A 144179-nucleotide genomic window follows, 5' to 3' on the forward strand; every position below is an offset into this window, starting at 1 on the left:
CTGAAAGTCTCATTCTGCCACTAATTTCTGGAAATAGATCAACTCAGAGGAGTAAGTGTAATCATCTCCAAGCTGTTTATGAGTCAGAGATTGAAGTGGGCTGATAGGGTGTGAAGAAGTACGGAGGTGTGAGGAAAAGAAAGTGCTCCTCTGCGACTGCTGTCAGATATAGCATCTAACTGCCCATAGGTTGATTGCGTTACAGAGGGAATGTAATAGTGTTTGCAATCATCATAGGATTTGGTTTTCAGTATTCTTTAGGTTTGTGTTTTAATGCAGTTGGCTAGGCCTTCCAGGAGCACCTTGACCTACGATGGTCATAATTCCCACCCCAAAAAAAAACCCATTAAAATGTCCTCCATTCTTCTAACGAACCTGGAAACAAAAATCAGAAGTAACCTTTCTCGTGTCCAAAACACTGCAAAGTAGCAGCAGGTAGCTTGGACAGATAGACATCCATGGCAGCTGTCTTGGACTAACAGCTGCTCAGAACAAGGAAAGACTTTATATGGCTTTATATGGCCTTTCCCTTTTCAGCACTTTCAGCCCTGAGGATATTATCAGTAAACCCAAGGAAAATATTTAGGAGTACAGTGACAATAAATAAAGAATTTGTTTCCCTAATTCCCCCACCCCGCCAAACCCAACTACCATACCCAAGAGCTATAGCCCTCTCTGGGCTGCAAGGTGAGGCATGCATGCATCTCTACAACACAGTTTTCCATCTGGTGGTTAGTGTTCCTTTCCAATTCATATCCCAAAAACGTGCATTTACTCTACAAATAAATTTTGTTAACCAAGCCAGGAACGTGACTGAGGAAATTGAGGAGAGAAGGAGAAGAAGGAAAACCAAAATGTCAAAATTCTTGGTGACTATTGAAAGTACTCCTTGTCTTAGTCCAAAACAGATAGAGAGAGAAGATGGATGCATTAGACTGCCATTGGCAATTTTACATTTGACCTCTTTATTGCTTTCCTGATACAGTCAGTTCACAAGGGATCTGATTCTCTGTTTTGCTATCCAGTTTTAAATCAGGTCATCATGGAAAGTAATGCCTGTATCTTTCACTGGGCTAAATGAAGCAGGCCAGCTTATGTGGCAAGGGAGCAGATGATCTAACAGACCTATTTACTTGAACATTTTAGGTTAGTCCCGTTTAATTTCTTAGTTCCTCACAAAAAGTATTTCCTCACGTTCCTAGCCAAAAGAAATGTTCACAGCAGCCAACAATCGCAGCCCCGAAGGAGCACACAAGCTTTGCTGCTGGTCAGCCCTTCCAAGTCCCATGTGTGAGATGACTTAAGGAACAGCTGCTGATGTCACAGCATGACTGATGTGAACCGGGAGTAAGTCACAGAAGCACACAGATCCTGTGCACAGCATCAGCAAGGACGTGGTGCGGACACTGATCACTTTACTGTCCAGTATCTTGCAATGCCTCCAGAATATCTGACCCTACCCCGAATAAGCACAGCATCTCCAGGCCAGGCCAGTGAATCTTCGTGTGTTTGGTGCACACAACTCTAAAATCACTCACGTACACGCGCACAGGAAGAAAAAAAATAATTCCAGAAAGGCTTTGTTGGTAAAAGCATTGCAGGAGGAGCTCACAGCCTTGCAGAAACTGTAAAAGCAAAAAATGTGAAATTAATAGAAGCCTCTTTTCACCACGCTTTAATAGTCTCCAGTATTTAGCTGGTTTTCCACCTTGTCCCAAAGCATATTTCCATGTTTGGTTATTTCTCTCCCTCCAGGATTTGCTGTGATGCTGTCAGCAATTACGTGCATTAAGGGGGCCAGACCCCATTTACCCATTCTCAGCATCCCAGCCCTTTTCAGCTTCCCCAAGTGGGGGCTGTCCCCTTCCCCCAGGAACCACTGTGGACTCTCTCCTGGGCCGGCAGGGCCACCGGCTTCCATCCTCTTGGCTGAGCTCAGGTTTCCTACTCCATCCCCTCACCTCCAAACACAACTCCCTCTTTTAATTTTTATTCTCTGCTTTCCCTGCTGGCTGAAGTTGCTTTAAGCTACTGACCCTCATCGCTTATTTTTTAAACGAACAAACAAAAAAAAAGAAGGTAAGTACTTTAAATGGAACGCCCCCAAATTCGACCCTCAAGCGAATTCTGCAAAGGTTAGCCCGCATGACTGTTGTAAAGGCAGCTGCAGTCGCAGGAGCCTGGCAAGGCCAGCCCCCTGACCCATTTTAAACACACAATCATTGATTCATGGCAGAAATCTCATTAGAGACATTCATTTTTTTGAAGAACTGCTGAGCAGTGGATAACAGCATATCTTCAAATTAAATCCAGCTCAATAAATAGCGCAAAATTAAATCATTCAATGTCTGGTCTGCCTTAAGCTATACTTAAGCCCTGTGCATGATTAACGGATTAGAATGCAAAAAAAAGCAGCTTAATCTGTCCACTGCAGAGATACTTTTATTCTCCTGTACCGCAAATTGTTTTATCTCTAGATACTACACCAGTCAAGCTCTGCCTGTAGGTCTCAGCAGATGGTGTGGCTGGTGGAGCACGGAATTTCCAATTTATCCTGAAACCTGGATATTTATGTTGTGTCCTTCTAATGATAATACTGTTTTCAATTCTTGCAAAGAGCTACATATTTGTTCTTATTTTATTTATTATAGTACTCCCAGTCACGATCAGCACAGACAAACAAACACTGAGAGGCTCAGACTGGTCCCAAGCCACGCAGTAATGCAGTATAAAAGAAAAAGCGATGGCATCCAGATAGCCTGAATCCTACTCTAATGCCTTATCTGTAACAACACACTGTCTGCTGTGCGGCTGTCACTTATCCTTTGAATTAGCACTTTATATTAGGACATTTAAATCCTAAATGTTCCTCATGTTGAACTTCAATTAATAATGAAGCTGGCGTTCCCAACCTTCGTTTTCTTAAACAAAGCCTGGTTTTTATTTTTTTTTCTAAGGCTGCATAGCTGTATGACTACACCACTGCACCTAAAATAAAAGTAACCATAGTAGATAAGGCTCAATCCAACAGAATATAAACTGTTTTTTTCCAGGTGGCAGGAGCAGAAACAGAGAGGTGAGAGTGCTCAGCATTTTGCAGGAGGAAGCCATTGTGTACTTGCAATATTACATGCACTGTGTATAGCACTGATGGCAAAGAATATCAGGCACACATTGAGACAACGCTGAGGTGCCTGGAATATCACCGCTCAGGCTTTGGCACCTAAATAACCAGAACGTCGCTAGCATCATTTGCATTTCAGAACTGAAACTCACTTAAATATAGGGGCATATCAGAATAACAATGAGACTCGCTGGCATATTCATATATTTTTAAACATGAAAAAAAAAAAATAAAAATCACCCCGCTGTACCAGGTGATGTTTTGCAGCCTGCTCTGATACCCGCCTTCATTTGTGCCAGCTACTTCCACCAGCTGTTTTGTGCCAAAGTGCCTGAGTGAATAAGCAAGCTGCTAGCACAGGGGAGTTTTCAAATTGAGCAGGGGCGTTTTAATTTGGTCATTCTTTCAAACGACCAGCCTAACACCTTCAGGCCCCTACGTGGGCTTACAAGCTACCCAGCCAAGTCAGATTTGTCTGGGGTACAAAATCCCAATGACAATCAGCCTGCACCAGCTCTAAAAGCAGTGTGGGCTGATGAGTACCACAGAGGGTGATGGCACGTCACCTGCAGCTGCTGAGGCACAGGCCAGAAGAGAAAAGCTGGCCTAGGAATAGGGTTGTATGTCAAATGGTTTCCTTTTGGTAAGCTTTCATGCAATTTTACTGCACCAAGATTTCAGAAGTGAGTCAGGTGATCCATGGCTCGGTTTTCAACAGGAAAGTCACCTTACCTGCTATGTTACCAAGAGCAAGGATAGTCATCTGGTTTTAGGTAGTATGAAGGAAAAGCAGAGGCGATTAAAGTTCTTTGTTGTAATTTTTCCAATTAATCGATGTTTGAGCAGCTGGCTTGGGTGTGTTAGAGGTTTTTTTTTTCTAACAGTAATGTCTGTAGTGACTTCTACTAAAACAATGGCAACGTGTTTTTAAGACCATTCAGTGTGGTCAGGCTGTGTTGAGAATTAAAAAACCTGTTTGTATGCGTCACCATTCTTCTGGAGAAAGAGATCAGAACAGTAGTCTGTGGAAAATGGTGAGCAATTTTTCAGTTGCTTGCTTAAAAATAACTGCATTTTTAGTGACTTCAAATTCAAGTGGCCGTGAGTCTCATACCTGATTGATCTGTAAATCTTGGAGGTTGGAGTGTGTAAAATTCCTAAAAAAGTAATCAAGTGAGTCCGAGATGTCTAATATTTGAGGAAAAACTGACTTTCCAGACTCTCCAAAACAGAAAACCATGGGAAAACATCCCAATGTCAACACTTAAACCTCCCAGATTCTCTCCAGTTCCCCTTGAAGTACCGAGAAAACATCGTCTTGTGTGATGAGCTCCTTGCCTGTAGTGCCAGACTCTGTCCTTCCAGTCCCAAGGGCTGAGGAAACAGAGAAGGTGAGCCCCTGGCTTTTCCCCACCTTCTGTTTTCACTCATTTATTATTATTGCCGAAGGGACATCTACCCCCATGCTCTTTTTTTTTAATGTTGTGACAAGGGAAGCGACAGCTTTGCACATGCCACGTTTAAACAGCACACATCTATATGTCGCCCAGCCAACATCAGCAGCCAAAAGACACAGACAAAGAGACTAACAGTAAGGCCATGAAGTCTCAGCATCTTGTTAGACATGTCAAATTTGCTGTGGATATGCAGATCAGCTGGGCTCCTGCAATCGGTCTGCTTATGTCCAGCAAATGTTTGTCCAACTAACCTTTTTAAGTTGATCCAAGATGCATGGACAGGCAACGGTGTGGGCCAGCAGGAGTTCAAAAGGGTGCAGAAAGTTAGAGCACACCAGCAGAGCACATCCAGCCAGAGCTGCCGGGAGGTCCCCAACTGCAGAGAGGGATTTTTAGAGTCAAATGGTGTAGGGCTGGGGGAGGAGAAAAAAAGCTGTCAGTATGATAGGATGAGTGTAGGTGAGAAAAATTTCCCCAGATGTAACATCATCCTAAATATTTTCAAAAAGAGTCTCTGAACTCTTCTATGCATCTAAAATAACCTAGAGATTTGAGACTGCCGTGTGCTCTTGTTTAATTAAGGGTTGTTGAGAGTCTTACTGAAACTATTTTGCTAATGTTTGTATCATAAAGGCTCTGTGACAGTAACGTGAGAATAACAGGTATCATCCCATCATCATAACAAAACCTAAAAGGAGCTCTGTAATTGGTTCTGAGTTTGTGATTAAAAAAAGAATAGTTCTGCTTTTCTGTTCAGCTATATTTTTTATCTACTCAGTAAAATTCCCCAGTTCTAGTCTAGAATTCTTGATCAAACTCAAAGAAATTTTTTAGAGTTTATATAAGGAAAGGTAATCTTGGTATTAACAGAATTACTTTGAAATTGAATTTACTGTACTGAGCATAGCATAGTAAAGAAAAAAAAAAATCAAGACCTGACTTTAATTTCATTTACACTTTAACTGGCTTTTTTGCAACTTAGTGTTACATTATGTAGTGTAGCTTTGGTGATGCCTTTTCTTGATTTAATTTTACTGTATTTCAACCTTTAAATACAGTTTTCTACATCAGAAATACATAACAAATTGCATTTCTGTCAATAGGTGACACAGGTAACACGAATACACCACTGTACCAAACTGAAACTACAGCTGTTTAGTGTTGATAAGCTTATGATTCTTGCAGACACATCCAGAGTCGCCTTCCAAGGATGTTGCTTCTGGACTGATGCAGGCTGACACAGAAAGGGATAACGTGAAGAGCAGAGCTAATACAAGCAGGAGAACGGCGAGGTGCAGACAGGAAATACCCTTTCTGCTTTCGTTACAAGTAATTTGGTTTAGTCTGTTATAAAAGCTATGTTATTCAAAGAGAGACTGAGAAAAGAAATTCTTTTTTATTCCTCAACTGCAAAATTATGCATCTTAAAATGATAACAGAGAGACAGCAGTCCATTGGCAAATTAGTTGGGATTGAAATATTAGCCATGTGCTGTTTCATTTGGTCGGGGTTTTTCCCAAACTGAAATAGATAAACCTATTTTGAATTTTAAAATCCTTTCACACATTTAATTTCCTGTAAATACTGTTGAAGATGTTTTGGATTACAGTGGAAACCTGTGTGTTTTTTTCAGCTGAGATGCTACCTACTTACCTACTGATCGTTGATGAGGGTACTGATGACTGACGAACATCCATCATTTGAAAACTTGAGACATGTCACTATAATCTTCTACACCTATCAAATTGTTTTAATCTTCTTGACTATCTTCTCGTTCCATGGCAGCAGAAATTGAGACAGACAGCGTTCAGCAAAGCCACACAGTTTGGTGTTGACGCCAGTTTTACTTTCATCATGAGTCAATTGGAGACATTGCTAATTAAATCAGGAAAGACGTTAAATGCTTTCTATCTGAGCACATTATTGGGCAGAAGGAATTGTGGTCACGGCAGTAAAACTCCATCCTGCAACATGTAGGGCTGGAACTCAGATCACAGGGAGCTCTTATTTGGGCCACATAGGGAAGGAAAACAGGTCCCCTAACAGAAACACAGATAATTTTAATTACTTTAATTGTTTTTACAGGAGCCCTTTAAAGAGAATTTTTTTTAGGACTCCCACAGGATAAAGATAAATTAACCAACTAAATAGACACAGGGCATCTTAGATCCCAGACGAAACATTTAAGCAAACTGATCTATTTGACTTCCCTGCATAAATACATCAGGCTTCTTAGAGGATGGCACTGAGCAATCCCTGAGCAATCCCTAGGCATCATCTGAACCCTTGAAGTCAGTAAAGCCAAACTACTATGAAAAGTGGTGATTCAGATTTCCATACAAAACCTTTTTGTCAGTACTGTAAGGTGTGGTACATCTAAGCCCAAGGTATCTTGGGTGGAGACAGTTCATGCTGTAAATAGGAAAAAAAAAATTTGCAAGAAGAGCAACAGAATGGATGAAGAATGAGGGAACTGAGATTAGAGAGTTTCCCAAAGTACTGGGCATGGCTGGATTGACTGATATCCTTGATGACTGTCAGTAAGTCAGGACGTCAGGGCCCAGGACAGCTGGAAGAGGGCCATGTACTCCTGACCTGGTCTGTATATTTAGGAGGCGTCCCTCAGGAGATGACTCAAACCAGAGCTGCAAAGGAGGTCCTCAGTGTTCATCAGGTGAAAGTCTGCTACGGCTGAGTTACTCAAGAGGCAAGGTGACACCGCTGCTAAGAAATGCCTTTATTTCAAGTCACATCATAGACTGTGAGCTTGGGTGAAAACCATTGGGAAGTCCTTTCACCAAGACTAAATAGATAAAACCCCAAAACAGTTCAAATGTAAAGGGGCTGTTTAGCTACCTGGTTTCGCTTGCTTCAGAAGCAGGCATGACTCCTCATGGCAGAGAAGCGACTTGAATCCGTCCCGACTATAAAGAGGACATCCCACTCCCTTTGCAAAACACCAAGGAGACTCAGAGAAGGTACACCCTTGCCATGTTTGTGCTATGCTTAATCTGGGGGTACAAGGGGTGTGGACTAAGCTTTACAAGGAAATAACCCACTAGTATGTTTCCATTCTTTTAGCAATTACTGGTAAGTACAGGTGGGAAAGCCTGGCCCTTACAGTAGTGAGTCAGTTCAGATGTAGGTGGGTGTCCACCACATCCCCCAAAGTGATTCTTGGGAGAAATGAAAAGCAAGAGTGCTGAAAATTGTCAATTACCAAGAGCCGGGCCCCTGAGGGCACCTACAAACACCACTGTCCCTGCCCAACCCAGCCCACCCCGGGGCCGCCCCACCCTGCCCACAGCGCAGGACCCCGTTTCAGCCCAGCTCAGGGCCATCAGTCAGGAAAGGTCCAGATCAAAGTTACCTTGCTTGAGGTAACTTAACTTCATCAAAACTCTGATGGAGGCAGCTGTAGCAACAATTTCAAATGCTTAGAAAATTTAGTAAAATTTTCTGCCTGTTTTACCAGCAGTCTTGCAGCGTTTACAGCGTTTCCCAACAGCAGGTTGAAGGGGAAATCATGAAAAAAAATCACCAAACAGTAAAACCACAAAGTATGGCAATTTGTCAAAACAAGATGTGAAACAGGGGCTTCCTTCCATTTCACCCCAGTATCAAAACAAATGCAAACAGCTCTCTGTAGCTCCTGCCTGGGCACCTGCTTCAGGCTCAGGTGCATCAATGCTCTTCCCCTGCAGGTTGGGTGACCACACCGTCCAGCAAGAGGATAAACAAAAAAAAAGCCTGTAGGTAGAGGAATGAAGACAGTGAAGGAAGGACAAAGGAAAAACCAACAAGCAAACATAAACAACATGGCGAAGGAGACTACAATGAAGTTTCCTGTAAGCAGACCAGAGGTATAGGGAGTTCGAATACATACTCCAGCCTTGGCTGATGACCCTTACGGCCAGCAAGCTGGAGCGGCCTGATTTGACCAGTTGAGTCCTACCACCAGTAATGCCTACATGCCCTTCTCCATACAACCAAGTCCAGCAGCCTGTAAATGATGCGGGAAGCCTGCCTGGACAGAGGATAATTCCAGGAGAGGCTGAGATCAGGTTTTCCCGGAACACTTCTGTAGTCAGCCGGAAGGTGACAGGCGGAATGGGCAGAAATTTCTTCTGGGAGGAGAATGTGAGGAGTGTTGCAGAAAGTGTGCTGAGATCAGCTTGAAGGTCTCAGGCTGCATTTAAACTCTGTTTGAGTGGCACAGTTCAAATTAATTTGCACAGCAACTCTGCAATTGCATGTAACCTTTGTTGTTGTTGTTCAGCTAGAACATTAGTTATATCTCATTTGTTAATTAGTCGCTATATCCTGTACTGACCTTTTACTGTGTGGTTTTCTTCTGTTCACTCACTTGTTTAACAAGTTGGGTTTGTGGGTTTCTCTTTATTCTTCTAATAGGTATTATAAGAGTGAAGATACTGTGAGGGCAGAAGAGCAGATGATTTCTGTGCTAAGGCTTTACTAAATTTTTGAGACAGTTTTCACAGTCACGTAAAACCTAAAATTGCATTAAATTGTGTATATAGCTAAAGCAGCGAAGAGCCTGACAGTTAATGTTTACGTACCAAAAACTGCCCAGACTAAATTTAAGCAGTCCCCCCTTCACAGAAAACTTGTGTAAGCATTTTGTCCTAGTCACTTTTTTTTCTGCCGGGGCGCTGATACGTAATGTCTCCCGTCTTACTCCTGTCTAAGCTCAGTCCTGATAGGGAGAAGTGCAGGTAGGAGACACCCACCCACGGGACTGCAAGACAGCAGTGTCCTGTCCCTGTTCTGCAGCTTTGAGAAGCAAGTCTCTCTTACCTCTGACAACCACAAACTTGATAGAGCGGGTAGGAGTAAAATATCCGTGGTGGCTGATGTGCACGTCAATGCAGTGGTCTCTGTTACAGGGATTCTCAGACATGCATGAGTCTGCACACGTGGGGGTCCTACCAGGAAATCTTCTGTGGTCCTCACAGACAAATAATACAGCCTATTGCTTCCAGTTTTTAGTATCATAAATTGTACATAGTCCAAGTTTATTTTAAACCTTAACCATGAAGATTTACTTTTAAAAATATTGATATCTAGCAGCTTATGATCAGCTCAGTTGGGCTCAGCTTCAGCTGGACACACCTGTATTCACAAAGGCCTCTCTTTAGGAGCCACGAAATGAAACGGTTGCACTGGAAACTTAAGCAGGGCTGTCCTGCAGAGCCTGGAGAAACGTGGTTAGCCGGTGCACAAGGTCTTTGTTGATACAGGTTACAGTCAAACAAAAAAATGGTTTTCATGTAGTGTTTTAAGCATATGGATGCATCACTAAATAGACGGTGTATTTATACCTATTAGCAGCCGCATAGGTACGCTACAATCACTTTGGCTACGTTTCATAAAGGTTGTAGTGAAGGCCCGAAGCAAGAGACGACAACCAACTTTTAAATCTGTTGCACTCATTAGACAGCTGGAAAAAAAATAAATTATGGCCTGCTGACTACCATTCAAGTTGGGAAACCCCAATTAACAGCGTAACAAACCCAGGGAAGACTTCCTCATTAATAACCAGTAGTGACAACCAGGGAGCTAAACCAGTTCCCAGAGGTTCCAGGTACCCAGGAGTTTCCCCGAATCGCTACCTTTTTGCCCGCTAACTTCTCCCTCACAAAAGTTAGATCATCTGGCACAAGCATATACAAGAATAAATTTCAAGTGAATTATACATTCTGGCATTTGTCGTTCTCCCATATAGGCACAGTAATGTCTGCTGGAAATCATTTGCATCAGAAACTCTGAATTTACAAAATGATCTTTAGAAAACTTGATGGGACAAATTTATAGAGTAGGTGCAGTGGTTGAGCCCTCAGCATTCTTGTTTGCACATGCCAGTACGGATTTGCGCATAAGACTGAAACGAATAAAAAGGCAGATAGATTCTTGGTCCAAAAACCATATTCTGTGCATGAAAGTGCTGCCTTATGAAGGCACAGGAGAGCTGTAAATATTTTGTTACAATGGCTGTCAGAGGGGTTTTTTTTGGGGAAAAAAATAATCCCTGGTTAAAAATAGCTCTCAAATTTTCTAGTTAATTTCTTCGCTTGACTGAACTGTAAAAGATTTAGTTCCCTAATTATACCGACACAATGGCTTCACTTGTTGAGTTGCAAAAGCTTGCTGTTATTCTTAATCAGCATCTCTAATTCAGCAATAGTGAGTCTGTGACAATGAGAGAAAACAGAGAGAGAGTCACGGTTTCTGCCATTACAAATAATTATTTCCCACGCATTTTAGCGTTGAGGCACTTCTTGTATTTGAAGCTGTGAGACCCCGAACACATTACCATCAGAGTAATTTTTCTTCGGCAGCTACTGTAAATTGCCAGGCAGCTGAAGCTCGATGGAGGTGCTGGCTGTACCTGTAGCCTCAGCCCATTTCTGGGTTGTGCGAGGACTGGCTGACTGCTAATGGGATAACAGAGCACACGCTGCGGGGGAAAGGCTTAAAGACTTTAAGGTAGAGTCATCCTTGGCGTAAGTTAGAAAGACTCCGGTTACATTAGCATTGAGTTGGATCGCGAAATAAATGTTTTCTTCTTTCATTGTTACTGATTTATCTGAATTTCCACTGTTATAACAGATTTTTCCTTGTGAACTTCCTCCTGAGCCTCAAAAAATACATAAACTTGCTTTGCTCTGCCCTCCACCTCCTGCATTTTCTTGTTCCATTTCCTAGTAGTATTTTCTATCACCTTCAAAGGGGGCATTATCTTCCTTTCTTAGAGGAAGTTAGAGGAGCTCACAAGATCACTGATGACATAAACCGGACCGTGTTTTAAATTTCTTAAAAAAAAAAAGCTTTCAAATTTATCTCTTTTTTTTTTTTTTTCCATTTCGATACCCAGATATCACATTCTTGGAAAAGCCACGTCTTGGAAAACCACAGACAATCCCCACTCTGACACTTAGAGCGTAGTGTATCAGTAATAGCTTCATTTTTACAAAATCAAAAGTGGAAATGAAGTGTGTCTGTTTCTTTCGGGCACAGAAGAGCTCCCCTAGCTGGGTACCCATCAGGATGCTGCAGCCGGTTCAGTGATGCTGGACAGTATCAAGCACCCCTTAGCCCAAAGGCAGGCTGCAGCGCTGGATTTGGCTGCGCCTGAACACTGGCTCACACTCTGTGCCCGGCTCTTATGTCGGGCAGCGGAGAGCTGCAACATGCCTAACTTTACAACTTTACCAGTTCTTGGTTAGGAATAACTGGAGAAATTTGGGAGAGAGAAGGGAGCAATGCAGCCCCTCCCTTCGGACTCCACATGTGCCGTTGGTCCCCAAACTCAGCGACCAGCTCCCCTCAGTCTGGAGGGGCACTGAGGGGTCTCATGCCTTCCCGCTGCCCCCGCTCTTTTGCAGAGTGCTGCTGGGTGGTATGATTTGCACGGGGACTACTCAATTGTATGAACCAAAACCTGAAGCCGTACACCCAGCTTCTCTCAGATCAGCCCACAGAGAAACCCAGAGGTCTGGACTTGTGCCAGTGTAACTAGCAGAAGGAATACCCAGACCAACACAGTTGTGAACTCCACGGTTTTCCTGCATCATTTCTTTGTCTTTCTTGCAGGTACTGAAGAGTGACATCAGATGTACGTGCAGAGAGTGGAATCACCACCTTCCGCATGTGGCTTTGCAGCTGAAGCCCCTTCCACGCGGCTGCTCGCCACCTCCTGCGTTAGAAGTCTCCTCTCCTTTTGGTTGACTTTCCACTTTCTTCAGATCCTCTAAATTTCCACCGAATCTCTCAAAACTTCTGAGCTATTTTTGACCTTTTGCAGGCCCTCAGTCTCTGTTCCGCTTTAGGGGGAAACTCCACTGCAAAAAATCCCTTCTGCGCCAGCCGCCTTGCCTGGCCCGGCTCCTCCATCCCGCTATTCTCAATATGTCCCCTCTGAAGTGCGAGCTCCTAAGGCTGGTCTCATATGTGAAACACGTGGTATTGCACATGTTGAAACATCTCATGACAAAGCAACTTCAAAACTAAAATCTTGTCCTAGTTTGTCGGCTTCTTGAAGCTTTTCAAGCTGCGATTAACCACGGACTTCCTTTTGGCTGAAGCCTGTGAGTGACAATATGTGCAAGCAGAGTGCTCATTAACAGCCAGGATGCTCGAGGGTGGTGCTCCCTGTGCAAAGCATATTTAATTTTATCAGCTAATCACGCTATTTTTAATCACAAAGCGCTCTTTGGAAATGACAAGAGTGTGCGAGAGCCGAAAGATGGCTAGATATAGAGGCAACGATTTCTATTTCGAAACCTCTGCTGAGGAGATAAAAATGATTCTGAGGCTGAAATGCAGTGTTCCAGCATTTACTGTCTCTCTTGTCAGCAGAAGTACTGTGGGAGACGGAAGAGCAAAAATGAAGTTAGAGAGATAATACACAGGAAGCCAATGTTATGTTAGATTAAAAACAGCCAGTACTTTCAGTGACAAGCTTGGAAACTAGAAAGGAAATACTGCTCTACCAAACTATGCAGAACATGTTATGCTTATATTCTTTTTTTTTCCCCTTTATAAAATAACATAAAGCACAGAATTATCACCAAGAAATGGCAGGAGCTAGATGACAAATGGTCAGGCTGCTTCACTCGAAGAAGAGCCTGCCTGTCTCTCGGGTAGTGAACTGTCCTGCTCTCGGAAGGAGCTGCAGAAGATCATCTGTGTGTGTAAATGGTGTCTTCATGGCTCATAGAAAAAGCCTAAATGGGGGGAAATCATCCTCCTTATCTGTGCTGAAGAGAGAACAAATTAATACAGAACTGAAAAGCGAAAGAAGTGAAAGGTGATCTCTTCCCAGCCGTATTCGGACCAGCAATCCACTCCCCAGCGCTCAAATGGGGTACTTCTCCTGCCTCCTCAGGAAGGCTGGAGCTCAGCGATTTCAAGCCTGGCTCAGGCCCCTGCTGGGTGGCAAAATGAATGCTGGCTTTGCTGGGATCTCCCCACAGCAAAAGAGCCCTAACCGAAAACAACCGAAGTAAACACTTAGAGGCTAATCCTCTTTCAGCGGAGGAACCGATGGGAAGGTGCAGGACAAAACATTTACTGCAATTCTTTTTTGGTTTGATAATCTTTTAACAACTGACCCTGTTTTTATCTTAGTAAAGATGTAGCCTGTGGTAAAGTGATTTGAATCTTTCACTTTTTCCAGAACAGTTGCCACGTAAGTTTGTAGTTCTGTTGTCTGAAAAAAAAATTGGCATAACATGTAGTTTTATTTCCATGGTTTCTCATTTGCCTCGCAGGCTGCCCTATTCTGTGAGAAGTTTAATTCTTTCCAAGACAGCTTTACTTTAGTTAGGCAGTTTTAAGACCTTGATTTTATTTTATAGACAACGATGTGTCATAGAAAGCAATACAAAATTAGTTTAAGGTAACACGTATTGCACTGTGGCTCCTTTGTCAGCGATGATGCTGAGGTACTGTCAGCTTGGTATTCTGTCTTACAAAGGGGAAACCCCAGCAGCTCAGTTATCTGTTCTCATCCGCGCTCCTCAGGACCCCATCTTGGTAAATCTTCCAAATTACTACTTTGCATGATGCCACAGAAGTCAACTACACTGGAGATAGCTCTCAAAATACTAGATACGCATGTTCTTTGGACAGGGGAAGGTTTTTTGGCCAAAAAACCACTTTGTGACCTGGTTTTGGCAAATGTAGGTTTACTCTGTTCTTTAGCTGCTTGAGGGTCTGGATGAAATCCTGGCCTTTACAGAGTCAGAGCTGAAACTCGCACTGCTGTATTAAAAAGCCCAAAGCTATGATGAATATATGCAGTGAAATGTATGTTGGGGCAGAATTTCCTTTCCAATACCATCATTTCTACACTCTTCTGCTCAGGAGCCTACAAGTCTTGTTTGGCACCAGCTACTCACTCAGCACGCCATAAACTGCAGGAAGCCCAGTCTTTAACACTTACTTAACAGAGGTCAAGTGAAGTGTTAGCAGTCAGACTGCTGGCTGGCCACCTGGACAGAAGAGAAGCACGCGTTTTCCCTCGCATCGCTTTGTGCTCCTCGTATTTTGCCTGATAAATTTGAAATAAGATTATTCTTTAGTAGCTAGACATTCAGCCTATGTGCAGGAGCTGCAGACCCTGTACCTATGTATCTAGAAGGAGCATTTTTACCACCTTTGTAACTAGTGGGTCATTTCTGCGCCCCGTTGTATGAAATCTCGTCGGCTAAGGTTGTGTCACGTGCCTTACCACGGGTGCATACATATCGCACAGGGTATTCTGGGACTCAAAGCATCAGACACTGAAGGTGAGAACTGTGTTATGCTCGCTGAATTTCACTCTGCACGCCACACTTAAACATTGGCCATGTTTCACAGAGGATGCCATCCATTGCCTAGAGGTTAGGATGGTCAGCAGCCCCTGCAGCACAGTCAGCAGGATGGAGACATCGCTCTCCTGCCAGGTGGATGCCTTAACCAGGAACACAGGATCTTGGTCCATCTCTTTCTGTGAGCACCTTTCAAGGTGAGGCAGGGGCTGGGCTGGAGATTTTGAGATTGAATTTGAACACCTGAAGTCAACCTCTTGTTCACTCTCCATCCCACAAGAGACTTATTTAAGCTAATCTTAGACATCTAAAAAAACCAGAAGTCCAAGTCTGAGCCGGTAACGTTATGCTCCCACTGTAGTCAATAAAGAGAAGGGTTATCAGAAGGCTATCAGACACCCAAGACAGGCTGAGTGTCCCTCTGTGGGTGCCCATGTCTTCCTACCAACTGCACAGGGTGGCCAGCTCAGACAGCCACGAAACTTTTAGATGCATAAACTGGAGCAATGAGTCATGATCGAGAGGTCCGCTTCCCATCGGCAGGCACACATAAGACAAAAGAGAGGCTGAGAAATCCCGCAGCTCTCTACAGCGCCAAACTGCAGTATTGCTGAAACCCACTGCAGATTTTAATAGCTGTCATCCATCCTAAAAATACATTTGCACCTCTTTTCATTACCGTAGCGGGTTCTTTCTCTGGAGACCTGGTGGATAACAGGACCAAACGCTCCACCTCAGGACACCCTCAACTGCTCGGCACCTGCCCTGGCTCACACAACCTCCTCCACGGTCCGCGCTTTGCCGGGCGGGGGTGACTCCCGAGGTGCCGAGCCCGCCCCTCCGGCCCTGCCCGGGGGGAGGGAGGGAAGCCGGGCGGCGGGAGCCGGAGGAGCGGCGGCAGCAGCAGCAGAAGCAGCCGCCCGTTCCCCGCCGGCGGTGGCAGCGGGCGCAGGTGCGGGCGCTTCCGCGTCGCGCTCCGAGGAGGAGGAGGAGGAGGAGGAGGCGGTGGCGGCGGCGAGGGCGGGCGGGCGGCAGGACCAGCGGCCCCGAGCCAGGCCGGCGTGCCCGTGGGCGTGCTCCCCGGCGGGGAGGGCCGCCCGCAGCCCACACCCCCCGCCGCCGCCGCTAACTTTGCCTCTTCGGGAAGAGCCGCCCTCCGGCAGGCAGAGGGTCGGCGGAGCCCCGGCGGTCCGGAGCAGCAGCTCGTTCGCCCCCCCCGCCCCGCGATGAAGGGCCGCCGGCGGTGGCGGGGGGAGCACCGGCGCTTCGCCGCGGTGCTGGTGCTGTACACGCTGCTGCTGCTCCTGCTGGTGCCCTACGCGCTGGACTACGGGGCCAGGCGGGGGCGGGCGGACGAGGAGCCGCTGCTGCGGCGCTGCCCCAGCCTGGAGGAGGCGCTGAGCGAGTGGGGCTGGGAGCAGCGGCAGCCGCTGCTGGACGAGGAGGAGGAGGAAGAGGAAGGCGACGGCGGCACGGCCGGGGCGGCGGGTAACGGCAGCGCGGCGGCGGGGAAGCGGCACATCTACCTGCACGCTACCTGGCGCACGGGGTCCTCCTTCCTGGGGGAGCTCTTCAACCAGCACCCCGACGTCTTCTACCTCTACGAGCCCATGTGGCACCTGTGGCAGGCCCTCTACCCGGGGGACGCGCTGAGCCTACAGGGCGCCCTCCGCGACATGCTGCGCTCCCTCTTCCGATGCGACTTCTCCGTCCTCCGCCTCTACGCCGCCCCGCCCGGCCCCCGCGACCCGCTGGCCGCCGCCCCGCCCGCCGCCGCCAACCTCACCACGGCCGGCATCTTCGGCTGGCGGACCAACAAGGTGATCTGCTCGCCGCCGCTCTGCCCCGCCGCCCCGCGGCCCCGCCGGGAGATCGGCCTCGTCGACGGCGCCGCCTGCGAGGAGACGTGCCCGCCGCGGGCGCTGCGGGAGCTGGAGGCCGAGTGCCGCAAGTACCCGGTGGTGGTCATCAAGGACGTGCGGCTGCTGGAGCTGGGCGCCCTGCTGCCGCTGCTGCGGGAGCCCGGGCTCAACCTGCGGGTGGTGCAGCTCTTCCGCGACCCCCGCGCCGTCCACAACTCCCGCCTGAAGGCGCGGCAGGCGCTGCTGCGGGAGAGCATCCAGGTGCTGCGGAGCCGCCACCGCGCCGAGCCGCGGGGGCCCGGCCGCCACCACCAGCAGCAGCAGCAGCTCCTGCTGCCGCCCGGCCTGCTGGGGGGCGGGCGGGCGCCGCAGCCGCAGCACCGCGCCGAGTTCTTCCTCGGCGGCGCCCTGGAGGTGATCTGCCAGGCCTGGCTCCGCGACCTCCTCCTGGCCCGCCGCGCCCCGGCCTGGCTCCGCCGCCGCTACACGCAGCTGCGCTACGAGGACCTGGTGCGGGAGCCCCGCGCCCAGCTGCGCCGCCTGCTGCGCTTCGCCGGGCTGCCGGTGCCGCCCGCCCTGGAGACCTTCGTGCTCAACATGACCCGCGGCGCCGCCTACTCCTCCGACCGGCCCTTCCTCATCTCCGCCCGCGACGCGCGGGAGGCCATCCACGCCTGGCGGGAGCGCCTCAGCCGCCAGCAGGTGCGGCAGGTGGAGGCCGCCTGCGGCGAGGCCATGAGCCTCCTCGCCTACCCCCTCAGCGGCGGCGACGCCCGGTAGCGCCCCCGCCCCGCGGCCGGCGGGGAGAGCCCGCCGCCGGGTGAGGGCCGAGGCGGCGCGGGGACGGGCGGCGGGGTCCCGGCTGTGCCGGGGCGGGAGGGCGGCGCTGGCATGGCGGCGGCCTGCGCTCGCCTGGCGGGCCGGGAGCTGCCGTCCAGGGCGGCCCTGGCAGAAGCCAGCCCGCCTCGCCTCGGGTACGGGCAGCGCTGCAGGGTCCGGACCCCCCTTCCCGCCGCTGGCTTCCATGGGGCTGCGCTTCCTCTGGGGGCGGCGGCCACCCCTGGCTGGGGTGCGCGGAGAGGGCACGGGGGTGTTTTATTGAGGAGAAGGGCTCAGTAAGAGGTGTCCTCTGGGCGCAGCAGCAATCTCGGAAACCGCCACCATGTGCAAAGCACGGGTGTCCTTCAAAAAGGCCGCATCGAGACTTAAGGATCCCCCAAACGAAGACCCCCAGCGAGCAACTGGAGGGCTTGAAAGGCGTTGCTGTGAGAGCGTCGCCGTTCCCAGGCGCTGAAGCACGCTGGGCTCTGTCCTGCCGCTGCCGAAGCGCCAACGAGGGGTGTCCGTGAAGTTCTCCTTGGAGGCCTGGGCGGGCAGGTGGGTGCCCGCCGCGGGGAGGGCCCCGCTGTCCTGCCCCCGGCTGGGGGCTCTGCGGGGCCGGGCCCTGCCCCAGCAGGTTGCTGATGCTCTGGGGAGGGGGGCACTGGCCAAAGAAAGGGGAACCACGTCCAGCTCCATCCATCATTTGGAGCAGTGTGGTGAGCGGTTGTGCGGAGAGGGTAAGCGTTCGCCTGCTTACGTGTTTCAAAGATGTTTGTGGCAGAGATCTTTGCTTTTGTAAAGAAATCTGTAATTCTCTTTAAAGTAGGATTTTTTTTTTTTTTTTTTAACATATTGATACAGTTGGGTGATAGGTGAAATACAGGTGACTAACACATTTCTTGGGGACACGGGTGGGGGCGGCTGTAGCTGGAAGGCGAACACTCGATGTTTCCATTTTGTTTTCTCAGCCGGAGGAGAGAATCACTTTTCTTCCCTGGCTTCCGTGCTGACAGATTGTGCCGTGCACAGGGTCCTCCTAGTCACATCCCTTCCGAACAATAACATCCTCTCAGCTGCCAACTCCTGGACAAAAGCAAATGTTTCTTAAGAGTCTCAGACAATCGTGAAGTTCCCAAATAAAAGCTTGTATTTAAAAAAAGAAAAAGAAAAAAGAAAGAAAACCTTATGTTTCACTTTGGATTTTAAAATGACGTTTTCCTGTAGATATCCTGCAACTTGAATGAGAAGGGTGTGCACGTGTGTGTGTATCTGCCAGTACCTTTTTTTCATGATTTCTTAATTTGGGGATAGAAGGTGCAATTGTAATTTAGGGGTGTAGTATTGTAACTTCTTAGAGACTGCTTTTGGAGTCCATTACAGTCTGGCAGCGTTCAGACGGCCCCACAAGAGTATACAGGGTTATAGGGGTGTTTTACATGCGGACCTCAAACACAGACTGAGAACATGAGCTTCAAATTGAGGATAATCTGGGATCGGGAAGAAAGCAATATTTATACGACGTGCTGGAAATAAAGGCAGTTCAAAGACGTCATCTTGGAGGATGCGTTTGAATTGAGTTGTAGGTTTTCGGGCTCTGAACACTGTGGTGTAAAACGTGGCAGTGAGTTAGGATGAACCTTCCTTTGTTCTAGCTCTTTTTCTTCTTCCATCACCCTCCCGCCTGAGAGCACGAGAAGCAGGTTTCTTTCATTAGCTGGCAGGAAAATGTCATCACAAAAATGGTTTTGAGCAAATGTATCTATTTCACAGCAGCATGCCTCATATGATTCTGCATCCTTTGGTTTCTGCTTGAAGTAGAAATCACAGGGGCTGGTTTTGTGCTGGAACAGCCTTTCGTATTACCTAAGGGATGTTCCTGTATTCTCTCACAGGCACTGTGAGAGCAAAATCTGTCTCTGGGTGTTCTAGTGGTGTTTAATAATGGTATTTGTGTAGATGTGCAATACCTGTATCGATGCCTTGATAACCTGTGTGGGGTAACCTATTTTGGAAAGCTTTTCTGGGATTACACCCAGCCTGGCTTGTGCTGACAGCTTTGGGAAGAAAATAGGATTTTCTTGCATGCCAAAAGACGATACGGTACTTACTTTCTTATGTCGGATGGGAGATTAAAAATCCAGTATATTTTGTTGATTTGTTTTTTAGCAAGTTGCAGTCAGATTTGCAGCTGATAAGCGTTCGCTTCATCTCCGCGGGGAATCTCATCTTGCTTGTTTCAGGTGGTAAATGTCTTTCGTAAGAAGTTTTTAGAAATCCACGCTTAGTTTCACTTACAGCGGTTCATCACGGTGAAGAAACAAGTGTTGCCATCTAGCTTAACTTGATGCTTATAGCTGGGAAGAAATCCACTAACTGCTAGTTACATAGTATTTTCTGAAGCAGTTTCTGTGGTTGACATAGATGCGTTTTCCTATATCGAGACTTATTTCTCTCAGCCAAATCTGTTCGCTAACACAATTGCTCTTTTATTAGTGATTAATTCATTTTTTTTTTTCTCACCCCAAGCTGTTCTTGTAGGGTTTTTGTATGCTGTGAAAAGGGCTCTGTTGGGCAAAGTGCGCACAGTACAGCGAGTGCAATTCGTGGTTTGCATTCAGGGCGCCTGAGTTCACTAGAAGGCGCTTCAAAACAATCCACGGGGAATAGCCAAAGCTGAAAGAGGGGTAAGCAGCCCAGCGTGGGATCTTAGAGCAGGATGTGCAAGAGCACCTGAGACTGGGTGACGGGTGCGTAATGACTGGTGTTGCGACGCGTGCGCTCCAGTCACTAGAAGGCTTTCTAAAACTCCTCCGCCTACGGCTTACCAGCGAATGCAGCCCGTTTTTCTCTTCGAGGTGTTTTGATGGTGTTGGAAAGCATCGTTCAGGATGCTCACAGCATATACTTGTTGGCCTTGAAACTCACACCTTGAAGACAAAAAACCCCGTGCTGTCAAATGTCACTGGTGGTACTTAGCTGAAAAGACAGAAGTGGGTCTGATTAGCACGACCAGCATGGAGTGTCACTGGGAGCGGCCTTTGGGAGCAAGCAGCACTCGCCGAAAGCCCGACACCCGTGGTTAAAACTGCGTTTTGAGAGCAGCTGGACATTTATGGCTCGGTCACCGGCCCTTTGGCTGTTATTGGGCTCAACTCAGATTTTGAAGTAAAGCCCCAGGTCTACCAAGCCATGTAGAAAACGGAGCCGTAGCTGCACGTTTCAGAGCAAGAGGATGACACGACAGGCAAGGGAGCAGTAACCACGTTTTATAGCCAAGCTGAACTTGGCAGGCATTGCATCGGAGAGCAGGACTGAGCCACAGAGTTGTAGTAGTTCAGACTGAGATTTGGGAAAAATACCTCCTTGTGCTACATTACATATAATGAACTAATAACCACTTTAATAATACATTAAAAAGTCACAGCGAGAAATGGGATCAAAACTGACAAATGCTCCCAAGGCTCATTTCTACCATCTGCTTTTACTTAACGTCTGGTCATCGCGCGGCTGCCTTAAGGGAGGTAGAAACTTGAGTACTGTGATTGTAGGTAAAAGGCTGCGGTATTTCCACGCCGGAATTGTTGATTGCTCTCTTACAACATTATAGCTGTATTTTAAACTGTTGCTTTTGGGGAGGCAACAATAGTGACATGCTTGTGAGAAACACTGACAGTCCGGGGCCAGGAAATATTTAGCCCCTGCCTTACTTTTACTCCCTAGAACGCTACTGACGGAGCCCTTGTAGATGCCTGCGGTATGTACTTGCATACTTCAGATACAAGAGAAATAGTTCAGCTACAAAAGAAATTGAAGTGTTAGAATGGTTGTGGCATCACTTATTTACCAATTTCGGTATTGCCCGGGTCATTTTAACCTCCCCCCATCACTCTGTGCATCAAGAAAAGTTCTGAGTTTCTGCATTAAGTTCTCAATATCACCACTGTCAGTGAGCCTGACGATAAAAAACCAGTGCAGAATTTCTAGGTTTAGTATGGTAATGTGATTAAACGACATTTCAGTGAGTAACTGAGCTCCTGAAACACTAAGAGCCAAGAAGCCTGACAGCATGTTCTGTTCCTTCCTTGGACACGGAGCGCTCCTGCTGAGACTCTCTGATGGCATCTGGGATGCGGGGACAGCGAGAGCGGCGCCTGTCGTTTCTCAGAATCTCCCTGCGATCCGTGCAGCACTGGGGTTCCCTCAGGCGTTATTTTGCCGTTCCTATTTCACTTGATGTGACACCTGCCACCGTGGAGAAGGACGTGGGAAAACCACGCCTGTCAAAGCCCGCCTTGCGCTAGCAGAAGTGTTCAACACCTCCCCGGCCATGTGAGCGAGGGGCTGGGTCCCAGTTGTCCTTCCCTTGGCCGTGGTTTGAAGAGATGGATGTTGAATCCAGACTCGTTGAGGTGGTGGGTTTCAGTGGGAGCTCGTTGCTGAGCCGTACCTCTGGCAGTCTCGGCGCCGGGCAAGCCTCGCCTGGGAGCTGGTTAACATTTTAGTACTCGCGGTCCGTCTGGGTACAGAGTACCAGGGCATTCTCCCTTCCAGCGCCGAGGCGTCAGCTCTGCTGCCCACCTACGGCGCCTGCAGTGCCATTTCTTGGTGTTGGTAGATGGGAATCGAGTCTTTCCCCAGCGCTTCCAAATTTGTTGCCCTGTTTCCGATTGTCCAACTTTGCCAAACTTCAGCTGTACATAGGCTGAAACTTTTCATCTTGGGCTTAGGTTTTAAGTCGCTTTGGGGAACTTCAGTCAAAACAGTGCGTGTTCTTTCGAACCTAGGGTTAGGATGTGGTGGTCTTTTGCCTATGTTCAAATACTCTTGAAGATGTGTCTTTGAAGTCATTTGTCACTTCAGTGCTTTGGGACAGGAACTCCAGTTCGGGTAAGGGAAATGACCTCTGTGTGTAGAGAATGTCCCCCGTGTTTTGTTTTTACCTCTGCCTTCTATTCTGATTTGGCCAAATACATTAATGTTTGTGAAAAAAAACGGATAGCATGTGCTCAGCAAAAGTGGTTTTGGTATGTGTGTGTATCTTTATTTTATACCAAATAAAATCTGCATTGGTTTTGTCCTCAGTGAGCGTGCTCAAACCTCTTTCTTGCCCATAGAAAAGCTCAGTGTGGTCCAAGACATACGGCAGCGGGATTCAAAGCCATGTAACTACGGCTGGGGCTGCGGCACCGGGGCTGAGCAGGGAGGGGTCTGCTATTCCTGTGCTCCCACTGATGCCTTCTCCTCTATCCCCTTCCTTCTAGTCCTAAGGAAGACTCCCGGATCCAGCATTCAGCTTTCTTTTCAGAAGGGACTATAGGTGAGAGGGAGAAGATGGTGGCGGATGGGGTGAACACGAGGGGGCAGTGGAAAGGAATTGCCTTCGAGTTGTAGAGAGTGGGATTTGTTGGGCAAAGGGCTTGGGTGTGAGAGGGGTGGGGGACTGGGATTTGATGAGGAGGGGCAGCTGGAAGCTGTGACTGGTTTAACTGGAAAAGGCAGCTAGGAGCATGTGGGAGGGAAGGAAGGGACATAGAGAGAGCAAGCTGGGAGGAGAAGTGGGGACCAAGAGCTGGGCTGCAGGGAGGCGCTGGGAATTGCCCTGAGGGCGTTGTTCGGAGGAGATGGAGGGGGAGAGCTCAGGGGATGGAGAGGAGGGTGAGCCTGAATCCGAACTGTAGAGGGAAAGCTGGTGGTGGTTCTTCAAAGTCAGGTCTTCCCGCTCCTCTGTTCCAACGGCTATGGAGCAGTCCCTCCGGTGGAGTGCTGGTCCACAGGGCAAAGGCGACTTGCCTTCCGCTATGCCTTTCTCAGCCCATACAAACACATTTCTCCTGCAAACCAGACTCCTCTCTGCTCCTCTCCATAAGGAATTTATTAACTGTCCCGCAGCAGCGTCGGGGTGGGAGTCACAGGAAGAAGTGCTGTCCTGCGAAACTGAAGTTGTAAAGCTTAAACTTGTAAAACCCGAGTCTTGCCCCGCCTCCTGATACCATCAGGCTTGGGTTGTGAGTGCAAGGGATGGAGCGAGAGCTGTCTCCTCCAGCTGCCTTTGCCTGCGGTGCATTTGGAAGTGCCTTTGCGGCCCCTTCTGCAGCGGGACTTACCACCGGCTGCCGGAACAAAGGGGCCTGGAGGAGGTCCTTGTCCGTGTCCTTGGTTCAAGTGACAGATGTTTGCACACTGGATTTAAAAGCCCCGGCTCTAGCAGCGACTCACGTGTGTACCCCTGACATCTATTGTTTCCAGCATGAGCTTTTTTAAAAAACGCCAGGAAACCTCTTGCGTGTGCACGCTGTGACAGAGACGTTCAACGTCTCTGCTGCGAAGTCAAGCGCTGAAGGAAATCTGCTGCCTCCCCTTTTGTGCTCCGTGACAGTCACATCTCGCAGGTGGTTGGTTTTTCTCCTCTACAGCGCTTGGCCAGCGCACACGGTGGGACCCATCCGGGGCAGGAACTGATCGTGCGACGCATCTGGCACCCTGAGCATTGCCTGGTCCGCTGCAGAAGTTAGAAAGCGTGCAGGAATCCGGTAGGAGACTGAAGGAGAAGAGAGGAAGGGGGCAGTGTCTCATGGTTGAGGTATTCAAAAGCTCTCGGAGGAACTGGCCTCTGTCCCTGGCGCCAGACTATCTGTGAGATGTTAGACAAATAAGTTAGCTTTTCTGAAGAGGCCAAGTCCGTATCGGGCTGCCAGAAGCTGAGTGACACATTTGGTATGCTGGAGTTGGCTTTGCAGAACCGCTGTAGCAGCAGTCAGCGCACGGGTGTGCCTGGTTGGGGAGCACCGGGGGCTCACGGGGGGGACTCCGGACCCCTCAGCGAGCTAGGTGTGAAACGGGCAAACGTACGGTGGCATTAACGTGTTCTCTCTCCCAGCCACCCGAACCCCAAGGGGATGAATTCAGACTTTTAATAGATACAGAGAAATGTCAAGTGAAATAACAGCCCTCTGTCTTGGAGAAGACAAAGCTGTGTGGTTTATTTAGCCTCAAAGGCAAGGTTGAAAGAGGACAGCGGAGCGCAGCAGTGTGGGAGAGAGGTAATCAAGCTATGGACAATACTGGCATAAGAACAGATATTTGTACATAAGCAATGAATCACTTCAGCCTGGAAGTTGGAAGAAGGTTTGTTTTTTTTTTTTTAACCATGAGAACAGCGTGGCAGGAAGGGAGGGAAAAAAGACAACTCATTTTAAAAGGCAGCTCCGTTAATTTAGAAATAGAAAGGAACTGGTATGGTAGAAAACCGTGTCATGGCAAGTTAGAAGCTGGGTGGTCCAGGAGTCCTGTGATCCATGGAAAGTTCCGTGCAGAGTGCTGAAATCTCCTGAAAAATCAGCTTCAATGCACAAAAAGACCCGAGCCCTGGTTTAAAGATGCTTTGTACATTTTTGTTTGTGCTCTGTGAAAAGGAGGCAATGCTGACCTTCACGGAAACGTAAAATGGTTTGTTCTGGAGTAGTCTGCAGTAGGTTATGTCTCATAACATTTCCTAGGTGGAAATCTGGTAATCTGGTCTTTGCCAGGATTTGAATTAAATATATTAGAGCTGTACAATAAATGGAGAGGAGAACAAACCCCACACCATTAACTTGGTCATTTGTGCCCCAGTTTTTTGAGAAGACAGGAGCTGAGGGGAAAGGAACGGCGGCACGTGTTTGTGTGAGCAAAAGCTGCGTGGTTGTTCACTTGCAAGGGGTGGAAATCCCAGCGCTGTGGGCGAGTGTGGGGCCGTACAGCCCCAGCGCTGCCCTAGCCGTGGATGAGCCGTCTTTAGCGTTTTGCCACAGAGCTGTGACGCGATTAGCCCCTTGTTTATTTACACACATGCACGAAACAGCACTAGTGTCAGGTGTGCCTCTGGTGTGCCACCATTTAAAGTGCAGCAAAGATGTAAGCACGCTTGTTAAAATAACGGGAAAGGGCTGTAGGAGACCAGCTGCAGTACAGCAGAGGCCTCGCTGACGGAAGATTTGGAAACCTTTCCTTGGCTTTTCGCAATCGTTTCAGCTGCTGCTTGAGCAGGGATGACTTGGGTGAATTGTTGTGTTCCTCCCCCTCCCTTTTTTTTTTTTTTTTTCCCCAAAACCAGTTTAAGAACAATCAGTGATACCTAGCTTTACCTCAAATGGGTTTAAAGGCGAGGGGATGGGATATTTGTCACCTGTCCCAAGCTGTTCTTAAAATCATTAAGGATGAAGCCTTCATATCCTCCAGCAGTCATTTACTCCACTATGTCGGTACGTCCACTGTTAAAAACTGCTCACAATCATCTATTTGAGTCGCTCTTGATTCAGTTTAAGCCTGTTACTTCTCTTATTGGCTGCAGAAAACAGCCTGCTACCATTTCTCTGTGCTAATTTGGTCTTATCGCAAGCATATAATTATGGGATTCTTTTTTTACACAGCGACAACAACAAAAAAAACCCAAACCACTCCAGCTACTCAGCTTTCAAGCCTACTGGTTTCCAATTCGGGTCTCAATTTTACAGTTCTGGTTTCGATGAAGCTCTTTGGGTCGTTCATCCGTTCATATTGAGTGACTTTCATACTCCACCTGAATCAAGCCCCGGTTCTGCCTTAATGCCGCCAGACCAGATAACCAGATCAATATTTCAGTCATTTACGTAACCTCTGTTTCTTGCACGAAGGGAGGTGCTTTTGCTCACCTGAAAATTCATCTTGGCTGTTCACACAGATTTTTATGTCTGAGATGTGGAAGCTGATAGAAAGCGGGACCCAGCCTCGAGCTGCTTCTTTCTGATCAGGTGGGAGACTGCTGGTTATACTCTGCAGCAAACGAGGAGTCACTCTAGCCTGAATTTCATTTTGCACCTTAAATTGTAAATTGGAAACCGTATCTTCAGATTGATTCTCCTTTAAAGTAAGTTATTTGTGTTAGTTGGCTCTTCTAAGAACTCACAATTAAAGCAGTTTTACATTCAGATCGGAGGTAACTAGCTCATATTTCTTAAACTCTGTTCCTCAATGGGAATGGAGTTAAAATCTTGACAAATAGTATGGGTTATGCGTAGCTGCCTTGATAGTTCTGCACTGGAAAAGGGCCATGCTGCTGCTTTTAGCTCTCCGCTGTAGGGTAATGTGTTGTTTGTAAACTGCTAATGCTAACCTTGAAGGAAACAGCTAGTCAGCAGTTTTGACCGAATAAACTCAGCTTATTTCTAAAACCGAGTTTCAGGTTGCTTGGAGCTGTCGAAGCCTGTCTGCTCATGCCTGTACCTACAGCTCCACGGATTCCTGCCGGGAGGAATTCCAGCTCCGAGACACTGAGCTCCCCAGGGCTGTCCCTGGAGCACTCCTCAGCGGGGGGAGGCAGAACGAAACGCCTTTACTGGCTACAGAGCAGGCGGGTGATGCCCCATCTTCACAGCAAAACCCCCACCCTTCTGAAGAGGCAGGCTGTGCCTTCAATGACATTTATTTTAAAAATCTTTACTATTGCATGGCAGCGGAAGGCCTGGGAATAAGCGGGAGAGAAGTCTCTTGTCATCTGTTACAGAACAGCTAGAATAATTTTGAGGTAGATGTTTATTAATTAAGCTTTTTCATCTTCTAATGAGGCTTTGATGTGGGGAATGCAGAAGCAGTATAGGGCCCTACAGAATAATTCCCAAGTTATTGCTGAATGTCTGCAGGGCTTCATCACTGCCCTACCCATGAAACGTTCATTCCAATACTGAGTGGTTTTAAACCAGTAAAGGTAAAAACTATCTAGGGAAGGTGATAGTCACTCCTTCAACTAAACCAGCTGCAGTACTACAAGCTTCTAACTGTGAGCAGTAATTTGAATACCTGTAATATCATAAGTGCAATTAATACAGAGCAAAGTTTACATCCTTTGGACAGTCAAGTTTTGGAATAACTGCCAAAAGGTAAAATTAGGTTGATTATTGTAACCAAGTGCTTCCATACGTGCTTAGTATTATTCTGCAAATAAAGTGTGAACTACACAGCAAAAATACACATCCATCTCTGCAATTTTTTCTTGGATAAAGGCCCAGGACGGACCACCTTCCTTTGTAGCTTTTTTTTTTTTTCCCCTACTGCTGCCTCTGCTCCCCGCAGCTATAGCAGCTTTACTGAAGCATGCACCTACTGACAGCTTTTAGTAACCTGAGGGCAGATTTGTTTACATGTGCCCATAACAGCGTAACAGTTAATTCCTTCCCAGTGAAGGGAGAACTACAGGAGAAGTTTGATGGTATCCCCTTCTCCTCCCTTTCTAAGTACCAATAGCCAGGGTAAATCATGTCTTGTCCTGTTTATGGTTCCAGTAGGGGTTTACCAATGTGCGCCTGAGGGGACTTTCTCCCATGATCCATTAGACTAAACTGCACCGATGCACCCTAAGGCTCCCCTCCCTTGCCCTGCCTTACACCGCTCATCACTGCTGCTGCTCTGGGGTCTAAACCAAACTCCTACTGTTGGCTGAAAAGCCCAACCCACAGATACTTACAGCAGGAATCCCGCTCTTCAGATAACCCAGCCGCCGCTTGGTTTAGCACAGAATCACAGAATGGTTGGGGTTGGAAGGGACCTCTGGAGATCATCTAGTCCAATCCCCTGCTAAAGCAGGTTTCCCTAGAGTAGGTCACACAGGATCACATCCAGGCGGGTTTTGAATATCTCCAGAGAAGGAGACTCCACAACCTCCCTGGGCAGCCTGTTCCAGTGCTCTGTCACCCTCACAGTGAAGAAGTTTTTCCTCATGTTCAGGCAGAACTTCCTGTGCTCCAGTTTGTGCCTGTTGCCCCTTGTCCTGTCGCTTCTCCCAGCCTGGCTAGCGAAGGACCCAGGTGGGAGCAGGCGGCTGGAGCTCCATGGCCGCATCCAACCCTGCAGTGGGCGGCCAGTCTGGCGGCTGGGAGAAGGCTGCCCCCGGCACAGCGGAGCGCACCAGGAAAGCTCTGCCTCCCACAGGAGGTCCTGTTGGACCTTTTGGAACCCACTGCGGCCACACCAGACAAACTCACCAGTGTAACAGGATAGACACCCTTTTCTGTACAGGGTGCCTAGCCAGCAGCAAGACGGGGAGGATGGCTAAGCATGGAGCAGAGCCCTCTCCTCTTTTTAGCACAAAGACAAAAAGCACTGCTGGAAAGATGAGGTCAGAGTTTCTAGACAAAGAGGCACACTTCAGTACTGCGGCTGGTATTGAAAATTTCACACCCTAAACCAGGTTTCTGTCTATAGCTGGGGCATGTGTTTAATTACTCATCCTTTCTAGAATAAAGAGTGTTTTCAAGATAGCTGTAGTCTTACCTCAGGTTATGATGCACTTTTTCAGAATGGGCATAATCATTTAGTATTGAAATACTACTTCTTGTCCCAAAACAAGAGAGCAGACTTGGTTTTGTTTAAGATTTTTAATAGAGATGGATTTGATAATTTTATTTCATTGATCAGATGGCTCAGAACACGTAGTGTATGCAGAAGAAGTCACATTTTCAAGTGTTACACTACACAAGTAAGGTGTCAATTTTTTTCTTCTTTAAAAAAAAAAAGAAAAGAAAACACCTCCTAACTTCAAAACCACACATGGCTTGTATTACTTCAAGTGCTTTGCAGAAAACACTTTGTCTTGGAGCATTGGATTAGTTTAGCAGGAATAGTTTTTACTTTGTGAACCCACTCTTGGTTAGGGAAAATAGGAGGTAAGTGGACGAACAAAATTCGGTTTCTTTGAGAATATTGAACTCAGTCATATTGTAGGTGTGTTAATCTTGGAACAGAAGCTATGTTAAGACTGATAAACACTTAAACATAGAATCACAGAACAGTTGCAGTTGGGAGAGACCTTCAAGATCATCAAGTCCAACCTTTGTCCTAGCTCTACCAACACCACTAAACCATGTCCCTAAGTACAACATCTAACCATCTCTTAAACACCTCCAGGGATGGTGACTCCACCACCTCCCTGGGCAGGCTGTTCCCATGCCTGACAACCCTTTCAGTAAAGAGATTCTTCCTAATATCCAGCCTGAACCTTCCCTGGTGCAGCTTAAGGCCATTTCCCCTTGTTCTATCGCTTGTTACTTGGGAGAAAAGACTGACCCCCGCCTCGCTACAACCTCCTTTCAGGCAGTTGTAGAGAGCGATAAGGTCTCCCCTCAGCCTCCTCTTCTCCAGACTAAACAACTCCAGTTCCCTCAGCTGCTCCTCATAAGACCTGTTCTCCAGACCCTTCACCAGCTTCATTAGCCTTCTCTGGACACGCTCCAGCACCTCAATGTCCTTCTTGTAGTGAGGGGCCCAAAACTGCACACGGTATTCGAGGTGTGGCCTCACCCGTGCCCAGTACAGGGGCACAATCCCCTCCCTACTCCTGCTGGCCACACTATGTCTGATACAGGCCAGGATGCTGTTGGCCTTCTTGGCCACCTGGGCACACTGCTGGCTCATGTTCAGCCGGCTGTCGACCAGCCCCCCCAGGTCCTTTTCTGCTGGGCAGCTTTCCAGCCACTCATCCCCAAGCCTGTAGCGCTGCTGGGGGTTGTTGTGACCCAAGTGCAGGACCCAGCACTTGGCCTTTCTGAAACTCATGGAATTGGCCTTGGCCGAGCAATCCAGCCTGTCCAGATCCCTCTGTAGAGTTTCCCTACCCTCAAGCAGATCGACACTTCTACCCGGCTTGGCGTCATCTGTAAACTCACTGAGGGTGCACTCCATCCCCTTGTCCAGATCATTGATAAAGATGTTAAACAGGAGTGGCCCCAGTACTGAGCCCTGCGGGACACAGCTTGTGACCAGCTGCCAATCGGATTTAACTCCATTGACCACAACTCTCTGGATTCGGCCATCCAACCCATTTTTCACCCAGCAAAGCGTATGCCCATCCAAGCCAAGAGCGGTCGATTTCTCTATGAGAACGCTGTGGGAAACAGTGTCAACTGCCTTACTAAAGTCGAGGTAGATAATAACATCCACAGCCTTTCCCTCATCCAACAGGTGGGTCACTCTGTCACAGAAGGAGATCAGGTTTGTTAAACAGGACCTGCCCTTCACAAACCCATGCTGACTGGGCCCAATCACCTGGTTGTCCTGCATGCGCTGCATGATGGAACTCAGGATGATCTGCTCCATCAGCTTCCCTGGCACTGAAGTCAAACGGACAGGCCTGTAATTTCCTGGATCCTCATTCCGTCCCTTCTTATATATGGGCGTTACATTGGCTGACTTCCACTCTGCTGGAACCTCCCCAGTCCTTTATTCATTAGATTTTAAGAAGACAGAGAATGACTGGGGAAAGAAAAACAGTGTGCAGAACATGTGTAGCTCTTCAAGCAGTTTAATTCCGATCACCATCTCCTATCATTATTTCCACTTCTCACTTGTTTGATCCAGTTTGAATATTCAGCTGATGTCAGCATACTGAAAATTTACTGAGTCCCTTTGAAAAGCTTATTTTTGGAAGGAAGTTCCCACATATTTGAGGAAAACATACTGCAAAAGCAAAAAGGAGAACGGTTTATTTGGACTGAAAAAGAAGAAAAAAAGTTGAAAACAAATAGTGTTAAAAGCATCAGTTCTTGGGCCTCCCAAACAAAGGGGCTCTGTAGTTGTAGGCAGGAAAGAGCTGTAATTTTCTTGGATCTCAGTTTTCCAAGATAACATTCGGTCATGTTGAAGAAGAGTCCCTTTCTCATTAAATAACAGTTCTGAAGTTCGTAACGTACCTGATTACAAACTTCCATGTCTTCCCACAGATGCTAAAACCTACTTATTGCTGTAAAACCCGATACGCTTCTCGCTTTCAGACTCACTGCAGAGCTCCCCTTCTTGACTGCAGAATGAACTTCAGCGCAGGAGGCAGTTATTGCTCCCACTGAAAGCAGACAGAGGTACCTGCACTGCCTTGCCAGCAAGCACACGCTTTGTGTATGTGGTACGAGAGTGAACTAGTGAAGTCACGCTCCCAGATGTGGGGCAGCCATGCACTTCAGCCAAACTTTCTGTCTGGAAAGGATCAAGAACTACTTCTTCCTAAAACAAGTTCCAGTCTCTTTAAAAACCTCATTGTTGACCAGAGTGGACAAGTACAGTCGAAATGCAGCAACTCTTAACTACTGGAGGCACTGCTTCCAGCTTATCCTAAGGAAACCAGATGACGAGCACAACATAAGGTGGGTTTCATCGCCTTCGACTGGAACTGTAATATTTCATGCTCAGATTTGCTGACTCTATGGATCATACTGCCATCAAAACATAAAGAAGCGATTCACAGCTTGCAAAGTACAGCAAAGCCCTCAGATTGCATCACTGGGAAGAGGACGACCGTCCCTGCTCAAAGAAAGTCACGTGGTGAGCATAAGCCCTGCCAGTGATTTCATAAGGTACCAAGAAGCACTCATTTCTTCAGTGTTCTTATGGAAAAAGCCCAAGGTGTGAGGGAAATATTTATCCTGACATCTAAGTTCCTGTTTTCACTAAGCTGCAGAATAATCCCAGAGCTAACGGGTCACTACTGTAACAAATTCCTCAATTTGCATGCAGGTAGTGTGGTTTTGGTGTAAAACACGGAAGATAATGCAAGATAAATAAGACTGTCCAGTGGTATCTTACGGGGGACTGGCATTCTGCCCCAGCTCCACCTCACGCCCTCGCAGAGGACAGGCAGAGCCACCCGCGCATCGCTGCTCCGGACAGTACTAACGGGCAGCTTCTGCACCAGACCCCCAGCTCCCCAGCCCGGGGTCTGTGCAGGTACAGCAGAGAGCACAAGGCGCCCGTTCCCAGGATTTATCTCTCTTATGCCAAAACTCAGGCTAGCTCACTGCGTGAGGTTTTCCCCCTCGTACACAGGCAGCAGCGGGACCTGACTCGGGCTGGCAGGCCACGCTTAGGGAAGGCAACGCAACGGAGTAGGTCCTTAGTCCCCCCCTGCCTCCTCAGCTGCGCGGGGAGCGCCTAAGGCAGAGCCAGGTTTGGATTGTGTCGAGCGGCTATCGCTGCAACTGGTCCGGTCGGAAACGCTGACTTTTGAACCTGTCGATACGCTCTTGAACAGAGAGCTTCACTATTTGTTTAGGGTAACAACATTGCCTTTGGTATTGATTTGCTGCTTCGTGACAGCCGGTACTCTCTCATTTGTTTTAGTTACAGGGGAATCACCATTCCCTGTTCCCCTTTGCCGTAACGTTTCTAATTTTACAAAGCTGTATCAGATCTTCCTTTGCCATCTCTTCTACCCAGCTGAAACAACCCAGGTGTTTACTCATCACACGAAATTTGAAAATTGCACTGTACTTCTGCTTACCTTTTTGCCCTGCTCTGCGCCTTTTCAGATTTTATTTTATGTCCTTTCACAGATGACCAAAGCTACATGGGACGCTGAAGCAGGAACATGTCGGGGATCTACAGAGCAATAGAAGGTTTGTGATTTTGACTTTGGTTCCCAACATTGTTTGTGTTTTTAATTGTTCCTCCTGTTTTCTGAACACTAACCAGAACGATTCCAAGCTCTTTCTTACAAGGAAACAGCTATTTCGTAGGCTGTTGCATCTGTATAGCTGGAGGTGATTTTTACTAAGTGCTACCCCACGTTTTACAGTCAACCTTGGGTGCCATAATCACAGAATCACAGAACGTTAGGGGTTGGAAGGGACCTCAAAAGATCATCTAGTCCAACCCAGTTTTCAACTTTCCTACTCACTCCCTTCCCCAGATCCAGCAGCACAAACCCCTGGATGACATTGCTAGCAGCTACTCTCCACTGTGAAAACTGGTGAAAAGATGAGAAACAGAACCAAGAATAAATGGTCAGTTATTAATCCTGATAGATTCCTCTTCCTACACCAACTAAGAGAGCATGGGCTAAGACTTCTTGTGAAAGGACTTTCCAAATACCACCTTATAAAATGAAGTATATCATCCAGACCTCCTTTGGCTGCGTGATCATTCACTTTCTAAGAACAGATGTAGAAGTCGTAACTCCTCTCTATCACAGCCATACTGACGTAAATCTTTATTTTATTTCTCCATACAATAATGTTTACTTTTAGTTGTAGCTTGCAGCCCTTCCTAAAATAAAAGGATATTGGAGTAACTTGGATGCTGCCAGGTGGGAATCATTAATTACATTCTAAGGAAGGAATCTCCAAATCAATCCCGTACTGTGAGCAGAGGGCTGAGTTGCTAGCTTTGCCTTGAGGAAGGCCTGCCAGTATCAGCCCTTGTCACTTCTAAGCTGAAATAAGGAGTTTATATGTATATAACCAAGCCACAGTAAGTTTTGCCCTACTATTAATCAACTAAGAAGAGATGACATATTTCTGACTTGACAAATATGATTATTTGTTCTAGTGCAGCTGATGGGGTAACTCTGTGTGAAAAACCCCAAACTCCACAAAAGCTAACACCACCTTCTACCTGCTACATCCCAGTGACTCCAAGGTCTACGCGAAGTAAGGGAGTACTAAGAAGCAATGGAACGATGAAGTGCTCTGCTGAGCTAGAATGGTAACACCGTCTTCATGCCTAACCTGAAACTTGGTGACAGGGCAGGGGCTCCAAGCAGCAGAAGCATTTCTTCTCCTGAGAAAGGCATGGGTGGATGAAGCCTTAGTCAACGCGCTCAAAGCAAGCCGAAATTACCGCAGTGTCTTGTCCACACGACTGAGCGTTTAGCTCCGTACGTACACACATCAGCCAGTGGCAGAAAGCCCAGCGGGTGTTTATTCCCCCTCCTCCACTACTGCTTTTCTCACAACATGGAGAGCTTTCACAATATTTTGCTTTTTCTCCCTTTTCCCACCCACTGTTGTAGTTAAACGATAACCCCTTCCCATTTAACCTCAGTAGGATACTGAGCTCCCAAACTAGGGCTCAGGGCACCTGCACGCCATTGTTGCACCAAGGGCTGAAGACCAAAAAAACAAACCCTGACGCTGTGGGGAGCTGCTGTCCTCCTTAGATCCTCACAGCTTAAACTGCAGATACAGGAAAGACGGTTGTTGCTGCAGCTATCGACGCTAGGAAGAAGATGCATCAGGGGACGCAGTATTACACCCCAGTTCTGCCAACCTCTGCTCACAGTAGTTACTTCAGCACGGTCAAGGACATTCGGTGCAGCAGCACCCAATTTCCTGCACACAAGAGATAAGCACCTTCGCTAAGAAGGACGGGACTTAATGTACATGACAGCCCACCCCAACACAGCGCTTGGCCCACCCCAAGCTTGAACCTCTCCTACCACGCAGGCTTTAGGTGCTTTGACAACAAGGGGACAGGAGTTACCAAAAGTTTTGGACAGACCATCTACCATAGCAGTCTTAGTCAGGACAGCATGATATGCTTTGGACACCTACTGCGTTGTCATGTTTGAAGTAACCTTAAGACACCTCCTGCAGCCTTACCAATGTGTTCGTGTCTTACATAACAAGAAGGTAAGAGTTATGTGAACGGTAGACTGATGGAAATCAGGTTAAATGCTGCTTCTGATTTTGTGAACAAATCAGGACTCATACACAGAAAACCCGTAGCAGGCATCCTGTAACCTCAAAGGAAAGGCACAGCAGCCAGTCTCCCTTAAAGGAAGGAAGCAAATTTGGGACATCCTTTGATGGCTTACGCTCTCCCTGCTCCACCGAAACCAGCTATGAGTTGTATCCCATTTCTTTACCTCTGATATCCCAAACTAAAATCAGACAAACTTACCTCAGGTGACCCTGTGTGCTGGAAGCTGTTATTTCACCACGACTGTTACTAATCGCCTGATACAATCCAGAAGAATATCTTCTGGTTTTCTGCTGTTAATCTGTGTCAACACCAAGACATTCAGCCAGGCAATTTAGGACTGGAATTCAGAATCAGACAGTGGATGAGAACCTCCTTGATTAATAAAATTCATGAATATGTTAGAACATGGAACTACATGACCTACTTCTCCCTGCCTCTGTAATAACAACTTCAGAGACTTTACTAGTTAAAAAAAAAAAAAAAATCCAATCTATTTCTCATAGCCTGAAGTTAAGTATTTTAACATTGCAGCAAAACCCTTTTAAGTTGATCTCTGAAGGAATGCAAATCTGGTTGGTTTTTTTTCCAAATAAAAGTGGAGAAGTGATGTTTAAATGCAGTATTTCTGATTGTTTCCATCTAATCAACCAGATTTTTTTATAAGCTAGCAATGTAGCATAGATTTGACACTGTGCTCAGGCATAAAAGTGAAGTCTGACTATTCTGCACCCCTCCCCTTTTTAAAATATATATCCAATATGTTTGTATGGGATGCTTGCAAGCTCCAAAAGGTTAAAAAAATACAGAGACTAGGGCCATCAGAAAATTAAATGAAAAAGTGTTACATTAACAAAAGCTAGAACAAACACAAATGTCTTTAATTTCCTCAGGACAAAGACTGCTGCTCCTCTGCATGCACCAAAATAAATCCTTTCCGGCTCCCTACTACTGTACATGAGCCTGGGAGAGGCACTGGCTTTATCCACACTGGTATAACCAGGTATTCAAAAAGCCAGGGCTTCTCTGCCCCCCTGCAGACAACTTTCTGCACCACCAAGTTCCCCGATGGGGACAGTGCAGGCAACCAATGAAGTTCTTTATTCCAGTATAAATTATTATAAGCTGTCTCTCCCAGTTAGGCTTCAGTCCCGAGGCAAAGCTTAAAACCCAATGGCATTTTAGAAGTCCGCAAGTCCACGTGGGGTGGTGCAAAACAGATTATAATCAAGAAAGTAGCACAGGATAAAGGCATATAGTGGATAAAGCATCCAAAGCAGACAGATCGTTTTATTATCTGAAAATCTGACCCGATCCTAGTATCTAATCGCTTTGTCACAACTGTTTAATGTCCATAGCAAAGGCTTGCATAAACTGCAAGTATCAAGTGAAGACACGAAATTTCATTTGAGATTTGATTCACTTGAGTATCAAGATTCAGACACAATTGGCCAAGCTTTTACACCCTGTCTGCACGCACGCACGTTTGGTACGGCACCTCCGCGTTTGTCAGACTAATGTTACCCCTAGAACCGCTTTCAAAATTACTAAAGGCTTTTTAGAGTCAAGACAAGACAGTAGCGATGCAAGATTACTTTTAAAGAAAGTTACTTTCCTTGCTCTGGAGTAGAAGCAAGCCAGTGCTCCCCTGTGAAAGCCTTTGATTTTGCCATCAACTAGGATGGGGTAGCTTAACTACTTCTGCATTATCCCAGCGCCCTTGTTTTAGGATAAGTCACACAGAAGCCTACCAAACTTCTCCATGTTTAGGACTGCAAGATTAAGAATAGCAACTGTTTACAATGCTGTTCCCACCATAAAGTTGCCTGGTTAAGCCATTTCCTGGCTTTGTAATTCACTATTTCCTCCACACTTTCCTTCTCTTTCACTTTGCAGGCTTATTCCTACCGGAAGTGATTTTTCAGAAGGGCACTCCCAAAAATCCCAGGCCAAGAAGCATCTGTGGTTTCTCACTGCGCAGTATTAAACTGCCCTCCCCAAACGTGGGAAGCGAGACCGTCCTTCTGCGCTGCAAATAAGGTTTGCATGGGCTGCTTCTTACAAAGACGGGTTTTCAATACAGGGACTTCTGAAACTGTTATTCTACGGGTGTTTCTCTTAGGAAGATGTTCAAGCTACTCAGCAGCTCTGTCCTACTTTCTGTGACTCTGATTATGACCGAGATTGTACGAAGCCAGTTTGGGGTATTTAGTGCCTGCTTTCCTGCTGGAGGGTCTGTGCCTCCTGGTCACGGTTTATCTTCCCTTGCTTCTACGTTTCAGCAGGTCATGAGTTTGTTATTTTGGAGAGGAACACTCCCTGCTGATGCATCTGTAAGTTCTCTGGTTTCCCCCCAAAAAAGGTCATTTCCCCCACCCATCTTAAAGAAAAGCATGTGAAGTTGAGGCTTCTGAGTACTCAAATTCCATTCCCACACTCGTGCAGAAGCAGAGACCACGTCTGCCAAGGCTGAGGTCAAGCATGTTATTCCTGTGAGCTACTTCAAACAGAGTTAAAAGCTACACTGAATCCTTCTCTGAAAGGCATGTGAAGAAGCACAGTAGCTTCCAGGGTTTTGCTGTTACAAATCAGACACAAGGAAGCTCCTCTGACCAACACTGTCTGAAGAGAGACTGCAATTCAAGTTAAACTGAACTGCTAGAAGAAGGACCATGCTGTCCCTGCCAATCTACAAATTGTATCCCCGACTTTAAAGATGAAAGTCACAGGATCTGGCCCCCTAGTTACAGAAGCTGCTCATGCTATCTATTAAGGTTGCTAGACTTTCTACTGTGAAGTCTTTCCTTCCCCTCAGAGCAAAATGGGGTAGCTATCATATTAGTAGTAGATATCATTTTAACCTTTGCTATGTACTTGCTTCAGATCACCTCTTTAGGAGTTCAGCCAAAAAAGCTTAGAATTTTTCTCCCTCCAGTTAAAATTTCTGCAGTCCTTTCCGAAAACTGAATTCCTTCAGTGTTAAAACAACAAATAATAATTTTGCTCCATTCGTAGGCCAAAATCCTTGCATCCTTGGAATAGGGCTAGACTTGGTCAGGTACCAAGTATGTGACACTTGTTCAGTTTTTATCAGCAAAGGTACCTTACGCTGTTCCCCTCCTCTGCATAGCAGACATGTAAGGTACAGCATAAACACACTTGCCACAGCATTCCTCCTTTCTGATAACTCGAGCTCAGGTTATCAGAGCTACTGCTGGAGCCAGTGTGAGCAGCGCTGGGAGCACCTCTCACAAAATGCACCCTGAAAAATCCGGCGTTCTGCCCATGCTTGTAGCGAGGCTGCTATGGTACTGCCCTTAGCAGCCACAGGATCTGCTCGTAGCTACTCAGCTTTAACTGATAAACTGCCTGTAGTCCCACAGAAATTAGGAAAATTGGCTCTTTTGCACAAAACATGCACGGTGTTGTACAGGTGACTCAAAACACGATCATTTCTCACACACACACTGAATTAACCAGCAAACAAAGCACAAACCCGCTAGTTTTCTAGGTATTTTTTGCGCTCTTCCAAATTCTGTAAATGAAAGTCCTTCTAACCTACCCCCTCCCAGACATTACAGATGAACACACAGAAGCGTTTAGATAACTTTTAGTCTCTTTAAATACAACGTTAGCGCACTGCTTGCGGACTGCTGTGGCCGTTAACACACGCAAATCGCTAAGATTTGTTTGTGCGGACATTCAAGCAACTGCAGAACAGCCTTGCCTTGCTATCAGCCTTAGCTTCTACAAAGGCTGAAATAAGATTAGGGACTTCATTTTGCCTGTCTCCAGGGACTGAAGTTACCAGATTCCTTGGCAACTTCAATTGAATATTTTCAGCAACAAGCTGACGATGCAGCAAGCAAAACACTACAGGGAGAAATCACTTCGTCCCAAGTACAAGGGCAGCCACTGCAACACCCTATGCTAGTACAGCAATATTGTTTTCAGCGAAGACCATCATCTTACAGGTTTTCTTCTTCAATCTGAAGAGGATACTAATATCTATCGATTGCTGTTCATTAAAATCTTAAGCTGTGTTTTCTATTCAAAACTTCACACCAAGTTCATAAGAAAATACGCATCTGCTGGTATGGCTTGGTCCGGTTCTTGCCAGCTCAGGATCTTACTGGAAAGGAATGGGAAGTATTAAACTATTCTTTCAAAAGGATATACACAAGAGAAAAGGATCTGTTAGAGAGTTGGTGAAATATGTTGGGTTTTTTTCCCCAATGTTTTGGGATAAGGAGGGTTTTCTTCTTGTTTTTCCCCTTTTTTCAGTAAAGGAGTCCCTTGGGAGTTCAGTACAAGTATTGGTGTCAGCAACAAAAAGAGGCTAGATGTTTAAGCTTACCTTTTGTTGGCAATGAAGTCCACTTTTGGAAGAAGACTTAAAATGAAAAAAGATCAAAATCAACGAAAAAAATCATTGTTGTAATATATGAATAAAAATTAAGCTTGTTTATATGGGCCTTTCCTCACCATGTTGGAAAAGCGTTTTAAGTATTTTTGAATGTGAAGTTAGACTATTATATTTCTCACCCCTCATCAATGATCTGTCTATTTTGGCTGCTCTTTCACAACCACATTTTGGGCTTACTGGTGAACTTCATTCAATTGTGTATTTTTGGTATGGGAATTAAAAACACAGACAGAGAAGCATCTGCACTGGGATGGTTTATTGATGCTTTCAAAAGAGTCAGTCTTCCTGAGGAAGGTAATGAAACGGAATTTCTACTTCCAGAATCTGTACGTGATCTTTCTTCCAAAGAACAGATCTCTCTCTGCATAAGGCTCTGTTTTTCAGCCAAAGTGATTAGGTAAGCTTCAGCTTCAAGCTGCACATGAAGAACTGCCTCACTGTATTAAGCCCATTTATTTTGGGTAAGTTTCACTGTTTCAACCCAAGGTTTGGTTCATATGACTCAGCCGATAACTCTTAATTGTTGCAGAGGTCTCAAGTCCTCAGTCAGCACTGACAGCATGAGTCCCCAAGACTTGTCCAAAATGAATGCAACTGTGTTTGTAATTTCAGAGGAGACTTCTTTTTCTACTGCCAGACCACTTAAAAAAGAAAAGAAAAACCAAACCATGTAGACAGGGTAAGTAGCACAGATCATTGCTATCTGCTTTGTCTTCCTTGAAAGCACATGAGAACTGAAAAGGAGTTGTTCTGCCCAGAGATCTTCATCAGGGTTTGTTGCTCTTCACCACTGAAGAACAGAGCTCAGGCTGTATTGCTCTTCCAGCATTTCCACAAAAAAGCGTCTGGTTTCCTCGTGTCTCTTTTCCTGATAATGTCAGACAGTCATTACAGACCAATGCCCTTTACAAACTTTCCTTGGAGGGACAGACCTCCAGGTAAGGAGGTAGATCGCTCATTAAAGAACACATTTGAAAGAAAGCAGACTAGACAACATGACTGCAATGTTTCTCTGCAGCAGTAAGTTCTCATACTGAAGTAAGCCCATTAAATTTAATAGTTAAGGAAAAACAGAGCGGGTATTTACTCACACATAATTATGAGAGGAACAACTGAAATGGCAGCAATAAAAACACACCTTTTTAGACAAACTGGTACTACATCACATTAGTGGGCCACAGAACTCTAAAAAAATAAACCTTTTGAGACATGAGAATGAAATCACATTTCAGCATGCTTTAAATAGCTGAACTGCTCTTCAAAGCATAAGTTTTCAGCTATTGGCAAAGCCAATGGTATCTCCTCATTCGGAAATTAAAAAGCATTTAGCAGTAAGTTAAAGCTAGCCTACGTGTAAGTGGGCTAAATACTAGGCAAGGATTTTTCCCTTTTCACATTTAAGATGATACTACAGTTCATCACTTCTGTAGCTTACATGTTGTTGTGCAATGCCCCACTGAAGTTTCACATCTACTCTGCGAAAGAGAACAAAAGTAAACACCTTTCTTTTAGGATAGTCACAAATGGTAAAGCCAGTAGTGTTTGTCTGTCCATTTAATTAGATGTTTGCTGTTATTATCACACACGAGAACTGTAAGCAGAGTCCATGGATTCTTCTGAGCAATATGAAACCTCATGGTTCCATGCAAGTTCAAGACTGCCTCTCTCTCTCTCCCCCCCAGCCCACCTTATCTGCTGTTTTCCCCAGCCCAAGATATATTTCCAGTGATCTTCATCAGATTTTAAGAACCTCAAGGGAGAGAAAGTTTTACCTCATAACTTCTACCCGGGAGAGCCTGGCTCTGGGCTTGTGTCGGGTCAGGTATGCCTTAGACCACAGGAAGCTGGATGTTTTTCTTTTGAGGCACTAGAAGTTAGGCTAATGGTAATAGTCAAGTTGCCCAAAGCTAAAGGGACAAGTAGCTTGCATTGCCTTCCTATTTAAACACATGGCCAGTCAATAAATCTTTTCCCTTTTTTCCCTGAAATACGTTAAGTACAGCTGGCAGTAACAGATTCCCCACGGAGCCTTGCATTCATGCACCTGGTGTCCTAGCATATACTGTTGCATCTTACTTTACAGGTTCCTCAAGCACACGAGAGAAGTTAACAACGGATCTCTCCACATTCAGATACACACACCCCCTTTTTTATCTCATAATCATCATCATGTTTATATTTCTTCTTCCACATTCCCAAGCTAAGCCAAGACAAGCTCAGTTCTATCACAAATTTTTCTCTCTCTTCAGAGAGAGCTGCTGCAGCTGAACAAGACAATTGCAGCATGCTAGGTATACTTGGACTCAATATGCAGTTGAAAAGAGGAGAAGGACCAGTTTTCTCATTCGTCTGTTTTCAGACATTTAGAAAACCCCACTGTCAGCATCTTGAGTAAAAAATAGGTGACATCTTCAGACCTTAGTAAAACCACATACATGTTAACTTGTTTAAATAAACATCCCCACCTCCAGTGACACAGTGGCCTGCAGCCTTCCTTGATCCATCCACAGAGCAAGAGTTATTTTTACTGAGTCAGTGATCATGCATTGTCTTCCAGAGGAAATACTAGCCGGGTGCCCCTGCTTGTAACTTCATGATCCGCTGCTCCCAAATCACGTTCCAGTGCTTCCTCTGAACTACTTTTTGTTCTCCTGCCATCAAGGCTAGTGGTAGCTGTATGGGGGCCAGAAGAACCATTTGCAGTTATTGTTGTATCGCCGTATGTCACAGTAAGGTCACCATCATTCAGAATAAAATCAGAATCCTCTTCTCTAAGCTGCTCTTGATTCTAGAAAATAAAAAATAAAAAAAAAAATCTTTAAAATCTTTGTACAGTGCACAACATCTGGTCTTTGCCAAGAAGGTAACTGAACAGAAGAGTTTACCGACGTGTCAATACAGAAGCAGTAAGTGGTACAGCTCCACCTTAAGAAATGTTAAAAATAACCTTAAACCCTGTGTTTGCAAATCGGCTTACTGCTCCCTGTGTAACTACTGCTATGGCGGAGAAATGAGGGGGAGCTGAATCCAAGAACTAGATTATGAAACCGGTAACTATGGATTTAATAGCACTGGAAGTTGACCAGAAGTACAGGAGAGATGAGCAGTATACACTGGTTTTCGTATGACAATTTACAAGGCAGTACAGGAAAGAGGCTGAAGACCAAGCCCAATTAAGTCACTCCAAATACAAAGTCAGAGTTGCATCTGTTGCTAAATAGTCAAATTCACTAGTAAAAGTCTCATCCAAACTGGTAAGGACTCATTAGGCCCAGATTCTTTATATTCCAGTTTCCTCAACAAATTTTTGTTATGGATTGAAAACTAACCACAATCTTTTAAACCATCTGCTTACTCTTACCTGGTACTAAACAGAGAATTACTTGACCTAGTTCTTAGGAACAGTCCTGAGCCGTAGAAGAACAAGAGACTGATACAAGAAAATGCTTGCTTCACAGTTTTGTAACTAGTTCTGATATGTTTTCTTTTCAAAATCGTTTAAGAATGGCTCACGAAACCCTGTGAATTTAGTTTGGCAGAGATGGGGTGAAATACACGGTCGGAGACTAGAAATTGCTGAAGTGCAACAAAGCAATTCCTCTACACAGCATAATCCAACAGCAAGCAATTGTACCGTGTTTCACTCCCATTTAACATGGCCTCGGCAAAAGGAAAAACAGCTGAATCGGTCAGAAAACGGGGCTTCTTCATATTTGAGGAAAATTTGATCAGTACTACTTGCTCTCTCGCAACTGCAAGCAATTATTTCCCCCCCCGTGAATAGCTCCATACTGCTTAGCAAGAGCTGAAATATAGATGTGTGTATTGCTGTTCTCCTCAGTCAGCTGGACACTGATCAGGCCACATTCTCAAAATACATCATTTTCTTCCACCTCGGTAAAGGAAGGAAGGTACAGGCTATGTGAGATAGGATGCCTGCGATCAGCCTGACCAGAAAGCCCTACCAGTACTGCAGAACAGAAGTTCAGGGTACTTGAGATTCAAAATGCTGATTAACCTGTCCACGATGAAAAATGCAGTGCCTGGCTAAATAAAACTTCCTGGGAAAGCTTCCTGTCATTATTTCAGAATGGTAATCAGCCAAAATAAAGCAGCAGAAGCCTCTAGATGATACAGAATATTTAACTAATGAGTACTGGAAGAGGTGTCAGGAGTTTATCAAAACCAATGAAAGAAATGGTGCTGTTCAGTGTCGGGTGCAAGACAAGCCCTACTCACAATGAATGCTAACTTCTCAGAACCTTCGTGGCATCCAAATTTATCATCGCTTATTAGAGACAGGGTTACTGTGATAGGGAACGCTGTTCACAAAGAGCAAATACAGTTTAGGACACTTGCTTTCTCTGATTACAAAGAGCACACTGAACTACTGTCACTATCTTAAAAAGAAAAAAAGGCAGAAATTAAAAGGGTTCAGCTATAGTTGGCAGAAACAGCCTTTATAAACTTCCCATTGCAGAAAAGGTAAAAGTCTGAGGGACAAGACCAAGATGATTACAAAAGACGCACAAAATGATCGGCTGTTTAAGAAAATCTGATATCCCTATAGATTCTGTTTTTGAAGAAAAGACATTCAAATAAAGATGAAGAGCAGGAAAATGAGTAAGCAGCAGGCAGTTTGTGACTGTTGACTGGTTATGTTTTAAGAAGTCAAAGAAGCGAGAATCTTTATCACAAGTTGCCTTTCATGGTGTTTGCCCTTGGAGAAGCACCAAGTTGGGGAAGGCAGGGCTAACAGCGCACCAGGAGGTACTGTGGTACCAGGGCCACGCGTGAAGTGGCTGCAGCAAGCTCCCAAAGCATCTCCTGTCTCCATAATGCTATTTAACAGCAAATCCTTGCAGCCACCTATCAGATAAGAAACTGGTAAGAACACACACACACTACACTTCAGCTTCCCCAAAAGGCTGAAAAGCTCTTGGAAGCACGATACCGAAAAGATAGGGCCACCGGCTTTGTACTATACGGCAAGTTCTAACTCAGTCTTTGCTGGTTTGTCCCGGGCTATGCTTACATGTACGTAAACATGATCAGTTCCAGAGAAAACACGGAGCTTTCTCTCAACACAGTGAGCAAACATTGCCTGTACAAGCCAAGTTCCACTTATTTATTTCACTTCTGAATAGCAGTGCAAGCAGCAGGCAATTTATTTCATGTATTTCCCCAGAGAACATCCATGAACAATCCCATGTAGTATACGGATTTGCTACATTTGCAAGCAAAGAGGATGGGTGAATAAACCTACTGTGCTTCATGCAGCATCAACAATTCTTTCAAGACAGACAGGAAATGTATCCAAGTAGATCCCTAGAGACTTGAAATTCTTCCAAGAATAACCCTAAACTGGCCTCTGCAATCCCCCACAGTTCTGTAGGAATAGCTTCAATTCACTCAAACATAGATCTGAACTTCACTACTTACACTCGCATACTAGAATGGTTAAGTACCTAAATCCAAACCCCACAAAAGACTGAATTTTGCTTTGGTGTGCTGACCATAACCCTGAGGGACCTCAGAGCATTCCATCCCATTTGTGGTAAAATCTGCTGATGTTCCTAAGAATGCGTGTTGGAGATGTTAAAACAGCTAAAGCTTAGAGTTACTGCTTCCAGAGCCAGTCTTTATTGCCTCCTAAGGCGATGCAAAAAGAAGCACATGCAAAGTGCACCCCACATGCAAAGTGCTGGTAGTCACCACATCTGCTGCTGGTGCAGAATACAACACCGGCATCACAGATGACAGAACTTGCGTCAGAGGTTACTCACCTTGCGGCTCCAAAGCAAAAGCGTCAAATAGTATTAATGCAAAATATATTACAAATTAAACCTGACGTGCCGCTTAGCGTTTCTCTCTCAGATTTCAAATTCACCAAGGAAACTAAACAATTTTTCCTACGAAGCTAGAATCACTAAGAAATGGGAGGGGTGAGGCGCAGCTCAACAGTTTTTCTTACCAATTTTGAGAGGTACGTCCTCCAAGACTTACATAGACTGCAAATGAAGTTTCTTTACCAAGTTTGCATATTTAGAAAAATAATTCCATTCCCTTTACTTTCGTACCAAGTTGTCACACTGTGTATGGTGCAAGAACTAAACTTTCAAAAAAAAAAAAAACCACAAAAAAAAACCCACCACCACAACAAGTGGGAGAGTGTGTAAGACACAAAACACACCCCTGAACAAATAAGCCCAAAATGAAAAATCCCCAGGAGTGCTTCATCACAAAGAGCTGGTGATAACACAGATGCTTCTATGAAATGGGATAAAAGGTTGATGAAACAGAATTATTAAAACTTTCAAAGGACGTGTCAAAAGGAAAGAAGAAGTGACCTACAGTAGTTTGGGATAAAATGGAAAGCCCTGCCAAATAGGCATGCACTGAAGATAACACCAGGAGAAAAAAATAGGAGTGAATTTTTGAAAATTATGCTGTTAAACACTAACTACAGCAAACTTTCATGCTTTAAAGTTCCAACTTGGATTCGGTTTGGGTGGGAAACACTTAATGGTGAGCCTAGTGGGACAGTCTTAAAGCAGTGGGAGAACATCAGCAAGGAATAGTAACAGCAGCTCTGGAAAAAATCCACTGCACCTCACCCCCAAGTGCTGATTCAGAACCTTACATGCACATCATGCAGATTCAAGCTTAGAGGACATGAACTCATACTTAGGAATAGGTTGTAGGTGGACTACGTAATAAGATTATTTGACTTTCAGACTTTAAAACCCCCTTTTGTCATCTAATTAAAAAGATGCATTCCCACCCACAGAAGTGAAAATGAGTTATAAATAAGGTTGTAATAAAGCCAGAGAAGAAAAAAACCCAACAACTGAAGCCAAAAACAATACACAAATATACAGTCAGTATAGCCACATACTTGCATGCTTTCTTCTCTAAGAAGATGTCCTAAGTGCTCAGACATGCACCTGAATGAGATCTAGGATTTACTACTACTTTTTGAAACACATTTTCCAGCTATGGAACATTCCGTTGAGTATTTACAGACTTTTTTGCTTGTTTAATTCAAAGTTTTCAGTCTGTCTACGTTTAGCCTGTACCTGGGGCTAAGTTGTAAGGGTTCCTCTATCACCAGATGACCCCTCACCAGCCAGGAAGGGGAATTGAGAAAAGGAGAGCAGACCCATGGGCAGAAGTGAGAACAGATTTTAACGAGATAACACTAATACTAACAGATATACAGAGTTATACCCAGCCAAACAAATATCCACACATAAAATCAACCAGAGAGCAGTCCTCAGGAGCAGGGAAAAGCCAGAGGAGGAGCAGGAGGAACCCCACAGGAGCTCCCCTTCCTCATCAAACCTCCCCCCTTTATAATGAACATGACCTTACGGTACGGGCTACACCTGTAGCTGACTCAGGTCAGCTGCCCTGGCTGACTCAAACCTGCTAATGGGCTGCCTGGCATGGCTGGGCTGTGATTCTGTCCCAGCCAAACCAGGACACAGCCTTTAATTCTCTCAGATGTACCATTCAATTTTTGTGGAAATACCTCACAAAAGCGACACTATGCCAAGCAGTTTCTGTCCCCCCAAAGACATGGCGCTCTCAGTTGCTTCACCTGCACTTAATAGGAAGACAAAAAGATTCCATAGCTTTTTAGCCAGTAACAAAATGGTATAGTCAAGTGCTGTAGCAAAGGCAGCCATGCAAAGAAACAAAAAGCACTAAAGCACCTGCAGAGTTCGGAAATCTTGAAAAGAAACTAGAAATTAAATCTCAAAATTATGTTCTTTCCCAAGGCTAATGCAGCAATGCACCAAAATAGGAACAAGAAGAGAGAATACAATGTGAAAGTTGCAGTTCCACATTACATACCCCAACAAAGTATACAGCCTTATAAACATTTTCAATGATGAAGTTAACATCCTGTGTGTGTGTCTCAAAAGCAATTCAATTAAAGAAAAAGTTTCCACATGTGGTAGTAGCTAAGAATGAGGAGTAAAGAGAAAAAAAGAACCCAACTGACAGCCAAAGCTTGCATGTCCACTCTGGTTAGATCCTCAGTTACCGGAAAACTAATCTTATAAGATCATACATGGGCAATACACAGATAGGGCAACTGGTCTGATGGATGCCTTCCAGCCTAGATTTGTTTTAAGATCTCCAGTGGTACTGCAAAGATGGGAACCGGGCCAATTCCTTGCATTACTAATAACTCCAAATTAACAGCAGACATTTCAAATTGCTTTGAAATTTTACTATCAGGTAAAAGTAATCTGCTAATGATACCAGAAAGTATTTCAAAGATGCAAGTGGAATTCACAACTTTCTAGGAAAAGACTAATAGAAATCTGGTTCAAGACCACTTGAACATAGCAGAGATGTTACCGTTCCAGAGAACTTGCAAATTTGAGTGATCCCACGCAGTACTATGGTTCTATTTACAAGTGGCTCATAAACGCTGTAGATTTCAGAAGAACTATACAGACACGAATGACATGTAATCAGGATCCAGCAAGAATAACAGGAGAATGAAGCATTAATTATTGCAAGACATGGCTGTAAAGACAGCATAGTGACCTGCTAGACTGAGATAAGTAAATGATTAACGGTTTCTGAAATGTGGCCTCAAATTTCACAGTGGAAACAATGAAGGGAAGCTCTACCAGATTTCTTTCCGGCATGGGTAAACGTGTCAGTGTCTTCACTGAAGGAGACCTCAACGCAACCTTAGCAGTAACAGGAAAAGAATCTTGTCCAAAAGTGTTGAGAAGGGACTGAATATTTTTAAGTGATTCACTGGACTGGTTTATTGACTAGGCCTGTAATTTTCCAATATCCTTAAATGTTGTTTTTTTAATGTAGTGTTTAAACAACAAGATCATCTCTGATTTCCACTAACAGAAGCTGTTGTCTCACAGAAGACCATCTTAAATCTTTTCTGTCTGGGACAAACCAGCACTTTTGCCTAAAAATAAAAAAAGCTGCTTTGCTGAAGTTAAATAAATAAAAAACAAAACCCATACTGAGTCTTTCTACTTACATCATAAACCTGGGGACTTGTCAGACAGCGGGCTATCAGGCCACACCAGCTGGGTAGAGTTGTGGTTAACGGAGGGCCACTGTGGGTGAGAATTGGCTTTAAATAACTGAAGTAGTTAAGGAAAACACATCAGTGCTTGAAAACCACTATTGAAAACAGAGTTGTACATAAATGTGGTTTTGCCTTTGATTAATGTGCTGCTTAATAATTGTACATGAAACTTCCATTAAAAAAAAATCTGCACATGTAAACAAATAAATGAAAAATGTCTTCCCCCCAATATTTTCCCCTTGATCCTTTCAAGGGCAGTTTCTTTACTCAAGACATTTTCTTTCTGCAAGGACAACTAGCTAACTCTCTTAAAAGTTTCAAACAGTTGCAATGTTTCCAGCTTTTGTGCTCTCTGGAGCCGAAAGGAGCCAGCAGAGGTACAAGTGCTTTAGTGTTAATAGGTCCAAGGGTATTTCTGCTCCGAAAATGGGAGCGTGGTGTTGAGGTTGCAAGCTAGAGGTACCAAGGTGACATACCTATGTGGCTCAACACAGGGCAATAAAGAAATGCTGTCCGTCCAACATCCTCAAAGCAACGCAGCCACTTGAACTGCTAGCTGGTCAGTAAGCCACACAGATGCAACCAGAGATCTTATTCCAGTGAGGCTCAAAGACTTTGCTGCAATGCACATATACATGCTGCCCAGAGAGCCCCAGAAAGGCAGAGGGAAAACTGTATGGCAAGAACCACATAACACGGCGTGAAAGGAAAGCACTGCTACCTGGATTACATTGAGGGGGCATGGCTGCGGAAAAGCAAGGTGTCTTTACACTTCTTTTCATAGGTCTGCCCCCAGGCAAATCCACACTTGTTCACGTTAGCACTCCTGACTGATGCTATGCATGAGGAAATGCTCAGGGGTCAAAAAAAAGGCGTCCCTGTTACAGAGCAGCATGCTGATCTTGACTGGCACAAGAATAGAGATCAGGAGGGGAGTGCTAAGACTTCCAAACATTGTCTGAAATCAGGTTTTGGGTTGTTGTTTTTTTTTCTAAGTCAGTGTGATTATTTTAAATATAAACATATATTGCAGGTATTCTAGTTACTTTCTCAGGCCTCTAAGCACAGAGAGGCTCAAGTCCATTTGTGAATATAACAGTTTCCCTGATCCTCTCAACAGATCAAGGTGCTTAGGGGTAAGAGGGGGTTAAAAAAAAAAGGGGGCTGTTCCAGCAGAGATGCATCCCTCCCCTTTAGCAGAGCCTGGCATAGCATGTTTACTTGAGCATTTAACGGCACGATTATGCCACTGCAGAGTTATGTTTCCTCCTTCCCTCCTCCAGTAACAGTGCGGCTACACCCAGTCCTGGCAAGGAAAACTCTTCGCCCATACACTAACCTACCAGCCCCCACGTTGCCCTGTGGTACACAGCCACACAGTGACTTGGTGCTGTCAGTACCAAGTAAAAGACATCTGGTACTTCAAAGCTGCAGCTTGCTTCGTGTTTAACAATTGTGGGTGATCCCAGGGAGCAGCCCGTGACATTAAATGAACTGTGCGTTCCACAGGAATGAAGTTCCCGGTTATCCATCCAACACAGAGCTCTGCAGGCAATAGCCAGCGTTGGAGCACGCTGCCAAGCGCATCTTACTCGCTTCTTTTTCAAGTTAAGTTCCCTTGCAAAGAGTGAGTTTTGAGACAATCTGCCCTTCTACCCACAAACCAAGTGAGTGCATCGGCAAAAAGTATTTTGACATTTAGCCATGGGTAAAGAGGTGGCAATTCTAAAGGGCATCCCTTCCACGCAATTTAAGCCCACCCAGCTGATGTTGATCTGAATGCCTCTGGATGTCAGCTTCCTTGACACAAACGCCACAGAAACCTTCTCTAAAGATTGCTGGTCACCACTGAAAAAGCAAATGCGCTATCAGCATCCTTTAAATTTCGATGAAACAGCTAATTAAGCTGTAATTTTCACCTAGCACTCCCCCCCCCTTCTCACCCTTGCGGCAGCTGCTGGGGACTGCACTTGTGCTAGTGTCAGCCAAGGGGAAGTCAGCATTGCCAACTACTCCTTTTTTCATTGGGCACATCCCTCTTGTAAAGGCAGGGGAAGAGGATAGCTCCGCTTCCTTCTTAAAAAGACAAAAAAGAAGCAGTCAGCCACAGCCAGATCCTTCTGCGCTCTTACCACAGAAGTCTTTCTTAAGTAAGAAAAATTGACCTCAGTATACTTTGACATCAGCTATTACAACTCAAAGGGTTAAACTGAAATTACTAACGTTTATGAATATTTAAACTAGCACATACACTCCCTTCTGGGCTTTGGCTCAATGCTACTGCATCTGAAAGCATCAGTCACAAACAGATTTTAACCTGAAGAGGCAAGTGCTATTAGATCTGAATGCTTTCAATGCCATACCTGGGTTTCCCTGAGTGGGAAACACTGATGCACAAGGCATGGAAGGAAACAACTGTTCTCCAACCAGACCAGCAGTCTCTCGTCAACCAATGGCTGAGACCCCAGTGAAAAGACTCACTTCTCAGACGCAAGCTGCAACACGACTAAGGCGCTGTGTCACAGATATTTATATATAGTTAACTGTCCCAGAAATCAAGAACTGAAACTTCTTTGAATTTCTGGGTATAGTGATTTACCATGGCCACAGGATTATCTTTGTAATTTTCCACTAAGTGAGTGTAATCCATTAAGGAGGGGCACCTGTATGATATACTGATTAAGTATATGCTAAGTAGATTAAAACACCACAATCACAGAAGACAGGACAGCTACACAAAAATTGCTCAGAAGCTTAAACAAGGCTATCTAAATAGTATAATAGCAGCCTCAGAAAGGTTGTACAGTACTACATATACACAAGGGCACTCTCTGCTTTAACATCCATAGGAAGTTCTGGATGTACTGAAGGAAATCAGGTGGATCACATGTAGATTTTTAGTTCCAGAACTTCCCATATCAGCAATGAGTTTCCAAAGAGGATTTCATCACAAAGGCAGATGGCTTTTCAGAGCAATGAGTTGGGGCTTAGACATGTACAATGAACGGGAAAACTAGTTTGTGCTATGAGCATCAGTGGAGGTAACAGATTAATGAAACAAGTGAGAGGATCTGAAATAGTTAATTGGCTGTCTTACTGTTTAGGAAGGAACTTCATCTAGAACTGACTGGTTTCTGTCCTCCAGCAAGTGTGACATACCATGGATTAGAGAAAGGAAAGGTCCATCTTCCAAGTCAGCGAGTTCAAGCTTCAGTTCTGTGCCTTGAACCTGTCAAATACTTGATCTTTCTCCTGTCTGACTCTCTCAAGTGCTTAAGGCTACATATGGGTACATGGAAACGAAAAAAGTGAACATTTCATGCCTTGCAGCTAAGCTGTGTTTTCAAAAGGATACTTATGGTCAAAGCTATACCATAGCCTGAAAAGCCAAGCACTTTCCTGCTTTGTCCTGTTCCGTCTTTCAGAATCTGGGCCATCCTAAAAATAAGATAAAAACATATTCAATTATTTCAAGAAAAAAAAAACAAAAACAAAAACCCCAACAAGTCATACATTCCAGTCATTCACACTATAACATCCTGTTCAAAAAAGCCAAATTACTTCAGTACTGTACTTTGGACTGCAGAAGAAAGCTTTTTAGAGACATGCTTATACTGAGCTTTCTTTCCCTAGAAAGACCAGAAGCGACTGCCGAGAAGTAGGCACTCTTCATTGCCCTCCAGTTACCTTAATGAGCCCTCTACCACCAAGCTTCCTTGAGTCTAAAAGCTTATCACACAGTTAATAAAGTAATGGATAGAGAAATAAGTCCAAAACTGACAAATAAGCCTCATTGATGTCTCATCCCCATCACCCTCCCCAAATAAATGAACAGGAATAATCCAGGACTGATCCCTATTCATTGCTTGGTTGGCTTCCTTAATTCTAGATCTATTTGGTATTCTTTCCTTAAACCTATTGCTTCCTTGGAAGAACAAGGGAATTTATCATTACTCAATAAACTCTCACAAACCTGATGAAATATATCCCACTTAAAAGAAACATGCTTAACAAGGAATCCATATCAAATCACAATTGAGGAATGTCATGCAAATTTCATTAAGCACTAGATCAACCTCAGAAGTGCTAACAGTGTTAAACATAATCCCTTTACTAGCTGTGCTGCAAGTCATCACACCAGCTGGCCTGCAGCTGCATTTGTTTTTACTTTTGATACTGTTCTGGGGTTTTGTGTGATTTTTCATTGCTTGGTTGGTTGGAGTTTGTTTTTATTTGGCCAGAAGCCACAGTTAAATACAGGAAAACAGATGAAGTGAGAATGCCTTGTATGAACAATCTTTCAAACTACTGGAAAATAACAAGACAGGATTGCCCTGTGTACTTCTGATTAAAAAAAAAAATAAATAAAATCAATGATCCACCAAGAGTTAAAGCTTAGTATATTTTCACTCCCTCCCCATCCTAAATGATATATTTTCTTTAACTCTGACACATTGCTAATCTTGGCTTGGTGAAAGAAAGAGGAATCCAAAGGGAACTGACTAATGGACTCCATTAGGAATGCAATACACAGCTAAAGAGCAAAACAAATGGGTAAGTGCTTTATGTTTACATGGGAAAAAAGCAAACAAGATATTTCCATCCAGACACTGAATGAGAACAGGATACCCATGCTCTGTTTCCTGTTAAAGCAATTCCTCAAACACCGACAAGCTCAGCCTGAACTGGCCAAAACCATCTTACCATCATACCACTTCCTAACCTTGGGTTTATGCAATAAATGCAATGAAGTGGCCTTCATTGTAAAAAAGTGTTTTGAGGCCTGGCCCTCTGGTTGCTCCCAAGTAGATTAAAAAAAAAAAAAACCACACAACAAGTTCACCGTTTTTTGGTACCCAAACCCACCATTTCAGAATCTTATTTTCTGTGTTGGACACAAACTTCTACAAAGAACATAGAGATGCCTTAATGCAGTTTCTGCAATGAAAGGGATGCTTCCTGAGCAAGTAACTCTTATCTATACAACTTGTGACAAAAAATAAAATTAAAAAAAAAAAAAAGCAAGGCAGGAGAAACCACTAATAACAAAGCTGATCCCAAATACAGCAAGTACCCCACGCATGTATCTGTGACCAGGCTGAACACCAGCATCATACAGCCTGACGTTTACAAAGCACAGTTCACACACTTGCACCCTAAGCATCCTCTGGGTGCAAAGACATCTGTCTTTCCTTTCATTCAACTTCCTCTAGCAGGTTCCTACATAAGCAACCAGTTGTGCTACTGAACAATTACTGTCAAACAGTACTCTGGGAGAGTGTAAACTAAGGTCTGGACAGAGGAAGCTCTCAGTTAAGCCTCAGAAAATGTTGGGTTGTTGTTGGGCTTTTTTCCAGACCTTTCACTCCTCCTGTGAATTCACTCAATTTATACATGAGGAAAACTGAAATTTCTGCTATGAACGACATTCTCTCAATAGTCTTGTTTGCCAATAACATATTGCAGGGGAAAAAAGTCAACTCTTGGGTTGTCACTGATGCATAGAAAGCTGCGCTAAAGAGTCACAGCAACAGTTTGCTGAATATAAATGACAGTTTTCCAGTGGTGCTTTTGCCTCATACAGGTGGATAGGTAGTACAGGCAAGATCCAGCTGCCTTGTGGCATAGTACACAGGAGCTGAGGTCAGATTAGCGAACGTAATCTTTGATTCTTAAGCAAGTCCAAGGGCCAAAATTTGGTATCAATTATTGAACAGAAGCCAAGAGATTTATCTCTGGGTTGGTCTTGGGAAGGACTGTTTATGCTGCAGCATGTTAAAAGCAAGCATGTTGGGTGGGTGGGAGAAGAGGAAAGCACATTGTTAAATAAAAGTGCATTAGCAGATTTGGGAAGGTTTTTGATGCCTTGTATACATACATATACACAAAAATTTGAACGCTGCAGCACTACACCCAACACCACAGAATGTTTTTTGGTGGGCATTTCTTGAGTATCATAAAATAAAATGCATTACTGACTTGCCAGCTAGGAGAGAAAGGTTTTATCCATGCACACAGCTTCTGCAGTTCTTTATCGCCTTAGTTATAAAATAAGATCAGCCTAATAGAGAAGTTATGTAATTACTTACTCCTTGTAAGACTTGAAAGCTGTCATTAGTAGGTGGAGGATCCTGATCTGGGTCAACCCCAACCCTACAGAAACATTAGGAAAACAAAGCAAGTGGTGTTACCAGGGGTTGCAAACGCTGTAAGTTTGGCAGAATGTGTTTTAGAAGCACTTTAAGCACCCAGCAAAGCTACATTCAGAGAGGTTATAAGAATAGTTTGAGGAAGAGCTGTCCATTATTCCCCTGCAGTTACATAGCTATAAACAAGATAGTTTTTCACTCAAGCAGCAACTACCTGTAGATAAAGTTGATACCGAGATGGAGTTAAAGCTGTTAACTGCTTACCTTTGTTGCCAATTCTTTTAGGACACTGGCAAATACTATTTTTGGCTTAAATGTGAACTGTGGGTGACATCTTCTTCAGTGAAGAACATCCTTCATGTCCAGAAGCAAGAAACCAGAGACTAAGGATAAGCCCAGCCTAAATATTTGACATGGCAGATAACTTAGCTGCCAGAAAGGCCTGAGAATGGTTCAAATATATGATTAAAAAAAGACAAACACACACCAAGTTTTAATGCACTGTGTGAAGCAACAAAAACAGTCTTTATAAAGACTCATACTATTAATTTGCTGCAAGTTTCATTCACCTAACACAACGCAGCCACAGTGGATTAACAAGAGGTCTGTCTAGTCCAGCCTCCTGCCTGAGTGAGGGAGGGTCTGTATGATAAGATGGTGGGTGATTACAGAATAATATGTTAATTAGAAACTGTCTACTCGCTTTTGCATAGTTAGTGAGCACCTTGTTACCGAACCATCCTTTCACATAGTGCTCCAATCCAAGATGGGTATTTAATCCTTGTAATTACGTTCAGGTTTTTCTGGTCTGTTTTGGGGGTAGCTATTTGTTAAATCCTATTCATGCCTTAATCTTTGTTCTCTTATAGAAGCTAGACCTCCAGCCTCAAATGTTAGGTAAGATTGTCAGTCTCAAATGGGTTGTGTTTCAGTCTTACCATGTTGCATAATATGTCTAGCGAAATGCATGCAACTACAAAAACATATTGTCTGAAATGGCTAACTTCTTCATTTCCCCCCTCTTAAAAGGGACTGAGCTGGTTTATTGCAATTTCTTTGTTACTTTGACTTTGTGTCAACTATTTCTAGCCACAGTGTTTATGCAACATCCCTAAGAATTACCAGAAACCAACAGAACCTTGCTGGTAAGACCATATCCTTTGTGTGTCCCAGGAATACATGCTTGCAGAAGGCAAGCGGTGATCCAGACATGATTTACCTTTAGGTACAGAAGACTGCAAGGATTAAACTAAAAGGGAACACCTCCAAGCGCAGGGCAGCACTTTCTAATGGAACAACAGAAGAAGAAAAGTAGGCATTGAACTGAAGTTTTAAGTCATCCTTGTGGACTCACGGCCAATCCAAGGCCTTGCATGACAATGTAGTTCAGGGAAAATCCAGGAGGCCACTCTAAGACAGCCTGCAGCCATCTCATATGGAACTAGTGCTGACCCTGTCCTCTGCTTGGATTTTTTTTTTTCCCCCTCAGTCTCTCTTCTTTCCTCTTCACTTCCTTTTTCCACAGAGTCATCTTAACGCTTAGGCGCATTTGGCCTGGGAATTCATTGGCACTGACCAGCCTCAAGACTAAAAAAGCTTCACCAGTTTAAGGGAATACTGGACAGACAAGATTGGGTATCGGATTGTAACACACGCTAAAACAGAACGCCACACGCAAGAGCTCTGAAGGGTTACAAGGGCTTAGACGTCACTGCTTAGGCTATCACTACGCGGTGAAGACAAGGTAAGAAGGGTTTTCTGCAGACAAACTAGTTACTTAGTGAAGCCTCATGCAGAAAGCTGACAAGCAGCGTCAGGAAACCCAGTCAGTATGGCAATATATGTATATAATATTGCGCATTCCTTCATAAATACACATAAAAATAAAAGAAAATGATTTGTGGCTTTCCGAACTCCAGCTGCACTTTTGGGAGGTTCAATGTACTATGCACAGCAGCCACACCCATGTTAGCTGCGCAGCTGGCAACGTGATCGGGGAGTTCAAGATGCCTTGTTCCAGAAGATGAACATAGCTGGCATTCCCTAAATGGTTTTAACTCACTGGGCTACCCATTCACTTCACAGTACATAAGAAAACCAAACAATTCAGAACGTCTCAGCTTTCACTTGACTTACAAGGTTGTGCTTTTGTTTCAGGGATTTTAATTGCTCTTCGGCAGGGGAAGGGCACTTAGTGGAGGACCAAAGCAGGATGACTGTACTGTTCAGTGAAAAGTCATAGTACATCACAGACCAGGTGGCTGGGCTCACTGTTGTGCTAAAGAGGAAGAGAGCTTTTCTATACTAAAATGGTTCAACTTTTAGAAAAAAATTCTTACTATAGATGTTTCTTTCAATGTTGAAAGTACATCGACACAGACTTGTCCATTTTAAACTTTTTTCAAAGTTATTCAGATGAATTTATATTTTGAGTATTTCTAATTAATTCTTTTCCATAAATCACTTTTTTTTAAGTTCATGTTTCACAGTGTGTTCCTCAGTTCACAGATTAACACAAAATACATTACCATTTTGAATTCCCACAACTACTTTTTGTATCTTTCAATCAGCATACCATGTCTCTTATCCTCTACTCTAGCATGAATGTTACAGGAAGCTTTAATTTTTTGTAGCAAGTCTGCCTGTTTAAGATTCAAGGTATATACACCTTGGTCTCATGGGAAGCATCACATTTTTGCAGGCCTTGCTACCAAATTTCTAAGAAAGTGTCATCTTTATCACCTGAAACAAAGCAATACTAAAAACCAGCCAAGTCTCTCCCAACCTCCTTTATAGTGAAAAGGAGGACAGAAAATATTTAGTTACTTCATCCTTTCTTAACTATTTCCATAATTAAAAGCACAAGTAAAGCTGATGCATGTATGTCTTCAACATAATCTTCTTCTGGTGGTTAAAAAAAAAAAAATTCCATCTCGCATCCTTAAGTACATTTAAAAAGCTTCCTGTAATTTAAATGTGCTGTAAAGGTCAGTATCAGTTCTCATTTATTTAACCAGCTTTTAAATTAAGAAAAATCGTTACCAGATTCATTTACACAGATCCCTTCTCAGAGATCGGGGCAGAGAGAGAGTAGCCATGCTAATGACCGGTGTTTTGCTCAGACTCCCCAGCAGAAAGGCAGGTGAGCAAGCTCTGTTTGAAATCGGTGTTTTGTTGAAGAGGCACAGTCCATGTGATGGGGACTGAGGGGCACGTCAGCTGCAGGACAGCGAAGGCCAGGGCAGTGCAGATGCCATCAAGCATCTTCATTTTCCTCACCACCCTTTCTGAAAGCCCATTGCAGCAGTTGTGTGTGGATTCCCTGAGGGTGTACAGTAGCAATTCAAATAAGTCACTTTTAAAAAGCAGATGTCAGATGAAGAATATGAGCAGTCTTTCAGCTGTAACAATGCATATATATCCCAAAACTGGTGAAAAATTCATCTATTTTCCCCATCAGCATCAACGTGGTATTTGGTAGAGACCTTAAAACTCCAGTATAGACAATTACTAGTACATAAACCTCAGTGACATTTATTTCTGCCTTGGGAAGTTTACTGGAACCTGTAGACAAGGGTGTGCTACAGTAAAAATTAATCCAATTTAAGTATATGTCTTCACTCCTCCATAATTAAAGTACATTTTTGGTTTTAAGGCATAAAAGGCTTTTCACGTTTTAACAGCTCTGTAATAGCAAAGCGACTACCACTGAGCTCCTAATGCCCAATACCAAAGCACTGCGTTTCTGCTTTTAACTGACTCCTGACCTTCTTGATCCTTATTCTACAGCTACAATTTCAGTACCACATGTAGGAGAGCAGTTACTCAGATTTGATCCCTCAAACACTAAACCTATGTATAATTCAGTAACTTAAACAGTGCCGTAGAAAATGGTTGACATGCAAAACGTGGAACTCAAAGTGGAAAATAAATGTAAGTGAAAGGAAAGGTAAAAAAAAAAAAGCAGATGGAACTTCAAGTTCCTCAGTATGTAATTTTAAAACGGGTGGAACCATTTCTTCTGATACTGCAAAAACTTTTCCAAGGCCCTACAACACATACATGACAAGTTAACAAAATACCAGGCTTTATAACATTCTAGCATATGTAATTACTGCGGCAACAGCCAAGAATGTCTGTAATAGATAATAGTTCTCAGATTCTCTGTGCAAGCTAACGTACAGCGTCTCTGGCAAATTTAGTAGTTTGCTGGGAACCTTCAAGTGTGACAGGATGTATGAAAAAAACTTACCATTGCCCTGTCCCAAAGACTTTTCTTTACATAAATATTCTGTATATATTTTTATATATATACACATACACACACACATACATACAAATACACATTTGCCTATAGATAACAGTTAGAGATTTATTTTTTCTTCTCTCTCTATCCATGTAACAGTTCAAGAAACCATCAACCAGAGAAGACTAGGGTTCTGGCATATCTCTACTCTTATTAGCATCTTCCTATAAAGCAATGTGATAACTCAGTTTTTAAAATACACGTCCAAAGAGGCCGGGTTAAATGACGTATTAAGTCCCTTCCAACCAAACAGTTGTACAAAATAACCCCAAGGAATGCTTAAGAGTACCTGTGTGACTAAGGATCATAGGACAGCATCCATGATTTCTCAGCTTTCAAGTCTTCCCAGGCTAGAGATGCTAGTTGTGCTTCATTAATTACCCATACACAGAGTTAAAGCATGTGGTGTTTTGTGGGTTTTTTCCTAAGCTAAAGACATGATGTGTGATCCATACTCTCCCAGCTCAGAAGAAAAGAACAGACTCAGAATTGAGGAACATCTACGGCACTCTGCAGAAAAGGAGAAGCAGCAGCAGCATGCCATAGTATAGAAAAAGAGCACACACTTAGTGTTATAAAGTTGAAGAAACCCAAGCACCAGGTTAATTTGGTATCAAGGAAAGCACAATGTCACCTGAAATACAGCCAGCGGCTTTCACTCATCTCTTCCACCGATGGAACATGGTCACCAACTCTGGTACAGTACAAGAATGCAATGTGAGTAACAAAATGCTCATGAGATGGTAGCTTTACAGAGCTCCCTAGCAAAACAAAGCAAACCAACAAAATAAAAAACCCCTACCCAATCAAAAAGAGACAAAGCATACAAGAATAAGAATGGCAGAACAATGGCAAAGTGACAAAAAACCCATAAAAATTAACAATGTCAGCACTTTATGAATGAGATGTCCAGTAATATTCTTCGTTTGTTCAGATTCAGGCTGGTAAAACACCTGTATTCATGACAGTCTACCTCCCCCCAAGAATTAGATTCAATAGCTCTCAAGAGAGCTGCTGCAGAGACAGAGCCAATCTGAGACAATTCCTAACCACTTTGGACCCACATATGGTCTAAAAAAGAAAAAGCCATTAGAGAAAGCAATCACAGGAAGCTATGCATATATGAAAGAAGCCACCAACACTGCCTAGTTTTCAGAGCAGTCTGAAACAACCGGTAATACATATAAATTACTCTGTTGGTTTCACTAACAATTGACTAACAACCTGTAACGTGATTAATCTCCAGTCAAAGCAGAGTGTGTTTTTACTCCTTGTTTTGCCTTTTTCAATTGTACTTAAAAAAAAAAAAAACAAACAATGAACCACAAATGAAAACATGTTGGTTTCTAATATTTTCCATACAAATTCCTTAGCAGCTTGTGGGTTCTCCCCCTGCTCCGTTTTTCCATGAAAGCATGCCACGTGAACTATATATTGCTTATGTGAAATAAAAGCCCAGATGATCAGAAATCCACAGAGACCTCACTTTACAAAGAGCAGGTATACACACCCTGACTGCAGGCTGACATCTTGACAAACCAAATATTTAAGGCCATAACTTCTGCTACGAAGAGCACGCACTCATCTAATCCTCGAAGGCCGAGGCAAATACCAGGCTTTGGATACATTTGTTTTGGATTCCTGGTTCAATAGCTTTTCTCCCATACCAACATACACTCCAGGTCAGAGCACTCTGCTCTGGAAGGCCAACACCGAGACAGCTCTGCATATTCAGCAAAAACTAAAATTAAAAACTGCCCAATAACTTCCCTTCTACAACTTCTTTCTCTTTGCTGTATCTTTGCCAAGTTAATATACTGAAGTTTTCCCAGATGTCTATAATGAGTACAGCATTTTTGGAAAATTTTAGCCATTTTGTAAGAGTTCAAGTGTTTCTCAGAAGATGACTGAGGAAGAAGAGAATTCCCACCACCACGTTTTAAATTTAAAAAAAAAAAAAAAAAAAAAGCCAACCACTAAAACCCCCCTGGAATTAGAAAAAGTTGTTTCAGGTTGGTTTTAGGGTGCCTTTGAGTATTTCTTTACTTGACCTAACCAAGATAATAACTCTTGAAACTGCCTGCAGAGGCTTGCCAAAGATTGGCAGTTAAACCCACATCACCTGTGTGCTCTAGATATAGCTCAATCCAGTTCCTCCAGGGTCTGGGCCTTCCCCACACTTTTTCTCTCTGGTGTGAATTGCTATGTTTCAGAGCACAAGAACAGCGATAAGGAAGCATCTCCCATGCTTACTTCCAGACACCCAAAAGAGGAGACAATCAGACAATCTCTTACTGAGGGAAAGACCCAGTGGGGTGAGGCTGGAGGTTTGGAGGCTGCACTGCACCTCCATTAAGAGAGATTCAAGATCAACAATGAGAAAGTACAGACTGGGAAAGAAGGAGGAAGATGGGAGAAACTAGATAGGGAAAGACAACTGGAGAAACTGGTGCAGAGAGAGAGTGAAAGGAAAAAGCCCACAACTGAGGGCAAGGGACAGCACCTGTGTCTGTGCATCTGCCCTTTAAGGGCAGCAAAGACCAGCTAGAAGGCAGTGAAGTCAAGGATCTGAGTTCTAGAATAATGGAAACAGGCTACCTCCTATCAGACATCCCCCACTCAAGTCCAGAACATAAATCAAGGCTGATCACAGCATCGACACTCGCCTCCTGCGATCAGAGCACACTGAGGCATGGTATTTGAAAATGCACATTTTATTGTTGGACCACCCTGGGTAAGATAACAGAGTATAACCTGAGACTGCTACCAAGCTGTCAAGTTTTACCACCATCCCAGACAGTCAGGGAGGTCACAGAGCAGCTATGTGAGAGTTAGGGTTTCCAGGTTTCTTGTCCAGTTTGCTCATTTAAAGAGACAAAGAAAAAAGAAAAAAAAGAAATCACTAAATAGAAAGCTCTTACAAAGATTGTGTTTGCAAAGTCAGACATAAGGCAGTAAATATCTAAATTGACATTGACTGTGCAACCTTTAACTTTTATGGTAGAAAGATACCTAAAGTATTTCAAATCAAAAGATATAATGCTTTAAGATTTAGAAAAAGGTTGCTAAGTATAACTGAAATGACTTGATTAAAATAAACATGAACTTCCTCATTTGAGGCAGATTATGAAGGTGAGGAAGGCATTAATCTACATGTTGCTTCATTTGACATGAAAAGAACCAGGTCAATAACCTCAAATGAAAAAAAACATTATTTTGCAATACAAATGCTAGGAGTTCCCTCTTTTCCTGTGACAGATAAGTGAAACGATAAGTCAGCTACTTTTCTGAAAAGAGGAACTTTGCCAGTGGTTTTGATTTACAAGGCTCTTGCGTTTGCTGAAATTGTTAAAAATGCAGGCAGGAAATTGTTTTTTTTTTGTTGTTGTTTTAGTCTCAAAGGATGAGACTGTATTTTTAATATCCAAGTCATGCTTTAGTTTCTCAGAAAAAAATAATTTACTGCTAGAAAAGTGTAACTGTTTACCACTCACATGCTTGGAAACGTCTCACTGATAGACAGCCAAGAAATTCAGACACATGACATCATGGCTTTAACTCCAGTTTCTGATGTTAATTTTTAACTTGCTCAGCATCAAGTGGCAGAAACCAATAGCATCTAAAGATCCCATTATTTTTCACTCAGGTTTTGCTGTCATGACCTCACTTTCCCAACCAGTTAAGCAGTAAAATAAAGCCTCTGCTACAAACTATAGGTCTTTATAGGTGCTTAGCTGTACATTTAAGTCTGGTCAGTGGACCCTGGTAACATAACCCATCTGGAAAGATATCTGCTCTTCTGATCACTGGAGACATTCAGAACACAGCAAGGGGAAGCAGAGGGCATTTTTGCCTATTTTCCTCCTTATATTGCTTTTTACTTTACCAAAACTTAATTTTCATGTTAGCCTCCCCGACCTTCACCTACTTTTCATGTGTTTCACATCATGCAAGAGAAAGGACCACCAGAAATAGAGAACAAAGTATGCATCCCAAGTGCTATGCAATTAATGGTGCTGGCAGAAGCACATGCCTCTGCCTCTAAGCCACAGCAAAGCAATTCTGGATCCTTGCATAGGCATTGCCCCATGCTTGCATGCAATGGGTGCATTAAGAAGAGTGTGGCCAGCAGGTCAAGGGCGCTTCTCCTCCCCCTCTACTCTGCCCTGGTGAGGCCACATCTGGAGTACTGTGTCCAGTTCTGGGACTCCCAGTTCAAGAGAGACAGGGAACTACTGGGGAGAGTCCAGCAGAGGGCTACAGAGGTGATGAGGAGACTGGAGCATCTCTTCTATAAGGAAAGGCTGAATGAGACCTGGGGCTCTTTAGCCTGGAGAAGACAGAGGGGACCTTATAAATGCTTATAAATATCTAAAGGGTGGGGGTGTCAAGAGGATGGTCCAGGCTCTTTTCAGTGGTGCCCAGCGACAGGACAAGGGGCAATGGGCACAAACTGGAGCACAGGAAGTTCCACCTCAACATGAGGAAAAACTTCTTTACATTAAGGGTGACAGAGCACCGGAACAGGCTGCCCAGGGAGGTTGTGGGGTCTCCTTCCCTGGAGATATTCAAAACCTGCCTGGATGCAGTCCTGTGCAACCTGCTGTAGGTGAACCTGCTTTAGCAGGGGGGTTGGACCGGATGATCTCCAGAGGTCCCTTCCAACCCCAACCACTCTGTGATTCTGTGAAGTGCCTCCCCACGAACATAGCGGTGTCAAGCTAGGCTGAAAGTCTTGGCTGGAGTCAGCTCTCTGGTACTGCTCTACTTAAGTCACGCAAGCACAACCTTAAATAAAGTCTTTTGGTGTTGACCTCTGCCTTAGCTTCTCTGACTTGCCCAGTGCAACAGACACGCGCCTGCAGTTCCTATGGAAGTAGCTCAGCCCATCGCAGCCCATAGGAACTACTGAACGGGCCACCCAGAAACCCCACTGATGGGCAGGCCAGTACTCACAGGATTACAGTAACACCACTCTGCCACATAATGACCAGGCAAGCTAAACCAGCCTAAAGAGTCAGTCAGCTTGGTCGGCTCTTCATTAAAGCAGGCCCTCATCTTCTTCTCACCTCCACACTGCAGCAAGGACAACTACTTCATGAAGACTTTGTAATGACTGACTGGCTTTCCATCTTTCCTTCCACAAAGGCCAAAGTCAACAAGGATACAACCAGTGTGAACTTCACACCAGAGCTGGACTTTTAGGTGTCCACACACATCTCAAGACACAAATGGCATTAGTTTCTCGTGCCCCTTCACTTAATATAGGAAGCAAACCACCTTTTATCTTTTAACGTCTTTTCTCCAAAATAATCCTGTATGGGAGAACTACTTATTTCCAGCCTCTTGCAATCTAACCTTTTGCTAAGTACCAAGGCTCAGAAAGCACCCCAAGCCACCCCAGGAACAAGTTACCTACTGCATGGCCTCAGGACTGCATCAGCACTATACACTGTGCTGCTGAGCGAGGCACTGGGACAGCGTCTCATCTTCATCTCCTCCTGCCTATCTCTTCCACTGGGTAGAAAGGGATGGAAAAGAGAAAAGCAGCATATTTCTAAAATTCAGCTGGAAACTAATTTGTCCCTTTCTTAAATCTGTAGGGTCAGACAGGACTTCACAGAGAGTACTTTAGCAGCACCAAGTTTCCAGTTCTCGATCAGCTGCACAGGGCTGCCACCTCCTGGCCCAAACCTGATTTCATGTGGTCGCAGAAAGTGTGGTCTCCATCATTAATAGAGCAGCGCCCATCAAGGCAGCTGTAGGCAGACCCATGCAGTCCTCAAATACTTCCTACTTAGAATCCCCTTGTTTACATCATATCCTCCCCTTAATAAGGAAATTAGCCATTTATTTTCTGTCAACCATGCCAAACAAATGACAGTTTAAATTACTGCTTACTAGCAAGGGTGGGTAAATTTCCTAAAAAAAAAAAAAAAAAAAAAAAAAAACACTCAAAACTATGGTTAGGCCAACTGCATTGGCAGCTCCTCCTCTAGGAATGGTATCACATCTTTTCCAGCTGTTCTGCCTTGCTGGCCGCATTAATGAGTTTTGCAAATACAGCCTACCCGAAGGGCAAGCCTGGAATGGATCCAGCGTTAGCCCTTCCTCCCTTCAGGAGAAACTCATCATCCAGGCTCACAGAGTTGCATTACTGAACCAGATTAGTCCGGCTAAAGGAGTAAGTGCATATTCTTGGATCCTTCCACAACCTCCTTCCTAGGCTCAATGGGGGAAGGCAAAAAAAAAAAAAAAAAAAAAGCTGTTACATCAGAACTATTGTCCAGTTGGCCAGGAGCTGGGCCACTTGCTACAATTCAGTCCTGTCCTGCTGCTGACAACTAAAGGAGCCCTCTTCACTTCGGTGGTCAGCAGCACATCCTGTCCCTTGCTGGATGACAAGGTTTGAAGGAAATACCCAGCTATGCTCCCTTAACAAAAGAAGTGCAGGCAGCAGGGCAGAAGGCTCACGATGCCAGCACCTATGACGAGAGCTGTTAGAGTCAGTTTTGTTGACCTGGTTGTAGCCACACTTCAGAAAATGCTTTAGAATCCAATCAAGTGGAGATCAGACAAGGGATATCCTCACATCAGCCATCGCAGAGGCTGCAGGCAGATCATGGCAGACTTCGCTTGGCTATTGCGAGCAGACTGCAAGCAGCGTTCTTACCTGTATGCTGCTGGCCAGAACTCATCTTCCGCTCCCTCTTGCCCTGCACTTCGGACAGTGTATGCACACTCCTGGTTATGCAGACAGTGTGCTTGTCCTGCTTGTGGAAGTCTATTAGTACAGTTGTTCCTTACATACCACCATCGGACAGAAATCTCCTTCTGTTGTCAGGGGGGCCAAATGGAAAGCTGCACGTGGCACCTATTCCAGGTACCTTTTTAAAGTTGTTACACAGATCTTATGTGGAAACAGAAACCAGTCAGGCTGGGCTGAGAAATATCATTAGGATGTGGTATCTCACAAACATTAATGACACAACTGCACGGGAACTGGTTTTGTTGTTGACTTCACACCAGGTGTCGCATTACCTGTTGTCAGTGACATGACCTCCAGAGAGCCTGACTAAATGGAAGTGGTGCTTCTTTCTGGTGTGCTAGCCAAACATCTGGAACTTGCATTTAAAGACAGTTTTAAAAGGACACAAATGGATTCATTTGGTACCGAAAAAACCGAAACCGTGATTTCCCGACGTTTGCTGTTAGTCAGAGCTGAGATAGTGTAAATCACTGATGAAATGCCTGTCTCCAGCTAGAGGCATGCTGCCTTCAACGAGAGGAGTTCACAAGCATTTCTGGGATTCCTAGCCATTTTTTTTGCCAACCTAGAAAGCACCTGCTACCTATTGCCACAAGCAGTTCACTTAAGTTTTCCAAAAGCTGCACCTAAGAATGATCAGTTCTTCCAAAGACTGAAACTGGTTTTACCCAAGACTGTTTTTTTCCGATCTTATGGCAAGACAATGGGATACAAATTCTGGTTAGCAGAATTAGAAAGCAAGACAAAGTAAGCTTTCAAGTGCCAAAGAGCACAAATAATTTACATACGAAACACACACTGAAGGGTTTGTACAGCATGTATTGTTTTAATTCCACTGCATTTACCTTTCACAGAACGATAACATATGCGGTCTTTAACAACAATCGAGTCACAATTCTCTAGCACCTCTGTTCATAAATATCCTCAAACATGAAGATACTTGCAGCCCAAAAATACTAAGTATTGGCCAGAATTTACAGACAAACATCTATAATCATGTCACTTACCATTTTCACAGGTCTTCTCAAAACAGGAGAAAACACACCCAGAAGACTAGCAGGATCCCACTTACCCCAGTTGTTTAGATCACATCAGATTTATCCAGATAGATGTTTAAAGTGCACTAAGTTTAGCACCACCCACTAAAGACTCCATTTAACTTAAAAAACATAACAAGGCCATTACCAAGAGCCAAAAGACAAGGAAATGTCTTAGTATAATAGGAAGGGAAGCTTACATGGGACTAGATAGATTAATTCTTTCTTTTCAATACACGAGCTGCTTTAACAGGCAACACTATTCCACATCTTACTGGGCTGACAAAGACCTAGATACCTACTTGCAGGGCATCAGAGAGCTTTAGTAGTATATTTTCTCCACCAGCCTGCACTAGCACCTTCCTCTGTAAAACAAAGTGTTCTAAATACCTACAACACCTCTAGCAAGCATCAAACAAGTTCTGTAGGACTATGCCCGATTAGCACACTTGCCACTTGAAAAGTGAAGTCTCCCCAGCACACAGTCGCATACTGACCTGATGTTCAGCCATGACAGCATAGGAGTTGTACCTCCGCCGACAATCCACACAGTGAAAAAGACGATGAGGAGAGTTGTTGAGAACATCATTTGATGTGAGTAGGTAGCAGTATCTCGTATAGCCAAAGCAAATGCCATTGCTCCCCTGAGACCTACGCAAAAGCATGAAATAGCAGAGCTTCAGAAGTGCAACCACACCTATTTATAGAATAGCATCATTTCTTGCTCCCTCTCTGCCACATAGGCACAAAGTGACAAGCAGAAAGCACTGGGCTCCAGCAAGTTTTAATTCCCTCAGTTTCCCTGGCAAATTATGCCCGAAGACGATTTAGAACGTTATTTGCCCTGGCAGTTTTCTGTAATTTACAGATTCCACAAGTGCTAAGAAAAGGTGTATTTCCAAAAACTGACAGGAAAGAAATGCAGAAACAAATAAGTTGTGGACAACAGCAAAACATACTACAGAAATCAATCAGCTCCCTTAATCCAAATGAAAACGCACACTTCAGTTGATTCCATAACTGAAGTGTGAGTTCTTGCTACTAAATTGTTATCAGCTGGAAAAATATTCTAGTTAACAACATGTTCACAGGCAGACTATATTCCCCACCTATCCCCTCCCCTGCCCCCTGTCACGAAGCTCCACTGGCAAGGACAAGCCATGGTATTTGGCCATCTGCAGACTTCTTAAGTAGGGGAATCACAGAATCACAGGATGGTTAAGGTTGGAAGGGACCTGTAGAGGTCATCTGGTCCAACGCCCCTGCTGAAGCAGGGTCACTTGGAGTAGGACCTTAGACTGTGTCCAGACGGCTTCTGAATATCTCCCAGGATGGAGATGCCACCACCTTTCTGGGCAACTTGTGCCAGTGCTTGGACACAGTAAAAAGAGTTTCCTGATGTTCGGAGGGAACCTCCTGTGTGTCAGTTTGTGTCCATTGCTTCTGGTCCTGTCACCGCGCTCCCTCTTCTTTACACCCTCTCGCGTACAGAGGCATCCCTGGCACTTCTTGAGGATGCACATGTTTAGACACACACTCCATGATTCGCTTTAAATGACACACAAACAGCTATGTGTGTCACAGAAATCATAAAGGAGTTTGAAGTCAAATCATTGCTTTCTCCAACTAAGTGGGAGAACACACCCATAAATACACTTCTATTTTCTCAGTGGCTATCTGTTTCTGCACAATGTGTACATCATCTTAGCTAGATGTAACTGTCTGGATGAGATACATCCCAATTCCCCCATCCCCTTCAGACACACTTCAAATGAAAATACTCTTGTTCTCAACACAAGATGACTGCTTGCTGCCAGCAGCTGGCATTTCAAGATGTCACTCTTCCCAGACGTGACACACTTTCTGTAAAGGTTGAAAGACACATGATGGCATGCTGCAACAACCATTAAGTCTTCTATTCAGGATGCATGGATGTGGATTATAAAAGCAGAAGGTAGTACTATAAATTGCTTATGAGTTAAAAATAAGATTTTTTTGCTTTACCAAACATTTTTGCTTTTACCTGAAAACATCATCATGTGCTGAAAGTTCCAGCTGATCTTATGCCTTCTGCCCAGATTCAACAAGAAGGAGAGAGGGTAGATGTGTGCAGCTCTGCCCAGAAAGATCGCAATCTGTTCACAGCTGAGGGTTAAGGATTTCACTTTCCTGAGGTATGTACTCTTGGGTACCTGGCTGCAACATGAAGCTTCTGTTTTAGTGAGAGGTTTACATCATGATATCAAGTGTTCTTGTTATCTCTGTCTTTATAAAACAGACTTTCACCAGTTCTGTGCATACAGAACTCACCGCACAGAATGCAAATTTTAACTAATATACCCAGGTTTTTTAATGCACTGGGAAATTAAACCTAGTATTACAACTACCAGTTGTACAGGCGAAGACTTTACTTAAGGAATTCACACTTTAAACAACTATCACCACCACCATTCAATTACGTGTTTCAGATCAACAGAAATGCAGTCCTATGTCCAGAAAGAAAATCAACATAAGACCAGCAAGTGGCCAGTCCATTACAGCTCCTGAAGAGGCAAAATCTCCTACTGGTTGGCAAGCACTTAAGAGTACAGAGTTACTAAGATGACAAATCCAAAAACCACTTGTTAGCACTAGAATGAAGTTCAAAAAGAGCAGGAAAAGAGTATTGCAGAAATTCATGACAGTAGGTGGTAAGCTCCTTCCCTCCCTTAATGTGGCATAAAACATCCAGTGGTTCCCATGAAGAAGCAGAAAGTTAAATACACCCTCCACTGTCTCAGGAACACTTTGGGACAAACTAGAGTGATGTGTTGAAGTCCTATAAAACACCACCACAAACAGAACCCCACCAAACACTGATCATTTGCTGCTGGGACAACAACATCAGAAGAATGAAACAGCTCTCCTATGGAAAAAAACTAAAACCATGCAAGAGCTCTAGACGCCACCGGGTTGCTGCCATAGCTGAAGTAAAGTGATACTGCTTTATTATGTCTCTAGGAAAGTAAGATTTTGGTTATTACTTTATACAAAAAGCTTCACATAATTATTCCAAACAGCTTTTATAGTAGTCCTTTTGAGAATGTAGAAGTCAAACATCAGAAGCCATCATGACCAATATACATAGGAATAACAGCTAGGATTTTGTCAACGGACACCGAGGCTTTAGCTCTGCCTTTGCAGTCCAACCTTTCTCTTTCAAGAGCTAATGACGCCTCCACAATTCACGCCCACAAGGTGTTAACTCAACAAGGACAGTAGCTGTTGAGGCAAAATGTGGGTGCTAGCACTAGCTGCCCTCCTCTCAAAGGTAGAAAAACACTCAAGAGGCAACAGAGGCTAAGTGCAGTTGTAGAAAAAGATGTGGAAAATGTAATGAAAGGTAGGAGGGTAGACAGAGAATGGAACAAAATAGATACTGAAAACAAACCCAAGGCAGAGAGCATAACCTGAGAGAGGAGAGAAGGCCACAGCAAAGATGAAAAATTACAGTGCTTAGTATACCAGATGCAACCACTCTGTTCATGTCTTTATCCAATGGCTTCAGGGTTCTGCAGCATTTTTTAGGCCAGAAGAAGAGACGTGAGGAGACACAGGAGAAAATATATTAAGTTTCAGAAAAAAGTAAATGGCCAAAGGAAAATAAAGACAAATGCAATAAATCCTTAAGAGCAGTTACAGAGATGAGAGAAAACGGTAGAAAGAAGACGAGGAAAGAAGTACGTTCTGGATTAGGCCATCTTTTACATGTCCCTTTATGCGGGGTTTACCTCCATTGCCAATAGCCCTACTCCTGCAGCAGGCAGGGAGAAATCGGGACTAGACCAGTTCCCATTGCTTCATGCACACTTTTAATCGCTGAGTTTTCAAGCAGCCAAGCATACAGTGAAGAAATAGTTACATAAGCCGTTTCAACAGGGGCAGGATGCAGAGAGGAATCTAGTGATTCCTAGCTTACGTGAGCGTGAGTAATACAAAAGGGTTCAGTTCTGGGATGGGGCCCCAGCTGCAGCACAGCACAGGAGACGGGAGCTGCAGTGCCTCATGCGAATTCAAGTGTGTTGTGGTTTAACCCCAGCCAGCAACTAAACACCACACAGCTGCTCACTCACTCTTCCCCTGCTCCCAGCGGGATGGGGAGGAGAATTGGAAAAAAAAAAAAAAAGAAAAAAAGTAAAACTCATGAGTTGACATAAGAACAGTTTAATAAGTAAAATGAAATAAAATATAAAAATATCAATAATAATAATAAAATATAGTAATTATAATGAAGGAATGTAACAAAAAGAGGGAGAGAGAAAGCCAAAGACCAGTAGTGCACAATGCAATTGCTCACCACCAGCTGACTGATGACCAAGCAGCGATCCACACCCCCCCCGCCCAACTCCCCCCAGTTCATATACTGAGTACAACATTCTATGGTATGGGATATCCTTTTGGCTAGTTCGGGTCAGCTGTCCTGGCCGTGCTCCCTCCCAGATTCTCATGCACCTGCATGCTGGCAGAATATGGGAAACTGAAAAATCCTTAGCTTAGGATAAGCACTATGCAACACACTGATGTTTTAGTTGTTGCTATCAATGTTATTCTCACACTTAATCCAAAATACAGCACTGTACCAGCTTCTAGGAAGAAAATTAACATTCCAGCCAAAACCAGGACAAATGTACCATGTCAGCCAGGGACAATGAGGAACAGATACCCAACTCCAACACCAGCACCTATCAGCAGCGTGTACCTTTCATGTCACGGTCTGCACCACAGCCCAGTTCCTCCCTCCTCCCCTCACATGAGATCCTGACCTCTACCTTTGGGGTATTGCTCAAAGATAATCTATTCACCCACAATCCTCCTTATTTACTTGAAGTTTGTTTGTTTTCTTCAAGGGACCATTGGAAGTGAAGAGAAAAATGAATCGTTTTCCAGGCCTCCAAACTTCAAACACAAGAGCCACACAAGCGCTGCTGGCTGTCAATAGCCAAGTCACACAATAAAGCATATTAATTTATTTATCTATTGAAATTATGTGTCTTCTAGCACTTGCTCAGGTACAGAGCCAACAACTGTGTGGCACAGAGGCCTTAGGGCTTTGATGTAAGGGGTAACCAAAGATTGTTCTCAAAATTATTGTGCCTGCAAGACATTAGGGAAACTCAGGTCAGCCCCCATCCTCTATTCAGTAAAGCCAACAGACATCCCAAGTTTTCAGGCACATAAGACAGAGAAACCTCACACAAAGCAAAAAAGGATACAAAAGCTCCAATGATGAAAACTGGGCTGAATATATGTTTCTGGAATGTAAACAGTGCCAAACCCATATAAGAAAATATGAAGTTCTCAGCCAGGAAGTGCAATACCTCAAAGAGCTAGGGAGAAAACAGTCACATGTTAAAGGCCAAGCAATAAAGACACTTTACAAAAACAATAGTACATGGACTACTACAGCAACACACTGTGTAAAAGGTGAAAGACAGTCTTGCCTGTTTAGTGCGACTTCTTGATTCAACTGACAAGTTATTGTACGTATAATGCGCCTGGGTTATTCCACAGAAGAGGACAGCCACCACACCTGTGAGCAGAACCACATGCAAAAATCAGCCTGTGTACTGTGTGAGCTCAACACATTTTCCCTTCCCAAGTTCTATTAAATTTATACATCATCCCTAACCTTGAGATTTTATGAACCTTATTTTCAAGTGAGTTAGATGCCAGTTTGGGGAGGTGGTGTTTGAACCAAACCATTGCTCTTAAAAGCCTTTGTTACACAGCGAGCTGCACCTTCAATGACATTGCACAGAATGTAAAAAAGCTTTAAGTACCAACACCACGTTTCTCATAGGTAAGTTTCAATGAGAAAGTGGAAAAAAGGCTGCTAAGACGGACAGGAGTTCTGACTCCGTGTGCTTGAATCCCAACTACTCACCAGTAAATCCACAAGCTTCTGCAAGCAAGAAAGTGCTCCAGGACATCAAGAAGAAGAGAGCCGTTTCCAGCAGGGGGAAGCAGTGCAATTTGGTAAACTTTGTCACGTTAAGTCATTTGTTAAGGGATCAAAAAAATAAATCCTTTGGTTTCGCTGTACTCAGTATTTATGATAAACTTCTATGTGCTAACAACCAATGCTAGTTGGAAAACAAAACACTTCTAGTGCTGAAAAACATCAATTCCATGACATCAAGACATACTTGAGAATCAAGCTCTCTACTTGCAAGTCAGTTTTAGATATTTTTTGCTGCATACTATGGCTCCTCCTCTTTGAGATGATATCTTACTCTATGTCATGTTTCCCTGCCAAGTGTCGGCAGGGAAGAAATATATACCTGGCATTCCTTTTACGTTGGGCGTCTGGGGGTTTGGCGCTTTTTTTTTTGGGAGGGGGGTGGGGGGTGTGAGTGAGTGTTGGTTTGGGTTTGGTGTTCACCTCCTAAAGACACCCCCCCACCCCGAGTCTAAATAAAGCATAAAATACATTCAGAAGCATTTAATTCACAGGGCTGCTGTTCCTGACTACAGCAACACTAAGATGAAGTAGATTTATCAGAATTTTTCTGCTCAGATTTGTTGACAAGCCCTTTTCAGAAAGTGTGGCCACTTCTGTACTTTTGAGCCAAAACAGAAATCCTGCCTACAACAAAATATATTTTCTCTCCTAGCGTTGATGTGTTTTAGAGCAAAAGCCAACTCAAATCAGAGCAGCTCAGTCTTTTAATGGGAGGCAAAACCAAGTTCATCTTCCAGAGGACAGCAAAACTTGAGGAACATCAAACACACACTGAACTAACAGTTCATACAGCTACTGAAGAAGGGGAACAGATTTCAGTAGAGTTAAATATAGCTCTTCACATACCACAAAAAAGTTGTTCACATATTTATAGAATTTTGGGTGGTTTTTTTTTTCCTCATCACTATTCTGTCAGCAGGTAAACACTGAACAGCTCACTGTACCTGAGGTGCAGACAGCTATTTGCAACTCTACTAGAAGACACAGAAAGAAACCATGTGCTAACAGGGGTGGTACAGAGATCCCTGGTCTTTCTGAAAGCTGACAGCTAGCACAATCTTCTCTGAAATCCAAGTGGGAGGACAGCAAAAACACTCGAAACGGTACGGTGGTAGCACTCTCCCCCCTGCTCATATGAAGCAGGTACCTGAATGGATGCATCAAGGCTGCACCACCATCCACCGTTGCTGTCCATGCGAAACACAGCTGCATCCTGGGCTCTCTGGGGCGCTACACAATCTAAAGCTAATGGCAGCACTGCTGCGTGGGGAGCCATGGCTCAGCATGGGATAGGGATGGTAAGAGCAATGAGCAGCACTGCTTTCCGCAAGAAATTCACAGGTCCTCGGAGGTCTGGGGCTCACAGCACTCTTGACTGCCTCCTGCAAGCAGCAGTCAGGTAGCCCAGAAGACTCAGTGAAAACAGTCTCCTGTGGGCTTTATCACAGAACACTGCATTCACAACAAACAACGTGATTAAAACCAGAGGCAAAGAGCTGGCAGAATTTCGATGGGAGCCTGGTTAGGATGAGACAATCCTGAGGTCAGCCACCTGCTGCTCACCCACGCCTACTTCTTGCTGGCATTCTCTGCTAACTCGGAAGAGGGCAAGGGCTCTAAAATACATACTCCAGCCACGCCTTCAGTTGAGATCCTACTTTGTCAAAAGGTTGCCCTCAAAACAAAAGCCCAAACTGTCATAAAAAATATATATTAATATTCTCCATGACAGTTGGCATTACACCAAATATAAAACTCAGCATTTTTTTAAACAGCTGTTAATTCCTCACACAGTCACTTCTCCCCATAAACCATCTCTCTGAAACTTTAGAGGATGTTCTGTTACACTCAGCTGAATCCCTCCCCTCCTAAATGAACCTGTTTTCTAAGATCACACTTCTGAAGCAGCAACATCCATCTAATTGTAGCAACAATTAGAACCCATCTTCACACAGAGCGCTCAGATATCCCACTACAAGTTTATCTCAGTGCCTGGCTCAAAAGGCATTCACAGATGCTTAGGAAACTGGATAGCCACAGTCACTCCACAGGAGAGGAAGAGGTTGAACCTTGTTCCCCTGAAGTTAGGCAAGGGTCCTTGTCAGAACCAATTCCTCATTTCCAGTCTTTTCTGGCAGCTTTGTGAATCAAATTCCTTATTCGCCCCTTACCAAAACATTTCATTAAATCTGAAACGAAAACCTGTGCTCATCAGTTTGGAGGAAGACAAAGGTGAAAGAAAGGTAAGGGGAAAAAAAAATTTACTATTTCATATAATTGACCAGATTCAAGTGTCAATTAAAATTAAATTACTATTTTTCTTTTCATAACTTTCTTTATTCCTTAGAGATGGCCTTCTGGTTCACTTAATTTCAACCAGGCAGGTTCTGCAATTCAGAAAGAAAATACAAAGTGGTACAATACCTTAACTGTTATAAAAATAACCACAGATAGTGAGGTCAAGACAGCTTGCTGAAAGCCAGAACAAGTCCCTGTATATTATTTGCATCATATTTGGAAACTAAGTATTCTGTCTCTTTTCAAAGGACAGTGCATGACTGCATGGAACCCCTCAGTCATAGAGAGTTAGTCATACATACTTCACAGCTATGGGAATAACAGTCTATTAACTTCATCCATGACTTAAGTTAGGAGTTCTAATCAGCTACGATAAGTAAAATGCAAATTTACAGTTTGCTCCTACAGTAGTGCATGACACTAAGTAACTGTTTTCTTTTGGAAAATTAACAGTTGTATAATTGAGCAATCCAACCAATCAACAACAAGAAAACCCCACAACATACACAAAAAGCACCACAGAGGCTGACTTCTGAACAGCCTCCCCCCTCCCAGACTCATATCACCATCCTGAGCACAAATATTAGAAGCAGTAAGAAGCAATCGCTGTTTCAGAAGCATGATTTTACAAAATGAATCTGAATGCATTTCAGCTGTAATTAGTAGCCAACCAGCAAGCCAAAAACCACAGCAACAGCATTTGAGCAGCCAGAGCTATAGGTGGCCGGTAGCCTAAAAAACAGATGAAAAAAAATCATGGTTCTGAACCACATCAACTTCAAATCAGTGGAACTGGAAGACCGAACATCAAAGTATCAACAGCACATTTTCCCCTTATACCTGAAGGGTTTCCATTACGCAGACATATCAGCCAAATCAGGGGGCCTCCAGGAAAGGTGGGAAGGGACTCTTTACTAGCAAGTGTAGTAACAGGAAAAGGGGTAACAGTTTCAAACTGAAAGAGGGAATATTTAGATTAGATATTAGGAAGAAATTCTTCACCGTGAGGGTGGTGAGACACTGGCACAGGCTGCCCAGAGCAGCTGTGGCTGCCCCCTCCCTGTCAGTGTTCAAGGCCAGGCTGGATGGGGCTTTGAGCAACCTGGTCTGGTGGAAGGTGTCCCTGCCCATGGCAGGGGAGTTGGAACTAGGTGGTCTGTAAGGTCCCTTCCAACCCAAAACATGCTATGACTCTATGAAATCTGCACAGTGTGTATATAACAACATATGGTTGAGACATCATTGCTGAAGATGAAGAGTCACAGGTTCATGATTATTGTACAAAATACCACATTTTACCACTTTTTAGGTCAGTGTTCAGAAGTCCAGGCAGATTAAAGCAATCTGGGCTATGCATAAGTATGGTTATACTAGCCAGTCTAAAACCAAAGTAGTTTAATTTTTTCCTGAAAAAGCATCATGATTCCTGGAGCAGGTCAGGCTTAAGGTCTACTGCCTGAGCCTAAAACAAAACCCACATAGATTGCTTGCTGAGCACGTCAGAGCTCTAATCAAATAGCAACAGCAAACTTCAAGAGAACAGAACAGATTATGCAAAGCACATTGCATTACAATGTTAACTCTGGTAGAGATACAATCTTATCCAAGATGGATGACATCAGATTTCTGGCAGAAAGTTTAAATGCAGGACTCAAAGAATCCTGTGGGGTCAGAACCAGCTATTAATGATTTTGCTGAAGACAGAATCAAACACCAGTTACCATAAGAAATGTCTTTCAAGTGTGATAATAAAAACTATTTTTAAATTTCATAAAAAGAAACTGGACATTAGGACATGCCCATTTAGGGCCTCCCCTTGGCTTCCAGCAACATCACTAAAACTTCTAGTATGGCCACAATTACATTGGAAAAAGCTGATTTCTGTGGGTACCGATAATGCCTTTCTACAAAGGTCACATGAATACTGATCACATCTTCACACTCAGATTAAAACAAGCTAGAGTTGGATGTGGGACAGCCCTGTTAATACCTGAGTATGACATCTAGTCTGAAAGAGCTGAACATCAAAAAAGGATATCAGAGCTGTCACAACCCCCGTCACTGCTCCCATCATGAAAGAACCACTGAATATTCCCAGGAAAACACCAACGGACTTGAAAAACGCTGCTGCATCAAAAGCATGGGTATTTTCACCTGTTGGCTGGTAGGCAACTATAGATCTAGAAAGCGAGTAACACAAGGAGAAGTTAGAAGTGGCATCAGAAAAGTTTTATTCCATAACAGCAACACCTGAGCAACAGAAGTGACAATCCCATACTGAAAGCAAATTTGTCACTCTGGTGTATGTATGCATGAGGGATCTTGGCAAGTGTTTGCAGTGTTTATTAGTTCAGTTCAAGACAATTCATTTAAATTTAAAATAACTTTTTTTAGAAAAAGCATTTATTTTAGACAAATACCAAAAGCAATTAAGGAATTTCAGAGCAGAAATTCAGGTAGTTACTTACGAAGATAATACAATGGCAACAGCGTCATTCAACACGCTCTCCCCAAACAGAAGGGCATAGAGATCGACATCAGCATGCAGCTCATTAAATATTGCTAGCACGGTAACTACAGAAAGAAAAGAGAAGAAACGCTCTGGCTGGCTTCAGGAACGACTGCATGAGCTGACAGAGCAGACTTTCCAGTTTGCCTAAAGCAACAAAACCCAGGAACTGATGTACAGGTTCAAAATTAAACTAGGAAACAAAATAGCCATGTTTACCTGCAGGTAAGCAATTCCACTACGAAGTCTTACAGCAGCTCCGTTAGGAGGTGGCTCTGTTGTCCTCCCATCTGCACAGTGTTCATAGGAAAGCTCCCAGGATCAAGGGACACGGGGCCAAAAAAGCACTTCTACCAAAGCCCTGATATTTTTTGTAGAACATGTTCCATACAAGATAATCAACAAAACGTTGTGCAGCTCTTGCTACTTTTAACAGCTGCATGGATCATTGACATAGCTTTATTATTTCAGCCATTGTAAAACAGTGCTAATAATTCTAAGCGTTGCCACTATGACAGAGGAGTGTGTGTTCGTGCAGAATTTGAAAAGGTCCAGACTGCTAAATATTTATAACCATCCTTTCAGGAAACTTCAGTCTGAGATGAAAGACCACGATCTTGAAGATGTTCCCACATATGAGCTTCAAAAATCACATGGCGACTTTTTGCATCAATTGTGTACCACCACCAGCTGTTCAGAGCTCAGCTCAACCACAGTAGCTACTTCCCATTTTCACACAAATCGCCACCGAGAACCTCAAATAAGCTGCTTTAAATGTCAAGCTTCATACTTCACCACTCCCTACCCTGGCCCCTTACATATACCAGTTCTGCAGACTGACCGGTCAAGCAGAGACACCTATGTAAGCCTGCTGGACTTTGAAGGATGACTAGATTATTTTGGCAGAAGCTCAAATTACTTTGCCAGAAGAGCATTCTTCTACATAAACTCATAAAACATGAAGTTCATCTGAAGGAAGGAAAAAAACCCTCCCCACATTTAAAGAGCCTAAAAGCCTCAAATATTGCTCTTAAATTATTCAATGTCTCAAGCAATGTAGCTAAAGTAGGAAGTCCTGCTATGTAGACAATGTAATAATTTCATCTATTTGCAGTCTTCTACCTGATGCACACTAAACAACAAAAAAAACACCCCTACTGGGTAAAAAAAAAAATATATTTGAAGTATTCAAAGAGAAAAGTTACATTTTTTCCCCAAACATACCAGTCCAGCACCAAACTGACAGAGAACAGCTTTCACAACACTCAGAATTTCATGCATTTCAGAGAAAAGGATCAGAGATACTAGCATAACATAACTGAAAATGAAGTGCTGTTAATATCTTTGTGCTATGCAGCCAAAAATCCTAACAATAGGATTATTTTGGAAGGTTATTAAAAAATGTTCAGCAAGCTACCTGGATCAGTGGCAGATATTATCGCTCCAAAGAGGAGGCAGTCTGTATAATAGAATTTATCAGAGAGCTGACCCACCAACTTCATTAGTTTCACAACCCCATACATGAGATTCCTGAAGAGAAAGAGCATAAAACAGTCCACATCAAACAAGTCGGTGCATTTCAGACAGGCAAAGGAAAAGCACAAGCAACAACATTTCAGGTGGGCTTGGTTATGCTACAGGTCTGTGGGACACTGCCACAGTTGAACACTAAACTCTCAAAAGTAATTTTCCTTTTTTCCCTATGAACCGAGTCAAGTGATATATGACCCAGAAGATATTATTTTAAACCAGTAAGCAAAGCATGAAATCTGTTTGCACAACTAGTACTCAGAACCTACAGGTTGTTTACCTTTTTCCACCAAAGGGAACATTTCCCTGCACAAAATTCCCCTCAGTGTTGCTCCTCCCAACACAGCACATAGGCCAAAAGCTTTGAGCTAAGAAAAGCCTTCAAAGCGTTTCTCTAGTGAAATTCTTTGACAGACAAACCAAGGTCACCTATGCAATTCAGGATTTCTGTATTTCAGAATATCCATACACCAGACACAGTAATATTAGTAGCATAAAGAGACTGTGCACAAGTAAACCAATGCGAGCAGCTACCTTACACTAAATATGTGTGTACATATGCGCATAAAATTATATATATACATATATGCAGAGAGAGAAGGAGAGAGGGTGTACACACATGTGGGCACTGAAAGGAACATCTCTAAAAATTTGACAGCTAAAAGCCTATTACAAGTAGTGTCCTCCAGAATTCAAGTCAAAGTCAATTCCAGTAAAAGTCTGGACCGGACTTTACATGAAACACTCAACGCCACTCTAGTACTGTGGACTTGTCAAGGGATTCAAACTTGACAATAACTTTTCAAGGGACAGTATTGTTTAGAAGCAGGATAAATCTCAGCAAGGTACATTTGCCTTTTGTCTGGAGGATACACAAATGAAATCCTCAAACAAACATATAACGCAATTGAGGCAATCTGGAAGACTCAACATGCACTTTATCAACTAAACTTTAGTATAGAAAGGAACTGATACCACAGAGTTCACTTACCCAATGATAAAACAAGAGACGGCTGTTCCTAAAAAGGCATAAGCCAAAATGGACCCCAAATTCCTGAAAAAATGTCTCTGCAGAGAAAAAAAGAGGTTATGCACTTTTTAAAAACAAGTTTTATCACCTCTTCAAAACCACACTACTACGCTTTCATTAATACACAGAAACACTCCTCCATTTCAGAGAAACGCTTCATTACTGCAATGTAAATTCTACCCAACTTCAACAAATTGAATAAACCAAATCTGAACTATGTATTAAATCCTACATGTAGCTTATTAACAGGAAGCTTTCCACACAGATGTTTTCATAAGAGATGTAAGAGTTAGCTGCAAAACTGAAAACCAGCACCAATTCAGGGTATCTGCAGCAAGAGCAGAATCTGGGCCTTTCTGCCATTCAGGGTCTGGCACATCCCCACTGGGATTCAGGTTTGGGTCCACTTCTCAGCATTTATTGCATTTTGGATATGTGAGAAGGACCGAAACAATTCATAGCAGGATATCTTCTACTTTAAGTGAAACTGACATTGACCTCTGGCAAAGTTCAAAGGAAAAGAAATCATCAAGATTAAATGGAGTTTAATGTGTTTATAGTAAAACGTACATGTCTTTTCTCTTAAAACAATACAACCTAACCATCTGTGGAGGAAATGAGATTTTTCTTACTGCCATAAAAAAAATAAATGTTTGAAATGGAGTCTGCACTCCTGAACAAATCAGCAATTTCACATTAAAAAAAAAAAAAAAAAAAAAAAAAAAAAGAGGCTATTCTCCTCGGAAATGATTACACTTACTTTCTTCAGGCTATAGCCAGCGTGAAAAATAATAGGAGGCAACAGAATGTTGAAAAAAACTTCTGGGTCAAACGTTACCTAAAAAATAAAATATGACATTTCAATTAGAAACAGACATACATGAATTGTCTTCTTCCTCTTTTGTTTTCTGACAACTACTATTTTTCGTTGTTGAAATAGCTAAGTTGACCCTTCAAAACACTGGCCAGCTCTATACATACGCAGCAGCGAAAAGCTGCAGCTCTTCCTGGTAAGCAGCATCTAGAGAAAACAGGCATTACATCCATCAACAATAATAATCTTGCAGCAGTCCCAAACACAGTTCCCTTTTAAATTAAAAAATTCTAATAGAAATGACACTGGAGAAGATCTCTCTTATTGTGGTACATGATATTCATATACCTGCAGATGAAATGCTATTTTAGCTTACATTTTTTTGCAAGTCTAGCCACTGCACAGTTATTGGATGCCAATCAAGTCAGATACAAGACTGGTTTTCAGGAATTGAGATCATACATCACTTCCATGTATTTCAGTAGGAGATCCAGATACCCACGAAGGACTACACTACACTAAGGCATGAAAAACAACATTTAAAAGCCAAACAGAAGATCTGCACACATGTGAGACTAACAAGGCTCTACTGATCCCCGTCTAAGCACAAGTTAGAAGACAAACAGAAGTCTGCACTCCCAGAATAGGATTCATCTCAGCTAACTTCGGGTATCTATAGCAGACAGGTAGATACAGGCACGTAGCTCTGTTCACGGTCAGCAGAAAGAAGTATTTTTGAGTTACAAACCTTCAAGTCTCAATCCTATATTTCAAAGTCTAGCTTTGATACACACAAAAGGTGGTTAATTGCTGACACTGAACAGAATAAGAAGCCAAATGGCAGATCTGAGCAACAGTTGCTAGATTAATTTCACTTGCAATATCAGGCTGTTTCATTTAGTGGATTATAGGGATGTAAGCAGTAACTATTCCCTGACAATAAACAGATTAAAGAACCCTAGGAAAACAACTCCTGGGTTTCTACAACCACTTTTCACTAAGAAATTATCGTTTTCCTTATGTTGTATTATACGAGACAGTATCCAGCTTTTTTTGTTCAGCTGGTCTTCATGAATTCTACAGGCATTAGAAACGTAGACTAAGTTTTCAAACAGCAGTGGAGGGCTTTGGGAAAGCACTACATGCATGCAACAGAGCACCAGCAGTGATACAATACAGGGGGCACTTTTGAATTAAGCATTGAAATACTATCAGGAATACAGACACCTGATACTACCCAACATTCAAATGGGATGGAGTGAGGAGGAGGGAGGGAAGCACAAGTAAACACTCAGCCAAGCATAAGAAATGATCCACCCTCACCTTGCGTAGCATGTCATTCTGCTCCACGTTGTGGATCTTCCCAGGGCTGATTTCCCCTTTCAGCGTGTACTCAAAGAACTTCCCGCTGACGTTGACCAGCAGGGTTGTAAACGGCCTGTCCTCCTGCGAGCAACTGAACGGCTTGTCATGGCCGCTGGTAGAAGGAGTCCCATATCTCAAGATCACCCCAACTATGAGTCCTGGAAGAGAGTTAAAGATCCATTAGGCTGATTTGCTACTCCTGTACTGAACTTTCTAGTTTCAAATAACACCCAGGGTATAACGCAGAAACCTTACAAGCGTACGTGCATCATGAACGTTTTGCAGTGAATCATTACTAGCGGTTTCCTGAAGAGGAAGGGAGGCCCTGAGCACATCAAAACTACCAATGAATTTACCTGGTATCTGCCTGAAGTGACGAACAAGACTGTCCATTTCATGTTTTGCCTTCCTTGCACTCATTCACACCTCTAAGATGTAAATCCTAAGTTGCTCAAGAGGCTAAAGACTAGGTCATATCAAATACATTTCACCTGCCTAAGGAGACAACTGAGTAGATACACCATCACTGGCAAATAACAACTGCTGAAAACATGTGACCATAACTGAGCTGAAACACTGATGTTTGCCACAATATTTTACGGCTGCAGCAAGGAAGCAAGGTTTTTTTGCCTGGCAATTTTAAGCAAGCAAACAACATTTGTTGCACAATCTCCTGCATACTCTAAAAACTTTGCAACTAAACTTCAGATGACATGCACAAAGAAGCCAGCTACGTGTCTTTTGCAAGCATTTTCCACATTTCACAAAACCAAAAATAAAGTAAGGTAAAAAATGAGCAATAAGAGACCTAAGATTCAGGAATATAAGAAGAATTACTCAGCCAGCCTAGATAAAATCCAACGAGAAACACTATCAATAAGGGATGCATCAAATACAATGACAAAAAATAGTTTAATCTAACAGGAGGGCCACGCCAGGAGCAAAAGGTTTTAACTGAGCACTATTCCTTTTAGAATGTACTAAGTAAAGAACAAGACTCCAGTTCTGCAGTCAGAACATGTAAGAACAGTCAAAGTGGTTTTGGTCTGGTAAGTAAACAAATTGATACCCACTTAGTAAAGGCTCCCCTGTTGCCTTAGGATGATCTGCAATTTAATCCTTGTTCCAGACAACTGCAAGATAAAGATGGATGTTTGATCCTTTTGTTGACAAGTCAGTAGTCATTGCTGGTTTTGCTCCCTGTGACACTCACTCTGCACCCATAAATCTGTTTCCCCGGATGGTAAATGAAGTTGACAGGTAATAACAAGAGAATAAATGAGCTATAACAAACAAAAAAAATTCTACCACACACCACAAAAAACCCCAAACAGATTTATACTCATAGTGTAAAGAGTAACCAAACTGTATCCCAAAAAAGCCAACAAAAAGAACACACCTCATTCTCTTCAAGTTCAGAGTGGCAAATAGTTTTACTGCAAGAGAAGGTGCAGCAGGTAGTAGCTGTGACACTAGCAGGCAGCTTGCCCGCAGCTCTCCTTCTCTAGGATCAAGAGAATACAGTGGCAACAAGATGATTAAAAAGTAACTGGAAGATTAGAATGTACTATATTTAGAAAGGAGTAGTACATACTCAAAGAGAACACAGGGGAAGAAACCCCCTCAGCACGACAAATCTACTTACTGAAATTTCAAATATTGACAATTTAAATATGGAGCATTCACGTAAGCATGCTCCTAACGACCCCAGAGCATTTTACAGCTATGCATGACGGATGTGTCGCGGTCGCAGCTCTGCACGAAGTGACAGGTTACGGCCAGTCACTTCCAAGCCACGTGCACTACTAGTTATAGCTACAAACATGTCCACCCACCCAGCCAGGCACGCAGCCAAAGCTTTCTGTTGCTCTCACCTTCCTCGCACCTAGGAAGAGCCAGGCTCACAGGACACATCAGGAAGACTGTTAGTGTTAAAAACTGATCTAACCAGCAATCCCATAGTAAATCAGAAGCCAGATGTAGAGATGAGTGTATACATAGTAGTGGCACAAAGCCAGATCTATACTACTGCTAAGCTGAGAACAGAGAGGGGGATACCAACAGACATAATAGCTTCTTAGGCTCAGAGACTGTCCTTAGTGAATTCAGTGCAAACGCAGATGGGAAACCCCCATTGCTATTGCATTAGTAAGAGGCATCGGAGAGCAGGGTGTGATTGCATTACACAACTGGATATAACCCACTCATACATTTTCTCCCCTCTAATAATATATACACCAGTTATTTTAAAACAAGTTTTGAAGATAGGCCAATTATATCCACAACTGATACGCAGTGTTTGAAGTGAAACATCCTTTAACCCTCAGTCTCCCACGACCCAGCTAACACAGCTACAGGGAAATACCCTGTTTTCACACACCTTCTGCTGATAAAGTACCAAACTGGACAGCCTTTGCAGTGAGCACTGTAGTTTAGGAGCATCTGATCCCTGCTGCCAGGCTGCTGTCTTGCAGCAGGATGCAGCTGGGACCTGGGTGGCCAATGTCGGGGCAAGAGGCCAGCAGAAGTGGCTAAAGCTACCCATGGCTCAGTCATTAAAAGGAAATAAGTATGAAAACAAAATGGGGCCAAGGAGCCCACACAAATTCTATGACTGGCTTCATTAGCAAAAAAATACTAGGCACCTAGTAGTTCAAAGGATGAGTTAGAAGAAGGGAAAGTTCCCTGACCTTAGAGAGGTGCAGGCATACTGCTGTATTTATCATACAGTCCCAAAAGGTCAGGTTTCGAACACTACAGTGAAATGCGTCAGCTGGACACATTTGACAAACGTGAGCTGCAGAAATCCTGAAGTCAATGCTTTTCCAAAAAAGAATGTACAGTCTTCGTAGAAAACCATATGGAAGTATTTTCAGTTTCCCAATGAAGATCAAGTCTTTTACACACTAACGAGTTACTGGACTTCTTAGATGGTTTCTCCCTTCCAAGTAACATTAACAAAGCTTATATATTTAGTCAGTCCTCAAGGGCCCAAAAAAACTAAAAGCCCAAGCACTTTTCAGGCAGACCAGAGCTGAAAGGATGCCCTTCTAAGCTGGCTGCCATTAGGTGTTATACAGATGGCCAGGGCATCCTCTATAAATTTTCTCTGGATACTTGATTTCAACCATTTCTGGAATGTCAGAGTTGCAGCAGCAGAACGAAAACAGGAAAGAGAGACCTGGAATTGCTCAATGGACAAACCTAGAGGGTTTGTTAACTTCTTAGCTGTTAATACAAGCATAAATTCAGTACAGCTCTGTTGCTTATTTGGAAGCAATGGGATGGATAGATGCTGGAGGCTAGGAATGGATACAGAAGAATCAGTACACAAACTCTGTGTTACTTCTGCACCACAAGGTCTCCCGGTTGAAGAGTTTAGGGAGAACCTGGACCAACAGAGCAAATATGTACCCAATTGCTTAAGAACATTTTACCTCTTCAAAAAAGAAACCTCTAGGGCCACTAATCCAGCACTTTCTTACTGCATGACTGTCACAATACGAAAAAAGCAAGCTAGAAATGGGCTACAAATACTTCAAAATGTGTGAAGACCCTTACTTTCAAAGTTTCGGTTTGTGGTAACTGTTGCAAGGGCAAGTTTGTATCACTGCTGAAAGACTCTCAGGAAGGATAATCTCAAAAATTAATACTTAATGCCCTGTATGCATGACTTGCATTCTCACTTTTAACAGAGAAAGCATTTATGCCAGTATCTTGCCTGTACAATGCTGGTCACGCAGCTGGTACACAAAGAACATCTTACTGGAAATGAAGCATCAAAAAGCTGGGAATATTTTTTTCCCTTTTAAAATAAATCACTACTGATAATAAAATAGACTTCAGACATAGTCAACACCAATCTGGCAATACACCATTTAAAATAGCATATTTACTTTTGGTTTTGTTGGAGCACAGAAGTCACTGAAGTGAGAATATGAATTCAGACAGGCATGTGTAACTGCGAGTGCCTGTCCCTGGTCAGAGCCACGCTCTGCATGGTTTCCAGCCCAGTTCTCTGCTGAAGAAGTAGCCTTGATGTTTCAGGGAGCTTCAGTAGGCAGCAGTCTGAAGGAAGCGGAGGTATGCACCCTCCACGACCCAGTTCAACCAGAGAATTCAAACTGAATCAGTGGACTGGATCAATCTGTGAACTCAAACCTGTTTAGATACAGTTTGTTTCACACGCTCCTGGTAAAGAGTCGGGCACCGAATAGCCAGGGTCCCTCCCTATGCAGTGCAGTTTGCATTAACTACGTTTCCGCCTCAAGGAGACTCAGCAGAGACCTTATTGCTGTTTGCAGCTATCTACTGGGAAGACAGAAAAGAGAGGGACAGACTCCTCTGAAAAGTGCATGGTCAGATCATTAAAGTCAAATTGATCTGGCAGACCAAGAAGGGGATGTTTTACTTCCTCAATCCACCCAACTTGCCCCCTGCCCTGGGCCACAGCTCACCCTCTGGAAAGCAGGTAGAGGGAGTGACCAGGAGACGTTCAACCACTGTTAATGCCACATAAATACAGAAAAGCAGATACTGTGACATAGCAGAGAAGACACTTGCTAGTAGTCTTTTTAGTTGTTGTGGGGTTTTTTTTGTTTTTTTTAAAGTATTAAGTTTTGAAAGCGACACGACAGCAAATCATTTTGACTGGTTTGTCAAGCTGGGCAGCGGCAGTCTCACCTCGGCGCACAGCCTGTCTCCTCTTCACGCAGCCCACAGAGAGGCAGAGTAGCACATTTTGGGTATCTGGACACCAGATGCAAGGTAATGGTGAGTAAAATAGCTCTTTGCTTTTGAAAAACCACAAAGAATATGTCAAAAGGATTTCTGATGTTTGAAAGTCTAGATTTTTCCTCCCTACTCCCAAACTGAACTTTTTCCCAGCTTGAAGACAAAGAAACAAAGATGAAGACAAACTTGGCAAGAAGGATGAAAGAAAGCCCTATAAGTATCATCAAGGCAAAAGACTAATAATAACACACAGCATTTATAACACAGCTTGTCTTCCTATAGGATGTTTGTGTGCATCAAGATATCACCTTTGGAAAGTTTTACTTTAAATAGCATGAAACGCCACCAGAGTAAGTATTTTTCCTAATACAGGGTCAACCTTTGAACCTCACAGTCCACACCTTCAAATTTGACAGCAATTTATGGGGGAGTTTCAACACTTCTTACAAAGTCGTTCAGACACTGTTTCTGATCCAGAACTGCCCTGGTAATGTTGCACATCTGAAAAATCAGATCAAACACCACGTACCATGTCCAGAAGTGCTGGCAACCCACTCTCTATACCATTTGCTTGCCATTCACTGTACTATCCCGTACAGAAGTGCAGAGGAACACAGCTATACGACCCCTTGAAGAAAGGTTAAGCAAGTGACTGCAGAGCTCCAGACTTCCATTAGCATCTCCCACTCAGCATCATTCATCTATCAGCTACTTTCTTAATGGTGCAACACCGCCAGCACGGCATTCATCAGCCTGTCACATCGCTGCAGAAGATGAGAGACTTGAAAAATGGGAAGCCTGTTTTGAAATTAATCCTTGTCTTTGGCAGTTTACGTTCAGCAGCGTAAACACGAGACAAGTTCTCATCACATTTCAGCTAAAAAAAAAAAAAAAAAAAGAAAGGAGAAAAAAAAAAGGGCATTTTTCGACATGGAATGGAGGCAGGAATGCAATGCCAGTTATTGAAGTCTGAAGGAAGTTTTGGGGATACCCAAAACCCTGAAAAGCTGAATAACAGATTCAAGGTCACGTTTTGTCACTGCCTTTGGTCTATTTTAGATAAGGAAGTTAAATGACAGTGAACAAGCTGGTAATTCTTCCTTGTAGGCAAACATAGCAGTATGCTATCAAGGGCATCTTTGTAATAAGCATTTTATTAACTTTTTAAATAAGCCAAACTGAGCATAGTTTTGAATTTAAAGAAACAGGTTATTCAAACAAAAAAGTTATTGGGACACTGTGCAGAACCCAGTGTCAAATTAACTTGCTGGCTCTGTGCTGCCAGATAAGTGTGCACTGTGTGCACCCTCACCTTCTCGCAAGCCTTGGGTTCCAAAAAAACCCACAACAGTGTCTGTGACAGTCAAAAATGCCTTCTGAGTAACTGTTGCTCTGTTTTTCCCTAGGGGAATTAATTACGTTTCAAGCCATGTCACGTTAGTGTGATCCACATACTCATATGTATAGTGAAATGGTCAAAATAATTTATGAACTACAGAAGCAGGCAGATATGCTTTATTCTGCAATGTACATTCTTACTGACGACATGGTTAAAGAACAGACTTAAGGCAGAAAAAAGTAAGTTAAAAATACAACTAGCAGGTGATTTAAACAAAACTACTTTGGAATTTCAATAGTTAATTTCTGAAGAATTATTAAGTTTCGTATATAGCTTTCCATTTACACAGAAGAGTTATAACTCCAGAAAAATTAGTTCCAAATAGTTTGGAGGGACAAATAGACCCTATTAGCAAGAGGGCAACTACAGAAATATGATCATACAGATGTGGCAAAACAATAACCAGTAAGCAAAAATCACTCCCTGTATCCTCCTCTAGCATCTAAAATCCAGAAAAGAAAAGAGTTAAAACAAAAAACCCAATCAACGGAACAAAAAAACCTCCCACAATAAGCCACAACCCTGCAGCATACATTGAACAGCATAAACTGAAGGCTCAGCCCTGGAAGAAACTGCTGTCCTGTGGTGAGAACATGTGGCCTCTGGTCCAAGCACAGGACTGTGAGTCAAGGCTCCTGAGCTAATTCCCAGCTTCAGCAGTGACTCAGTGGAAGAGCTCAGACAAACCACAGACAACAATTTAAAGAGACACTCTCAACTTAAAAATAAGATACCACCGTTATAAAAAGGCACAGGTATTTGTAAAAGATTACAAAGAAGGTCAGAGTCTGCAATCAGTCTCAACTCACATACTTTCAAGTTCATTTACCGCATAACCATTATTTCACGCAACACAGATTTAACAAAGCATTTGCTGTTAAATATTTTATAAATAGCATCTAAAAAGATTCTTTATACTGTCAAAAATAAAAGTATTCCTCCTTAGCTATAAAACCCAAAGCACCACACACGTTCCTAGAGGCATGAGCAGCAGCAGGCAACCATGATGACACCAACCTCTGCCCCACTGTGTCTCCCTTTCCCTGCCTCATACAGAAGTGACTCCCTAGCAGGGCATCAACTGCAACTGGTCCCAGTCCCCTGCAGCAGGAGCAGAGCTGAAGCATTTCTTTCACTACAGACAGATGAGGAAAACCCCCAAACACTGAGATTCTTTCCCCCAGGCACATTGGTGACCACACTGGCAGGCACCTGAGAAGAACAAACAGCAGGAACAGCAGCAGCCCTATGGCACATAACAGAAAACTTCCTGTTTAATCCTTGTGTTTTGTTATCGCTTTTCTCTCAGTTTGCACATGCATGCTAGATATGCCCAGCATATATCAAACAAGAGGCCACAATCTCCTCAGAGTCCAAAAAAGAGTAACATTGAGCTATTTGTTACAAAAAAGGTTTACAGTAACATCACCTGGCTCAGACACTAGCAAGAAATTAAGCTTCCCAGTTTAAAAGAAAAAAAGCCCAGACAATAATTATCCCCCCCCAAACGTGCTGCAAAGCTTCAGCAGAAGGAGTTATTAATCTGTCACTGCAAGGAGTCAGGCTTCAATCTGCAACTCAATTGAAACTCATTAAGCAGCAGCAATCTCTTTGCTGACACTGTCATTTAATTTTGAAGGTTTGACATAAGGAGAGGATGAAGGGGGAAGGGGCAGGAAATACATCCATCTTGGCATGGCTTTGGCTTCAAAGACCCCACAATAGCTACAAGGAGAGCTGTTAACTATAGATAAGCCTGTTTGCTTGCTATGAGGAGTTCTGCATCCCAGCCTCAGGCCTCTGCTCATTTGTAAGATATTTAAAGTGATGGATGTGCGCAGAGGCCTTCATCCTGAAAAAACATTTCTGGGAGCTTCTGATTAGGACAGGGGCCCAAGCAAAGTCTTAGGAAGGGAAAGAACGGGAAGAACGTTGAGCAAGGTGAATGAACTAAAACCTGCATCAGAAAGATTTTCAGTTGTCTTAAGGAGAACTTGCTCAGTACTTGTCTCTTCCCAAAGGTCTTTTTGCACCAAGCCCCATCTATTTACTAACAACCCAACCTCCTACTTGTAGAACAGACAAAGATTTTGAGCTGAATTTTCAAGGAAATCTATTTTGCTGAGGCAAGTCCCACGCTCTGTAGCTATGAGCAGAAGACCAACCAGCACTTCTGAACAAGATGGTTTGTGGCTTACAGGGAAATGCACAGACACAAGAGACAAAAATAGTAGCAAGAAGACAACTCCGGCTTTCTGTGATCATTATGTTTGACCACAGAAGTCTTGTTATTGCAACATCCAAAACACACACAGTCTCAACAGAAGAGCTATGTCATCTCGTAGGGGCAACCTGCCACTTACAGATGTCTCCCAAAGCAGAGCTCAGAAGCCACATGTTCCCTCTGTTTTGTCTTTCTGGGTGACTGCTCTGAGCACAGGCACTTTGGTGGCCATGGACTTCCCACAAACACACCACAATTCTCAATCCCACTCTACAGCTGTTTAACCCACTGATCCAGCTACTCTGACATCCATCCCACTTTACATACTAGGAACCAAAAAAAGCCAGGAAATACTCTTCTAGTGTTGCAGAAATCACCAGATTTGCAACACTAGGACCTTACGGACAGCTGAACAGAGGATCAAAGAAATTGACTATTACTTGCCCAAGTCTGCCTTTTCTGCTTTCATATATAGTGTAAAATTTAAGCTGTTGTTTTAGTACTCACTGCAGAAGCTAGGCAAGTGACTGCTGTTGCAGCCTGCAGTGCATGAACAGTTTTGTGGCACTTCTGTCTTCCTGACCGATTCCCACGAACTAGAGAGGAAGAAGAAAGATTGCACTTCAAACTGTAACAAGAAGAGACAGACAAAATCTCAGCCTGCTTACAAGCAGCACATTGTCCAGAGGCCTCACAGCTGCAATTCCCAACCTCTTCGGCAGCCTGTTACCACCCTTCTCCTCCTTCCCTCCTAAACTGGTACAAGCTTTACCTTACTCCAGCAAAACTCACCCTACAGTTCCCAGTCAGGACCTGCTTGCTCTGCCCTTGCTACAGACTGATGCCTCCTTACCTGCTCCTGACAGATGTCAGGTGCTGCTCTGGCCTGATATTTTTGCCACCCCTTCCAGCCTTTTTAGCATCAGTGATGCCCGCATGGTCCCTGATCAATCACAGCTGCTTCAGCTCTCCTCTGCATCCTACCTCAACTCTAACCCCAGCATTCCTCACTAGTGGCACAGACATGGTGATTTTGTGTCCCATTCTAGTCCAATGGTGCTAGCTGAGCACTAGTAAGATCAGATTTATTAGAGATAAAGAGTAGCTGATTCCCTTTATGTTCCATTATCTGACCCACTGACATCCAGGGCAGCTACTGACACCACAAGGGCGTGGTGCAAGACCCCTTGGCAGGACAGAAAAAAGTAAGGAGTAAAACATCCTTCCAAAGCTGTTTCTCATGATGTGATTTTTATCAATACAAGGGGTTAACTATGTCTAACTAGTTCAGTTAGAAAATGCTTAAGTCAACTTGCTTTTAGAAGAATTAACTGCACACGGTACGTAAAAAACCTGGGAACTTAGACATTTGCCATCAGATGCATGAACAGCTCCCACTTCCCATAGAACTAGAGGACAGAGGACGGACTCACACCCACACACGTCAGGGAGCACAGAGAGTAAGCAGGACATGAAACCAAGTACTGCTGCTCACCATGCATGTCCTTTACCATTTTTGAGTACACAAGTTTAAGTGATCAGCCACATTACTGCTCAGATGTAACCTTCATGGCCTTTTCTTTTTACTTCTCCATCTAGATTTTTCAAGTAAAATACAGCATCAGCTAATTCTGGCTTCACTTCACTTTCACTTCTCCAAAGCTATTCTTTTCTTAGGCTAAGAAAATGCTTGACAGAATAATACAAGCGTCAGTGACAACAACACGCAATATGATATAAAGCATTTTGTCTCGCTTACAACTGCCATCCCAAACCACAAAAAAAGTACCTCGTTCAATAGCGATGTGGCTGTTAGGGCTCTGGTATCAGATAAATAGTTTAAACTAACAACAAATACCCCAAAACATTGGTCTGTGTAGATAGCAGGTTACACCACCCTGCACTTAAGTGCTAAGGCAATCTACATCTGTCAACACTGCTCGCCAAGAGAGCGCTACTCTCAGAGAACATGCCAAATCTTTACAACAAGCTTTAGATTTTTAAAAATTACATACTAGTACCATGGCTTTTGGACAATGTGGTAAGAGACGGATTATTATCTAGACACTTGGAAAAGCACCTCTTGAAACTTTAAGAAGTACTTACTCCAAGATTTGTTACCATATGGATTTGCAGGTTCAATGGCAGTGTATATGCACTTATTAATAACCTCACAGCACAAAAGCTGGATCAGTAGCTAATACATAAAGAGTGCAGATTTATTTCAGCGGAGGTAAAGTATCTAGGGCAACTTACTGCAAGCTTCTATTTCGCCTCTATCAAGTTCAGTTTTGTTACCACCACTCTGTATACCTTGACATTAGGGAAGCCACTAGGATAAGTGAATGGCTCTTGCCCAGAACCAGCAGAAAACACAGATGTCATCTCGTCCGCTTCCAAGCAGCTAAGCTGACAAGCTAAGAAATCAGTTAGAGCCTAAGCTTGCCTGTTCCTCCCATTACTGCTCCAAGCTCCAAGTCACAAGATAAATAACTTTTCCTTTTTATCCCACTGCTTGAGGCTTCCAGCCCAACAGAGCATTTTCAGCCCCAATGATACTTCCTACATCCCAGAAGCTACATTTTAATACTCAAAGTATTAGAGTTCATTTACTGCCCCAAAAGCAGACATTGGATCTCCTTTATGCAATTAATGTTAAAAAAGCCACAGAAGTGCTATAAATGAAATTCATTTTTTGCAGACACTGAAAGTTCCTGGTGCACTTGAAGAAGAGAGTTCTGATTTAACCATCTGGCCTTTTAAAAGCCATTAGCAATTTGCAAGAGCTCCCACACATTTATCTTTCAGGTTGTTCATCAAGATGGGTGGGGAAAAAAGAGCAGTAATCAACTGAAAAAAACACCCAAATTACGGTGTTGAAGTATAAGCACCAACTTAAGACAAACAAACCTAATACTAAAGTTCAAGCTCAAGTTCAAAATCTAAAGACCTATTAGAACAAAATCAGATATGCTTACAAATCAATTGCAACTTGCATACATAACTGAATAGAAAAAGAAACGATCAAAGTTTGACTCCAGCCGCCAGAGGAAGAAGAAAAAAAGAAAAAAAAAACCTGTTTTTTTCCTGTAGATGTCAGCTGAAAGTTACTTGCTGAAACCACTTTTGAGACCTAAAAAAAGCCACTTCCGTGGGTTTAAAAACTGAGAAGTTTTTGGAAGAGTTCTAGAAAACTCTCAAACCACATAACTTAGAGAAGTGCTTTTCAATTTCAGCTATGCAGCTTCTTACACAAAAATAATTCAAAGTGTTCATCATGTTTAGCACTGATTTCCTTGGTGAAATATGCCAATGTAATGACAAATACTTTCAATAATTTGTGCATGACTTTCTACCGGCTAAAGGTTTGCAGAAAGGAGAAAGTCAGATTCTTTACTTAGGCTACCCAAAAACCAGAAGAGGCAGCTGTTTCAACAGCACCCTCCAACTCAAGTTAGCAAATTTGGGATACAAGGCGCAGAGGATGAACGCTTTCCACTACTACAAACAAGTTCAACTGGTGGGAACCTGCAAACAGCTAGCAATCCTGAAAACTGGCTCTTGGGTATCCAAAGAGGAAAACAGCTCAAATCAGAAGTCTGGAAATGACAGAGCCCTTATGTTCACAGATGCTGCCTAAACTAGCTTACTCAGGCTGTATTTCCCCAAGATTCCCCATGGCTTATGGTAGGAGACAAAAAAAAAAAAGTTTGTCTTCACAGAGCAGTCCCAGCTTCTCTAGCACATCGGCAGACCTTTACCTGCAGCTTCGATCATTGCCGTTTCACCAATGGATGTGGGTTGCACCTCTTCACGCATCTCCTGTGCATCCAATGACCAGCTCCCTCTCGAAAAGTCTAGGTCCCAGTGAGCCACTCTGCATCAAGCAGGCAACCAGAACACGCAGGCTGTAGTGCTGCCTGGACAAGCAGCCTCTGCCAAGTCACTTGCCTATCAATACTCACCCTCCTGGAAAGGCAACCTGAGACTTGCTGTAGTTCCCACTAATCAGGAGCAAAACCAAGGTCCTGTTGTGCTATATAAAGTATTCTTTCTACAAACTGCTTAAAAGTTTAATACAACAAGAGTATGGAGCCATGAAATGGATGATTATTGCTTTACCCTCCAGACACGGTGTTGCAAGCACACCTCTGAATTTAAAGAGCCTGGCGAAAACTCCAGCAAAGGCACAAGGTGGTTTTTAAAATATCTACTCTGCAATCTCTGGAGTGAGAGCATGAGGCTTATTAAATATTAAGGCCAGACAAATTGCAGAGATGTCAACAAGACTCAAGACTTTGCAATCCAACACTGCCAGACTGAGTGGTCTCTGTGGTATCCTCACCTAATGTTGCTGCGGATTTTGCAAAAGGCATGCTTGCATGAAAGTAATTTGATTTTTGCAGGCAAGGAGTAGAAAATATTTGTCAGAACAACAACAACATTTTACAGTTCCAGCTCCTAAGGTACTGTTTCATAAAAAGCAAGGCAAGTTCTGTCAAATAAATCTGCATGAGCTATTTTGCTCGGCTTAAGTCCTATCCTTATTAATGCCTATATTTTAAAATAAATTTGCCGTAAAACATTAACTAAAGACCTCCATACAAGTTTTTTAAAAGGGGATTTAGAAAATAAAGTCAAGACTTCTGGGAAAAAAAAAAAAGTGACAATAGTGACCAAAGACTCTATTGCAGCTGTTAAGACAATCACTTACTACACTAGGAAGAAAAATCCAAATTAACTCCGGAGTATCTCCAAAGAGGCTTCCATCACAGTTCCGCCACTGGTTATGAAAGATTAGAAACAGTTCTGGGTACCTACCCACGCTTCCAAACTACAGCACAAACTCACGGGAGACCACAAAACCCACAGATGCTGGAGCAGGGAAGACATCATGACATAGCTCAGAGAGGGAGGAAGAAGGCTGGATGATGACAGGCTCAGACGCAAAGACAAAAACGCGCATCAAGAAGCTGTAAAGAAGCTGTAACCAAAACTGCATGGAGCTGCCTCCCCTGACTTGTCTCTTCCCTTTGTTACTGCTACCATTACTTTGTCTTAACTCCAATAGCACATTTTTGTGCAGAACACAATTTTCTAAAGCAAACTGAATTGTCCCACTCCGCACACATGGCACAATAAACTTCATTTCAATTTGCTTTAGAAAATTGCTCTCCACTCCCGGAAATCAGCAGGCAGAACATGAGAATATCGTACAGAGAGAGAGCTCAAACACAAAATCCAGCCTCATTCCAAAACATGCCTTGGATGTACTCTAAGACTGGACTTCTTACAACTCATAGGAGACTACCATGCACTAGGACCATGTCTGGTTTGTTAAAATTTGGAAAGAACATCCATAAGGTGGGTCTCTTCCAACAGTGACGAAGCCTTAAGCGAAGCCATGCTGTCAGGAGAGCTGGATTCCAGGCTTGACTCTACAAGAGCTTCGGGTGATGCAAACAACCACAAGCCACTTTTCACAAGAGGGCATGACTTGACATTCATGAACTTAGAGGCTTGGTTTGCAAGAGTAATGGGCTTTCCAAGTTTCACTGATACACAACAGCATATCTGGAGGTATAAAGAGAAAAAAATCCCAATTGCAGGCATGAAAATGGACAACTAAAAGGACAAATGCTTTTCAGCTTGTTCCTTGCCACAACTCCTTACCTGCAAGATGCAGTAATAGCATTCCTCTGCCAACAGATCACAGGATTTAGCAGCTGTGTGAACGCCCAGAGAGTAGCAATCATATTCCCAAAGCATAGGAAAAGGAAGGAAGAAAACTTCACAGAGATGTGGATTTATGAAAGGCAGGTCCTGTTTGACTAACCTGATCCCCCGTCCATGACGGGGTGACCCACTTGGTGGATGAGGGGAAGGCTGTGGATGTTGTTCACCTGGACTTTTGTAAAGCCTTTGACACTGTTTCCCACAGCATTCTGCTGGAGAAACTGGCTGCTCATGGCTTGGACAGGTGCACTCTTTGCTGGGTAAAAAATGTGCTGGATGGCTGAGCCAAAAGAGTTGTGGTGAAGGAGTTCAATCCAGCTGGTGGCCGGTCACAAGAGGTGTTCCCCAGGGCTCAGTACTGGGGCCAGTTCTGTTTAATATCTTTATCAATGATCTGGATGAGGGGATCAAGTGCTCCCTCAGTACGTTTGCAGATGACACTGCAAAGGGAGTGTTGATCTGCTCGAGGGCGGGAAGGCTCTGCAGAGGGATCTGGACAGGCTGGATCGATGGGCTGAGGCCAATGCTATGAGGTTTACAAGGCCAAGTGCCGGGTCCCGCACTTGGGTCACCACAACCCCATGCAGCGCTACAGGCTTGGGGATGAGTGGCTGGAAAGCTGCCTGGCGGAAAAGGACCTGGGGGTGCTGGTCGACAGCCGGCTGAACATGAGCCAGCAGTGTGCCCAGGTGGCCAAGAAGGCCAAGAGCATCCTGGCCTGTATCAGACATAGTCTGGCCAGCAGCACTACGGAGGGGATCGTGCCCCTGTACTTGGCACTGGTGAGGCAGCACCTCGAATACCACATGCAGTTTTGGGCCTCTCACTGCAAGAAGGACATTGAGGTGCTGGAGTGTGTCCAGAGAAGGGCAACGAAGCTGGTGAAGGGTCTGGAGAACAGGTCTTATGAGGAGCAGCTGAGGGAACTGGGGTTGTTTAGTCTGGAGAAGAGGAGGCTGAGGGGAGACCTTACCGCTCTGTACAGCTACCTGAAAGGAGGTTGTAGTGAGATGGGTGTCAGTCTCTTCTAAGTAACAAGTGACAGGACAAGAAGAAATGGCCTCAAATTGCACCAGGGGAGGTTTAGATTGGACATTAGGAATTTTTTTTTCACCAAAAGGGTTTTTAAGCACTGGAACAGGCTGCCCAGGGAAGTGGTTGAGTCACCATCCCTGGAGATATTTAAGACATGTAGACGTAGTTCTTAGGGGCACGGTTTAGTGGTGGACCTGGTAGTGCTAAGTTAACACTTGGACTCGATCTATTCCAACCTAAACAATTCCATGATTCTATCAGCAATAATCACGGATGTCCTGATGTCAGAAAATGCAGTCACACCATTTCCCATCAAACCAGGGAACCCACATACATTAGCAGAGATGTGCAAAAAAGCATGTCACTGTGTGCTCAAGTCTACTACTAGCAAAGATGTTAAAGATGGCAACTGCTTCTGTAATTCTGTGAACTGCGTGCTAAATAGTTTCACTGAAAATGTGAAGAAAACAATATTCAAAATATGCATCTAGATGGCTTATATAGCACTATGTCTTCATCAAGGGAAAAATTTCATCTCCCTTGCTTCCCTCCCTCTAAAAAAAAAAAAAAAAATCTATTTATATCAAATAGCTACTATTTTCAAGCTCTTAGTTTGCTATTCAAAGGCTCTTTATGCAAGACTTGTCATTATTGTCACCATTATTTCTCCACCCCTTACTCCATACCATTTACGTCACTCTCAGGTCCCAACATTATCCAATACATCCTCATTAATCACCACCACCCTCCTTCCTAGCCTTTGATATAATACACAGGCATCATTCCCTTAGTTGGGGCCACCCCTGTAAAACGTCTGTAAAACGTCCACAAAATGTCTACTGGCTTAATTTAGCCCATGACTTTGGGCTTCATCTGTTACGGTGGTCACTCAGGACAGGAGAGGTGGTGTGTTTTGTGTAGTTATTGGGCACCAAAGCCAGCTCAGGGTAGGTCATTGCTGCACTTGCACTGCTTCTTGTAAGGCTTGTTCTCCATTGGTTCAGAACATTCCTGCTATAGTTAACTCCTATAACATGCAACTCAAATCATGGGTTACAACAATTTAAAGGTATTTCCATTACAATCTCCACCCCTGGATCCTTCAGACCAGACCATAGGGTTTAACATTGCAATGAACTTTTCCCCTTTTCCTTTCCGGCTTGGACTTATCCACAGACTGCAGTCCCTTAGTGCTGTACCTGCTCCGAGTGGAGCCTTATCTATGAGCCACAGCCTCATTAGGGGTGTACCTGCTATGGCATGAACTTACCCACAGCCACAGTCCCTTCAGAAGTAAACCTGCTCCGACATGGCCTTACCCACGGCTGCAGTCCCTCCAGGGGTGTACCTGCTCTGTCGTGGGCTTATCCACAGCCACACCCTTTGAGGTGCTCCAGCATGACCTCACGCACAGCCACTGATGCTTCAAGGTATACCTTCTCTCCAGTGTGGACTTCTCCTTGGGCCACAATCCCTTCAGAGCTGTAACTGCTGTGGCACGGACATAACCATGGCCACAGACACTTCGAGATGTACCTGCTCTGGCATGGGCTCATCCACAGCCACAGATGCTTCAGGGCTTCCTGCCCCTACATGGACTCATCCACAGGTGACAGTCCCTTTGACTCAAGTTCACACTGGAGTTCCAGCCTGTCCAGTACAGCAGCACCGAAACTAGAGCAATGCCCTGGCCATCTGCCAGCCCAGGCGCATGGCTATTGCCATTATCAAAACGTTCCCAGGCACAGCAGAGTAAGATGGTAAGCAGTACAGCAAGCAAAAGCAAAACACAGCCACTAACAAGCACTAGACTCTAACATACAGCGAGACAAGCAAACCCTGTGGCAAGCACAGAAGCCTGTCAATTAACAGCTAAACAGCAATAACAGCTGTAAATTCAATCTAGCACATTCCAATCAAATCTGTCGTTATCTCAAACCCTTTCAGCCCCACACTGGGGGCCAAACAGGACTATCGTGGTTTAATCCCAGCTGGCAGCTCAGCCTCATGCAACCGCTCACTCACTCCCCCCCCAATGGGATGGGGGAGAGAATCAGAAGGGTAAAAGTGAGAAAACACGTGGGTTGAGATAAAGACACTTTAATGGGTAAAGCAACAGCCGCACATGCCAGCAAAGCACAATGAGGAATCCATTCACCACTCCCCATCAGCAGGCAGGGGTTCAGCCATCTCCAGGACAGCAGGAGTCACGCGTGTAATAGTGACTTGGGAAGACAAACACCATCACTTCAAACATCCCCCCTTCCTCCTCCTTCCCCCAGCTTTGTACGCTGAGCATGATTTCATACGGTATGGGACATCCCTCCGGTCAGTTGGGGTCAGCTGTCCCAGCTGTGTCCCCTCCCAACTCCTTGTGCACCCCCAAGTCTCCTTCCTGGTGGGGTGGGGTGAGAAGCAGAAAAGGCCTTGACTCTGTGCAAGCCCTGCTCAGCAGTGGCTAAAACATCCCAGTGTTATCAGTGCTGTTTCCACCACAAATCCAAAACACAGCCCCATACCAGCTACTGCAAAAAAAAAAAAAAATTTAACTCTATCCCAGTCAAAACCAGCACAGTAAAAAACTGACACTAGCAAAATACTGTTCAGGAAAGGTTCTCTCTAACTATAGATGTCTTCAAAAAGCACCACTAACATTTGCTACTTCAGTAGCTCTACGAAAGTCCATGGGTTTGCTTCCATAGTGAAACAGATTCCATAGTGAAAAGTCAAAAGGTGAGCAAACCTTCTTCAGACCAGAATATTAATACTGTCTGCAATAAGTAACACTGACATTAGTGTTAAATTTTTTTATACAATATTAACAGGTGTTTGGTTAGTGTGGTTGCTAAACCAGCTAGTACCAATGGAATCAGAAGCCCTGGTCAGTCACAAGATACATGTCTGTTCTGATCAGCAGTCAGTGCCAGGCACGCTAGGCACCCATACCCTGCAAAACACTTTACCAAACAATTTCATTGTATTTCTTTATTTTAAAAGACACTGTACTAGCCTTCTAATGTTTTGTCTATTTAAAGTGTTGGTCATAGTTGAACCAGATTGTTCTGTCAAGAGCAAACTGGTAACACGAGATGTTATTTAGCTGCTCTGGTACCGGAGCACTGCAAAGTGCTGCATGCTACGTAAGAGTACAGCAACTGCCCAGTCACCATTTACTCCTCATTAACACTGTATTTAGAAGAGACTAGTATCACCGAGGACAGAACCGCTACAGTGCTTTACCAGAACACCGTGGAAAAAACTTGCATTTACTACCATCCACCACAACAGGAGCAAAACGGAAGGCACACAACTCTTTGGTCACAGCACTATTTATATTCACGAACAGAGGGAACATTTTTCAGACTCCAGAATCAACTCTGATCTTCAGCCAGTACAGCAAGGTCTTCATTCTTCAGTGCTCCTGGCAAAACACACTGCAGCATCCTACTTGGAATTGCAAGTCCCTTTTTAATAAGACTTGTCTGATAAGACGAGCATAGCTAGCGATGGAAAGTAGAATTAAAATCTAAAGTTACAAGCTTTTAGTGAGAAATAAATAAATCAATCATACTTCAGAAGAGAGGTACACTAGTACATCACATGCTGCCTTGGAAGATACTCTCTTAGAGTACTCTACTGTGCTTTTAATAAAACAAGTATGTTACCCAAAGCTAACATTTTTTGCCAGCGCAAATACTTCACAATATACTGACAACTTAACAAATGCCCAGGACAATCTGTCCATTCACGACCACTGGAGTTCATCATTCCTACTTATTCTTCATCCTTCGCAGATGCAGTAGTCCTTATGAATGCAGCCTTTCTTTAGATTGTAGAGAAAGGCAATAGGGCCATAACGAAAACCCATCCAAAGAAAATCCAAGCTTTCAGAGCATGCACTGAAGATTTGCTGATCTGTACAATGGTCAGCTAGGAAACAGACACACTCTTTGAAACAAAACAGGAAAATGGTGGAAAAGGAGTCAAAAAGGGTTTATAAGGCACTACATCATTCAGATGCTGTATTTCAAAAGCTGCAAAGTGCTTCTGTATAAATGAAGTTGTTTCGCAGCACCCTCTCTCCCAAATACATGGAAAGACTACCTTTCCCCACTGCTTTGTGCCTAGGGATCAATAACTCACTGAAAGAAGGAATGACAAAGATAAAATGAGGTTATGGATACACTGAAATGCTGTTGCAGGCACTGCGGAGCATTCTGCTGCTTCTGTACAAAAAGTACGTTCATGTCAGCTCCTGACAATGATATATTCTGAAGCTGTAGCAATTAAAGTAGTTCTTGGGGAGAAAAAAAAAAAAAAAAAAAATTATTGCTGTGATGCCTATTCACGCCAGGGACCTAGAATGAATTACTACTTCAGCGAGCCTTCCCTCAGTAGCAGGCAAACCAGCTGCACAGTTCTTTTGCTATAATCCAATGTGAATTAAAAAATTGCCTCCCAAATTCTAAAAATAGATTACACAATAGATAATGCAACCCAGTAAATACACGTTCATTGCATTTTTTTTGTCAGAGCTTTTAACAAGCTGTACCAAATTAAACAAGAGGACTTGTTATGAAATATGAGCAGGTTAAGCAACAATAAATGGAAGATCGAATTGGATAATTGCTCTTTACAGTAAAGGGTTACCTAGCTATTAGACCCACAGGTATATGGGATCAGTTTTGGGATTGGTGCTAATTACCATAAGGAAGCAAGTGGACTATTTAGCCCACCATTTTCTTCTGGCATAAATAACTGTATTATTTCAGAAGGAACAGCAGAACTTTGAGGATCAGTACAGCACTATCATTGTTACCATAACATTTCAGGTTGTGAGTTCCAGATGGGTGCAGGGGGTACTGTCACCTCCTGGACTGTTATATTAGCAAAGCATAGACAAAAGGTATGCCCAGTTACTCATGCTAAATGCTGACAGACTGAACTGCCAGATCATTGGGCAAACACTGCAGTCAGCCAAGTTTTAGGCCACAAATGTAACAACAAAAAATTTTGGCAGATACCATCATTAAATGTATAAAATCTACATAGTCAGAAACCAGAATAGTGACTGGGCCCTACTAAAAGATTTGCTTTGAGCACTGAGTTCAGCTTTTTTCTCGTAAGAAAAAGATCACCTTTTTCTAGCAGTCCAAGTGGAAGATTTATCATTAAATTCAACCGAAAGTTAATAAGGTGTGTCACAATTCTCCTGTCACAACAGTAACTAAAAATCTTGCACTGAATCAAACAGCAACAAAGGACTGAGTGGATCTTACAAGATGAGTAATGCACACAGTGCCAAATATTGACACTCATAGCCAACACCAAAAACCCCACAAAGCACCCAGGAAACCCCCCTGTTAACTATTTTACCAATACTCAGACACCCATTTAAAAAAAAAAAAAAAAGTCAGTTCTCCTTTTAACTGTTGGCCAGGAAAAAAAATACACAAGAAGCCACTCACATGCCTCCGTGCCAGGTTAAAACTCATCAATAAGGAAGGGGCACTCCAGCACGACACCCCACTCTTTTGCACTTCCACTTCTCCCATAAGGGACATGGCAGCCTGCCTGCTTTGCACGGCTGCTATAAAGCAAAAATCATGGACATGTTACAGGCACAGTTAAGGCAGGCAAAGTCAGATCGTGTTTAACTGGGGCCCTGTATGATCAGCACAGAAGTAAAGTGCATGTACAGCACCGACTGCATCAGAGTGGACAGTTCTGCTTTTGCCTGAACAGAAGAGACAAAGCTGGTGGAAATCACCGAATGAGGACAGAATCATGATCGAAATTCAGGAGTGAGTTTCCCGAGCAGTCTGAAGCAAACCTTTCTTGTTGCGTACTTCAGACCCAGCACTATTTTCCATCTTTAAGAGGCAAAAATTATTAAGACTTTACAATACTTGGATGCTAAGATGGTATTTACAGATCCATGAAATAAATACACAACCTTTTTTTTTTTTAATCCCACATAAATAGGTATAAAGCCTTGTGAGGAGAATTGGATCCTAACTTCAGGGTGATGAGCAGCAGTGGCACCACCACTTCCCTGCTCCCCGCTATTACACCATCCCTTCAGGTGTGCTAGGCGTGTCAAGCTAGCAGGAGTATGAGGGGAAAAAAGCAGCGGCATAACAGGTGACTAAAACCATTTTTCTGGGCTGAGCAATATAGTTGTGGTGGTTCAGAGAGATGGTGCAACTTGCATTGACTTCTGAGAACATATACCACATAGCTCAACAGCCTAACCCCAGCCGTGGCCAGAAGCTCCTTCCCCAGTTAAGCTCCTGAGGGAAGATGTTCCTTCTCAGGATTTCCTATTTATCACCTCAAAGACTTGAGGTTAATGGACTGTGACCAACAGACTACATGGAAAGGTCTGCCAAATAGCACAGGAATATAGCAATGAAAAGCCTAGACCAGTAATCAGAATATTTTTTTCTCCTTGCAGATGAGCTTCTACTTTTTCCAGCCATTTTTTTGTCACTCCTAAAAAAAAATTCCCCCAAAATACTTCTGTCTTCCCATAGTCAGTCTCTCAGCCCATATCAATAAGCCTAACTGAATCCAATGCCTTCTCCTTGGTTAAATCTCCCTCTGCAGATAAAGTTCAGCCAAGCATTTCTCCTTGGGGTATCTGTTGCCCTGGCAATTTGTTCTACAACTTGTTCTAGACAGGGTAGGTGACTTCTTGGATACTGGCTGATCTCCTGCTCACTGAAGCCTACAACAAAACTGCTCGATCCTCAAGCACATCAAACAATAAGTCATAGATAAATTTTCCTGGTCAATACAGACACTCGCCTAGGAGAATGTGGCTTGCAAATGTGACATCACAGTAGTAACCCCAAGTCCATGGAACTTGGTTAAAGTTACAGTACAAAAGCGAGCTTTTTTCAGACATTTTAAAAAACCAGCATATTGTTTCCAATTTAATGTCCTTAATTTTGAAGCCCAGCATTACAGAATGGACCTCTGGCAAACAAGTGCTAACAGGAATCATCAAGACCTTCCCAATCTTTTTAGCACACCCAGAACATCCACCTGGTCACATCAGCCCACCGCTTCTGAACCACATAAAGCCCCTACCTGGTCAGGAACTTCCCATAAATCCATGTTTGTCAACAAGCTGCTGCTTCATGTTTCTCACGCAGTGAGGCAAATACCACATAACACGTAAATCACCTACAGTAAGAACTGTCAAGTTTAGGCGTATACCTAATGATTGCTTAAGGTGCATTAGATCACCTTTGATCATCCATTTATTTCAATATGTGATTCATAGACATTTGATGTTCTCCATACAACATACACTCAGTTTATGTTTCAGGGCAACAGAAAGACAGCACCTATGTTTCTTTAATTGACAAATATTTCTGGTATCATCGGAAAAAAAAATACATGTTAAATGGTATATTTTCTATACCAAATCAAATGCAAAGAAACACCATTTCAAATCAAGTGAAGCATCAGAAAACCATCTCTGTGCTCAGATAGAGAGTATTACACAAGAACAGGCTATTCTGGAAAGCAAGTAATTCAACTCTGAGGCGTGAGACTGTGTGTGGGTGCATGCACGTGGGTCAGAAATGTAACCAGTTCAAGGATCAAATTGTCCACAAAACACCATGCAGATATTGCATCATTTGGATCCTGGCATTTTGCCGTCACTGCGAAAACTGCCAACTTTTGTTCTTAAGCATCGCCCTTTTCTGCAATTAAAGGTTTTGAAGATCTCAGAAGATTAGATTCACTAAGAGACTACTGTTTACAAATTCACCATAATCTAGTATTACAAATAGAGTTCATTTCCTCATTCATCTTTCAAAAAAAATTCTACAAAACACAACCCTGGTCACAAATAGCCATCAGTGGTCCAAGTTTCCTTCTTAGAGCTGAACAATCTGTACCTTACCCACAAGGCAAATTTTAAGCCTTCTTTGGAAGCCCAATGAGTGAAAAATAGTCTTGCTTTTGACACAGCAAGTTAAATAATGTTAGTTTAATTCTTGTTGTAATTAAATATTCCTAGAGACAGTGGCATCTTTAACTTTCGATTCACAAAAACACCGATTCATATAGCATTAATTAAAAAATATGAAACAATATCCACAGAAACAGCAGGACAGCTGAGAACAGCAACAAAGCAAGAGAGTTGAGGGAAAAAAGTTACTTATAACAGAAACAGCAAAAGTTTAATCTGAACACAATTCTTTTCCCATGCCTTCAAAAGCAGAATGTCAAAGGAGTCAATATTGCAATGAAAACCTGGATTTTAGCTGTGTAAAGATAGATAGGAATTAATTTCTTACATATATGTTACCTAGAAAGAACCTGCACAGCTTAAACAGCCGCATGTGAAGACAAGGTATAGGTCATTTCAGCAGCAATCAGGGAACCAGCCTGAGACACGGACAAGACTGTGGTAGCAGGAGGGAGGAAAAAAAAAATGACAAGAAGTTATTGCAGCCATTCTGAGCTTGAGCCAATTCCCACACATTCCCAAGAGGCAGGGAAGTGAGCAAAGATTTTTAGTTTAGACTGGGGAAAAAAAAGTAGGCCTGATACATGGAGAGGAATCCAGGCTGTTAGCATTAAGCTAAGCTATTGGATGTGCCTTGGGGAGAAGCAGAGAAGTGACAAGGAAAGAGTTTTAGGTGATTTCCACAAAAAAGCAGGCAGGCAGAATAAGCATGGTACTTCTTTCAGGAGAGCTAAAAGACAGGACCATAAAAGAATAGTCAAACCCACAGGAACCATTGGAGGGCAAGATTTATCTGCATCCATGTCAGCACTTAGCATACGAAGAAAGAACAGGGAAAGGAGGCTACCAAAATTCATACCACACATCATCCTCCAAATTTTTGGGAGCCCCTAGTTTCTCTTGGAGCTGTGGTAGATGTAGCACCTAATGCAGAAAACCAGCTTGTGGTCTGTTAACAGAGAGAAGAGAACTTGATCTTGGCCAGTAAGTGTAGCAAACCACATGCTTCAGAGTCAGTTTTTGGTTTTGTTTGTCTGTTTTTATTTAAACAACAAAACCGTAAGTTTAAGCAGTACCTAAAAGATTAAGGCCCTTATGGGGGGGGGGGCCTTGGCTTCAACAGGCTAAGAAAAAAGTGTTCATAAACACAAAGTAGACTGTGCTTACACCTCCTGCCCTGACCTTCCAGTCTTTATGAAGGGGGCTCTGTCATATGTACACACAACATGTAATACCAATCTTCCTCTATCCCTAATTAGGGTCGACAAAACATGTATGTATCTGACATCATAAGCACCTGATGCAATGAGAAGATTAGGTATTTGTGCCTGAAGTACAGAGAGCAACAGTCCTATGTTACATTTCGGAAGAGATCCCAAAACCATTAGGATCGAAAATTGAAAATATTGAAATAAATACTCAAGCATTTGCCAGCAAGAGCAATAAACTCTTTTTATGTTTCTCTGAGGCTAATATATGGAGAAAGGGGACATAACCAAGTACCAGGTATCACCAAGATATCTATGTTGACATTTCTCTGTTTCATGCAGGCACACACAAAAACTGAGTATGCTGCAATTACATTTAGTTACTGCAGCTTAACAAGCAAGTCACCAGCAGGGAACCACTCAATAGCTCTTCGGTCAGGCAGCGCTGAGGAAGAGATTAATTTTATGTCCATGAATCTCTAAAAAAAAAAAAATAAAAATAAAAAAAAAAAATCATCATTAGGAGGATGGTCACTCTCTGGATTTTTTGGAAGCTCAAGAAAACTGTGTGTGTTCTAAGGAGTCTCCTCTCAGCAAGGGAGATTTGGGAGCAGCAAACTCTCCAAGAACTCAGGAAATCAGAACTTCAGAGAAAAATTAAACCCGATAGAGAAGCACGATCTTTCCATTCAAGCTCCCAAAGTCTGAAGAACGTGTTCAGGGCTGAGCAGACAAACACATTGCTCTAACACACGTCAACATGGTTGAAAAAAAGATTAAAGTTTTCTAGAGATAAAAATCAACTTCATAAACAAAGTGTTTGCCAAGTTAGATATACCACCATGCAGAGATGAAAAGCAAGAATGGTTAGGCTGAAACATTGTACTGGCACTCAGCTGCCCACATGAAAGGCTATTCCAGAGATAGAGCTACTTCACTCACACCATCATGTCTTCAAAATACTCATCTCCTTCCAAGAACAACTCACAGTAAACAGTGTCTGATGGGAATATGCTCCCTGCAAGACACTAGTACTGCTGACAGGTATGACCAAACCGTACCTTTTATGCTGTGCAGCAGTCATGGCTGCCAAAGTACAGAGCTTCAAGACAAGCTAAGCAAGCAGAATTGCTTGTTTCAATTCTGAGAGCCAGGAAAGGATGCCACAGCCAACCTTGCCACACATGTCTGTCGAAGGTCACATATAGTCACCCTCCTCTGCTCTTAACATTACATAATATTCAATCAGAATACCAAAGATAACCCAGAAGGAATGATCAGGTGGCACTTTCACAACAGGCATAAGCCTTTACACAAGTTTTCTTCCTCCATGCTTATTCCCGTATTTTCCAGCTGTTGCAGCGCAGCCAGTGATGCCAACTCCACGCTCTACTTCATGACTCCTGTGAATGCCCCTTCCACCTCAGGTGGCATATCCCTCACGACTAGCCAAGGAGCTCTCCATGTTTGCCAGTTCAAACTCCTCTATTGAGTCCAGCTTCTAAAGGCTACTTAGAAAAAGAAAAAGTCAATTACAGAGCAAAGCTAAAAGCCCACTGGAATATGTTGGTATTTCAGGCCAAGAACAAGAAGTTTAAATACAGTATCTACTAGTAAACACAAATAGAGCACGAACTGTATTCTCTCCCAACCACTTCTAAGTTATCCACTTCACTGCTCATAAACAGATGAGCAAATACAGTATCAACTAGGTAGAACCTAGCTAGCTCTTTGATGATTGCTGTTACATGAAAAAGCCAACCCAGACCACTTTCAAATGTGCCCAGTTGAAGCCTCTACTTCTCCAAATGTAATTTTTTTAAAATACTTCACAGTGTATAAAAGTAGAGTTTGTAATTCACGCACAAAACCAGCCAGATGCTAAGACTGGAAATAACAGTGCTGGGTATACAGGGAATGTAAATACATGACCTCCAGCCTCAGCAGGATTTTGGATGGGGCAAGTGTCCAACTCCATAGCAGATAACTTGGATGTTCAGCAAAGGCTGTAAAGCAAGTTCTCTAGCTGCAGGAGAGGGTAGGGCTACACACTGACAATTCGCTCTCAAAGAAGGCAATTTAAGGAAGAACAGTCAAGCTGTCTCATGGATAAGGAAACTATTCCCAAGGAGAAAGGCCATTACACAATCAGTAAGCACAATGAAGACTGACATGAAGGAAAGAGCAAATAGGAAGGATTGTGAAGCAGTAAAACAACAGCAGAGGCATACGACACTTTAAATGCAGGTCACCTTTCTACTACTTAAGGTCTCGATATGAAGCGCTAAGAAGTAGGGGGGAAAATAATAATTTAGCAGAATTAGTGTGGAAGCAGAGAGCATCCATTCTAATGGATTCAAAGAGTACAAATCAAAAGCTAGTCATACCCTTGTGGGGCAATTGATATTTTTAAACTATCATTACTTACAACATCTTTCTATTAGTATTTCATATTCAAAGCAATGGCAAAGGTTAACAGCAGTTTTTGTATTTCATCCAATTCTTGAATTAATGGGATAGCATCTGAGCCTCAGAAGCAATGACTGCACTGCCAACGTGTTGGCACCGATCATGGCCACAGCATGCCCTGCTGCAGAGCAGACATGGGGAAGAATCTCGCCCATAGGGGACACCAAGCCACAAAAGCAGCTTTATCTTCAGCTAGCTACTGATGGTAAGAGTTGCAGGTTTATGTACTGCACATCCACACACACCCAGCGCATTGAAGACTGTCATCTTAGGCACAGACAAGTTAATTGCATTTTAGAATACATTTATACCATGCTCTTTTGTTTCCAGCCCTTTTTTGTAAGAATAGTCCCCCAACTTTGTAATGAAAGAGCAGGAGAACAAGTCAAAGAGCACCTACTTTAAAACAAACAAACAAACAAAAAACCACAAACAAAAAACCCCCCACAAACCATCTCCTCAGTACGAATTATTTTTCTAAGCATTCCTCAGTACCAGTTATTTTTCTAAGCATAAGTGAGAAGCAGGGACTACTACGGAGAGGCAAGGCATTCAGAATAAGCATACCTCATTATTTAAACATTTCCACAAAGCCAGCACACCAAGGTGCCCATCAGACCCACAGCTCTGCTATTCTAACTGCCCCTTCCAAGGGGCTTTTACAAGGTAACAGAGGAGGAACTAGTAATACACTCACTATGTGCACTTGAAGTTTGCACCAGGTATTTCAGTGGTCCCCAGCTGCCTTTAAAACCTATTTCAACAGATTGTGGGTAGTCTGAAAACCCTGCAAGCAGATAAAATGGCAGCTATGGAGAAGTAGCCCAGAATACAGCAGACCTGCAAGCCCGCCAGCACAGCTTTTCAGGCAGGACCCTCCAGCAGCAGCAGAGCTACCCCACTGCTGGGCCATCATGGGTAGCAGCACAGGAAAGCCCACAAACACTGTCTGGCAGCTGTGCTGCGCCTACAAGAGCTTAGCCAGGACAGACCTGTCAGGCAGGGGGGTGATCTTTTTCCATGCATAGCTGACACACACAGCTTTATCAAGAGAAATGCAGAGCTTAAACCCAGCCTTTGAAATTGAACACGAAATACTGAAGCCAGGAAGAAGGCACAGAAACCATGTGCCTCCCCTGGCTAAGAGCACAGTTTCTCTCCTCTACTCTGAGGAGGAACCTTCAACTATTTCTCCCCGATTTAAAAAAAAACAACCAACCAAACAAAAAACCAGCTTCTTCCACCATAGCTTTCAAGTGCTTTTACGCACTTCTATATTCAACCAAATTTTCTGATTTCAGGACATGAAAAAAAAAAAAAGTGCAGCAGGTTTATACCATTTCTCTTTTCTCCCTTCACACTCAGTTAATTGCAAGCTAAAGTGCTTTTTAATATAGGGAAGGAAAAAAAAAAAAAAAGCAGTGCATTTGAGCTAAATTACCCATCTCTGATAGACGCAGAAAAGATCTGATCTGTTGAGAACAACTGAGTATTTTTTACAACACTAGAAAAACCACTTCAAGATAAATACCCTTCTAAAAAAATGATTGCTTGTATCACATCCTTTCAATATAGACACCACTTAGTTTAAAGCATTAATCGAGTCACAAATAAAGACCCTGTTGAAAAAAAAAAAAGTTACGTCTACAAGCTGGTATTTCTGGCTGTCAGAGTGGAAACAACCGCCTTGAGTTAAATACAGAGGCTGTCTCCTGAACACACAGGGACAGTTCACCAGCTCAGTGCCAGAAGACAGCAGTCAGCACGTCAGCAAGGAAAGAGCATCCATCCCTACGAGAAGCAAGGGAAAGGTTTCACCCAACCCTAAGATCGTGTCTTCAGCTACTCTACAGAGCAGGTTGGGATGGGGAGGCCAACTTTCAGAAGGAAAGATGGGGAATAAGAGCTACTATGCACCCGCAAAGTGAGGTTTGTGGGGACAGAGGACACAAAAGGGAACACAACTATCTGAATGATGACACTTTTCTGTCACAGAGAATTGAGCCTTCCCATGACCACTTCCAGAGGTATTTGTGTGCGCTGCAGGAAACCATCCCAGCTTGGAGGCAAGGCCAGTTCCCTGAGCAGGGAGAGCTTGGGCTCCAGCCAGTCAGAGGCAAAGCTTACGCCTGTTTCCAGTTGTACCACCTTTGTTGACAGCAGGAGCTGGGAACACACAGAAATCTTCAAAGCATCCACCTCTGTTAGTGACCCCAGAACATGCAGTAGTTTAGAAAGTTCTTTCACAGGATGCGCTCCCGCACCTAAATGCTGCTCAGGACTGGCTGTACAGATGAACCACAGGCACTTCCAAAAGCACTCTGCTGCGCCGCTAATCGTTTGGCGTGAAGGTGACTTCAGCGTTAAGACACTCGAGTCTTTCTATACCACAGGAAGTGAGAGAGATATGTAAAAAACACTGCAAGAGAAGGCACAGCTAGAATCACTTCACAACAATCCAGCACAACTTTTTTTAATTTAATATTGGAAAGAATAATGTCCGAATTGTTCATTTTGTTTTGCGTAATGTATAAATCAAAGCAATATGATGAAACCCAGAGATAAGATTACAAGCCAGTTGCTACACAGATTTCTGTTAACACAGACAGGAAAGGAAACATTCCCTATTACCCTTCTATGATCACCCAGAAAACAGAGGCCTAACTTACCAAAAGGAATGGAGACAGCTGAGAACCGAGACCTGATCTGTCCCATCCACCCTCCCTCCAAAACATACAGGGCCCCAATTACTGAGCAGAGCAGCACTGAGATGGGGACACCATCAGCACCTGAGAAGAAGCTTTCGGCATCCAGTAGGATTTGACGGCTTTTATACACTCCCTCACTGTCCCCTTGTCAGTCTTCTCACCTGCACCAAGAGCAGAAGCTACTGGAGTAGCTGCAGACACTCTGCATCTACAGAGGAGCTCAGTCCTCGTGTTGTTTTAGGCAGATTCCTTGGAGGACCTGTTTAGAGTCATATTTCCATTGCAAGGTAGCAAAGAAAAATCTGAAATGGTTGCAAAAAAATCTTCTGAAGCAGATTAAGGAAAACCTCAGGCTCCTGCAGGGCCCAGGCAAGGGCAACGGTAACATGTAATGCGCTGCAGAACCACCTCACTGTCCGACAACAAGTCAGTGCACTAGACACCAGGTCACCTACCCTCAGATCAGCACGCTCCTACCAACACAACCAGCCGTTGAGCAGGCACACAGGAGCAGCAGGCAGACACGCGTGCCAGCCCTGCAATATTGCAGAACTGGCATCTGTTTGCGATAACTTTCTAATTCAGATGAGAATTATGGTATATGCAAAGGAACACCTTCCCCTTCAGCCTCCGGCTGGTTCCTACAACTGTGTGGTGGTGTGGGGCAGCACCAGCTTTAACAGCCAGTTACGTCACCAAAGGCTGCCTCATGTAGAGAAAATCCAGGGTTGCCGTTTCTCTCTTCTTTGGCTCATGCTGGTGATCAGAAGTGTATTCTGGTACTGATTTGATAGAACATCTCATGAAGCTGAAGTTAACGAACATAAAAATGAACAAATTTATTTCAATTACTATTAAACCCACTGCGCTCTCTCTCAAAAAAGAAACCAAACCCAAACCCCAACAACAACAACAAAAAAACAACCACAAAAAGGAAAAAAAAACAACACACCAAACCCACACACACCCACACACAAAATCACTGCTCCGAGGACTACAGCTGAATTGTCCTCCAAAGACACTTCAAGAACATTAGCAATTTGTAAGCTATCCAACTACCCCATCTGAGGAGCAAATCTGAAATACAGGTATATTAATAACAGAGCTAGAGCATACCTTCCAAAATCTCTCACAAGATAAAATGATAAGTTCCACCCAGTCGCAGGTCACAAAGCAAGCGTACAGATAAGATGGTTGCAATACAATTAAGATGTCCTGAGCAGACAACAAATTGAGCAAGACTCACTTTGAAAGCCAGTAACCAAGTGATTTAAAATACTATCCAGGAAGAACAAGCAGGTTGCCAGAGAAAGGATAACATTCTCAAAAGTGGGTGCTCAGAGTTATGCTCCTAAATCTAGTATTAGAAACCTTATGTGAAAGTGGCTTATTAAATACCAACACTGCCATTATTTTGATGGCCGAGGAGATACATTAGGTCATCTCTAGCCTGCCTAGAGACTAGAATTGTAACAAAGAGCAGGCAGCCAGATGAGCTAAAAATAGACCTTTTTGTATCTACTCTGTGGATACAGAAACTTAGATACAGAGTATTTCAGAACAAATCTGATATTTTTATCCTGAACATTTACCTCTTAACTCTCATTTCTGATCCACAAAAGGTAATAGAAGCATGCCTCTTCATATGTTGTTTTTCTTTCTCTGCACCCAAGTCCAGTTTTGGTTTTACTTTTACCTGCAGTGCTTTTACCTCCTGTGCAGCCCCCCTGGCAGCTCCAGAACAACCCTGCAGTCGAGAAGGTACCTGGTAGGACTGACACCCGTGCTGATGTGCGCGTTGCCAGTTACTCAGATTATCACTTAAGAAAACAGACAAACTAATTGCCTAATGGGAGTGATACCATTGGATCTGCTGGGACATGTCTACATATCCAGACAGCTGCTTTCTAAAGGGCTGAGTGCTCAGGAGCAACCATCACTTCCCATCCTTAACCTCTTCCATGAGCTCTCAAGTTGCACAGTCCATGTCCTGTGGCTCCCTGCCACATGGGGATGCTCCTTGGCAGAGAGTGAAGAAACCTGCCAAACAAGAGTTGAACCTCTTCTGGAAAAACACAGCTCAGAACACTTTACCCTTGGCACTCAGACCAGCACAAAGAAAAGCGAGCATCACGATCACTATCACAAATGGGCACCCGTGTGTCAGCAAAGTCTCAATTCCCCAATTGCTCTGTTGCAAGTTGTTTGTTTGGAGGCATTTTGGGTGGGGTTTTGTTTGTTTTTCTGGGTTTTTTAATTGCTCCATAATGATTTGCATTAGTAATACTGTTGCTGGAGCAGCTGCAGAACATTTGCCCCATGCAAGTATTTAGCTTTCACAGAGCAGCACCCTTGTTAGAGTTTCAAGACCAGAATTCAATTGCATTTAGCACTTTATAAGCCAAACGCATCTCATTGAATGACCTGCAGATACTCACAGAACAATGACGTGGTAGATAACGAACTCAAGTCAGCATCGCACCTGAACCTGCAGCTTTGGGTGCAAAGTACCCTAGGACGTTAAAAAGTTAGGTCCGTTCCTCTTTCACGTACACAATTGTAAAAGCTAACACGTACAGCTGAGGTCTGACTTTCAAACTGCTCCATCAAAACCAAGATTTTAAGTTGCACACCACAAAAAAAAGCGCAGCACTGTAAGTCATTAAACATTCACGTAAACTTCATGGTATTTCACATCTTAACAGATGTTTCCAGAGAAAGATATCTAACACTTCAGAATACTTCACACAGACAAGCAGCGACTGTCTGTCTAAGGGACAGCAACAACACAAGAAATAAGAAATGCAGAAAGACTACATAATGATTTTAATGACTTTTTAATCTTCAATCTAAGTGACTAGCATGATGAAGTTACATAAAACACAGCAAATCCAGACGCAGCAGTAGCCTTTGTTCTGTTGAGGATGGAGTAATTAGACCACCACACCGAAACTGCCAGGCTTGACAGATGCCTCTCATGACAGATGCCTCTCATTCAATGGGCAGCAGAAAACAAACTACTTTAAGTCTGGAAGAAACACAGACTCTGACAGCACCAGCAGCACTTGGGCCATGGGTCTTTTTAGCTGGGTAAAACACACGCTATCTTTAACAGAACCATGAGCAAATCAACAGCAGAAACACCATGACAGTAGAACAGGACGTGCTCATATCTGGATTCTCAGAAAATGAGAAGTAGTGTTGGTTAGAGCTCTGGCTAGAGGCAGCTTCTCCGCTCACCATTTCAAGCCAGTGTTGTGCCACCTGATTCCTCCCGCACTCAAGGAAAGAGGTCTCATTGCACATGACTAAATTAACATGACTAGGTAAGGAGAAAAAAAAAAAAAAAGAGAAAAAAAAAAAAAAAAAAAGAAAAGAAATCCATCTCCATCACCTCTTCTTAAAGAGCAAAAGCAGCAAGCAACCATCAAGACCTGCAGTTCTAACTAGCTCAGGTCAAATGTGTATTCGATCTAATACAACTATCCAAAGATTCACCACTGTGAAACCTGCAGTTTTGGAGGGCTTTTAGGTGTAATAAGCCAGTTTTTTTCCTAGGTAATTGTCTCCACGTTAAAAATTCATCAGCACTGAAGTGCTAGCTTACTTCTGTAAATGAAAGCCACTTACATTGAAAACTGCTGTGATAGAAACACTTCAATTTTTCTGTTAGAAAATTCAATGCAAATGGTACAAGTGCCGTAGACTTGACCATAAAACCATGTGAAAGTTATCTAGTCTGCAGAGTTTGAAGCCTACACCAATAACATTTTATGAAATACATCCTTACGCGGGCACCCTGACACCCAGAACTGTTTCTGTGCAGATACTTGTGGGTTTAGGACTACAAACTCTTTGGCTTTTTTCTTTTTATATTGACATATAATTTTGTGTTTCAGTCAAACATAGCATTTTAAATACACACATAGTTTGAAAAACATGCATTTCTCAGATACCAGGTTATCAGCAAAATAGAAACCCATCCCTCAGTTTAACCTCTGTCCTTTAAGTGACAAAGAAGGAAAAGGAGAAACTGCTATTTGCAGAATAAAGCCTGGTTATCAGTAGTATAACAGACTGTTACTATGACACTTGCTATGTGTTTTTTCTTCACTGTAAAGGAAGTCTGCAAAATGCTTAAGTGAAGCCACGCCTCAAGCAGAGCTTTACTGGCATGAAGGCTAATAGTGTTAGAAAGGAACTAAACTCACTAAATGTGTTTCCTTGGGTATTTGCCATGACATGGCAAAAGTTGTTTTGCTCGGGAGGGAGAAAAGCGACTATTTCGGTATACTAAAGGGGCTCATCTGGAAGGTGGGTGTATTGAGGAAGGATCTATGAAAACAAAACTATTTAAATGAGGGCATACCAAGAACACGCAATGGTCTGAGCCAATTTTTCATTTGCCAATGCAGCCTGCAGTGGGGCTATAGCGTAGTGCCTTTCCTAAGGCACAATTTCAGCACTTGTATGTCAAATTGGGAATCTAGCATCCATTTCATGGATCAGGAACCGGATGGTAGAGTAAACTAGTTTGAGTTTAATGAGAGGCAGAAGTTCTCCAGTTGAACAATTTCTTATTTCCCACACAGCTGCTCAAAGTGCATACCCAAATGCCCTTGGTGCCCTGGTACTCGTATTGCATGTATTGGCACTCCCACGTAAACAAGATTTCCACCATAAAGCAAACCACCTGAATCACGGAAATGGTCTTAAAACATAACTGAACTTTCTGAAGATGACAACACCAGGGTAAATAACATCTTCAAGACAATCTTACCCTGTCTCTTCCAATCAGCACATACACAGTTAACCTACCATCTCCTGGGCACTACTCAGCAGCTAAGCATTATTATGCTAGTGCACAACTAACTTATATGACTAATCGTTAATTTGTCAGGTTTCAGCAACAAGCATACGTGAAACACACAGCAATGCAGCAAAGAGATCAGTGACTAAGAACAAATTGGGGTGGTTTAAGAGAAGCATCCGCAGAGGAAAATTCCACTGCTTTGTAAGCAATCACGTAGCTCTCAAGAGCAGTAGTACTCATCGGGGAGGAAACTGTTCACTTTCCCCCCTCCCCTTGAGCGTCTAATTTCTCATCTGTGGTTACCCTCAAAATGCTTATCCCAACTATCACTGGGTAGGTGTTTCACACCGTTCGGCAGGAACCAACTCAGCTCAGGGAGGAGAAGTGCCCCCCAGCACTGCAGCAGTAGCCAATCACCGGCAGACAAATCATTTTTTGAACGGATGGCTGCTCCTCATCGCAACTGTTTGCGCTCTGCGCAGCAAACTGCGCACGAAATACAACTGCGCGAGTTCGCAGCGGAGCGAGTCCTCTCGGTGCCAAGGGTTCGGGCTCACCTGCAGCCCTCTGCGCCAGCCGCGAACGGTACCTGCAGAGAGCCCAGCTCCTCCGAATCATCACCCCACAGTCGCGGGGGGAGAGCGCAGCTCCTGCTGAGGGATTTACTTTCCCTTGACTCGCATCCACCGGGGGAGAGGGGAGCTGGAGAGGACAAACTCAACTCACCGCAGCCCTCGTTCCATCAGCTGGGCTCAGGACGCGCCGTGGGCGCTGTCCTAAGGGTGTGTGGTGTCACGGCAGTCGGTCGGTCGGTAACCGGCAAACTCGGGCCGCCAGAGCCAGCAGCACGCCAGCCCTCACTGAGCAAACCCCCAGCAGCGAAGTTTAAACACGCTCCTTTCCCCACGCAGCGTGCCACGGCGCGGCGAGGGCATTTGGGCATCGCTTTCCAAAAATCATTACCGGGATAACCCGCGCGGCCCCGTACTCCAAATTGCTAGAAGCACCCCCGGCAAGCTCGCTTTCTACAGCGGGGAGGGTTACCGAAACGTCGTGGCTCGCCAGCACGGCCACTCCAACGCCGGGGGCGGCGGCAGGGCGCACCTTTGCGCGGGTCGCCGCCGCACGGGAGGCAGCGGGCTGTATCATCCCCCCCCCCCCCGCCCCTTCCTACACCCGGCCCAAGGAAAGGCGCCGGCGAGGGGAGGGGACCCAGGAGCACCGACACGGCGGGGCTTTGCCGCGGCGAGGCCCCCTCTCCCCCCGGGGTGCGGCCTACCCCTGCGCTGCCGCCGTGAAGGGGGGGGGGGGGGGGGGGGGGGGGGGCGAGGCCGCAGGGCCGCCGCACCTCGCCTCTCCTCAGGCGGCGGGGGCGCGGCGACACGGCGGGGCGCGGCCGAGCACCGGTGCCGGCCGCCGCCTCCGGGCCGCCGCCCCCAGCTCCTCCCGGCACCTGCCAGGGGTGACACCGGCCCTCAAAAGAGCTGCCTCTGCCCGGGGAGGAGGCGGCGAGCGGGGCCGGGGCCCCGGCGGGACTCACCATAGATCATGGCCAGGCCGGTCTCGTGGAGGAAGCGGACGCGGCGGTGCTTGAAAAGCCAGATGGTGAGGATGGTGAGGGTGAGGAGCAGGATGAAGGTGAGGAGGCTCACGCTGTCCTGCCGGTGGCTCTCCTCCGCCTCCTTCTCGGTGGCGAGCTCCTCCATGGCGCTGCTGCTGCTGCCCCCGCCGCTGCTCCGCTCCGCCGCCCGCAGCCCGCCGGCTGCCAGCAGGAGAAGCGGGAGAAGCGGGAGCCGGCGGCCCAGGGGCACAGCCATGGCTGCGGGCGGGCGGGCGGGCGGGCTGCCGCGGCTCCCCGTCCCACACCCGCGGGCACTGCCCACCGCCCGGCGGGAGGGGGAGGGAGCGGCCCCGGCGCGCAGGAACCCGCCCGCCACCGCCTCCCCCCGGCCCCTTAAAGGCGCAGCCTGGGTCGGGGAGCGTAGGCTCGTCCACTGCGAGGACGCAGTGTCCTCCCGTGCCCGGCCCGGCCGCCCTCGCCCGGCGGAGGTGAAGCGGCGGGCGGCGACGGGGTGAGTGAGAACCGTCCTCCCCGCCGCGGGGTCGGTTTTCTTTCGGGGAGACCACGTTGCCGCCCCGGTGGTACGGGCAAGGCTGCCGTGTCCCGCCCCCGGTCCCGCTCTCGCTCTCTCCGCGTCGCACAGCGAGCCGGTGAGCTGCTGTGACACGGGGCGGTGTTGAAAATCGTCACCCTGGAGCCCCAGGACCGAGCCGGGTGGTCTCCGTGAGACCTGGAAGGGGATAAACGCGGGCACTGGTCGCTCTGGGTCTCTATGAATTTGCAAAAGTTCTCCCAAAGCAGTGCGAATATACTCACTCGAGTGTTTTCCCGCCTGCGTTGTTTGGGATTTTTGGGGGGGGTTTTTTGGTTCAGATACAGGAAAAGGTGCTAAACGCGAATTGCTAACTTGGGGTTTTCCATCCAAGTACATCCTATTAGAGATTTGCTTCTAGGAAGCAAGACAATTGAAGGAAATTAATAGAGCTAGTCAGTATTTTTCATTTGAAATTTCTTTGCTGGGAAAAAAAAAAAAAGAGCATATGCCTACTATTTTAAAGTCATCTCGAGTTGAGGAAGGGAAGAAATGCACATTTTGCTTTTTGTAAAGCCAAAATGAGAACTTTCTCCTTTAGATTTTTTTCTTTAATGAATTGCAAACTTTTTCTTTTAAAAACAAAAAAAACCCCAAACACAAAAAAACCCAGGGAATTCCAAGTAATGAAGATTTTCGGTTTTAAAGAAATATGAAACGCTGTAAAACTTGGGTTTGTGGGTTTGGGGTTTTTTTATCAATCAGCTTCAGCAGGAGCAGGCTTTGCCTTTGGCTACCAGAGGAATTCCCTTCCGGTTTCCAGTGGTGGTGTAAGCAGTGCTGATGTTTCTGCTCCTGTGACATTTCCCCCAAAATTCTTGTTTTCAATCACAACTTCTAGCATGTATTTTAGCTATTATTTTGCATAAGAAGAAAGCAGAACACCTTTGACCACATGATTAATTAGTTGTATGGCAGATCCTATCTCCTCTAGTGCTGTCTCTTTCTTAATGTTGCTGCCTGTCCATTTCAAAGGGTATTTATTGGGCTGCTTTAGTTACAAGAGTCTCTCTTCCAAACTTTCTCTCTTCCTGCTAGTGGATATGGAATTGTCTCGTCAAGTATACTTTTGTTTAGGAGACTCCTTTTTGGAAACATTTCAATGTGACAGCTATGTAAATCCACATTTCTATTTATACGTAGTCCTTTTAAGTATGATATTTATGCAAACCTCTCAACAACCTTCAAAATCCAGTGTAATTATGTGCAAGTACCTTTAAATATTTGATTGTGCAGGGCTGAAAGTTTACATTGATAGTGCCATCATTTGTAAACCTCTTAGAGATGAAAAGCATTCATTTGCCCTGAAGACCTAACTCTTAAACCTACATAAACCACTAAAAAATACTGCCTCAAGGCTGCCTTATGTTACATTCCACTTTCATAATTAACATTTCTGGTATAATGAGAGCATTATACTGCTAAATCTTTGTTGTGTATCTTCAGGATATACAACCTACATACAATGCAATGTTTACCTTTAGGATACAACAACCTACAGGCCTCACGGCAGACTACAGGTATGCAATGCACTGCTAAGCGTGTGTAAATGCTGATAAAGTTGTAAAATAAAAAGCTGAATGGCAGTATCAGGCTCTCTTCTGGTTTTGTTTTTTTATTGTGTGCTGCGTAGTGTTGGGTAAAGTCTGTCTCTAAGTGTATGGTGGCTCTTTCTAAAGAGGCAATTTCTGTATATGTACTGTAATTTCATCTACCTCTCAGCTGAACTGCAGTCAGCGTCTGAAGTTTTTTCTGCAAAGTCTTCCACCGGTAATCTGTGTTTTACCCTTCAGCATTCACACAGGTCATGATGCACTGTGCCTCTTGCTCTCCAGCCAACAATGAGAAATATCCAGACGATTCTTTTGATAGTTAAGCGTAATAGCCCAGGTTTACTTTTTTTTTTTTTTTTCCCAGCTGAACTATGTTGTTTGTGAAGGAAAGCATTCATCCATAGTTTGGCGTGTCAGTGCTACCATCAGCACAAGCTTTAAACCTCCACTCTCACATTTACGGGTGTTTTCACTGCTGCCTTGCCCCGATAGCCTCTGCGCAGGTATCAGCTTATCCTAGGAACACCTCCACTGAAATCAATACATCAGTAGGTATTGTCCCAAAATATTTTTTTACTGAATTAAAAAAATTATATTCGCCACGGCTGTGCACAAAATCGGGCACAACTCGTCCTTACCCTCGACTGTGGATGTAATTAAATCCCTTATGCAAACTGGTGATGGGAGTATGATTGTTTCTGTCCATTTAGGGCCTCAAAGTTTAATAGTGATGTAACTAAGTTCTCCTCAACTCAGTGTTCTCTCTAGTATGTTGTTGCTGGGGAATTTGATATGCACAGTGTATTTGGTTCATACAGGCCAAAGTTTGCCATCTCTCTACACCCACGGACTGGTATCATGGTGCATGAGTAGTTTAACTGATTTAAACAGGATCATCTAGAGCATATGATATCAAATAGGAAAAAAGGTCTCAAGTCAAGCTTGCCTGTACATCACTGTAAACCAGGCTGCACCCTTGTAAGAGAGCTGGGTTCACACAGCTCAGTTCCTTACAGCGGCATAGCTAGCATGTTGCTGTGGTGTTCTCAGTCCATTAGGAACATCAGTAATTTCACCTCAGGGGGTAGCTCCGTCACTGTAATAACCCTGCAGTTACAGTTTGTGCTCCAAACTTTTTCTGGCAGGCCTCCACCTGGCCTTCCCAAGCTGTTCTGCGCTAAACCTCCTTCATGTTCTCTACAGGAGGGACCTGGATGTTACCTCTGTCTGACAGCCACCACGTGTGTTGCAGAAGTCAGCCTGCCTGCTTAGCAAAACTATTATTTTGTTCTATTCCTGCTTCCTTCCCATTTGTGAGGGTTTATCTAGTCCCAGGCAGAGGTCTTTGATCTGCTTGCTGCCAGAGGGGCTGCGCTTGAGGCAGAAACAATGATGTGTGCTTAGGAAGGGGGAAAGCAATGGCCAAGGGGGATCACAACAGAGGTAGCAAAGGCTTAAAACTAAAGCTGTGAGATGGCACTGAAACAGAGCAAAGGACAAAATCTAGCCATTCAACAGAGTTCAGCCATACTTGGAAGGATGCAGGAGGATTTTGGTGTTAAATGCTAATAAATATGTGGCTTTGCATGTAGTTGATGATTGATTCACACAAGTCTGACCAAAACACCGGAGACACAGATGCTTTTGTTCTGGAAAAAAATCAGGAAACTTCTGGTTTCTTCTACAGGAAAACAAGTTCTCCTATAAATATTAGATCCTAAAACATCCACGGAGAAGCGGGCTTGAGATAAATGGCTCCGATTGTGCTGGACATGGTGCTCTGCAGTTTTGAGAGAAGTCTAGTGGTTTGGTGAGAAGGTGTAACTTGCCTGCTGTATTGCCGTAGGCTCTTTTTCTGCTGAAAGGGCTGGATTATTAACAATGTACTCATACAGCCTATTTGTATAATCTAAGCAGTCATTTACATAGACAATAAATAACTTACTAAGAGAGTGACAGAATGTCACTGGTCAGTAATCGCAGGATGGCTGAGGTTGGAAGGGACCTCTGGAGGTCGTCTGGTCCAACCCCCCTGCTCAAGCAGGGCCGCCTAGAGCCAGCTGCCCAGGACCATGTCTGCACGGCTTTTAAACACCTCCAAGGATGGAGACTCTGCAGCCTCCCTGGGCAGCCTGTGCCAGTGCTGCCACCCTCACAGTGAAAAAGTGTTTCCTGATGGTCAGAGGGAACCTCCTGTGTTCCAGTTTGTGCCTGTTTCCTCTGGTCCTGCCACTGGGCACCACTGAGCAAAGCCTGGCTCCATGTTTTTTGCACGCTCCCTTCAGGTATTTATATACGTTGATGAGATCATTTATCAATGATGATAAAATGAGATTAGATTATCAATGATGAGATTATGGATGTAATATCTGGTTTAGTAACAATACTTATCTCCAGAGTTTTCCAGACTGGTGAAAGTCTAAGAGAATGTTGCTTCAAAAGGATGAGAACAATTTAATTGTAAATTTTTATTACTGCCAAAACTAAACAACTTATTGACTATTACTGATCTCATTTTACAGGGTCTGTCAAATCGTGTAGGAGATTTGGAAACATGTTTTCAAGAGGCTACACAGGCAGCCAGTTCCCCACAACTTGGGAGAACCCTGAGTCAGGGAAGCAGAAGGGGCTGCCTAGCTGAAAGATAAGGATCAGACATAAGTGCAGAATAAGATCAGGTGACGCCAGTACTGGGAACTGGTTGTTCTTTTCCAAGAACAAGCAAACTCGAGCTGGCAAGGGCTGTGCCATTGGTCAAGTTTTAGCTTCTGATGGACCCGGGCTAATACCAATGGCAACCTCTAAGGGAAAACATTCTTGGTCCTGCAGTTGAGCCCACTCACAACAGATATGCACTTACTGGGAAAATTGTGATAGTAGGGCTCGGCCAAGTTGTAACAGAATATGAAATCTGACAGCTCCCTAAAAGCATGCCTGTTTGAGGTGGAGCTGGATGTGCATGGTACAAATAGGGGTGTTCGTTGTTCGGTTGACTGCTAGGCTGCTGGCCAAAGGCAAAGAGGACAAAAAAGCCAAAAGGCTTGAAATCAAAAGACAGAGAGCAGTTGTCAGCTGCTTCAAGACACATTCAACATTATCTCAAGCTGTACCCCCAAGATAAGAGAAGTCCAAGGCAGATACATAATGGAATCAACATCACAGCAGTCAGCTCAGACGCAAGCCACCACTTGCGCTATTTTAATGAAGGATTTGATGTCATACTGTGCTCCTTCCCTGTTTATTCCTTACTTTAGTGGATAGGATACTTCGTTCTCTAAAGAAGGCTTTTCATGCTAATATTATTTGCATATTCCCAATTCCTCATCCTTCCCTAGTTATATGCTGTTTGAGATAAATTCCAAGTTTGCGCAATAGAATAGATGGGGTGATTTATTGTGGCATACGAAGCAGGGACATCTAGAGGCCAAAGCAGTGTCTGCAAATAGAGTCAGTACGAACACATCCACTAGATGTGGAGCATTAGAGCATTTTTCAAAAGCAGCTTAGATAGTAAGTACATTGCATGACCTCTAGCGGTATTAAGCCCAAGGCACTGTCAAAGTCACTCACAGCAGTCTGATACGCTTGGGGAAAAGCCAAGGTTACAGAGCACTATCACGTACAGCTAGTTCTATGCTGCTATACCGCGCCTTACTGCTAGCTTTCTGGCAGCCCAAATTTTGTCCCGCTGCCAGTATAAGATTGAGAAAAGTTTTTAATTTGGCAGAAATTCCAAAGGCTCAGCAGAGCAAGTGTCTTGCAGCGATGCTTTCATTGTCAACTACTCACACACAGTCGTTAATCTTTCCCGCTATTGTCTTCATGTAGAGAAATAAGGAACCCAGCAACACCAGTGCAAGAAGGAATGGCACCGAAAATAGGGAGGTAAAATCAGCAATGTATTTCTGCAGTCAAAGAGGAGTAATGTTTTCTTTTAACATCAGCAGAAGAATAATGTTCTGTTTCCCTGTTTTTCTGGGTCCTATTCCCCTGAAGAGGTGAAGCCATCATTGCTGATATCCCCTTAGAGGGTCCAGAGTCCCCACAGCAAGAGAAGGGGGCTAGGAATTACTCACTGCCTGGGATACTGACTTTGGCAGCGGGGAAAGGTAGGACCAGGGCTGCCAAAGAGAAGCTACTGGCACAAAGATGAGGTGGAAATGGCAACAAACGTGGCAAGAGAAAGCACTGAACATGACTGTGTGATTAGGAAACCAGGCTTTCCCACAGGACTGGTAGGAGGAGACCAGCGTTCTCACCGGGAGTTGCTGGCACAGCCTCTCGGCAGGACAGCCAGCAGGTTGCAGGACACCCTGAGACAGACAAGTTACGTTCTTTAGAGTCATGGGGCCTGTTCCCATGGTTTCTCTTCTCATCCATCATATGTTGTGGCTTCTGAGCCACGCTGAGTGTGCAATGAGTCAGTCCCCAACAGCCCGTCAGTGGAAAGTATTTCAGTGCTCTGCCGCAACTAAGAGAGATGCACAGGCATTTTGACAAAGTGCAATTGCTTGTTATGGAAGACATACTTTGTTTTATTTGCGCTTAGCTTTGGTTTCACTCACATTCTGGGGTCGGGGGCCTTTCTCTAGAGCACTTTTACATTCATGGCACTGGCTGTATTTTTGATGTTTTCTAATTGTCTGCTTGTTGTTTTCTATTATTTGCTCTGTAGTCCTTTGGTATGTAAATAGCTGTGAAATAGAAACTTCAAAGCAAACTATTTTAAAAGGAAATAATTTTAAATAGGCAATATAGAAATCGACAACAAACCAGTTTAATTCAGAAAATTAACACCATGTTTGCCTTATTTTCCAAAAGTATTTAATTTGGAACCTCTTTTCCTATGCCTGAATAAGATTTTTAATGGATTTGTTTCAGCGTATGATCCAGGGTTATTTACTCAATGTATTTATCTAAATAGATGCATCACTACATGGGCCTGGGCATGAGTAGCTGTAAAGCTGCCCAGCAGAAAAGGACCTGGGGGTGCTGGTCGACAGCCAGCTGAACATGAGCCGGCAGTGTGCCCAGGTGGCCAAGAAGGCCAACAGCATCCTGGCCTGTATCAGCCATAGTGTGGCCAGCAGGAGTAGGGAAGTGATCGTGCCCCTGTACTCAGCACTGGTGAGGCCGCACCTCGAATACCGCGTGCGGTTTTGGGGCCCTCACTACAAGAAGGACATTGAGGTGCTGGAGCATGTCCAGAGAAGGGCAATGAAGCTGGTGAAGGGTCTGGAGAACAGGTCTTGTGAGGAGCAGCTGAGCGAACCGGGGCTGTTCAGTCTGGAGAAGAGGAGGCTGAGGGGAGACCTTATGGCTCTCTACACTTACCTGAAAGGAGGTTGTAGCGAGGTGGGGGTCGGTCTCTTCTCCCAAGTACCTAGCAACAGGACAAGAGGAAATGGCCTCAAGTTGTGCCAGGGGAGGTTTAGATTGGACATTAGGAAAAATTTCTTCACTGAAAGGGTTTTTAAACATTGGAACAGGCTGCCCAAGGAAGTGGTGGAGTCACCATCCCTGGAGGTGTTCAAAAAACCTGTTGATGTAGTGCTTCTGGACATGGTGTAGTGAGCATGGTGGTGTTGGGTTGACGGTTGGACTTGATGATCTTAGAGGTCTCTTCCAACCTAATGATTCTATGATTCTATGACCTTCATAATTAACAAGTGCATATAATTTAGCCAGGTGTTCAAAGCTGAGTTGTTATAGTAGGCACGTCTTTAATGTGTGTGTGAGCTGATTTGGCTTAGCTGCTTTCCAGATGTAAGCCCTTTCTGGCATCGACTGTGATTTCAGTTGTAACTTAAAGAGAACAGCTGGAAGTAATCAATGATAAACAGTTCCACATAAAGAGTGTGATTTACCTAAAATAGCTTTGGAAGTCCAGCATTAGACAGCTAAAGTTCTGATGTCTCAGTCCGCGTTTGTCAGCCTTCATGGACTTTACAGTTAAGAAAGAAAAACAGACAGTTGAGATAGATAGGTCGGGATAGCTACCATCCAAAAGTGCTTATCTGAGATGAATTGCCACCCCAAAAGTTTTTTTCCACTGCCTGCAAAGAGATTGCTCCCGGTGACAAACTCTGAGTTACATATCTAACTAGTAGACCTGCTATGCTAGGGCTAAGGAAACCTACTCATGACTGTAGTTTCTTTGGCAGCAGTGGATCCCAGTGAGTACTGTGAACTCAAAAAAAGGGCACTTTTTGATAGTTTGCCTGTACTGAAGATGTGCAGGCACTCACAGAAGTAGAGGAGAAGCAGATTTTTCCTTATCTGGTTAAAACCAGAGACAGTTAATAGACTGCTTTGCAGGGGACATAGATCCTGCTGAATAGATCTGAAGCAGATTAGAAGTCCAAAGCGAGCCATCATTTTTGGACTTTGGCTCTTCCTTTTTCATTTGGCCTTATCCTGATGCCTCTCGCTGAAAACATTTTAGACAGTTTACTGCAGTTTGAGTAACTCCTGAGGTCCTGGAAAGAGAAGGACTTAAATTCATCAAAACAGCACAGGGTTGAGTGAGAAGAGACTTCATTTGCCTTAAATCAAAGACATTTCCCATTTTCCCGTTGCTCATCAGCCAGCTCTGCACCAGGTTCTCATGACATGGCTGTGGTTCCCTTTTTTTTTACCTTTAGGTCAAGATCAATTTGCCTAGACTCTGTGTGGAGTGTACTTACCCCCGTATATGAATTCCTTTGGGATTTCACCTTACAGTATTAAAATCTGTATTTCTGTCTGTCTGGACTGAGAGGAAGGTCTTTCAATGTCACATATGTCTAATTTGTACCTCTCTCCGGTGAATGGGTCTATTTTGCAAGAGAACATATATTTCATTCCAGCCCAGTTCCTCTCTGTCTGACCCTTTTAATTTATTGATTTCTGTGCTGAACATTTTTGCTCCTTCAGTTCAAATTACATTATTTGAAAACCAGTTTTAGTGCAAGGAGTCTTCCTGAGATGCAAGCAAGATTTAGAGTTTAAACTCTTCCAAATAATAATTACTTCAGTATTTTCTTTCCATCTGCTGTCTCTGCAGAATCCCTTGCTATTTTGTGTTATCAACAATTTAACTAATTTATTCCTCAGAGTCTTACAGTGACCTAGCAGTGTTTCCAAAAACAGTGTGTAGAATGTTTATTGCACATTTTGCTGGAAGACAGGAAGGGAAGAAAAGGCAAAACAAATGGAATCCTGTGTTTGTTTACTTTAACAGCAAGACTTTTTTTTCCAGTTAACACTGAATATTTAAATGTGTAGTTTAGATCTGATTCACTGGCTCATTATGATGCTGACAAAGTTTGGCAAAAATCTTGACCTGTGTGGGGATTTTTCAGGGTTACAGATTCCCATGTAATTCCATGATGTTAGCGTAGGCAGAGTCCAGCACTTGCTGCAGCCTTTGAGAATATTTTGCCAGGATTCCACCAAGGTCTGGATAAGCGATGTCTCCTACATTTTTGTTGAAGATCCCATGTTTCTCGCTTTTTGCCAGTTTCCCTGAGAGCATCAGGCAGCCACCATTCTCAGCCACAAGGACAATGTGCGTGGCAGGTTGGCATCATAGATAAAGCCACCCCACAAAATTAATGTTAAGTGCTTGAAATTGGAAGACCATCAATAGGCTGTGCAACAGTGTAAATAAGACTTCAGATAGACAAATTCTGATGAATCGTGCCGTGGCAAATTAACATGTTGCTACCTCCAACTACGTGTCTTTGATGGCCTGCTGCACCAGAATTAGGACAGTGCCCACCCCAGGCCTCAGTAACCCCTCTCCCATGTCACAGCAGCAGCTCAAGCCAACAGTGAAAAAGGGTTGACACTGTGTCAGACACTAAGCAAGAAAAAACCCAAACAGAACCTCTATCCTTATACAGTCAAAAAGTCATCTAGGCTCCAAAAATGGCAAGGTATTAAGCAGTAAGAGCAAGCAACTTTACTTAGTGTGTTCTTGGCTTTCCTTTTCCCCATGAGGACTGTGACAGAGTGAAACTTTCTGAGAGCCCACCTTTGGGGCAGTGCTACATTGAGCACACCAACGTTAGGTACTAGGGACCTGGGTAAAGGATAAAGAGACATAACTGGAGGCAGATGCTGGCAGATGATCTTGTTCATTTTAACTAGGGTACAGAGGGAACTGGTGTGCCTCTTTAGAATAAAAAAAGCCCTGTAAGCCCAGGGAAGAAAGTAAGGGCTGCTGGGCTACAACGTAGCAAGCCATTAAATCTCATCTCAGTTTTAACTATGTGCCTAACTCTTTGCTCTTGCTTAAATCCCACTGAAATCTGTAGGTTTTAGCATGTGCATACAAGCCTTACTGAATCAGCACCGTAGCTTGTTATCTGAATTGCTGCCCTATTAAGCATAAACTGCAAAAGATACACTCCATAAACTTTATTGTCATTACATTACTTTTTCATTTAACATTAAACCAAAGAGTCTGTCTGCCTCAGCTAGAGCCTCAGGTGGAACACAAGCTTTTCTGGCAAACTGGATGTTAGGCAACACCCTGGTTATGGCAGGTCTCTTCATATCATGAAAAAGGATCTGGGATCTAGACTCTTGTGTAAGATCTATGAACCTGTAATTGCTAAACAAGAACATGTTTTACAGCCGAAAACTTAATTGTGCTGTGTTTGAGTAAGTGCACTCACTACATTAGCAGCCCTTAGGCAGATCGTGACCCTCTCAGCTACAGAATTTCTGCCACAGAAATGGCTTGCAGCAAAGCTGAGAATTAATGTGAGTTTTGTATCATACATTATGCTAATATTAGGTTATATACTTCAACTATATAGGATAAAATATATTATGGTCTGCTTTCAAATGATTCTTTCATTCATTTGGCCAGGAATATTTAATTTATACCTTTTTTAAATTATTGACTACATAGATCTTCAGTGAAAAACTTCTGAAATGACTTGTAGCTCTATGTAGTGCCTTTTAAGAATGATTTTAAATAGTATGCTCTCTGTCTGCCTCTCATGTATTGCATAGAACTCTGCTTATCTTCATCCCAAACACCAGCGCCAGAAAAAATGATGTGTGGACACGATGTAATTTCTTACATTGAAGGTAATTTCCACTGGGAATATGTGGAGGGTCATTTCTGAACAAACAAATTAGCAAATGTGAACTATTCAGTTTTGCTGTTTGTACTTTTCCTTGTCATGGCGTGTAAGTTCATAGTAACCTGGGACACAGGCACACCTGCCCGTTGATCTCACCTAAATAACCCCAGTATTAAAGCTGTATATCACAGTTAACAGAGCCTGTGCTGGGACCAGCTACAAAAAAATGCATTCCCTTGTTGACCAGCAATAGTGTGGTTCAGCAAATTTACTGGTGATCGGGGCTGAGTTCTATAGGTAAGGAGTTGCTGGAAAACCATATATTGCTTGAAAAACAGTGGGTTGTTAGTCAAAAATCACCTATAGCAATGCAAAATAGATTCTAGTACGTTTTGTCACAAAGTTAGCCATATTATTTGTTCCGCCTGGTCTCCCAGACTAGCTTCTGTTGGTGTTCAGCCTGGCAAGAGTCTCCAGCAGTAGAGAATCTGCTAGAGAAACCAAAAAAAGGCCAATGGGATATCAGAGTATGTGATGACTGCTGTGTGAACATACTATTCAGTATATTTGTCATCTGCTTCTGCAAAAAAAAGAGTGTCTGTATGAGGCTGAAATGCACAGATGTCTAATTGAAATAGTTGGTTTTCACATTCGTCGGTTCCCCAACACAGTTTACCACATGTCTGTACAAACATTTGTGCTGTCCCACTGCATAGGTGGTTGAGGATTTAAATAAGCAGCTGGAGGCAAGGGATGCTTTCTGTAACAGTTCTGTCTTAAATATGTATCAGAACACAGCCTCAGAGAGTGAACCCAGTGGTAAAGTATCCTTCCCTTCCTTTCTGTTGAATACTATGTAAGGAATTGCCACTGTCAGGTGTAATTTGTATCATCTGTAATTCACAATTTTATACAAGTGTAGGTGAATCTAATCTTAACCAGAAACACTTTTCAAAGCTTTGTACTAATTCTAGACAAGTTGCCAGGATCTCAAGTACAGGATTTATAGTCTTTCATGGTAGAAAATGTGAGCTTTTAGAAAATAGTAGTATTTAAGTTCTTTTGTTTTGTCTTCTTGATTTTCATGTCTTAGAGGTGGTATTTTCAGGGCCTCTCTATAACCAACAGGATTAAACCCCTGCTTTAAACAAGGTACCCTTCAGATTTTGTCACAAAGATATGATTTCAGGAGCTTTAAGAAACACACACACAGAGTACAATGAATCTCATTAAGAGGAAGATTGTGAAAGTTTGGCTTTGTGTGTTTTGGCAAGCTTCTGACAGCACAGAGCGAACCTGATCCTGCCTGGTGTTAGCAGAAGTGCAGATGTGCACACCGTGAGCTCTCGCTTCCTTACGCTACCTGTTCAAGACCTGGGCAGACTTCCAGGTCCTGATGTTTACTGAGAACAGCTCCATCCCTGTGCCTTTGGGGTGATGAACAAGAGTGTCAAACAAGAGGAGGAGGAAAGGGAGTTAGGATCTTCTTACCTGCGGGTGAGCAGGCACTACAAAGCTATGTGGGGATAAAAGCCAGCCCATACAGAGACACAGCCCATGCACATGCTTTGCCCATCTGCCTGAGGGACTTCTCTCTTGCTGAAACAGAATCACTGCCCTCCTGGGAAGGACAGCAGAGGTCTGAAAGGCTCTTTGAAAGCTGCATGTGCCAGGAACGTTCGGCTAGGGCAAGTCTCTTTCACCAAATCCTTCAGATAATAACCTTTACAATGAAAATGTTCTGGTTTTCAGTTACCTAGAAACTACTGTCTGGGGATCACAAAGCTCTGGATTAGACCGTGATTAGATGTATTTCACAACATCCCCGTGAGGGAAATCACTAATTACAGCAGTTTGTTGGAATTAAAGTAAGTATAATAATGATGGTAGTGACTATGATATTATTGCAATTTTGTGTTGCTACACTTCGGGCTATGATTGTATCGAGCCAATGGGTTGGGTCTGGCTGGCATATGAGTAGAGAATGAAGAGTTGGACTAGGCATTTGCAATTTCTTAAGAAGTGATGTGCTCATAAATCACAAGTCATATTAATTTGATCTGGAATAAATATTCTGGTGCTTTGGTGTTGGGAAACACCCTGGATCTTAAGGGGTTGTGTTGTGACAGAGAGATAAAACCTACGGCCTGTCCTGATCTGCTGTAGCCATATAAAAATCCTGTATTTTTATAGGACTAATAATTGTGCAAGACAAGTATAATGGTCATGGCAGCATGGAAAAATCCCAGCTGAGAAACTCGCATCTGCCTTGCATCCTCTCACTGGAAATGTAAAAGTTACTTTCTTCTGTTGTGTCTAAATACCTTTGTGAAGCATTACTGACATGGGGGGATTTCCGTTGTAGAGCTGGCTGCATCTCAGCAGGGGAAGAAGTCTCTTTACACACACAGGCTATGAAGTCTTCTGTTACGACAGATAATCCATTAACATGAGGTAACAATGTTCTGGTAATGTAGTTTTAGGTTTTGCATAGGTTAATTGAATGGTATTTTAGCTTTTAACAGAAATGTATCAAATGTTATTTTTATTCCTTCTGTCAAAAATTATTATATTTTTTAATGGATGTACAGAAAGAGGAGCTTGGTTGCCAAAAGACTGCAGAACTTTTCTAATCTGTGTAAATTACACAATGGTCAGGGAGGACTGTTAGACTTCAAGAGAGTGAGCTAAAAGAAGTGAGGGTGTATCAGACTCCAGCTGGCCTAGCTGGACACGCTGTGGAAAGAGCTGGTGCACAGTGGCCTTGGGAAAAGACCAGGATCCAGCCAGGCAGTGCCCCAGAAACCCAGAGGAGTGGCTCGGAGAGGCATAAACCTGTACTTTGTGTTGTGGTTGGTAGCGCTGGCTGAGCTGTTGACTTGAACTGTAGCATCAAAAGCTCAGAGCAGGCTTCACACCTGCCCAGGCGTAAGGTTTCGCAGTACAGCTGACGCCAAAAAGGGTGTCACCCCCTTCCTTAGCAACCATTTCTGGCCAATTGGTCTTGCTTCCTCCTCTTTGCTGTCCCTGGGGCCCCGAGCTGGGTGAGCTTTCCTCTGCTGGGTGAGCACTCCTCTGCTACTTTTCTGGGGCTTCTCCTCTCTTCTTCCTCTTCTGCTCCTACAGCAGGAGCACCATCCTTTATTTTACATAAAACAGCTCTAAAGATTTGTAAGTGGGTACATATTGGGTGTAGGTGGCCAGGAGCTGACAGCAGTGGGCTGCAGGGGTGGCCTCTGTAAGGAGAGACTAGGGGCTGCCTGTGCTGGACACAGATGGTTCCAGCCAGCTCCAACAGACCCACCAAAGGGCACGGCTGAGCCCCTCAGTGACACCGGTGGCACCTCTGGGAAAGCATATTTAGGGAAGGGCAAAAACGCTATGGAGCAGTGTGAGAGAGAGGAGCGAGAGGAAAAAGTGAGAAGCAGCAGCATGAACACCAAGGTCAGAGAAGAAAGCAGGGATGGAGGTCCTGCGGGTGCTGGAGCAAGGATTCCCCCACAGCCCGTGGGGAGGACCTCAGTGGAGCAGATATCCACACTGTGGCCCGCGGAAGGACCCACACTGGAACAAAGCGTGAGCAGGAAGAAGCAGCAGAGAGGAGCTGTTATGGACTGACTGCAGCCCCCATTCCCCAACTCCTCTGCACTGCTTGGAGGGAGGGGGTGGTGGGAAGGTAGAGGAGTTGGAAATGGAGGGGTGAGGTTGATCCAGGGAAAGTGGTAGGGTGAGGGAAAGGTATTGTTTTCATTTAGACTTTTGTTTCTCACCATCAAACTCTATTTTCAATTGGCAAAGAATTTAATTTTCCCAAAGTCAAGCCTGTTTTGCCTGTAACTGGTAAGTGATCTCCCTGTCTTTATTTTGACCCATGAGCTTTTCCATCTTTTCTCCCCATGTCCCATTGAGGAGGGGCAGTGAGTGAGTAGCTGGAGGGGCAGCTGGCCAAGGTCAACCCACCACTGGGTAACAAAGCATCAGAGACAATGCTGAAGTCTTTCCCTTCTACTCCCAGGAATCAAATCTGCAAAATCTTGGGGAAAATGTCTTTGAATGGATGGACGGTCTGATAAAGATTGTGATTTTTTTTTTCTCTGGTGGAAAAAAACCCCAAACAACAAACCACAACCCACACAGAAAGCTCGACTATTCGCAAAGGAAGGTACAAAGAAGTAGGACGCTGTGGGTTCTCATGTTGCTAGTTGCTGCTGGTGCTCTGAAACGCAAGAAGCCAAGGAAGCTGGGTCTTCTGGTGCAGCTCTCTGGGAAGTTGTGCTGGTTTTATCTGGGATAGAGTTAATTTTCTTATGTTAGCTAGCATGGGGCTATGTTTTGGATTTGTGCTGAAAACAGCGCTGATAACATAGGAGTGTTTTCGCTATCGCTGAGCAGGGCTCGCACAGAGTCAAGGCCTTTTCTGCTTCTCACCCCACCCCACCAGCGAGGAGACTTGGGGGTGCACAAGGAGCTGGGAGGAGACACAGCTGGGACAGCTGACCCCAACTGACCGGAGGGATGTCCCCTATCATATGACATTGTGCTCAGCTGGGGGAAGAAGGAACGGGGGGGACATTTGGAGTGACGGTGTTTGTCTTCCCAAGTCACCGTTACGCACGATGGAGCCCTGCTGTCCTGGAGATGGCTGAACCCCTGCCTGCTGATGGGGAGTGGTGAATGGATTCCTCATTGTGCTTTGCTGGCATGTGCGGCTGTTGCTTTACCCATTAAAGTGTCTTTCTCTCAACCCACGTGTTTTCTCACTTTTACCCTTCTGATCCCCCCCCCCAACCCCAACCCCAACCCCATCCCTCTGTGGGGTAGTGAGCGAGCGGCTGCGTGGGGCTGAGCTGCCGGCTGGGGTTAAACCACGGCAGAAGTGTGAGCGAGGCGACGATAGCTGCGGTGTCACACATCCAGACCCGCCACCCAACGCCGTTGCCTACAACGCGGGCTGAAGGGACAGAGGACGGCTTGGCGTAGGCTCCGTGCGTTTGTACTTGCGCGCCGCGCCTGACATTTTGCCTCACGCTCCCACAGCTGAGCCCGCTCAGGCCTCCAGGTGGGACGCGGGTTCCCGCAGGCCGCCCCCGTCTCACCCCGTCGGGGTCGCCGGTTCATCGGTGGTTACCGTGCCCTCCCACCCGCTGCGGAGGGGTCGCCCCCGGCGCTGGGGCCCGCTCCTGCGGGACGGGCGTGGGGTCACCCTCCCCGGGGACGGAAGGCGAGCGATGCCACCGCGTTTTCCCGCTTCCCCCCGGCCCCCTCAGCCCTGGGGGTGCGCTGCCTCCACCCTCCCTCCTCCGGCTGGGCCTCTCCCCCTGTCAGAGACGGGCCCCCTCCCGCCCGCGGACGATTGGAGAGGGACGGGACGGGACGGAACGGAGGGGGGGGGGGGGGAGGGAAGTGTCGCGGTCGCTACGGGAGACGGGGGGAAACCGGAAGCGGGCGGGGCGGGGCGGCGAGGCGCTGCGCTGGCGCGCGCTCCCAGCGGGCCGGCCGGGCGGGCGGCGGCGGCGCCATGGGCTGCTTCTTCTCCCGCCGCAGGAAGCCGGCCCAGGGCGGCCAGCAGCAGCAGCAGCAGCAGCAGCAGGCGGCAGCCGGCGAGGAGAAGGCGCCGCAGTACAGCTGGGACCAGCGAGCCAAGGTACCGCCGTGGCCGCTGTCCCCCGGCCGCGGGCAGCCGCTTGCCGGGACGGGCTGGGCTGGGGCCGGGCGGAGGGTATCGGCTGTCTTTGGCGCGAACCCTGGGGTTTGCGGGGCTGTAGCCGTGGAAGGGCCCCCGCTGGTCACGGAGGTGCCCCGGCAGGGAGCTCACCTCCTCCGGTACCTCGGCCCGTGCAGTTCTCGCTGGATCCCGTGGCCGCCGCCGGTGCGAGCATGAGCCCCGGGTGGGGCTGTAGCCCGGCGGGGGTCTGCTGCGGCTTCGGGGTGGGCCAGCAGCCTCCGGGCGGGCGGTGGCCCTCGCTCGGGCGGGCTGCGGCTGTCACCGCGGGTGGTGACCGGGGGTCTGCCTGCCCCGGGGTGGCCGGTGCAGCTCGGAGCCCCGTGGGTGCGCGGCGCGCCCCAGCGAGCCGAGGAGAAGGCGGTCGGTGGGAGCTCGCCTCCCCGCACCTCGAATTTCAGTGGAGGCGTAAAACTTGGGTCTCCTCGCCTGGCTGTCAATGGTATTTGTTCTTCCTGCTTGGCTGTTTGGGTGGTTGGGGTTTTTTTGTTTGTTTAGGTTGTGGTTTTGCGTGGGTTTTGGTTTGGTTTTTTGTTCTTGTTCTTTTTTTTTTTTTTTTTTTTTTTGAAAAGCTGGAGGAACTAGTCTTAGCCTATCAGTCCCTGAAGTGACAGATGAACACAAATCCTTCCCAGTGCTGTTTCCTGACCTGTTGAAGGCAATCGTGAAGTCTCCCGCAGGAAAGCACCTAAGTGCTGGATTAAGTGTATTTTTACCCCACCCTCGCTTCAGGTTTCACTTCCTAAATATATCATGACATCATAGCCCTGCTAGGGCTACCCTCTCCAGCCACCTTTGGGTGAGGGAAGGAGAAAAGGGGGCAGGCCATAGACTTAATTGATGTGGTTTTAACAAACAAAATCCCCAAACCTTTAGGCCATATTATACAATTATAGAAAAGAAAATGCGTGAACTTATTTGAATGCTTAGCTTGCTTGTTTTTTAAACTTGGCCTGGTGCTCTAGCATGTCCCTTAAATCTTCTGAGTAGATTAAGACAAGCTCAGATGGAGATGAGCAAGACAGCGTGTGCGTGGCCTGGAGGAATCAGTTCCTTGAGGATAAAGATGTTTGATCTGTGTTGGGCTTGTTGCTTTGACTTGCTAGTGGATATTTGCAGTGCAGTGTTGGAGAGAGCCTGTTACTTGTATGAAGGCTGTTCTCACAGGGAGAGGGCTGTATCAAACCCGTATTTTAGAGTAGCGGAACAAACCTTAGCTGTGTGGAAAAGTAAATTACTAAATGAGTGTTTGAAATTGTATTATTTAATTTTAGAGCAAATCATCAGCTAAAGCTCAACTACTATGAGACTTTTTACCCAATCTGCTTATGTGGTGCTAACTTCTAAAACTAAAAGGAGGAAAGTCAGGGCGTAGAAACACTTGATTCGGAGAACAGCCAGCCTTGTTGCTAAGGAGATGACTGTTGTTAACATGCTGCAAGTAGGTTCCAGCTGACAGACGAGGCTATTACAGCACCAACAGTCTGTGTCTGTGGAGGAAAAAAAAAGCCTGTAATGTATTGCATGTACAGCAACTTCCTCCTTTTCTGTAAAAGACTCTTTGAAACCAGAAGAATCGGTCAGTTTGGGCTGGGCTACTGAACTGTGGAAGCTGTCAAATTAGCTGCTAAATTTTGTACTGTACGGCTCAAGGACAGCTATTTAATGCTTAAGCCCATTTCTCTTGCTCTTTGCAGCCTTATCTTTCATTGGGCTTTTGGGTGTACACTTGGTACATTAAACCAGGAAAGCAGTACTGAGACACGTGTCTTAGGTGAAGGAATACTGAGCACTTAGTGCGCTAAACTTGTTGATCCTGCTTTATATGAAGTGATACTAAGTCAGTGTTAATGTAGTACCTTCAAGTATTGTCTCTGATACATTATCCTGTTGTCTGTTTCTTTCTCATTTCTGATGCATCACGTACTTACTCCTTTCACAATTTGTGTTTGTACACAAAGTTAGATTGAAATCAGTCGGAAAACTTGTGGCATCAAGACTCCTTTTGTTCATCAAATGCATTCAATTGTATTCAGAACCCAGAAAACCTCAACTCTGTCAAAAGATGTGCTAGTGGTCTTTTGGTGTTCATTTCCTTTCAATTATGTGTCGTTGGGGGTACATTTCTAATTTTAGGCTCTCCTACTCGGTGATGCAGTTCTGGTTATACAGTGCAGTTCTGCAAACGGGTTTGGCAGTTGTCTGCAGTTCTTGTAAGCTGTCCTCTGTACGTTCTTACAGGTGCTCAGGCACTCCAGCTGTCTTCCTGTAAACTAATGTCATGCTGACACTCTCACTGATGCAGAGGCATGGAGGCATACTAGTGTGCACGCTTGTCTGATCAGGGATGTGAAGAGAGGTGACTGCTAGCTGACAGCTGTGCTGGAAGAAGCTCTAAACCTGAGGAGTTCCTCCAGCAAAACTTTCTTCTGCTTCTGAAGGACAGCATCGCTAGTGTAGTCTGTTTTAATTGCGTTCTGATGGCAAAAGATTATTAATGTTGGTACTGTCTGCTAGTGTAGATCTAGCCAAAGAGTAATATGATGCTATCCTGGTGACCATGTAACTCTTGTACAGTAGTCCCAAAAGTAGACCATGTGGTAGAAAACTCTAAATGCAAGATATAAATTATAAGATGCTGATAGTTGAAATTAAAGAAAGTATAAAAATTTGAGGGGCCTCTTCAGATTTCTGTGTGACCTTGTTTAAGCAAGGACAGAAGTCTGTGTGTTTAAGGTATGCAAAAATTGATCAAATTTAGATTGCATCATAAGTCTGCTGGGATCTCTCTAATGCTTGCTGACCCTTGGGTTCAGCGAACTGTGTGAAGATCACTTATGATGCAGTAGAAGAATCAAAGGATTAGTTTATCTTGAAAACAGAAGGGGCAAGGATGAGTATTCAATTTCTTGCTGCTCTGGGATTCTCAGTCTAGGAGAAAAAGTGGAGCGCGGTTTATTACAGAGCCTGTTATTACAGTATCCTGGGGGTGTTGATATCATTGATGTCATGAGAGTCCCCTTCTGACCAAGCGTGGCAGAGGAACTTGGTGGTGTTCGGCCCTCCTCAGCCGCCTTCAGCTAGGTTTCCACCTGGAACGTAAGCTTGTATTTCTGCTCCCAGTCTCCCCTTTCCTTTCCTGCCTTACTACCTTCTGTGTGACTAACGTTGTTTACATGCGTCACCAAGTGATAACTACAGCAGTGACTGGATGTGGGTACATATAGACAGGAACTGGGGTTTAGTGTCTTGCGGTGGCTGTGCGCTGTGACCTTCTCTGCAGGAGAAGAAACGCAAAAAGCTGCATGGTCTTTTTTGCTGTTGCCTCGTGTTCAGGGAAGTAGGATTAGATTAATTATGATTGCAATGGCATTTAAAGCTTAGAGGGACTTTCCTTCCCAGATAATTTTTTCTTTTAGAAGGAACAAGTAAGGTTTTGTTTTATGTCAGTTGACTTGCAACTTAACTGCTTTAGTCGATAGGAAGCATGCAGCTATCATTGCTGTATCAGGCTATGATGGCTCTCTTCAAACAGTTTAAAAAAGCTCAGAGGTTTAATGTTCTATGTAAATCATAGATAGTCTTTTGTTAGTTACCATACATTTGAGGATGAATGTTCTGCTAGAATGTTCTGAGTTGTCGTGGGCGCCTTCAGCTATTTAGATCTTGTTTAGGTAGTTGCTTTGAATTATATTTTGGAATATAAATAAAACAACTTTTTTTTTTCTCTAACTAAACAATGAACTATTTTGTCCTTAAATCCAATGCGTCTCCCTTACGCTTCCCAGTGCGCTAGAAGAGCTGCTGCTGTATTTTTCAAAATGTAGTCTGTCAACTGAGAAACAGTCAGCAGGTTCGTATTAAACAATATTTCCAGTTAAGTCAGGTACAGACATCCTTTCTTTTTCCTCTTCTCCTATCTGCAGGATAGGTTTGCTGCTCAGAAAGTATGAGAATGACCATTTTATGCTATTATGGGTACTCTGGAAGAGGGGGAAGATTACGAAGAGTAGAATGAAATGTGCGTTCAGACTGTTGTATTGGCCACATTTGAGATCGAGGTGTGCAGGAAATGCTCCAAGATGAAAAACTGTATGCTAGTGACGGGAACCTGCACATACTGTCCCTCTTCCCACCTTTTCTTGTTGCATAAAAGTCTAGAAATATGCCAGAGGTGAGTAACTTCTACAAATAGTCTTCAGAGAATGTTGCAACTCAGTACTTAAGGGCACAAAACCCATGCAAGTATGAATATGCAGAAATGTCTAGGCCTGGGAATGCACTTTTGTTGCTTATTTCCTTTCTGTTAATTCCCCTACTGACAAAAATAGCACATAAAGCCTCTTAAGATAGTGTGCCTACCCTGTAGCTGCAGCTTTTAATGTCACTGGGTCAGCAGCCAACTCTTTTATGTTGTCAACTTTATGTAAGTCCATAGCTCAATTGCCTTCTGTTGTGATTCAGAGACAGGGAATGATTTTTTGAGAATGATGTTTGAAAGAGAAGACCTTAGTGTAAGTGGTTTAGAAAGACTTTACAAATTATTGTTTGCCCAGCAGGCTAGATGCAGGTAACTAGGGGAGAACCATAATCCATTAAGAACATCAGTACTTTCTTGTGTTTGTGGTGGCATATCGTTGCTGACTAAAACTCCTTTCCGGATGGACCTGGTGGAAAAAGTCTTGTTAAGACGTGAACTCATACCAGAAAGAGTTTAGAAAGCTGTTGGTGATTCTAGGCACAGTGACCACTAAAAACTGTGAGGGTCTAGTACTTCCAAGTCGTCTTCCAAATGGGAGCTGCCTAGTCTTGGTGCCAATAAACTGGATGAAGAGATGTACGTCATCTGCAGCCTTCATGTGTGGCCTCTGACCTTCTTGCAAGATAAGCGTTTGCAGGAAGGAAAGCTGCCTAACACACCTGCACACTGTTGCAGCAGAACTTCCTAGAGTTCAAAGCAACTATGACAAACTTTTGTTTGCCTTCGCTTCTCTCCTTTCTTTGCTCTTTAAAATCCCCGCTCCTTACAATTTGTCCTCCAGTCCTTTGTAAGAAACTTATCACCAATATCATCGCTGATAAGCAGAGATGAGACTGCTGTACCTCTGTTGAGGGGAAGGAGTATTGCGTAAGCAGGGATTACTTTTTTGTCATCTTATCTGGTTATTTTAAGTCACACTATGGAGTAATTCTTGAACCTGTGCTTAGCACTTCTGTTAGAAGGTTTCAGCTTTTGAGCTGTGCCCCATATCTATTAATGCAGGACTCTTATCTACTCCAAAACCTCTTTAAATTCATCTGAAAGCATTAAAAGTTGCCTCTCTATATTCTGTCATCATTGGACTTATACCAGCCTGGGGGGAAAAAAGGCATTTAAAAGTGTATTAAGAGATGGGGAGTAAAGCGTCTGTCTGGGTGAGGTGGATGGATTTGGGCAAAAGTTTTACAGCAGAAGTTACACCAGATGAACAGTCAGAGAAATCTACATAGTTCTGGTTATGGTTGTATGAGGCTGCAGATGTTGCCTTCTGTTGATTTTGGTTTTCCTAGCCTGCTTTTTTGCTATGTTTCTGAGACAGAGCTTAGGAAGCAGTTAGTGCTGACTGTCAGGGGAAGGAAGGTGGACGCAGTGATTCAGTGTTAACCTGTTGATGATAGCTGCAGACTTCAAAGACTGTGAGCATGAAACTCTGTGATAAGCATGTTAACAGCTCCTGGATGCATCCTCAAAATTGTTGGCAAAGAGTTCTGCCTTCACTCTCTTTTCTCTGACACGTTTCTTTTACCCAGGGGAAGTGAAACATTCAGATCTGCTACAGTCTCTTGGGTTGTCCCTCCTTGCCAGGACAATAACCCAGTGAGGGGAGAGAGTTTTTTAAATCTATTTTGTTCAGTCCCTCCAGTCTGTATGGCAGTGTTAGTCAATAAATACTCTTGGGCTTTAAAAGGGAAACTGGGAAGCAAAATTAAAGGAAATTGGCTAACTCTCTAGTGTGGTGAATGAACTGAGAATAAGTGTTGTGTCAGGGCAGAACTCTTGATTCATGTCAGGGAAATAAAATTGAGCTTCTGAATCTGGTAATAAGCTGACTTTTTTTTTTTTTAAAATTGTCAAACTCAACTACTACTGTCTCTCAAGCGCTCTCGTTTGAAACTGTCTGTAAGCTGTGGATTAGTTGACTAACCAGTGTTTTTATCTGGGCCTAAATAAAATTGCAAGGTGAAGTTGAAGTTTCACAGTTTGCTGTAAAGGCTGCCATGTAGGACGAGCTAGTGCAGCTTCAGAGACTTTTTAGAACAGAGCAATTTAGAGGGACATGCTTAGGTGCTAACTTTCCGGAACTTACAGCTCACTTTGAAACTCTGAACTTCCCCTTCCTAAGAGAAGTAGCTGTTCCTCTGTACCCTGTTTTGAAGGCAGTAAGCCTGCCTCCTAAGGTTGTTGAAAAACCCCAACGACCTTATATATACATAAATGTTCTAGGAGAAGCATGGGAAGAATGTGTCCAAAAGCAATTTTGATACTTATATTCTCAAGTATGAGAGAATATGAGTATAAATCTCTTGTAATGTTACGTATTTAATCCATATATATGAGACTCAAGAGTTTAGGGGGTTTGAACCCTAATCGTACTGTGTGGCTGAGTCTCCATGCTGTGTCCCTTATCATTTGAGCCTCCTAATTTTATTTGTGACTCTTCCAAGTAACTTTCCTGGTTGTGTACTAGTAGTATTAAATATGATTGAAGGGAGATTTCTGGGAAGCCATCTTCATTGTCTCAATCTCCATTTTATTTGCTAGATTCATCAGCTGCAAACCTTCTTTCCTGTCCAGCGGTCAGATATGTTGTATATGAAGGAGGACATTTTATGGGTTGGTAGAGACTTTTAGCTTCCATTAGCTGTTCCGGACAAAAGCTACCTAGGCTGAGCTGGTTTAGTGAACGTCTGGCACTAGCCCATCCTGGTTTATGCCTTTTTCTGGTCTCTGAATCTCATGCGAATATTTGAAATACTGGGGAGGAGGAGGATTTTCTTACAAAATGGACAATACAGAAACTGTTGTAATGCATTAACACTGATTACAGTGCAGCAAACTTTAGGGCCCTTGGGCCGATTAATCAAAGAGCAGGTTTGTGAAGTGGTCTTGTGTTAGACTAGTTCGGGTACTTGTATGCTTCTAAGTGCTATTTTAATAAGCTTTCACAAGAGGGCAGAGTAGAATTTGTTCTGGGAATTGTAGTTGTCTTGAGACTTACATATATCTAGAAATGAGCCAGCTCAAATTCCTTCGGTGTTATGACAGCATGGGCTGTATTATCCATGCTGTCCACCTGTATTGCATACAGTCCTGGGTGCTGCACCCCAACAGAGAGTCCCAGGGAAAGCCACAGCCTGTCTCAGTTGTCCCTCCCCAGCTGGGGGGGATGCTGGAGCGTGGAGGGGGAGAGGTCTGTAAATGTGCCCCCTGCACTGCACCACCACTGCCGGCGTTTCCTTGTTGGTTGTAGCTAAAACAATCACGTAGCTGTTGTTAGCACAAGAATCTTGTAGTTGTTAGCACAAGATAACGCTGTGGCGCAGATAAGCGAGCTCTTTGTAGGTTGCAAACATAAGAAAGGTGATACTGCTTGCAAGCAGCAAGGTTTCCTTGCAGCATGTTGAGGTGTGGTAAAATATGACCAAGAAAGCCACTTGAAAAGGAAATACTGAGTGTCTCTAGCTTTATCAATGTATAAGTATGTTGGCCAATTCATTTATTACAGTTGTTACGATAATACCCAGGACCGTCATCCTTGTTGAAACAGCTTAGAGTCTAGAGAGAAAACTAGCTCCCCCACCCCTTTTCTTCATTAGAGGACAAACTGAGTTAGTTTATTTTTTTTTCTGAAGCATCTCAGAAGTGTAGTTTCAATTCTTTGGTGTACCTCAATACTGTGCATTCCAGTAGTTTAGCTAAAAGAGTGGCTTCTGATCTTTCATCACTTGTTGAAGAGTTTTCTAGCACGTTATCCTGTACAATTCTGTGCTACCTTGATTAATGCAAGTCAGTTGACATTTGGCATTATAATATTCTCTGTATGCAAAGACTTTCATGTTTGGTGTTTTTTTTTTTTCCTTCTTCCTTCAGATTGACCCCAAAGACTACACTTTTTCTGGACTTAAAGACAAAACTGTGGGTCGACTGCCTGGAAAAGTAGCAGGGCAACAATTTGTCATTCAGGACTGTGAGAACTGTAGTATCTACATATTTGACCATTCTGCCACAATCACTATTGATGACTGTGTGAACTGCCAAATCTTTTTAGGACCGATAAAAGGCAGCGTGTTTTTCCGTGACTGCAAAGATTGTAAGTGCGTAGTGGCCTGCCAACAGTTTCGCACTCGGGACTGCAGAAAGTTGGAGGTATTCTTGTGCTGTGCCACTCAGCCCATCATTGAGTCCTCCACAGGTATGAAATTTGGATGTTTCCAGTACTATTATCCTGAGCTTGCTTTGCAATTTAAAGATGCTGGGCTGAGTATCTTCAATAACACGTGGAGCAACATCCATGACTTTACCCCTGTGTCAGGAGAAAATAACTGGGGCCTTCTGCCTGAGGATGCGGTTGTCCAAGATTATGTTCCTCTGCCCAGCTCTGAGGAGCTGAAAGCTGTCAGAATTTCTACTGATGCTGTAAAGAGCATAATACCAGTAACTCGAGGGCGGAGACAGAAAAGCAGTGATGAATCGTGTTTGGCCGTGTTTTTCGCTGGTGACTACACAACTGCGAATGCCAGGAAGTTAATTGATGAGGTAAGTGACCTTTGTCTTGGTTCAGTTTTTTGAATTTGTAGTTCAACTTTCCTCTGGACGGCCTCTGCTGCTCCCTGAAGGGAGAGTACAGAGGCTCTGCATGTCTACTAACCATACTGATCAACTGCGCTGTTTAAAACCTTAAAGCAAGGTAAGAAACTGGAGCTCCTC

At 44.1% G+C, this 144179-nt stretch overlaps 3 protein-coding genes and 1 non-coding gene across 4 annotated transcripts in view; 2 read left to right on the top strand and 2 right to left on the bottom strand.

Annotated features, from left to right (window-relative positions):
* Positions 1–16141: 16141 nt before the first annotated feature.
* CHST7 (carbohydrate sulfotransferase 7) lies at positions 16142–17557 on the top strand. The gene has a single exon (XM_086482217.1). It carries the CDS (start codon positions 16142–16144, stop codon positions 17555–17557), a length of 1416 nt encoding a protein of 471 aa, XP_086338343.1.
* Positions 17558–42029: 24472 nt separating this feature from the next.
* On the bottom strand, positions 42030–118424 carry SLC9A7 (solute carrier family 9 member A7). Its single transcript, XM_086482218.1, has 17 exons — positions 118244–118424; positions 82346–82545; positions 80969–81046; positions 80170–80246; positions 79066–79178; positions 77608–77713; positions 77178–77319; positions 72764–72869; positions 72321–72409; positions 72093–72206; positions 68864–68975; positions 67338–67491; positions 59669–59728; positions 54669–54732; positions 51935–52017; positions 48529–48634; positions 42030–42288 (listed from the first exon to the last, which is right to left on the bottom strand). Exons 1-17 carry the CDS (start codon positions 118407–118409, stop codon positions 42040–42042), a joined length of 2019 nt encoding a protein of 672 aa, XP_086338344.1. The 5' UTR covers positions 118410–118424; the 3' UTR covers positions 42030–42039.
* On the bottom strand, positions 44249–44440 carry LOC147416241 (U2 spliceosomal RNA). The gene has a single exon (XR_015184264.1). It is a non-coding gene; the product is annotated as a U2 spliceosomal RNA (small nuclear RNA).
* A 16583-nt stretch (positions 118425–135007) lies between the features above and the next one.
* Positions 135008–144179, top strand: part of RP2 (RP2 activator of ARL3 GTPase) — a 16907-nt gene continuing 7735 nt past the window's right edge. Inside the window, exons 1-2 of the mRNA XM_086482219.1 lie at positions 135008–135133; positions 143343–144008. Coding sequence (XP_086338345.1) covers positions 135008–135133; positions 143343–144008 — 792 coding nt within the window. The remainder of the gene's footprint in view (positions 135134–143342; positions 144009–144179) is intronic.

Source organism: Leptosomus discolor, chromosome 1, assembly GCF_034619465.1.
Source record: "Leptosomus discolor isolate bLepDis1 chromosome 1, bLepDis1.hap2, whole genome shotgun sequence".
Taxonomy (NCBI): domain Eukaryota; kingdom Metazoa; phylum Chordata; class Aves; order Leptosomiformes; family Leptosomidae; genus Leptosomus; species Leptosomus discolor.

Coding starts and splice junctions, on each gene's coding strand:
- SLC9A7 (XM_086482218.1), bottom strand. CDS start 118,409: ATGGAGGAGCTCGCCACCGAGAAGGAGGCGGAGGAGAGCCACCGGCAG. Junction 80,247..80,968: donor CTGGCTATAGCCTGAAGAAA/GTAAGTGTAATC, acceptor TTTTCTCTGCAG/AGACATTTTTTCAGGAATTT. Junction 68,976..72,092: donor TTTTCATCATTGGAGCTTTT/GTATCCTTTTTT, acceptor AGCTGTGAACAG/ATTGCGATCTTTCTGGGCAG.
- CHST7 (XM_086482217.1), top strand. CDS start 16,142: ATGAAGGGCCGCCGGCGGTGGCGGGGGGAGCACCGGCGCTTCGCCGCG.